Source organism: Lytechinus variegatus, chromosome 4 (assembly GCF_018143015.1).
Source record: "Lytechinus variegatus isolate NC3 chromosome 4, Lvar_3.0, whole genome shotgun sequence".
NCBI lineage: Eukaryota > Metazoa > Echinodermata > Echinoidea > Temnopleuroida > Toxopneustidae > Lytechinus > Lytechinus variegatus.
The window spans coordinates 13,921,241-14,055,964 of record NC_054743.1 but is presented as its reverse complement, the minus strand read 5'-3'; the positions used below and the strand labels follow the sequence as shown (position 1 = coordinate 14,055,964).

Here is a 134,724-nt window from a genome sequence, read left to right as displayed (position 1 = left end):
GAACAGCTTTACTTTATTATGAAAGTAGAATGCTGTATATAGTTTTGAACAGATAGGCTAGGCCTATACATTTGAAACATGAAGGCTGCCTGATTAAAAAAAATCCATCTTTATGTAGGCCTACTTTAACAGAAACACGTACATGTATATATTTATTCTGACGGTGATACCCCCTGACAGAGCCATCTTGACCCTATCAGGGACCCAAAGCCCAAAGGTGGTTCCGTGCACCACTGGCGTACAGAATGAGGAGCGTGGGGCGTCACTCATGGACCTACCGAAATTTAAGAAAAAAACGTATAGAAAAGGAAAGAAAATGAACTGTAAAGGATAAAGTGTGATAAAATCAGCTGAATATTTGTATTATCAAAATCTACCAAAAATTATAATTAAAAGCTCAAAGTATTGCTCACTTGCAGCTCTTTTGAAGTCATGCCATCTACGCAAAAATGTCCAGCCCCTTATTTGTTTTCTTCTTTTTTTGCTCACTACCCATACCCCTAGTTACTAAAACTCGCGCTTTATACAATCACACGTTGTGACATTATATTAAATGAAAAATCTTGTCCGCCTCTGCTCCAACATTTCATCTTGCCCCCGCCCCCTATTAAAAAAAATCCTGGTGCCGCTACTGTTAGGGAGTACATGGGGGGGAGGGAGAAGGGGTAAACACCAGGAAGGATTCTAACGAACAACAAAGGCTTTAAAAACGGGAGGGATGCAATAATTGCCACTCAGTGCTCCCACCACCAATTTCTGAAGGGGGCAATTTTTTTGCTAGACCCAACCCCTATGCCAAAATTTTTTACTTAGATCAATCCCACTGCCAATGATGCTATATGCGGGGTGGGGTGTCGGTATAATATTCATTCCCCACTTTGGGGGATCTCTAGATCGAGTAAGAAAGAATCACGCAGTGTCAAAGTCCACCCGTCCCAGATTCGGACCAACCTTTTTTTTTTATTGCTGTTGCTTGACAATTTTAAGTTTTTGAACCCGCCCCTGTCATTGTCAGTAAACAGAAAACCTAATATGCCCTTTGACCAGCTGTTGTTTACAATAAAAAACTCAACTGCCCCAGATAGAATTAAACATTTTGATCATGTGTAATGATTATATAGTCATGGAAATTATCAAAGTTTTTTGGAGGGAAGAGCTTGATAGCTTCTCGACCAGTAGATCTTTTTCCCTATAGTCATTTTTATTATCACCCCCAACAATATTAAGTCCTGCAGTTATGTTTCCAGGATTTGCGCATAATGTGAAATGTCATGACTGTGATTTGCAAATAAAAAAAAATTAAAAAAATTGTGCCCCCGTTTATCAGCTGCTGAGGTTATAGTTATGCTGCTGATTTTAGCTCTCAATTCACCCCCCTACACACACACACAAGAGAAAATAAAACAATGAACAACAAAAAAATCGATCGATAAATAAATATTAAAAATAATCATAACAGTCCATCAATAAAATGTATTTCTATGAAATAGAATAGGGTCTACTTCTAAAATAGGGAGATAAAATTTACAAATTACGTTGGTCGAAAAAATAGAAATCAAAAAAGAAAATCCCCTGATGACCATGAGCCAATGCAGCGTGTCATTTTTCAACTTACCGAATTTACCGAATTTACTGTTCCCAAAGAATAGTCGTACTCTTCTGACCCGCAGAAAATATCCCCGACCCCGACCTCACTCTCTCCATTCAGATTTTCTTCAATCTACCTTGAATTATCCTTCCCCTTTGCATTTTCTTACCCTTTTTTATCTTCCCGCGTTTTCTACTTTCCCTCTCTCTTTTTCTGCTTCGCTTTATATTCTCTCTTCCCCCTTCCTTTCTTTTGGTCCTCTTCTTCCTCATTTCCTTATATACCCTTGCACCCCAAACCAGTGCCGTATACATTCGTAATTCCGAAGCTTCGTTATTCCGAAGGTTCGTTAATCCGAACTCGAAATAAGGTTCGTTGTTCCGAAGGTTCGACAATCCGAAAACGAAATGAGGTTCGTTGTTCCGAAGGTTCGTTAATATACGCAAACAAAATAAGGTTCCTTTATCCGAAAACGAAATGAGATTCGTTGTTCATTTCGTTTTCGGACTAACGAACCTTCGGAATTACGACTCTCATTTCCTTTTCGGATTAACGAACCTTCGGAATTACGCCACAAATGTTCGGATAAACGAACCCTTTTTCGTTTTCGGATTAACGAACATCGAGGTATAGGCAATTTACACGCTTCGGAATTAAGAAGTGTAACCCAGCAGTGCAAGTATCTACGAGAACCCCAGCAGGATGTCAACCCCCTCTCCTCCCCCTACGTTGGCGATAGCTCTGCTTGTCTCGGGCTTGTCTTCACCACCCTGGGCCAGTTTCATAAAAACTAATGGTAACAATAATGGAACCATGATCTTGATTGGCTGCTGGGCCAATTGCCTAAGTTACCAGTTGTAACTCTGTATGAAACTGGTCCCTTGACTGTGATCCGACCCTGATGGTCCGACCTTTTTCATCATTCGTTCTATGCTCCTTCGGAAATCACATCGTATATAAATATGGACTTTGGACTATTATTTCCTTCATTATTTTAGACGAGATAAAAAGGTAGTAATGCAATCGTTTAGTGTTTGATGCTAACACAATTGTCTTTCTCCTATTCAGCAAAATCTCCGTTTCGGATCATATGAATTCGATTATCTTTATAGGAGGAAAACGCAGTAATCATAATGATATAATCTTTTCCGGAAAATCAATTTAAACGCCAATTTCCAGGAAAGTAGAGCAAAAGAGAAAACATAACTTTTAAAACTTAGTAAGTGAATCATTTTGTTCTAGAATAGGAACCGAAGTAAAAAATGAAAAAAAAGCAAATAAACATTGTTTTGAGCACCTTTTTTCAGGAAGATTAATACCGCACAGGCACAATATACAGAAATGACTTTAAAGGAGATGGAAATTGCTATGAAAAAGTACATAAGGAGATACTGACAACATGAATAAAGAACAACAGAAAATTGAAAAGAATTGAATTTAGACAAGGATTTATTTCCGTTTTGCCAGAATTTTTTTTACCTAAATTCGAATAATGTCTGCGTGTTGTGTATCATTCGTGGAGGTAGACATGGCTTATACTTCGGTTTGCAGTGCATTGATATCAACCTATTTCAGTTATAAAATTAAAAATAAAATTACACTCGTGTCTAGAAGGTATAATAATAGGTTCGTTACATCAATGAGCTCACGTGCAGTTCATTATATCCGCTATAATAAGGATGCACTGACCAAATTAGTATCAGCAAAACGGATTGTGTCTTCAAATAACGTTACTCTATCCACATGAATCTCACTCTAAATTTATTGTTGTACTCAAACAGAAACCCAAATTGCATCAAATCTTAAAAGGATATTGATCTGCTCAAAAAACATCAGTCCGTGACTAATCACACTTTTCTTGATGATGGGAAGGTCATATCACACGATAAAAGGCGGTAGTAAAATAAAACACTCGTAGCCATCAACAGATCAAGGTTTATTTTGTTTGATAAGCCCTGCATTTAAAAATCTACTTAATGATTTCGAGAATCTAACATGTTAACGATATGCTAATTATAACGACGTCAACTATGTAGGAAAAAAATCATGCGTTTTGGCAACCCCCCCCCCCGTATTCTACCAATTTATTGTATGGAACCAGAAAAGATCCCGGGGGGGGGGGGGGCACTAAATATATATTGCATAGTGGGTATGTGCCGCGGAGGGGACCCCCATTTTTACACTTAAATTTCCATTCCAAGGCATAGCATTTTTGTCTTATTGAGAAAAAGAACCGTTAGAAAGCCGCTCAAAAGCATAGCATTTTCTTCTTATCGAGAAAAAAAAAGAAGAAATCCGCTCCAAGCTTCGCATATTTTCGTTACGCCGTTCCGGTCGCATTGATCCGCTACAATGAGCTGCAATTTTGGTGAAAAGCGGCCGCAGAGCACTGTCCGACCATCGCCTCTGCGCTAGCTGCATCATACACGCATACCCATTCCATAGGGATGCATATGCACTCACACGCCGGCGATCTGTTCCAAGGACCCCCTTTTTCACAAACATTTGTAGTTCTGAAGCCCGTTTCTGGGACCCTCCATTTTACAATAAAGCCCGCTCCAAGGCCCCCGTTTTTTGTCTCGCCCGCGGCACACCCCACCACTTTTTTGGTCGAGTGCCCCCCCCCAAAAGATCCAAAGAAATTGAGCTACATGGCACTTAATATGTTTCAACAAAAATCATGAATCCACTCCAGACAATAACCGTCATTGACATCCAAAGTCAGTCCTCATCACTTTAAGACAGAATCTTGGGTTCTTCAGCTCAATTATTGATGGCACAAGGGGATATGGGAAGCATGGCCCTCCCCTATTCATTACCCCCATATATCTTTGCCCCCCATAACATTGTGAAGCTCAATGAAATATAATTTAGTAAATATGTAGACAATGTCTGCCAAAACATTTTTTACAATCTGCAATGTGAGGATATTCCAGTTTAGCTTTATTTCTCCTGCCTCTTATTGAACGAATGTTTGCAAATGATTTTGTAGAATCAAGCCATTACCATATACTACGTTCATCAAAGTATATGATGTTACTGTTCCTTACCGTAATGCTTCAGAATACATAATCATAGATTATATTCATACTTCCTTTTTTCAATTCCAGTCCATCATCATCCTTATTGATTGGAAAGAAAGTCGTCATGATAAACCACATCGGTAAAAGCTGACTCCAGACCGACCAAACATTATTACCAAGTACATATCAATCGGTCGGTTTGGAGTCGATTTCATTGGTGTGACCCATCAATCACATCCTGTTAAAGGTCATACTTATTTTGCATTAGCTAGTTCTTTGGTATAGTAAGTATTGACCTTCCGGTCATCCGTTCCATAGATCCCATGTACGGACATGTCTGGTGAGTACTTGGACGCCTCGGTGACCCTACCAAGGGTTTCAGCCATGGTCCTGGTGTAGTGTGGGGCGTTGCCGCAACAGAGCCCGATGTAGGGTATTTTCAGCTTGACACATTGTTGGGTGAACTTGACGACGTCTTCACGAGAGCATAAGAGACAGTCGAGGTTGTCGGGGAAGGCTCGCTTACCTGATGGGATCAAAAGAAAACATTTGGTGTCCAGAGATAACAAGTGCAAGAAAAAAAATGTCAATTTTTTCAGCCTCTTGTCTTTTCTTCATTTTTGGCCTATATTACATTGTGGCGTCGGTTTAGAGGTGTGATTGTGAAATTATGAAGTTTTTTCTTTCCATGACATATCAATGGTTCAACAAAACAGTAAATGTATTGAAAAAATGCACGTCAAAAGACAATGAACAGCTGGAAGGTCATTGTCGAAAATTGGTAAACCAACTCGGGATGACGAAAAATTGCAAATATTTCGTTTGTACAGACTCAAGGAATAAACTGATGTTTTGGATTAATATTCGACAAAGACTTCTTGGTTGCTCAATGTCAATGATTGTCATGAAGAATACTTGACAATATACTTTCTATGTTTTTAAAAGCATTCTGCGTCACGGTGCAACAACTTCCTATTGACGCAGATCGTAAGGAAGATGCATTAAGCAGCTTCCCACTAAGGTTGTGGACGGGGTTGTGGATTCGAGTCCCAGTATGAGGCGACTTACCTGTCCACGGATCAAGAATGGTTGTGAAGGTGGGTTCTTTGAGGGTCGTCCTGTAAGGCACTGGTACTGCAGCTAAAGGAGCCTGAACAGACAAGAATGACAGACTTCAGATCAATTCCCTCGTCAATTATAGTATTCCTATGATATATTGGAATCGAGTCATTATCGGTATACAGGACTGGAACAAGTAAGAGAACCACACTTCCCCCATCGGGCGATTATTCCCCGACGGAGGCTGGATATTGGTAGAGTACTCCGCCTATCTGGGCGATGTATATTTCACATTCCTTTTCTATCAATGATGTAAGATCGACGTCATTTATTACGTGAATCCTTTAAAAGACCTACCGGTTTTGCTATATATTTGTCCAAGGAGTCCATGATTTGACGAAATAGAGACTGGGGAGACAGGGACAATTTTCAGAAGAAAGTCACAATAAACAAAGATATTAACTTTTTCAACGGGAATCTTTTCTTATACTTTATTGTGATCCTGGAGCCGGGCCCTTTACCGCGTAAAAATGATGGGATCATTGTTTTGTCCTTGGTCTAGGATAGTAATTGGCCTTGTCCCTAATCTTGGTCTCGGACAGTCAGGCTTTAACCTTGTCTTTGACATTGGTCTTTTGACAATCAGGCTTTGATCTTGGTCTCGGATAGTCAGGCTTTAACCTTGTCTTTGACATTGGTCTTTTGACAGTCAGGCGTTAACCTTTTCCTTGACATTGGTCTTTTGACAATCAGTCTTTGATCTTGGTCTCAGACAGTCAGGCTTTAACCTTGTCTTTGATCTTGGTCTCAAACAGTCAGGCTTATATTAATTTTGTCCTTGAACTTATGGTCTTTGCATCGGACTATAGCTATAGCTTGACCTTCTCCCATGTCTCTTAGGCGCTTTCCGGTCCTGTGCACTAAGCTGCCATAGATGGGCCCGATTAGGCTAAGTATATTACCCCAATGTTAGCCTCCACAGCTCTCTCCAAGTATGGTATCATCGACACTGGTCCAAGAGTGCAGTTGAATCCTACGACATCAGCTCCTGCAGCAACCAGTTTACGAAGAGCTTCGTTGACCTCGACACCATCGGCAGTGGTCTGCCCACCGTCATCCTGCTTCTGAGTGTAATGAGATGCGAAGGTTATCACCGCTGGAACACCTAATAACATATTTACATGAATGGGAAGACATGACAATCACCATAAAAGGGTCTTCTAAAACGGATATCCGATTACAAAACAATGCATTTTTAAAACGATATACTTCAATATTGTGCTTACTGGGTGCAACTAATTTTCGGGTCATCTATTATTCTAGATAAAATAACAATCAGTGAATATACGTGCAGTTTTTTTAAGGACGTTCCCGCCACAGTTTAAATGAAGTCCATGTCATTTTCACCAAATTTTGCAGAGAGTTTCTTTGGTATCTACGCATTATGAAAATGCACAAAAAATAATATAGGTTCATGTGCCTTTTTTCTACGGGACTTCAAAGTCGACGTATTTGAATGATAATTATGCAATCTTGCGCAATCAAGAGAATTATATGCCTTTTTATAGACCTCACGAAATAACCAAAATGAGTTTAAATCATCATTACACAGTGGATACCGCATCAAACTTCATCAAATTTTCAAGATATATAAAACAAAGTGTATACCAAAATAATAGATACTTTTTTAATTGGTAAAACTATAGCTATATTTGGAATCAGCAGCGCCCCGTTTGGCAACAATGGTGCAAAAACTCGAAGGAAAAAAATCTTCAAAGACGTGAATGTACTTAAATTAATGTTAAAAGAGTATTTTGTAAGCTACACTTTTTTCAGAATCCATGTCATTTTCATCAAATTCGGCTAAATTGTAGAGGAATGTATAAGGAAGATATAGGGAAGTTAAAAATAAAGGGGTCCATGTGCTCGTTTTTTTTAGCTATGAGTGTCCATAATGTTGCGAGTTGGCATGAAAATCGCCTAAAACATTGTAAAATGAGCCGAAAACGTCCAAAAGTCCAATAATACCGTCTAAAATGCGTATGGTTCCGTAGTTTTGCTCCTAAACATTGAAAAATCCAAGTCAGTTTCAACATACTTTGCACATATACATTAGCACCTGAATATTCCAAATATGCAAAAATAAACATGGGTCCATGTGCCTGATTTTTTGCTATGGGGCTTCAAAGTTCACCCAAATGGATGTTCTGAAGAAAAGTGCATTCAAAAGAATTTGGCAATTTTAGACCTCACGAAATCACAACAATAAAGCTATTATACTCAGCCAAAATCTCTGAAAATTTTATCAAATTCGCATTATAATTAATAATTGTATCATTAAGATGGGAAATATAATTCATATTGCTAATTGTTAAAGTCCACTCAGTTCTTCGAAATGGCGCGAAAGATAACAAAAACTCATCCTGAAAAATGTAAAATTTCAATAACAAACTTGAGAAGTACAAGGAATGCTACATTTTATTAAAAAATCATGTAATCTTCTCCAAACTTTGAAAGGTTGTAGAGGAATGTATACCTAAGAGGTGCAAACATAAAAATGGGTTCATTTGCTGGTTTCAAATTGTTAGCACTTTTTTAGAGCAACATAATGTGCTTTTTAAAACACCCCAAAACCAAAACGCGCTTTAAAAGCTTTGTATCTATAAGCTTCGTAAAATAATACATCGGATCTGCAGCTAGTGCAGTGAGAAAAATCAGCTCATACCTACAGCTGATTAATTACCTGTTCATCCATTGTGACGTCAGCGCGCAGAGTGTAAAATATGCGCAGATCATGATGCGCACAAACATAACAGTGGAATGTCCTTAAATAAAAGAATAGTTGTTTCCATCTGAAGCAACCCCATCTCGACCATTTTAGGGTGCTCCTTTGCTTAGTCCTGAATCCGACCCTGCCCAGTAAAATGAGAGAGAAAATAATCTCCTAGCATTGTTTCACTACATTGATATTGACAATGCCGGGTTAATTAACGTATTTTTGGAGGTTTGTTTGCCTTTTGTAATTTATCCTCATTTTCTACCCCGGTCACATGTCGAAGAAATCACTTTTTTCAAAGCGAGTTTCCCAACATGTTATGTTATGCAGGAACTTGATTTTTGTTATAATAATAAATAATGATAAACGATAGGATTTGTATAGTGCTATGTGCTCAATGCGCTCCTATATTACCCTGGCTAAAAGCGAGTATACCGATTCTGGTGCGCACAGCTTTTTGAGGAATTACTTCCTGCCGGTATACCTTTACTTATCCTGGGTCGAGTGCAACACAGTGTGGATAAATTTCTTGCTGAAGGAAAACACGCTATGGCTAGGATTCGAACCCAAGACCCTCTGTTTGAAAGGCGAGGGTTAGAACCACGAGACCACGACGCACCCACTTATTATATTGTTAATATATATATTGTTATAGATATACCCCCAAAACATCTTGAGAAGCTTGTGTCTCCTAAGAATTATTATTCCTGTGCATGATGTTGCTGTTGTCTTATTCTCACCTTTTCCATACTGCTTGATAGCTTCAGTGGCGAGCAAAGCTTCCCCCAGATGACCAATGGTCTCGGCCACTATAAAATCGGCCCCTTCGTCTACCGCCCATTCGACTTGTTCCTGTGCAAATACAGTTGATAAAATCTTGATGTGACGTCATAACAGAAGGCGATTGATCAATTTTATACGTGATCCATTATTTCATGAACGTTTTGTTATGTATATTTTGATGAAAAGGGTCAATAAAACATGCCTACAAAAAAGGTGATTGGTTATTAAAAATATTATACTCGATGCACTGAAGAAAACTATAACACTGTAATGAAATTCATTTTATTAGGAACTCAGCGTACTTTCATCTTCAGGATAAACCTTTTTAAGATCGGTCATCCAACTATTCAGCCTTTCGTAAATTGAATGAAAAATATGTTTCATTTTAAAATAGTTTACCCATCCAGAAACAGGACTCCTTTCATTCCTTTAATTTGTGTGGGTGTATGAGAGCGTGCACGCGTGTGGAGATGGGCGTGTGTGGGGTGTGGGTGGGTGTGTGTATGTGCGAGAGTGTTTATTGAGCGGGTGTGCGTTTTTATGACACTTCACGACATGATACATTTCAAACATTTTTATAACTGATTTCATTGTTTCTTCTTTAAGTTATATATGATTTATGCTGGTATTAAGTTAGTGAAAAATGTCCAAATATGAAATGTAAAATATTATGTGTTTTGAAATGTTAATTTGAAATGTTATATATTTTTGTTCATGGAATCAGAATAAAACAATATGAAAAAAAAAATACCTTGAACATGGATTTAGTCTCTGCAATGGCCTCTTCGTTACCAGGTTGGTAGACCCACGTGTTACTAAGATCACCACACATCAACGTCCCTGTGTCATCGGCAACCTCTCTCGCCATCTTGAGGGCGAGGCGATTCTGCTTCTCGAGCTCATCTTCACGGCCAACCAGTTTGAACTTGTTACGATGACCGTAATACTATCAGCATGGAGAGAAAATGAATGATAGTTGTTTATTATATCAACATCAAGCCATAGACGGGGGGGGGGGGCAAGTACGGTTTTTACTTGGTGATGAAACTATCGCATCCAGAATGAAACACCAATTAAGATGAGTCCTACCAATATGCGTGGACCTATTGAATACTAATTAATCTGTTTGCATCTTGATATCTCCATCTGCCAAAAAAAGGGAATAGGCCTATGCACCTCTTCCAAAATATTACTTTGAAAAAATTACTAGTAAATTGTACTATTGTAGCTTACATACACACGGGGCCCTTCAGTGTTGCAGGGAATGTTTCCTAAATTGAAGGGGGGGGGGCGGGGGAGGTATAATATCAAAACTAACCGTAAAGGCTTGGACGACGTCACTTCCTGCGCGCACGAAGTCCTTGTACATCTGACGTACCAACTCGGGATGATCCACTACAACTTCAGGGGTGAACGGCCCAGCTTTCAGGTATCCAAGACGCTCAAAGGCAAATATATACCCCTCAGCACAAACGACTGTTTCCCCATCCCTGATCCGCTCCATCAATCCTAAATTTATTTACCAATTTATTTTCAAGACAAGATAAATATTTAAAAGATATTTAGAGGTACCATCAGGTCAACACTTAAAATGCATTTAAGAGTGAGATTCTGGATAAAGGTGGAATTAAGGGAGAACGATCAAATCAATTGGGGCATTAGTCTCTATAGTAATAAATTCCCCCCCCCCCCGTAATATGATTACTAAGAAATATTATTAGGTTAGAGGAACAAGAGGCTTGCCATTAACGTACCTACCCATCCAGAATAATGAAATAATCATTTTTAATACACTTCAGGCTGCATCATTATATTTGGTTTTACATAAGATGTTTGAAATTTAAAGGTTTTCGTTTGTCTGTTTTTGTTCAACTCGTTGATTTTGCACTGGAAGTACAGTTTCCTCTAATGGGCCCGTTGACTTATTGAACCATATACCCATAGAATTCTTTCCTGGTTTCTTTTAACCCTCATATATAAAACACAAAGTTTTAATGCATTATTCGTTGTTATGTTTGGCAAAGCTGGGTTGGGTTGTCAAAAACTGTCCGAAATAAAGAGGAGGCCAACACATAAATTCGAATACGCCGTAGTTAGCTACTACCATACTATACCGCTACATTACAAATCGGAATAAATCAACAATGGTACGCCAGGCTTCGCGATCTGACTTGAGAGTTGGTAAATCATGTAACAAATTGTGTCCCTACATAATTATGCAATCAACAAAATTTAAGGTCTCCATCTTCTCATTTTTATGAGAGAGGCGCAGCAAAATTACATCAGAAATAACTTCCTTCCCACTACGAAAACTGTGGCCTGCAAATCTCATACGTTTATAAATTTTGTTACCATGGTGGAGATAGGTGGAAGATCTTCATAAATTCATCTTTTGCTTTGTGATCTATCCAATAAAAAGTCGAGTATATTATGTGCCAGACCTCCTGATTGTCTATGTTTCTGAACCATACAAAATAATACTTTCTACACAAACAGGGAGAGCTTTGTTAACAGAGAAACATTTGATTTCCAAATCAAATGCAGCTTATTACATGCATTCCATGCAAGCAGTAGCTTTCCTATAGATAGAAAGTCTTTTCTTGAGTCGCATATGAACCTAAATACCTAAAATTTAAGCTCGGCACCTTTCCTTGTCAGTAGTATTGCTGCATGATTGTGAGTTTCATTAAATGTTATGCCCGATGTTATGTACTCCGGTCTTTGGGGAATTCAAGGAGAGGCCAAACTTTGCAGGCCTCTACTGCAAAAAAGAAGTTGTTCTTGTGCATCTTTCAAACAATCAATAGTAAATGGTATATCGATCAGCGCAATCTATTTCAGTCAAATATTTGTGTTGGTCCCTAGGTTTGATGCCCAAAATCCAGTCGATATCTTAAAATGTAATCTACTCCAATCACAAATAGATATGGTGCCAAAGTGTCACCCTAAAGAATTCCAGAAGATGTCACAGACTGTCCAGAAGGTTCATCTACACTTTGAACAAAGGAAAGTCTTAATGGATCTGCAGGGGTGTCGATCGGTATTCTTGGTTGGGGGGATGATTGACACAAATGTTCTTATGGATGGGGATCTTTCAACATTACCCCCACGAAAATCACAACGGTTAGGACATTAGGGAGTGGTTGATATGCATGGTGTTCTTGGAAATTCCTTAATTGTTGTAGTGTACTGTACTTAAATTCAATTTTGGTACCAATGATTAAGATGGGTATCTAGAAGAACAGTAGATGCGAGCGCAAAGCGCGAGCTGAAATTTTTGATATTTCGATCTGAAAAGCAGACATTTTGAGCACGATTTTAAATCAAAATCGAGTTGGTATCTCAATCTCGCTTGCTGATTTCAGTGTAGCATTACAATTTTATTTTATTTTTTAGCTGCACATACGGAATTATTGGGGGGGGGGGGCAAAACGCTATGTTTGCCCCCCTATTTTCATCGGTGGGACGATCGCCCCCTGCCCCCCCCTAGGATCGACGCCTCTGTGTATACAACTTCTCTCTTAAATCTAACCCGACTGGAAATATCTTTTTTCTTCTTAATGCATGATGATAAAATGCAGATTCGGACCAATTAAGACTAGCACAAATTACAAACTGTGGCTTTTCGTGCGCCATCGGGTTTACCGTCATTCCTTAGATGATTTATCTTGTCACCCTTTTACTCCCGTTTATTTTTCCACCCTTTGAATTAATTGATTTATTAAAATTAATTTATTCACCACTGGTGGGATGGAACACCCTATCAACAAAAGTTATTTTTCGTTGGGGTCCTATGTGTTAAAAAATATCATATGCATTTCATTCTTTTTCATCTTGAACCTCCACCAATCTGTTTAATAGTCCTGAAAAATATTGTTTTTAATATAAACAAATTGCGAGGGAAGCAAACTGATTGATGGCATACTATAATCATCACTATAATCATCATGATCAAACTTTTCATTTTTTCATCATCATTATTATAATTTTTCTACCCTAAATTATTGTGGGGGGTGATAATACAGGCCATCCCCCCACTTGAAATATTGGGGGGATATATCCCCCATCCCCCCGTGATCGACACCCATGTGGATCTGTATACATGACATCGATTGCTTAAATTACTTCATTTGGGATACCATAATAGGAAAGAATTTTAGATAACAGGTGTATTACCGTACCGAATTATTATCCGTTTATGGATACAGTTATACAGACAGGTTTACTAAGCTATATTCAGATTTTATGCATACATTTTTAAGCAAAGGATGTTCTTGACCACCTAGAAGATTGTCAGAATTTTGTCAGACATGGCAACAGATAATGGAGATCGACTGGATTTCAAGAACATGACAGCCTGTACACCTGTTACTAACAGGTGAAAGGAACATTTTGTACCCAGCCTGTTCCAAGAAAGGATTACATTCATAACTTGAATTTACATGTACTCAATAGACATACCTGAGGTGGTAAAGAAGAACATTAAGTAAATGATTTCTCATTGGATTACAAAAAAATCATGAACTTACCTTTTGTCTTAGGCATCTTAGATTATTGTTGGGAGTTGATAGTATAGAACAATCTCGTGCGGTTCAAAATAGAACTCTAAAAAAAACTGAGCACTTGAAACCCAATTGTGTCTATATAAACACCAGAATGTAGATATTTTTGTTCATGCAGTACAAAGTTCATAAGCACAATAGGGTAATCATGGTCTTTCTCTATATCACAGAGCATAAACACCGGAATGTAGATATTTTTGTTCATGCAGCATAGACGGATCCAGGGGGGCGAGGGACCCGCCCCCCCTCCCTAATGGCGGAGCAAAAAAAGGAAAAAAGAGGAAAGAAAGGGAAAAAGGGGGAAAAGAGAGAAAAGAAATGAGAAAAAAGAAGAGGAGGAAGATGAGTGAATAAAATAAGATGAGGGGAAGACTTGGAAAATAAAAGTACTCTGTAAAACTGAGTTTTATGGTCTGAATAATAAAATTTTCTGCTCGCGCTGCGCGCTCGCAAATTTTGATTTATCAGGTACCCTTTTTTCGTGTATTCCATACAATTTCCAAAATATCCCTTTTCAGGTCTGATTGTAAAAACGTGTCAGCTAGCACTGCACGCTCGCAATTGGATTGGCGAGTTATGTATGTCTGATTATAGAACAAACGACTTAAAATCCCCTCTTCATGACAGTGTATAAAAAATTAGGCTCGCAATTTGCGCTCGCTTCAATGGTTTAAATACATTAAGTGATGCAATCTATTTATAATTACAAAAGTGCTTGAAATGTCCAATTTTCAGGCCATAATTTCATCAGATTTCGCGCCCTCATTTGGCATTGATAAACAAGACAATAATTTAATAAATAAATGATCCCTTTTGTTTCATCTCGCGCTTAGCAAGAGGAATAGGAAGACAATTATTTTCATAAGATGACATGTCTCAAGGATGTCCCGGTCCTATGTCAAAACTCTTTTTTCAGATCGGAATATCAAATAGTTTAAGCTCGCGCTTCGCGCTCGCTTTGATTTTCATGGCAAGGCCACTAGATACCCCCTGGATCCGCCCCGACCCAACAAGTATGTTCATTCACTTTTTCGGAAACCTTCTCACAATCACATTTTCAAAAATATTGAGGAAACAATTATTTGGCTTTAATAGATGAATTAGAGTCTTTGGAGGGAGACGGGGCGGACTATAAATTTGATTAAGGGGTGACATTTATATACACTTCTTGATATTTTTTTGTCAATTTCCTTTCTATACTCCCTTCTCATCTTTCCCCTTCTTTTATCTCGATTTGAAAAGAATACCATGGGGGCGTCGCCCCTGCCCTCTTCCCCTTGACCATGCAGCCTATGGCTAAGGCACTCAAATGCATCACCTAATCCTTGGTCCTTGCCCTTTGAATTCTTGATGGCTGGCTGAGGAACGGCTGAGGAACTTTGCGTTTGTCTTTTGCCTTTGTCTCTGCTTTGTTTGTTTTCATGGATATCCAGGGTACCTTTTCATCTAAAAAAATAACATCATTATTGTTAGAGCGCAAATACCTATTACAACTGGTAAATAGTCCACCGACCTTAAAAATATCGGCAGATCATTATGCTTTGTTGTATTGACCTACATCTCGATAGTGGCTGTGGCGACCTGCGTGAAATTCATTTTGAGGGAAGCGGAAACTAATTCCCTTTTTTTTTTTTTTTTTTTTGGGGGGGGGTCTACGTGTGACAGAATAGAGGCAGAAAATGGCTAAATTGTTCAGGTATCTGTGTCTGAACATTGACTGAACACCAAATTTAGACATCTGAGCTTACAATCATCAACAGGGACATTATGCTCCCTTTACCATCACAGGGAAAATCGCTGCATTTGTCAGTGTCTTTTCGCTTACTCATCAATATAGTATCTCATTAAATTAATGATACGCACATTACAAAGCTCAGGGTTATTTAATGTGGTGAAGTGGTTTCAACTCCCATTTTTGTCGATTGTATTTCTGGAGAGGTCCAAAGTGCCGTAGCCTATGGCTAATAGGGTACCTATATAATGTAGAGTTCACGACCATGGAATCACGGGGGGGGGGGGGGGGAGGGGGGGGGGGGGGCTCTGTAGCCCCACCACTCAGAGAATTGGGTTAGGATATTTCAAAGATTATTATTTTATCCCATAAATTTTGTGCTAGTGGTACCTATGTATATTCATGTAAAACTGCTTTTATACAAAAAATATAAACACTGAGAAAAATATATCTGCACGAACCTATAGATTTTCATCAATTTCTCATTGATGTTATTATCATCATTATGATGTTCTATACGATTTTTCAGATTTATTGAAATTTAATGTTATTTTATGTTTCCACGAACCACCCGATATAATTGAAAAAAAAGGTAGTCGCTATGTTACCATAGCGACTCCAATGGCGGATCCAGGGGGGGGGGTGTCCCCTGGAGAAATGAAAGGGATTTATAATCAAAATTGCAACTCGAAAATGTTATACCTCTGACCTAATTCAGTGTGCTTATCAGAAATAGTTTAAAGAAAAGAAGAAAATAAAAACCTTATTGTCCCCACCTCTTACTGGTAATGCCTGGACCTGCCGCTATATGCATCAGCAATAATTATCATAGTTTTCTGTTTTGAACGAAATAGAATAAAGATAAGATCCTAAATATGTTGAGTTATCAAAATAATATTGTCATCAGAAGATTCACGATGTTCCAGCAAAAATATATATATTTAGAATAGTCCATGAATCAGTAGTGTAATGAGCCCCCAAAAAAATAAATAGGGGCCAGGAATGACGTATGGGTCAAAATTTCGAAAAATCTGTGAGAAAATGAAGCGAGCAAGCAAAAAATCTAACTTTAAATAAAGAAAAAAAATCACATTTTGTAAAACATAGCATTTCATCCCTTTTCGTTTCCTTTTTTCTCCTTGTCGTGAATTTGTTCGGGGGTCGAAGAACCCAAGTCCCTCATCTGTACGCCAGTGCCATGAGTCTATTACGTTGCAGATGTTAAAGGTCCATTGGCCAGCTGCAAGGGCGCCGAAAGCGGGGGGGGGGGGGTGCAGGGGGGCACTTGCCCCCCCCAAATAAAATTTTGGGGGGCAAAACGAGATTTTGCCCCCCCCCCCAATGTGACCTCCGGAAAGAAGAAAAATGATAAATTATTTAAAGACAAAAGTAAACGAAGGCACTTTTCCGCCTGAAAATTGTCATTTCCATTGTCAAAAATGAAAAAATTTTGCCCCTGACGGGGCAAATACATTATCATAGTAAGCCTAGCGTCTTTTGACGAACAGTTCCTCTGTGAAACATACCTTTGATAAGCCCATTTTCCATCTTATTACAGTGTGATAACGTTTAACCTTTTAATGAATACATTTCAGACTAAAAGCGAATGGCAAATTGATAGTGGTCCATGCACCAATGATTAGGTTTATAATTCTATGATGCTGGCTGTGTCGTCTAACAAACGCGCGGTCGCCCAGAAACGCTCAGACCGGACCCGATATCACTAACGCGCGTGAACACTAGTTACTCGAGCAACATATGGAATCTATGTCATAGCTGTCAAGCCCAGAAACCATAACATCTCGAGAAACTTGTTTCAATTATTTCATTTTCAACTAAATATAAATTGAGTTAATACAGTGATAACAAGTCAGTGCCCTAAAGAAAACACCAAGGTCATTTCAACTCAGACACGTTATCAGAAAATTACACACAGAATATTCATATGTAGAGGATTATAATTTATAATTTGTGAAAATGGTGAATCCCACTCGAAAGCAACTTAGAGATAATGTTTAGACATGAAAAAAATAAAATCATCTGTGAAAGTGTCTTCTTGACCGGACTCATATTATCCGAGATATGAATGAAAATGTAAATAAAGAATATAAAAGAAAAAAAAAGCGTTACAGTACTGCTCTACTATAAAAAAAAAAGTCTTAAGATATTTTCACAGCCCCGTATTTTCCTCTATTCCTTTTCATTGGCATGATTGGAAGGCGTTTTGTCTGATACTATTTCAGCTCATATGATATAGCACTTATCATGCTTATGTATTTTAGATTCCAAAACTTCTTCCCATTACCTGTTACTAATCAGATCGAGATGGCAGCTATGTTCTCTGGTTCATCCCAGCTTTTGTTATTCATGGACGTTTGCAAAAATAAAAGAACAATCCGGGAGTGGGTGGGGCTGCCCAGACCTAAATTTTCGAAGAAACTTAAGAGCGAGGGGGTTTGTGATGGGGGAGCTTTTGCATTTTCTAGAATAAAATTGGAGGATTTCGTGCACACTTTTGGTGAATTTTGTGAATTTTGCCCTCTCGATCGGCGGCCCCCGGCTGCGTACGGTCATGTTTGTCATCTTAAAGTCTTCAAAAGGCTTATATTACATTGGTTTGTTTGAAACAATTTCGTTTGCAATAAGGCTCGTAATTTGCTGGAACTGCGACCCTGATCATGAAGAAACACCAGTCTGGGTCAGAAGGGAGGAAACAGGAGCAAAGAGAACTTCAAGACTGTTTAATTCTCAAGAAATTTATTTTTGAATGCTTTTAGAAACGCAACTTTTATACTCCATTTTTACACAAAGTCCTTACCGTGGGGGGGGGGGGGGTCCCACAGTCATTCCCGCTCGATCGCTTCGGTATCTCACGCTGTCAAAAATATTGTGCCCCCTTCGGGATTTTGCCCCCCAAAACTAAAAGTGTTCCGGCGCGCCTGGCCAGCTGAGATACAATGTTATTACCGTTGTCGCAGCTGGCAATGTACAGCTTTTGATCAAAATGTCACATAAAACATGGAATAGACAACAACATAATTAACAAACACAATTTCAGTGATGCATGGGCACTCGCGTATCGGGGGGCGGGGGTAGGTAGATTTCCCCTGACAGAATTTTCTTTTTTTTTTGGAACTACTTCCGGAAATTGCCTTGAATTTTCATCCATTTTTTAGTTCCGAGAGAATGCCCCTTTCATCCTCCAGGTTTTTCAGGTACACCATTATAGTACTGTTCAGATTGCTTTGTCAAGCCAGATCTAGACAAAATTATAGAAATATACAGCAATTTGTGATTGTGTATACTTTGACAGAATTTGCATTTATAAACAATGCAATCTACACATCTACAACAATTCTGTACCCTTTCCCCTGTTTCAACTCTATGTTTTATGCATTATTTTCTTTTTTTACAGGATTCTGTTTTTCCCCAAAGATAACCACTCTGTTTCGCTTTATTATTTTCTCAGTAAAAACATCTATAATTTTATATTCGTTCGGTTTAGGTAAAAATGCCCCAGCCCAAGGGGATTGTAATTGAAGTGGATTTAAAAAATACAGGAAGATTGAGAAAATGTTGATCTTTCACTTTTTTTTCTTTTAAATTGTTTTTTTGCCCTTTTCGCTCATTAGCTTATCACTCAATGAATTCAGCAAGTATTCTCTTCACCACAGTAAACATAGCTGAGTTTAGAATGAATTGTGCAACAGCTAATCGCATTATAGGTATCACAGGCCTAATTAATTTCCCATAGACTCGTGTGTTAAAGAGGCACTTAAAGAAAATCATAAAAATAAGGAGGAAATTTGAGGGTTGAATGTTTACTACCAGTTGGCAGGATATATGACTCATATTCCATATCTGACCAGGAAATGGTACCTCGACCAGCTTATTTTAAAAATAAATCGGCATTTATAAAGACTACACCTGACAGGATCAAATTCATCACTTGAGTAAAATGGCCCTAATTCTTCCGCCAGTAAAAAAATAGCTCAAAAGTAGCGATATATCTTTCCAATTTGGAAAAAGGAAGTTCAGTAGGTACCCTCCCTAGAATCAGTGTTAGATTGTCAATCATATTCATTCATTCTTGTCAATCAGCAATATCAAATTAAAAAACTCAGAATTGGGTTGGCTCAAACGAATATCTTTTGCCTGCCAGTTGTAATTAGGTCCGTGTAAACCAAGGACTATCTACTAAAGACATCAAAGACAATAGAGATGTTGTCTCATTCATTTCATTTAATTTCACTCTCTCTCTTAAAAAACATCAAAAATATATACATACATGTGGATATATTATAATTGTAAATAAAGGGAAGAGAGGAATCACAGAGTTTAAAGCATTTGTTTAAAATGATTCCCTATAAATATAAAACAATTATCAAGCCACATAATTATCATATCAATATTGTGAATTAAATTGTGTCATTGGAAACCGGAGAGAGAGAGAGAGAGAGAGAGAAAGAAAGAGACAAGGAGCTCAAGAACTATATAGGGAGAGGTAGAGAAATATAGACAGATAGACAGATGGGAAAGAGAGAGAGTGAGAGAGGTTGAGAGAGATTACAAATTTCTCTCATATCTATATTTATGACATATATTACTTTCGTTTGCATTAAACGTTCTTATACAATTACATGTACATATATGCCTTAATGGTTCAAAATAATTGATTTCATAAATTCTGATACCTTTCCTCAAACTATTGAAAATGAGTGAAGAAAAGCGAAGAAAATGGAATTTGACTTACTAATAGATGTACAATATTAATCAGAATCACCGGAACTTATCACTCCCAATAAACTTATCGAGAAGGTTGATAAGTCTGCTGTAAAAGGGGAATAATCCCCATTGATCAAAAGCACATAATAATACATCATTGTAAAATAATTGGAAAAGTAATGGAATAAGAAGCTTATTGAGGCGATGAATCAACAAGAACTTGTTTAATTTTCTGCCTAAAAATTTAACAGAGAGAAAACAGTGGCAATGGGATCATTGCCTTATCTACTGCTTGATATTCTACGATTTCTTTGCTCTTACAATTACTGTATTGATAATTACCGAGCAACGTAATTGATATTTTTTGCAGTTTACTTGCAAGCCACTACCCAACGGGTGCCACCATATTGACTGCATCAATGATACTGGAACATTACACACTCACAGGCATATAGATATGACTTCAATATGGCTGCTGTTGGCATCGAGTGGCACCATGGAGTTATCACACAACATTCCATCCATTCTGTTTAAGTCAATGGTTTTGTACTCCCCACACATATTCATCATTCAGTCAAGACAGTTGCTAACACAGAAAAATCACTTGCAGAAAAAAAGCAAATGTGATATATATTTTGTGAGAGATTTAAAATTGAATATGAATAATTCCAAGACCAACCACAGCCTAAATAAATTTTGGACAAATATTCTGTCTGATGACAATTCCGAACGATTCTGAATAAACCACAAGCAAATAATGGGAATTAAGTTTACCTATAACGCTTAGACTAAGGCAGCATAGTGAATGAAACAGTATTACGCTTTTGCTATCAGGGCTACTTAAATGGCAATGTCAGAAGCTTTAAAAACACTACAAGTAAATAAAAAGAAAATATTTCAATATATTTTAGTTTACCTCATCTGCAATGAAATAATTTTAAGAGTGCAAATATAGGTGAGCCATATTGTCATTTACACGAAAAGCCACTCTTCCAAGGGCCATACAGTGCATGTACTATTCGGCCATGTCTCATCATTTTTTAACTAACAGTAGAATCTGCTAAATTGACCTTCTATAAGTTGAATAGTCACCTTAGCCATGCTTTATCAGATCAGATTAGGAAAAACATGTTATAAATCATATAGGAAGTCAAAGTATTCTGAAGTCAAACAAATATACAGTTGTGCTTAAGTCAGTGAACCCACCACAAAACACACTCCTTTACGCTGAGTGTTGAATGTACATGTAGACAACGCTGCAATGTTTGGAGAGCCCAGAGGAACAAACTTTATTGAATGTAATATTTTATCACCTGACTTCAGGATGAAATATCTAACACACGGCGGAACTCGAACACTTTAGATATGTTCATTTTCTTTTTGGGGTTAACTAACTTTGAGCAGCACTGTTTATCTGTGGTTCCAAAAGGTCTGACTTGGGTAGATCATGGACCTACTAGCTAGTAGGTCCATTGGTTGATACAACTGTATACTCTTTATTCTTATCTAATTCATTCTAAGCTTATAATAGTTGTATCAAATTATCTTCAACCCATGTACCAAGGAAAAGTTACAAATAAAATGGAATCTGAATAGTAAGTAAGTACAAGAACATATCATATTAAAGACTTTTATTTACAATGTGAATATAATATCTAACCATCCTTTCTTTGTCATCATTTATAATGACAAAAAGAAAGAAAATGAATTATCTAAAAGTGAAACAGACAGAGAACAAAAAGTGGATTTGATGTTCTTTTTTCTTACAGACAAGTAATTTAAAGAAAAAAGAGAGATGTTTTACAATATACAAACAATGCTACTACTGCAGTTGATAAAAAATAAAGTTGATCAAAAATAAAGTGACCACTCCCAAGTTGAATAAAAAATCTGAAAAGTACTGGTACTTTCTTCCAGTTTCTTTCAAAAATATTGTTTGAATATATTGATTCCATAAAGCATGACACATTTGTGATATGTTGGTGACATATGCCTTCCTATAGTTCTTAAATGACATCAACAGACCTTTACTTTCATTTTATGGCATCAATGGAGTTAGCTGTAAATCTTATGTGACCGCATCCAGTTTAGAAGGTTTAGGATTTGCTTGAAGATTTAGACATCTCGAAGAGCATATGTGGTTTATCAGTAGATTACAGTTTTGATATACAAAGTATATGAAATGAACAAATGGTTGAAAGATATGTACTGTTTCCATTTACTGTAATGGCTAGGGCCAAAAAAAGGTGATTACTACATAAGCGGACACCATTGTGGGCCACATTTTATGATTTCTTGATATAAAAATGCCACTTGATAACAACAAAAACTGATTTCTCGATACGATTTTTATATCAAGAAATATGATTAAAGACCCAGACCGGACCCAAAAATGAAATTGACAAATTATATACCAATCGAAAGCTTATAAGCTACTAAATACAGCATTGTGAGCTTTATTCATTTTCACCCTTCCCAGCTGAGTATTTTGCTTAAGAATATTCCAATTATCGGGCTTCGAACCCAGCTTAGAAAATAGGCTTTATTGTGCTTTTCAAATGCCTCGAGACCGTGACGTCACGTTGTGTAAGAAGCGTCACGATTCCATAGGTTTGTACACAGAAAAACTGGGTTATTTTTTTGCTTTCCAGATTACGCATTTCATTTTCTTCACTTCCATCACAGAGTGATATCACATATATTTTTCCTACATGCTTAAATTATGAAATCTACAGTTTTGAACTAGTTTTTGCCATATTTTATTTCCTGCTTATTTGGCGTAGATTTCAAATCTATCTGCATTCAGATTATGTATCACAACTTTTCCTGACATAGCAATTTAGGCCCAATAAGAGCCAAACAAAGAAGTCACAAAAAAGGCAGTGAATAGTTGTAGGTTTCCATCAATTTCAACAGTGAATAATTGTGAGTGCCATTTTCATCTGAAAACGGAAAAAAAATTGGATTCATAATATACAAATGGAAGAAAATACCCAATGCTTTTGTACACAAACCTATGGAATCGCAACCCTCCAGACACAACATGACGTCATCCTTTCCAGGCGACGTGGGGTGCTCAATCGAAGCGTACTTTGGAGGAGCAGTTTTTTTAATTTTTATCTAATATTTCTAAAAAATGGAAGGAGATGTATAGAATATTTTTGGTATATTTGTATTGTATGAATCATTGCCTTTCTTTTAATATATGATTGTTTTTACACCGGTCAGGGTCTTTAAGTATTTTAAAACAGTTTGCCTTGCATAGATTGGCATATGCAGGATAAAAGACCAAGTGTTACAACCTGCTTAAAGGTTCTTTCATCTACACGCACAATGGATGGTGGGTCTAAATGGACAACATACAGCATAAGATAGCACACTGCTGCCATCAAACTTTGGCTGTTTGAAATGAGGTATCAAGAGCACCAGCTACATCAAATGCTGACATGTGAGCCATCTTTTGAGGCCCACGTTCATGGTTTCTCATCATGAGTGAGTTTCATTCAATCATTTATAGTGGCGTATCCAGGGGTCAAGTGGGCATGTGCCATGGGGGCTACTTAAAAATAAGGCAAGGGGCAAAAAAGGGGCAAAGATGACAAATGGGGGAACAAGAAGAAAGGAAGAAAACAAAACCATCTCTTTACAAAAATTGTATGATCTGATAAACAAAGAAGCAGCAAAAATCTCAAGTTGGAGGTACATAATTTCAGATAGTTCCACTATCAGTTCTTTGAAGGAGAGCTTGTTTCCCCTAGATATGCCACTGACATTAAAACTTCGGTCACATTTGCTCTATGGCGAGTCAAAAACAACCGTTTTAACATTTTTGTACCAGCTACATATAGGTGGTTTGAACAAAAATTAATCAAACGGCTGTTTTTGACTCGTCGTAGGGGTAATGTGACTGAGGTATCATCAATAAACAAACTGGTGACAGTATTTTCTTTTCTTTTTCTACTTCAATGCATTTGCAAATCTAAAAATATCCATGCAATACTCAGGAAAAGGCTCCCCCTACACCAGATCTTAGAGATGTGTCATACCTTATCAACCACGAAGAAATTTCATGAAGACAGATCTTTTTAAGAAACTCAAGCAGTGCAGAAGACAGAATCATAAATATTCACTGACAAAAATAAAACGGATGATAAAATTATATCACATAGAATGATCATCAAGAAAGAGACAAAAGTCATGAAAAAGGAATCCTATGAAATACATATACATATATTTAGTTGTTTACTGTAATCATAAACTTTGTAACGATGAAACAACCAGTGTATAATACACAGTAGAAGAATAAAGTCTGGACAGGTTTCACAAAGAACAAAAATATAAAAAGAAAAAAACTTTGGAAAATATAGCAGGCCATTCATGTCTCTAACTTATTAATTCATTGTCTCTCTAGGGATTTTAAAATTTCAGCAATTAACAAAAAATATAAAGCAAGCTGATTTGTGACCTTGACTAAAATGTCCCTTGAGACACCAATGCAAATTAACATTAAAGGTCAAGTCCACCTCGGTAAAATGTTGATTTGAATCAATAGAGCAAAATCAGCCAAGCACAATGCTGAAAATTTCATCAAAATCGGATGTAAAATAAGAAAGTTATGACATTTCAAAGTTTTGCTTATTTTTAACAAAATAGTTATATGAACGAGCCAGTTACATCCAAATGAGAGAGTCGATGATGTCACTCACTCACTATGTCTTTACTTTTTTATTGTTTGAATTATACAATATTTCAATTTTCACGAATTTGATGATTAGAACCTCCTTGCCTGAAGCACAAAATGTTAAAATAATGGAATTCCACGTGTTCAGGGAGGAATGAAACTTCATTTCACATGAGAATGACGAGAAAATGAAAATATTTCATATAATAAAATACAAAAGAAATAGTGAGTGAGTGATGTCATCAGGTCCCTCATTTGCATACCGACCGAGATGTGCATAAAACTGTTTTGTGAAATGAAGCAAAACTTTTAAATGTCATAACTTTCTTATTTTACATCCGATTTTGATAAAATTTTTCAGTGTTATACTTGTTGAATTTTTCTCTTTTTATACAAATCAAGTTTTTGTTGGGGTGGACATGTCCTTTAATAAAACCAACAGCTGGAATGAATGGATGTTATAACTCATATCATTTAATTTTGGATCCTGTGAAACAAACCACATTTCAAACATTTTGCTATTGATGATTTTACATAGAAAGGGTTGAATCCTCTTTTGAGGAACACTGAAAAAAATATTTCAAGAGAGCATGCTATGAAGTTTTCACTAAAAACTTGTACACTGAAACCATTGAATCAGATAGTTTTTGGCTGAGGGCATGTACTTGATTGTGAACATCAGTGCTCATTCATGAAAAACTCCACTCAAACTTTTTTGTGTAACTTGGTTTAATCAATATATGAAGTACAACAGGTGCTGAATATAACATATCAATATGGATTTAAACCCATGGGTCCTCTGTGGAATTATGCTCCATTGAACAATTAATGATGTTTGTTATATCATTTATACATGTACCAGGGATAAGAAACTAACTATAAAAACAATAATCAGAGGCATGATAATTTAAAGAATAATCCTATGTTTCTTTCTAAAGAAAATTTTTTTAAATGGCAAAGCTGCCATTAACTATCTATCACAATAAAAGCAATTTTTATAAAAAGAATCTAGTCTATATGTCTCATTCTTCAGATTAAGAACATGATAATTTCATTCACATTTTTTTGCTTGAAATAAAAAAATTGATCCCCTTAATATCTTTTTGTAAACCAACCATACATATGAACCACATATATACCCATATTATGTCCAAAATTAAAAATAATAAAATGTCCCCCTTCTATAAGCTACAAATAAACCAAAGCATAGGCCCTATACCATGTATAAAAACATAACATAAGCAACATAATTTAAATATGAAATTCAAGAAAATAATATGAAAATATAACTATTTTTTTACATGAATGGTTCCTAATGGACAATAGTTTGTGTAAAATTCTAATGTTTCATTAAGTAATTTATTTTGTGTAATCTAATTGGCATCAATAGCATGGCTCAGTCCATGTCACAAAGGAAAGTTAGATTAAAAGTTGAGTTATTAATAAGGGAAGCTACTAAGAATTGATTATAAGTGTGGAAATCATCTAGAATGACCCATTTCCTACATGAAAACGGTGTTTTCTCTAGCTGAAAATATGTCTCTATAGCTGAAAATATGTCGAAAATGTCTGAATTGACTCAAGACTGAAAAGTGGCATCCCTGGTTTCGAATAAACATTTACTGTTAGTACCATTAGATAATCATTTGAAGTTAACCATTGCTTGAACTAACTGCCTCAGAAAACCATCTTCCTAGGATTAAAAGTGTCCAAAGAACACATTCCTAATTTACCTAATAATGAAAATAGACCTGGGGTGTTTCACAAAGATTTAAATATGACTTAGAGTCGCACTTCAATACTGAGTTGCTTACGGTATGATAGGCTTGACCGCACTGGTCAGATCATGTCATGAGGACGAACACTACCGCGTATCTATCAATAAGATCTCGCCTTCCATATCAAGTACACGTCAGCATTTAAGTGTGACTTAAGTGATACTTAAATCTTTGTGAAACATCCCCCTGTTTGAATAGATCAGCTATGTCCAGAAGCAAGATCAGGCATAATGAACAGCTCATTATCATTCTATTACTACCAACATTTGCCCTTCCTATTTTTCCTCACACAGATGCACCCACTTCTCACAGATTTCTCTCTTTATTATTTTTTTTCAGTATCTCCATAACCCCATCATATTACCATCTCAACCCACATTATATTATCATTACAATTTTTTTTTCTCCAATTTTTATTTCTGTTCTAATACCTCCTTCTTTACCCGTTTCATACAATCTAAAACGGATTCACTTTGTTTATAGTTGACCCATAATTTCCCAAGACTACTAGAAGATACAAAAATAGAATGACTATACTTGCTTTCTACATGAACTTTTGTTTTGAAAATAATTTGAGTCATTGCTTGCTTCATTGATATTATAACAGTTGTAACAACATAGGGGCGGATTTTTTCAAGAAGAAAAAATAGAAACAAAAGATAGAAAAAGGAAGAGAAGAGGAAGAAATATATAAAAAATTGAGTTGTGTAACTCTATATTACCCCTCTTCTTCCCGAGAATAAAAATGACTTCACCTTCTAAGTGGTTTTGCTCCCTATCAATATACCCTAGTGCTGCTGTGTATCATTGCATTGTTATATATGATTTAAATGGTTTATCATACTCCTCTTTCTATTTAATTTATTCATGGTGTATTGTATGTTATTAGTATGGTTGTCATAACATTTACAGAACAATTTCAATGATGTGAGTTAAAAATAACAACTACTGAAAATGGAAATCAAAAAAGACTTGGAATTTCAACAAATGTTAGAAAAAATAATATAAGGAAAGGGAAGATCATCATGTAACATTTCACTTATGATTTCCTGCAAATTTTGGTGCATTTTTTATGTGTGCTATGTATAGACCATGATGGTCAATTTTGCTGACGGTCGATGTCACCTATGTCAGGGCAGTTGGACACCAACCATTCAGGGTGACACCTTTGAGCATCTCATAATCTCTGCAGGCAAAAGTGACTCTAATTGATTTCACATGTGCTTGTATACAACCAGGATTTTAATGATCAAGATATAGTTTAACATGGAGTCAATTTTTTTTCATCATTCATCTAGATGAGCAACAAACTTCCCTGAACCTTGGTTTCGTCTCTGTTTGCTATTTTCTAGCTAATACAAGAATCTTTTACTAGACTTAACCTATATTTCAATGATATCCGAAGTAGGAAAAAGGAAGTTAAATTCTTATGACATAACAGAAGATTCACATTCGGCAAGTATTCTTTGAATGGGAATGGGATTGAAGATCCACCTGGTCCAATGTTATGGCAGTCACTTCAATATACTCAGCACAAACACAAAAAGTATCCATCTCTGTGATGACAAAGTCATGGATTAATCTTTGGATGTGAACTGGGTCTTCTGTCTTCCACATCGACTGTGTATGAAAGGATCGCCTCCTTCCATGTGATGCAAGAACACACTTCATGATGTTTCCGATGATGTCGTCCAACGCTAGAAGTGCGTCCTTATGCTGGGGGCTGTCTCTTGAAAGTTGTCATTATCCAACGGTTACCATAGTAACAATCAGAGAATTGTCTTTCTCAGCCAAATAAAACCAAGAAAAAGTTGTTAGATCTGACAACTTGCTGGACGGCCAACGTCAATGTGACACCCTCCTGATGGATGTCTGCTACAATGCCATCAGATCCCCGTTTTAGAGTTTCTATTTGTTCTCGAGGTGAGAAGTGTTTGTCCCTGTGTGTACTATGACTTAGCCACAGGTAAAGGATGTGCTTCCGTATTTAAAACCCAATCGTTTAATGACATAAACTCATCATCTGAGAATAAAAGGTAGAGGTATTTGAGAGTCTCTGCCAGGAAGAAGCTCTGTTGGACATCATCGTGGGCCACGTTGGTAGCGTAGACATCCTTGATGCCTGAATACCCGTCTCCCACTCTACAGTGTGCTTCTAAGGCCTGGACGAAAAAGAACAACAAAGAGAAGGAAAATAAAAATGATAATGTAGGCTTAAGCTTTTATTTTGCATGGAAAAAACAGGGGGTGCAATTTATGCCTCTCTCTGCTACAACTGCCTGTAAAAGAACACACTTCACCATCTATTTTGTGTGTATATCCGGAGCCACTGACTAATGTATAATATGAAATTTCATCACTAAGTTTTCGGCCAAGTCCACCCCAACAGAAAATTTATATGAATGAACAGGAAAAAGTAACTTGACCTTTCAATTTGCTGGTCTAAAATAATCAAAATTTGCACATAAACAGCTTGTGGATTAAAAAAACCCCAAGTGTATAACATCTACATGCCAAGATATTAGCTTGATTTTTAAATCCCTGTTACACAAAAGCTAAGTGATTGATTATAGGGATGAATTTAGAGACTGATTGCACTGATCATTATGTGATGCTTTGTGTAATACAGAACTATTATTATTGTTAAAATAGAAATAGTCTGCTTCGGGATACGGAATAAAATAACGAGAAATGATTGTTACCTGTGCAGCTTCCCATCCCCACTGCCTATAGAGGGGATCTTTGGTGAGTCTGAAGAGTACGAAGTAAGACTCTATAGTTTCTGGACGAAGAATGTAGTACTTCTCATTCTGTCTCATGGCAACCGCCTCCGCCCTCCCTTCAAATCTAAAGGCTTCCGGTCCGAGCTTGGTCGCTGGGGAGAGACAAAGGAATTCAAAATATGAGTCAACTTTCATCAATATTTGTACTTCTACAAGAAAAACTGAAACAGAAAATCTACATGTTGCAGGTTCCAGCTTGGTTGCAGGGAAAAAACCAAGGAATTATTATCAATTCATTTTTCATCAAAATATTTATGTTTATGAGAAAAGCAAATCTGGAAATAAAACAACCGAACTGATAGGAACACCAATGTATGATAGACACAAATGATATGGAAAAATTAGGATTCATGACACCGTCATTGGCGCAATCTTACCATCCTCTTCATCTCTAGGTAGTAACCGTGAACATACAAAAACTGTAATCTAAATCACACAATGGTGTTGGTGAGCTGTAGGTAGTATCCCAAATCATTCTGGAAATCTTACAAAATGAATGGTGGCAGGCTTCAGCCACTTCTAGGTGGTTGATCCTTCTTGGTATCACTTAACACTTCAAAAAAGATAAGCTGAAGCAAGTTATATTGATCTCTGAGCACTTATCCTTCTTGCTGATATATCTTAATATACTTCCCAGAGTATCCGTCTCCAAGAGAAATCTTACTTCTGTTCTCGCAAGATTTAAAGAAAATCTAGTACTTGTCCTTCTTCCTCTTGCTATCGCTGAACTTACTAACAAGAGGACACACAAAGACATTTTACCTGGATTATATGACGGCTCAACTTACTACCCATCGCACACTTCTATCGGTCAGGAGATATCTTACCCATATTATCTGTGGCAGGTCTTGGTGATCTCTTCACCAATCTCTAGATAGTGGTCCTTCTTGCAGCTATCGCTGAACTTACCCACCCAGAGCCCACACAGAAATATCTTACCTGTATTATCATATGAACTGTGGCAGGTCTTGGTGATCTTGTTTCCCATATCTAGATAGTGGTCGTTCTTGCAGCTATGGCTGAAACGGGTACCAAGAGCACACATACAGATTCCGATCTGTATTATCATATGATCTGTAGTGGGTCTTGGTGATCTCTTTGCCCATCTCTAGGTAGTCCTTCTTGCAGCTATAGCTGAACTTACCCACCCAGAGCACACACAAATATATCTTACCTGTATTATCATATGATTTGTGGCAGGTCTTGGTAATCTCTTTTCCCATCTCCAGATAGTGGTCCCTCTTGCTCTCACTGAACTTGCTACCCAGAGCAAACATTCCACCAGAGAAGCATGATAGATGATCCATCTTCTTGTCGACTCGGCTGGCACGGATGTCTCCAAAGTATGTAAGACCACCTCCAGATTTTTGCTTCATTTGATGATTCTCCATTGCCTAGAAAATCAAGGTCATAGAAAGGAGAGGAAGAGAGAGACAGAAAAGATTAGAAAAAAAAATTCATGATCCATCCCTTAATCACAGAACTATTCAGATGTGCTGGTTGACTGATTTGTTTCATTGGCTGATTTGTTCATTACATTGAAATGAAAATTGAACAATTGATTGCTTGTAAATTGGCAGAAAGGGGATTGACAGCATAAAGAAGAAACAAAATAAATAAAATCAACATATTCTTGTAATCAAAATGACAAAAATAAAAACACTTTATGTTTCCTTTTGCAGCTTGAATCTTCAAATATGATCCTGGGTATCTATTAATTATTCTCTTTTAAATCATTTAAAAATGAGGATGAGTGAGAATCATTTGCTCAAAAAAGACAATTTCCTTTTATCTAGATAAAATGTTAATCCACAATCTTTCCCTAATTGTAATACGACATACATACTGTATATACTTGGTAATGCAATATCTATCATCTTAAATAGGGAATGTAGACTTTCTCGATCTCAGCAATCAATAGCGATGCAATTAGACTGAGAAGCACAAAACAATAAGTTTGATAAATAGCCTGCTATAATTAGATGGAGTAATATCTCCATACATCATAAACTGACGTTGAGAGACCTGATTCCACATCTTCAATTATTGACAATCCAATTGAGGAACACGTCTGGATTGAGAATGATGCGCCTGGGTTTTCAGTCATCTCCTTCTCCCTATTGTGAGGGATATGCACAATGTAATTTCCTCCCTCCAAAGTAAAGTCACCTGTCCCTTTGCAAGTGATTCTCTACCAGTGCTTTCATACCATATCCATCACAGAAAATATCTGGTATTTTCTTATCAGGAATTCTACCCAGATCAGAAATAACAATTATTTTTGCTAAATAGGCGAGAAGAGTAAAAAAAAAATCCCAGGTATATTGCTGTGATCGATGGGTTGAAAGGTCCCCCCCTCCTCAAATATCAACAGGTAGGTACTTTATAAAATTACTAGCACTTTCACAGGAATTTCTCAACTAAAGCAGGATTTACAATGCAGAAAAGTAAATGACAAGGTCTGCAGATAAGAGGCAAAAAGAATTCTTTGTATTCATAGAGTCCTGTTGCCAACTCATCTAGGCCTATTGAGAAATTTTCTTGGTGTGTGAACAACAAGATATTACCTGCTATTTTAGGACATGATAAAACTTATTCAGGTTCGTTTAATTTGCAGGTCTTCTCGCTATCTGACAGGTATGAAGACTCCTCTTATAACATCAACACCATGAAGTGAATGACTACTTCAGCCTCTCCGCACCCTATAATAGTCCCATGTGTATCAACTTATAAAGTACTGCCACATCCATTCAACACCTTGTGATAGTCTGTTGTGTATCAACTTTTAGAAACCTCTTACACTATTTCTCCACACCCAGTAATAGTCCTTTGTGTCTCATCACAGCCTGTAATTTGCAGTACAATCTTCACATGCTAAAATGTACCACATTCAAACAACCTTTGTTTCAAAATACTAATAACTACCTTGTCATACTTCTTTCCAAACAGACTATCATCTGTCTCTTCATAATTCTCTTGTTATATCTCTATCACGCTATATCTCTCACCTCTCTCACAATCAAACCATCACTTAATAATCTAATCCAATAATCTATTCTACCATCATCTCCCATGTTTCACTTCATTATATCACCAGAACTTATCCTTTTTACATAAATATAATCTTTTGGAAAATTTGATCACTCTTCGCCTTTTCATCACATACCTCATCTTTCTTCTTATTTGATCATCTCTCATCTCTCTCATCTGATCATCATCTTTCTTCTTCCTCTGCATTCTTTTCACTCCCATCACCATAGTCATTCCCACAACTAACATCCCCAGCACCATCTTCATCACTTCTCCTCTCGCTTTCTGTCATCATCTGGAATGATCTCCAATTTTCTTAGCATAATTTGTCCTCTCTTCAATCTTTCCATGAATACAACTCTAGCATACCAAATCTCTGATCCCACTGTCAACTTTAATTAACAATCTTCCCACACCAAACACATCACACCACCAAGACCGTACCCTGTGATTTTTGTTGATATCATCAAATAATATCATCATCTCCAATCTTCTCTCTCCGTCAACCCATCGTGCCCCAGCCAATAACACCGTCCAGACTCCTGGCAGATAAACCTCCTCAGATTATATTAGTATCCTTCTGCTAATAGACCAATATTACCACTGCTCATCAACTCAGATGAAAGCTGACTGTATGCCCACCCCATTATCATCCCCTCCTCCTCCTCCTCTATATCACCATCGATTCACAATGGATGATACGATGACGAACCATCTTTGGTAGAAAAGACGATCACATCAAATCTTTAATTGGACTCCTCTGGCTACCGCTATTGTTTGCCACACAAGCCAATCAGCCTATTCATGGTGTTTCAGTAATCCACAAAGGGTAAAATATTCATGGCAGTATGGTTCATGCACTTTTTGTCAGATACAATACTCACGAGGAAGGCACACTCAGATGAAGATGTTTAATACTTTGAGATGTGTTTCTTTATCAAACACAAAGAAGAATGTGGAAAATTATCATAAAAGAGCCGGTTATACGCTAAAACCCCATTTTCATTGCAAGCATAATCCTCTGAATCAAATCAAGAAAGGCAGCTGAGGATCTAGGAGGCGGCTGTAGGTGCGGGTGCACCCCATGAAATTTGAAATGAAGTGATACACCAGGTAGAACATCTTCATTGCGCACCCTGTAAAATGGGCGAAGACCTATAGCTTGTCAATTTTTTTGACAACTTTGCACTCGTAAATGTCTGAATCTTCATCCACATTTGAAAGACATAAATACAGAGCCGCCATCCAGAAAAAGAACATTTCAGTATTTTCAAAGCTGAAAATCAGTATTTCAGTGAAGAAATCAGTATTTTAAAAGAAATACCATAGGACCACACATACAGCTGAAACTTTAGAAATCAGTATTTTACAAGAAACTAACAGTATTCTTCTCACTTTTCGGTACTAAATACTGAAAATCAGTACTACTTGGCAGCTCTGTTAAAATGGATGGAGATGTTAAGAATGAATATACTACAAACTGTATGTTCTATTGAAAAAACCTTGTCAGACACATTAGAATGTATGAATCTCAAGATCAAGAATAATGCCTGTTTTTATTGCAACTGATTGTGCTATTAAAGATACATCATGATCATTGGTATACACCAAGGTAAGCTTTTGGCACCTGTCTTGTTTTCATTGCTGAAAGAAGGTGTAGTCTATATGGTAGCCTTCCACTTCTGGGCAGAAAAAATATTACCATGAGCCCAATATATCTTTATATTATGAGGATACTACTTATCCTACTCTCTCTCTCATAAGACTGGTAGGAATGTGTCTGACTTTGGTATGCCATGGAATGTATTATTATTCAAAAGAATATAATTAATTCTCATGTTTCCTTAAGAGGTAGAAACGAAGTAGATGTGGTTGTTACAAACTTCAACAAGCACAGTTAAACAAAATCAGTGAAAAGTTTAGATCTATATAGTTTTCATATATCTCGTAAACATTGGTTCTGGTTAGACACGGATAACCTTGACCTTATTAATGAAAAGATAGGATAACCACAACTACACAGGTAAAAAGTCAACAGGCACGGATAAACAAAATCAGTTACGTTTAAATCTATATTTTTCATGTATCTCTTGAACTTTGTTTCTGGTTTTATACTGTTTAACCTCGACCTTATCAACGATAAGATAGGATTACCAGGTGGCGAGATCAACCACAAAGGTCAAATCTTCATTGTCTATCAAAGTTTTTCAAGTCAATATAATGAATTGACATATAAATCATTGATTTTTTTATAAATCGGGTAGACCAAATACATCTGCTTTTCATCACTTTATTCACTGTTTCCCAACAAAATTCACTTTGAAATGGACCAGAGTAAACTACATGTATACTCAAGAGAATGTATCCAATTTTAATTATAATATGAAAAATGTAAATATAATTATATATTCATATATATATATATGATATACGATATAATTGGAAATGAGGGATATTCAATTTATAACTTTCTTTCCTGAATCATCTTAAATTTTCATTCATGTCAATTTTTTTTTATCAAACGTCATAGACATTGTTCAATCTTTGAAAGACTCACCACTCCCTGACAACTTATCTTTTAATGATTCCACTGTGAATGCTACATCACAAAGGAGTGATTTTAAAGTATTTATGAAGTAGGCTTCATGTATAGAATCAGAAATACTCTGCCTTTTGTTTACGTTACATCTATCAGAATCCAATAATAATGAAATTTTAAATACAAGAGGAAAGAAGTTTTCTGTAATCTATAAAACACTTGTGATGAAGAATTGAGTTATCCATAAATTCTGGAATAGAATACGATTCATCACCATCTGGAGTTCAAATGGTGTTTAAAGCTACTTGAGCATCTTTTTACGACAGCATCAATTACCTGCTAAACCACTGATAGAACAATGAAAAGAAAAAGATATATTCAGTCGTTGGGAGAACTTGGCTCAGTAGTTATGCATTAAGGCGCCAATGAAAACAGTATATTCTATTCCCAGACAATACATGTATATAAAAATAAATATTATTCAGAACCACAATATATAATTTGTAAAATGGTTATTGAAAAAATGAAAAGAATAAGAAGATGCCAAAAAGGAAAGGTTCAATGAATTATAAACTCTGACAGGGATTCCTTCACTCCATGATGTCGCTTTAATACTTTTTTCACCAATTTTCAGGAAATGAGCGAAATCAAAGTGCATTGAACCATATGAATTTGGAACATCAAATTAATAATAATAAGCATGATTTCTGTGCTCAAAGCATATATGCGCATGTATGTTTGAACTTCTTTAATGGATCTGTGTATCATCGTATTATATTTATCGGTGAAGAAATATCACATGCCTTTTATTTCCAAGTAGCAACGATTCAAATGACGAATATAACATTAAAAAAAAAGAAATCTCTTGATTACAATATTGAGAAGAAGGTAACAATGAATTTACCCCCATGATTATAGTGCAATTTTCATAGATCAATCAACCAAGTAGCAATGCACAATTGCGATTGTAATTAAAGAATTGTTCCACTGTATCACAAGACTGAATGATTGCATATAAAGGGAGGATTGTTCAATCAACATTTAATTCAAATCAAATTACTTCATTCTTGTTAATATGTCACGAGATGGCTTTAAATCATAGAGAATTAGAGGATTTCTACTTTAAGGAGCTAGCTGTATATAGCTTCACTAATTCTTGCTGTACCGTATATATTCAAACATATCACAAGGGTTATTTCATAAATTTAGGGGCACGATGGCCCGCATCCATAATATCTTGCTAAAATCTCCCCCCCCCCCCACCCCAGGGGGAAGAGCTCCACAATAAAACATTCTCTGGATACCAATTACCCTACCAATAAATTACAGTCAAGAGATCAAATTGTCATTCGCCAATGACTTGAATCAAATTTTAATGAAACGGTGAAAGTAAAGTATGGTCTCTTTAGCTAAATAAATCATTCACACTTTGAGGACGAGCCTTGTTTCACTGACTTGATGGAGATACGTCACAAGGGAAGTGCATTTATAATCATGTTTGTCTGTGAGCTGTCGCCAAGAATCGAGTATATGGCTTCTTTGATGGCCATCTATCATATTCCTTTAAAAATAACTTTTTTTTTTCATCTATCAATATTTATTATAAAGAGAAGTATTGTTGTTGCAAAATGCAAAAGTCAGATCTGAACTTCTGAAGTAAGTGCAAGTAGTCAATATTACGGGCTTCAATAGTTGATGCATTGTAAAATTGTTGACATAAAACATGCCTCTTCTTTTATCAAGAATTTTACATCTCTATTATTTTCTCATATTTACTGCTAAAACGTGACATCATTTAATAATGTATGAAGTATTGCTCACATTCAGAGGTATACCAAAACAGCGCATACGAACTATGAATGATGAAAGCCTTATGGTTTCCCAATGTTGTTATTGCAGAATAGTAGTGAACTATAAGGATGATCTTTATACATGAAGTACTCTGAGTATAAAAGGCCAACTCTACCACAAGAAGCGAGTTGAATCCAATGAATTAAAAAGGGAATCAATAAAAAAGATCGCCAATGTCTGATAAAAAGTGAAAGTGTCGCAGCATTTGAAATTTACAATATTTTTTTTCTAACCACCATGCTCTCAAGGAGCAAGTCGGTGATATCATCGTAAAATCATGAAAATGAAAGAAAATACCAATTTTCTTAACATGCATATAAAAATTTCTCCTTCGTAAAACAAGTTGGCAGAAAGGAAATTTTTACACATTCTATGAATAATCATTGGATAATTATTTATCAGTAATTAATTTTTATTCTAGAAAAAAAAAAATTTCCTAACAAAAACATTTTTAAAAAGGTGATATTATTCAAGTAAGCATCACTGTAGGCTACATTATTTGCAATTCAGTGTTATACACACTGTAAAATCCTTTGTTACATTGAAACATGATGGAACTTATTCTTATTTTCTTAAAAATTCAATGCATCTTTACTATTTGTTAATTGTAATACCTAACAAGTTGGCATGATAGAATCTTGGTATTTATGCAATATATATGCCACAATACTATATCTTTTATGCAAGTTCTGCTTCCTTGAACAAAAAATCTATTGTAAATGCATCTGATTTGGATGCAAAGGCATTACAATCATTCTAGCGTACATATACCAAACATGCAACATTTTTCTGCTTGTACTACTGCACTCAACACTCGGAGTCTATGCTAGCAATACAATGAGTTTTGTAGAACCAGTACAAATGAGTAGATTCATTAATACATATTGCTTTAACTGCAGTAAAATGCAACCGTCACACTTGTGAAACCCAGCCCCAGACCGACGAAACCTACTGCACTGTTTCCAATGACATACCATGGGTCAGCTTGGAGTCGGTTTCACTGGTGTGACTGGATTATAATGAACAACATGACCCAAACAGTCATCCTTGTATTGTAAGAACCCAAACACAAGCTGTTTTTGCCATTATCTGAAATTGAGACTAATGAAGCACCCGCCTTACTCTTGGCTGGCTATGCCCCGCCCACTCTTGGTCAGATGCATTTAGATTTGTAATAACATTATCATCCTCCACGTTCTTGTTCGATACAACCCTGTTCGTAAAATTACATTAGAGTGTGAACACACAATCATCTATTCTTTATTCAATACAATCATCCAATCAATGTTAATATCATCTGTAATGGATGTTTTACTATATACATTTATGTAGCTTTCTTCCCATTTTAATACATGATGAATAAAATGATAAATCCATAATTTATTGTTCGAAATAGACATGAAATGAATACTCCGAAAATTTGCTTTGCCCAACTGATCGTGGGCCCGGCAGCCGCTGTGCAGCGCCAGATCGACGAGGCTCTATCCCTTTGATTGTTGAACGCCAAACAGGGTAGCAGCAACTCCCATCTTTTAAAGTCTTTTGGTCTGACACGGCCGGGGTTTGACGCTCTACCAACTGAGCCAAGATACTGGTTTCTTGCCTTTCTTGGTGCTTTGTTCAGTTTATTATCTTCTTTAATTCTTACAACTCAAAATCCACAAATCAATCATCAAAAGGATGTACTGTATAGTTATTATAATGTCATACAAGTTGTATATATCTTTCTACATGCTTAACTTTGTTTTGGATTGATATTAAATGATCACAGAAGCAACAATAGAACAGTCCAGACTATTCTGGTCCTCTATTTTTTGTGAATAGAATAAAGTCTGAACCCATTTCATATCCACACAATCATGAAAGGGGTTATGAACCCATACATTAAATATATACCTGGTTATAAACATATTGGCTCGTATTCTGAAGTCAGCTTTAACTTACACCACGGTCTAACTCTGTGCTAAAATTATGGGGAGACAAAAATTTGAAAAGTTATGTTTATATTGCATATTTCTCATGTTTATATTTTGGTTCCTTTTGCTTTCTTCACAAGTAAAAAAATACTTAAAATACTAGTTAGTACTACAAAATATTTCAGTAATCATTCCCAGACAATTATGTACAATTGAGTGTCACATGAGTAAATAAATTGGATGTGTATAGTTAGGGCTTTGTGCCCCAATTGGCTCTCCATAGTTAAACCACAACTTTAAACCAGGATTTAATTTAAACCAGAGTTCAGAATATGGGCCTATATTCTCAATATTGCAAAAAAAAAACCAAACCCCCCAAACTTTATGCATGGCATACAACCCCAGAGATGAACCAGTCCATGTGATGAATGTAAGAATGCACCCGAGTGACAAGACGATGAGATCATCGTCAGAACGCACCCGTATTACAAGAAGCTGAGTGTAGAGACATTGTCATTTAGTCATCATATAATTGCTGCTCTACCGATTATGGTTCCTTAGCGAAAGAGGTATGACCCTTTGGCGCATCTGCCAAGTGAGGCCCTAATGCTAGGTGGATCCAATACCATATACCCTGGAGCAAAGACTTCAAGCAAAAGCAAAATGGTCTTATATTTCTTAAAGCTATCATGGTTTATTTGATAAGATAGATTATGATCAAGCAGGATTTTAGTCATTTCTCCATGGTTTCTTGTACAAATTCCAGCAAAACTGCAGATTATTCCTTCACTCCAACACATTCCTACATATATCTTAATACCTACAATATCTTCTTTCGGCCTCTTTCTCCACGTTTTTTTTTTTTGCATCTCCTTATTTCTCCGAGTCCTTCTCCTCCCGGAGTTCTCCTCCTCCTTCTTCTCCTCTTCCATCTTTTCTTCTTCTTTTCTTTGTTTCTCTTATCCTTCTTTTATTCTTGTTGTTTTACTGTTGATATTTACTACATGTATGAAGGTATGGGTACAGTAATGTAGTCGGTTATCAGACAGTATGAATAAAATAGAATACCGGACAAAGAAGCGTTTTGCAATGTTTTCTGAAAATTGATGGATGATAGTAGATATTGTCCCCACAAGGCCCTTTCATAATGTACGACATGGTATTAAAATTAAATATCCTTTCTTTCAAATATTGATGAGCACTGGACATGATTAATCAGATCAAATAGCCACAGCAAAATGTCAAAGGTAATCTGAGACAAGTATGTCGCCAAAACAAAGGAGGTACACAAAATTTATTGAATCTAATAAAATTTCTCTTAAAAAATTTCAAAAATCTCAATATGCATGTTACTTAAGCATGTTTACGAAAGTGCAATCCCCAGTTGATCCTCTATTGTTATTGTCCATTTATATCTATGGAAAACTGGAAGAAAATGGATACTGAGTGGGGTTACCTCCTCCCCCCCTCCCCGAAGAGAAGTTAATGCCAAAACCTGTGAAGGTGGACATTAGAGTCAAAACAAATGAAGTCTGAAAACAAATTATAAACCATACAGCTATCAACCATGTTCATGTCATATTGCTTTTGAACATGTTGCTGATTGATAATTGTTTTCACAGGGTAGTTATCAAAATTGATTGCTGTCTGGTTTAGATGTTTTATTCATGCCATTATGTTTAATAGCCCTCTGACCACTCATGTGTTAACTTCAGGTTTCACTTTGCAAAGTAAAGTTAACTGTTCATGAATCACTTGCCTCAAACAAACATTATAAATAGGATGTTTTTTAACTGTACAGTAAAAACAGGGCCGTCTTACAAAAGGTCATGATTGATTCGATAAACTACAACTATGGAAAGCCAGCAACGTCAACATCTAAAATGCATATTTGTTCAAAATATTTCCTAGATATGATGTGAAGTCACATACATTATTTTCTTGAAAAGTCAATGTGCTTTTCTTTGCTTACAAAGGACATTGGGTAAATTTTGTGGAGAAAAAAAAATATGACTTTGTTGGATTTCCATATAGTTTAGGATGATCGGATCAATTGTATCTCTTTGTAAGATGGGGCCCAGAGCTTCTCTCATCCACCTCCACATTCATGAATTCATTATGGAAAGCTAAGGGGAACAAAGAAAATATTAATTAAAAGAGTTTGCATTCCATCCTGATAATGAAAATGACAATCGCTTGGGAAGCTGTAATATGAACCGATTGTTAGATAAAATAATCTGAAAATTCATTAGCCCACCAGCGCAAGCAATTAGACTGTTCACACGAGAGGAAATTTGTAGAAAAATTCTCATCGAAATATATGATTGAACCATTGACTCATGGAGACTTAAAATTCAAAGAATGTTATAAGCAAAAAAGGCCACGGCATTGTTTGTGAAATAATTCAAATACGTTGCCATTCATTAGTGCAAACTGCATTATGCTCTGTCATAAGCAACATCCATAGTTACGATTTTTATTTGATGTTCATCATATGATCTAGCTGTTTTACTAGGAGTTTAGTGTGACTCAGATTCACTCTCAAATGCAGATGTGCACACGATATGTATAAACGCATAATCTTATTGATACACAGTAATGTGCATTCTCTTTAATAGCATGATTTGACAAATGCAGTCCCGCAAGCAACTTGAAATAAAAGGCCTGGTCACACAGCCCGAACGTTGTTGGAGCGGTCTTGGAGCGGTAGGGAGAGAGGGTCGAATTTCACTCACAAAATCGGGGGAAAAAAATAGAAAACAAAATAAACAATCGAAATCGAAAATGGTTATCGGTAGCGAGTGGTGATGATCCAGCAACGCTCGGGCAGTGTGACCAGGCCTTTAATACCCTTTTTACACAGGATTTTCTTAGCCCCGGACTATCGCTAACCCCGTACTATCCTTAACCCTGTACTATGTTTTTTCCTTTTCACACATGCCAAATTGTTATTGCTAACCCCGGATAAGGAATGCTTGCTTTTTACACACGAAACTCGCTAACCCCGGACTAGTGGTTTTTGTCGATCATTCGTAGTACAAGTACTTCACTCGTACCCTTTTTTACACACGCTAAAATTTCCTTAACCCCGTACTATAGGTGGGGCTAAATTGCTATTTAGCCCCACCTATAGTACGGGGTTAAGCTTAGCCCACTTTCGTTTTACACTAGCGATCTTAACCCTGTACTATCGCTCTTAGCACCGCAATTGCTGGGATAACCCTGCTTTTTTGCAGGGCCAAATAATCCCGTACTAAAGGTGGGGTTAGCCCACTTTGCAAAAATGCTGTGTAAAAAGAAAGTGGGCTAAGCTTAACCCCATACTATAGTTGGGGCTAAATTATAGTACGGGGTTAAGGAAATTTTAGCCTGTGTAAAAAGGGTATAAGTGTGACTCAAAGTCACAATTAAATCTTTGTCAAACCAAGGAGAGAGGTGATATCTCCTTGGTCAAACACTCCATCCCCCTGATAGAATATGTTCTTTCAAACACAATGCCCAACTATGGAAAATTTCATCACAGAATACAGCTAATTACTTGTCATATGCACACATATATTTAAAAACAAAATACACGTAGTGTGTCAACATTTCTAACAAGCTGAATGAACCTAGGATGACTTTTTCTTACTGGTATAAGAAGAGCTTGACGAATCAGTGCTTACATGCAAACTAAATGTCAAGTGAGAAAAGGTTTAATCTGGGGCCCGTTGCAGAAAAAGTTGCGTTTAAACGCAAGTCAAATATCAAACGCAAATCCCAAATGCGGGCTTTTGATTGATTGAAAATCAAGTTGTGTACGATTTTTTTAGAGTTTTGATTGATTTCAGCTGTGTCTGCAACAGACCTCTGATGTATAACTATAACAAGATCCCTATCATGTCTCTGTTGATACCAGACTTCCTAGATAGTGTATCATGTTTTTCTTTTATTCCCCCTTAATCCCCCAGATACGCAGGAAACATTTAATGAGAATACAGCTACATCCATATTCGCATATTATACAGACAAGAACATTGATACTATCTGCTGCATGTAAATAATATATTTCTGTTTTGTTTATTCCTACATGTGTGCTGCCGATTTTCTAACAGGTGTTTTCACACCAGCCCGATCAAAAATAAAATTTGTAAATTACATAGACTTGTTCAGACCTAAAAATGCCTGCAAATTATACATCAACCTAAACCAGATATCCCTGGCAATGTTCTTGTGGTTTATGAGCGTGCAACATGATGATAATATTTTTTTAAAGAAAAATCATCCTTCTTGCCCAACCTCCCGCATGGGGTTCTTTCATAATCACATTTTGCTTTAATTACAGCCATGTGACATTAGAAGGATCACTTTGAAAGCTCTGGTAATAGGAAAACTACTTACTAAGTTGTGGGCATTTTCCTTTGGGAATAAATTGATTTTACACTTTCACACTGGCCAAATCCCAAGTATGAAATCTTGATTTGTGCAGGTGTAAATGGTCTTTCCATGAAGTTGGGAGTATCTTGACTAATTATCATATACATTAACTGTTTGTATGCGTTATCAAATGACCAAAATGTGATGTGGTACAATGGCAAATTGCACTACCATTACACAGCAAAAACTGTGGTGTTAACCGGTGTACATAGAGGACCACACCAGTTATTTTACACCGGTGTTAAATTGGTGGTGTTAGTTTTACACCTATAGGTGTTATTACAACACCTTTGTTGTTACATTTACACTCTTTGTTGTTATGTTTAATCTCTAGGGTGTAATTTTAACACCTCAGGGTGTGGTCCTCTATTAACACCGATTGGTGTCAGTTTTAACACTGCAGTTTTTACAGTGTAGTCTTGTTTGGATGACATTGATTATGTCTGGGAACTTTTAATGGTTTACACTTCACTGCAATGAACCTGACACCTGTCACAGAAATGTGTGAAACGTGGCATGAAAATTTCTAAGTGCACAAGAAGTGGATACATGAATGGATGAATAAATAAATATATCAATAATTCAGTAAATAGAGGAATGGATGAATAAATATCAATGACTCAATAAATTGATAAATGGATGAATGAATAAATATCAATAACTCAATAAATTCATGAATGGATGAGTGAATGAATATCAATAACTCATAAATTCATGAATGGATGAATGAATAATATCAATAACTCGTTAAATAGATAAAAAAAATTCACTGAGGAGTGAACAAATGAATGAAAAGATGAGTGAATAATATATAAAATGATTAAAAAAGAGATAAATCAATGATCAAATTGTGCATTCAGACAGGTGTTCAAAAAAGCATTTGCAAATAAGTCATATTTATATATTATATATTGTTGGAGACAAGATGGTGTATAAAAAGAGGAATTCATCATAATGAAACAAAACACTTTTGTTTCATTATCAATAAAAAATAAACAAGAAAAGTAAATAAAATTGCAGAGTAATATTGCAATACTTCAAATCAAATTGGCTTTTATTTCATACATGTAACACTACATATTGATAATTCACAAAGCAGCGCAAATGCAATTTATAATTTCCTGTATAATTTAGATGTAGGCCTATATACATGTATATTGCTTGTTAAAAAATGCAGGTAGTCGATTTCCAGATTTTTGTTATTCCTGGCTGATCAAGGAAGCCAATCTATACATTTTTTTTGTCTTGCAGTGAAGGACCACTATTGCATGTAAATTATTAACACTTGATATCCATATACAGTATTATGTATGATTTTTTAAGTGCCTATAGGAAATGGATCTTACGTGTTACTAATGAATTTGTTTTCCCCTTGATATGTAAAATATACATTATGTTTCCCCCTTAGTAACAGCATCCTTTCAGAATCTAAAATGGCATGAATGGAAGGATCTCTGTCTATATGAGATTATAGTAAAAGATTTATGATATCCTATAGATTGCAATAATACACCAACTACATCTGATCAATCATTTCACATTGCAATTTTCCATAACACTTTGCACATAGTTAGCCGACAACACAAACCATTCCCTCAGCTCCTTGCCTACACATAGTACAATTTTATAGAGTACATTGTTTTGGTGTACATGTATGTTCAATGTATTCATCTTCCCAAATACCATCAATTCATAGCGATCTCTTAAGTTGGTACACGGATGCGGAAGTGACCTTTAGGTTTCAGGAGACCAGCCATTCCAGCCATGTCTTCAATTCTCAAACGGATATTAATACATGGATGCTCTATCTATGTTGGTTTCTTCAAGGTTCAATGTCTAAGAGTTTAAAGTATAAAGTAACTCTTGCTTTGCGCTATATGGTCTAGAACGAGTCTGTCTCCTCACCAATTATAATATTCTTATATTAAAGCAGAGGATCTGAAGCATGGATGAACCGACTCATCAACGACAGCACGCTCAGGCTATAAAATCAAGGAACCTGCTTTTCTTCAGATTGATCCTATCCGACATCCCAATCGGACAAACACAAGAAGTTATTGAAATCTTACAGGGGCTGTGAGTGGAAAAGAAAGAGAAATGAATATTTGCTCTTCAATTACAAAGACACCAAGAAGATAATGGAACAAACCAAAGGCGCAAATACAGAGGAGACTGGCGGATATGCAGGAAGGGTTTGCAGCTAGGTGAGTCAGTGAGATGGTAAGAGGATGGGAAAAGAAGAGATGAGCTCTGCAAATATTAGCTACCTATTGAGGAAGGCATCCTTCACATCTTCTCTCTCACCTCAAGACAAAGTACATGACATCCAAGGTGTGAGCTGCTGCTACCGGCAATAGGATAATGTATGTAAAAAGGGGTTGCGCACCACAATGATGGCACTCGCAACCATGCGCGGTACAGGGAATGATGTTCTCTGGACGGTGAGAACACTCTCATTCAAGTTGATTTGTATTTGCTGACAGGGATTGAGGAATGTGATGTAAATAAGGCCTTGTTGTCTGTTTCTTAAATTGAATCCTGAAAAAAAATCCTGAAGAATGAACTGCTCTTTGCAGAGCCATAACAAGAAATAATCAAAAGGATGAGAGAAGAAAATCATAAAAGGAGACAGGACTGGGCATTGTGGGATGATCCTCGTCATTTAATTTCATGTATGGGGTGTCATATAGAAAGCCATAAAGAAGTTGTACAAAATGTACAAAAATGGATGGGGGGGGGTCATTTGGATTTCTGCAGTTAGAGCAACATATTCCAAACAAATTGTACAGGGATTGTGTGCTTCACCTCCAGAGGCTGTGCCACTATGATGTTCACTACAATTCATTTAAGAAAATTTGTATAACTCTGCCCTTAAAAAATCATAAAGGAGACAGAGACTGTGAATCTCATGGAGTTCCAGCGATTAAAAAGATAGATAAATTCATGCTAGCCTCACACTACCATGATCCCTATAGGCATGGACCTATAGGTCCATGCCTATAGGTAACTCTAATATGTAATTATATATAATTTTAAAGAATATTTCTTATACTGTGTTTACACACGACTCGGCTCGAGTGTTGAATCCTCAAGCAGAGTTGAACGCTTCGAAATGGGCAGTGATCACATTTATACTGAACAAAACAGGGTGAGTTCGACACAGCCCGGGGATCACGAACGGAAGTAAAATAGATGTATATGGATATGCCGTGTTTGACCTATGTCATGCGGGTTCGACATGGATTTCTGTTTCACAAGGAAAATGGGGGTCTGACTCGGCTTGCGGGTTGAAACCTACAATTTTGGCGGATCAAAAAGCCGTATTCGACACGGCTCGCGGATCACACTGATCGCGTTTACACAGCATAAATTTGCTGTGTTGAGCACAGCTCACGTGTAAGGTATATATATTTCCAACAGTACTTTCTCCTTAACAAAATCTATATTAAACTGCTCTTACTGCATGTATAGAAGAGCATGCACAGTATCTTCACAAGATGAAATAACTATTCATATATCTTTAGGGCCAGATAGGGATGCAATGATGATGTAATAAATATAAACTGTGATAGTTGTACAAGCCTACAAGGTATCATGAAACAAATGATAAGCAAATTATGAAGGATGCATCGGAGATGACAGACAAATAAAATGTGGATTTCTTTGCCGTTTCATCTCCTCTGAGGAAACAAGACAACATGGCTTGAGGCATCATAGTATAATGAGTGCTAGGGTTGGGGGGCCACATTGGATTGAGGCCGCTGGTCTCTTATTATTGTTCCTTTATCATAATCCAATAAGACCATCATCAAACGCGACAGAGAACATCTCCCAATCAAGCATGATTCAACTGCATTTTCCCATCCATGCACTATTTACAACAAAACTTGAATTAATACAAAAGCCCCATTCAGACGAATTAAACACACATGTTCTCGTACAGGTAAATCATTTAGAGCTATTATTATTTTAAAAATATAACTTGTGTCTTGAGATTGAATTCATAAATCTTGAATCTCTTACCTCATTATTCTATTGTGACCGGGACGTTTTTTTTTATACTATAAAAAAGTTCAACAATGCTCAATAGAGAACTTTAAAATTTAATTGAATTTATTTCTGCTATAACTTGCATATAAATATGGTTGCTGATATATATATTTGTAAAATTACTCCAGTTTCATTTTTCAAGAACACAAATTCTGTTATTACATGGTAACAATCTAAGTTTTTAATATAAAAAATTCTGTGATTTGGCCATCTGGTTGCAAATTAATTTTCAACAAAACCATCACCACTATGACATATTCGTCTAGTCATATTACTCTATGTATGCAGAGCAATTTGCTGATTATACAATTAACCAAATATAGTGAATGCAGCTCGATAAAATTCTTGATAGAATTATTAGGTGGTTTCAAACCGCCTCGATCACAAGAATCCCTGTTAAATTACGAGAACTTTTTTAGGCTAAAAATACCCATTAATTTATTCCTGCATTCACATCGCCCTGAACCATACCCTTCGGGATAAGTTCCTGAAGTTACGAGCATGCGCAGTATGGTCTGATAAACAGGCAAGGCGCGAGATTCAAAATCACTAGCCCAGCAGCCACCCACAGCTCCCGCGCCCAACGACGCTCAACGACACGCTGGGATAAAAAGTTCCCGTAAATTGCTTTCACATCGCCAAAATACCTGCGACCTTGGAAAAATCCCCGCGAAAGTTCTCGTAATTTCGCCAAGTACCTACTATTTAGCGGGTATTTTCTTTCGGGGAAATTACGCGTAGTTTGCTTTCACATTACCAAAATACCTGGTATTTTCTGATCGGGGTAAATTTCCTGATCAGAGAATACCTGGAACTGACGAACTTCGAGGCGGTCTGAAACCACCTATTGATATTGTATTTTTGTAAACAGAAGCTTTTGAATGGGAACAGGTGTGACATTCAGAACTAAGCTTACATCTGATTAGCTATCAATAACCTGAATTAAAAAAAAAATGTTTCAAATTATTTGAAACATTTTTTTCAATGGTATTTCAAATACCATTGAAACTTTCAATGGTAATAATGGTTAAAACTTTTAGTAAAAGTTTTTGTTTACATGAGAACCTCCCCAAAAGAGCAAGGAATGGATACAATAGAGTCACAATGAATTATCTTCAAACAACATGCACTTAAAAGAAGTGAAAAAATGCATGATACTGTTAAAGGTGATACATGTACATCCCGAACCCTGGTATATATTTATGATGGCCTTTATGCTGTAAAACTGTGGTGTTAAGATTTAAGAATAACATAAGGTGGTTTTTTGATAGTCTGCAGGCACAGACCCTCATTGGAACTTTGATCAAGTGTGCCTCCACGCAAAGACTAGCACATACAAAACTTGCTGTTCCTGAGTGAGAGAGCCTTCAGTATACAAGGCATGAGTAGGCTGCACATTCAGACCCTTATTTCGAGTGAAGGGTTTGCCCAGCAGACTAGTGTTTTGAGCAGACCATACCCTAAGGTGTTGAAAATACACCATGGAATATGAACACAACACCAAGAAGTTTAAAAGAAGTTTAAAATGAACAATGTTATGAATTAACACCAATGAGTGTTAAACAAACACCAGGATCTAAATAATCAATGGTGTAAATGCTTCGTTAGGTCCCTGTGAACACATGGTGTATTTTTAACACGTTTTGCAGGGAAGCTGATTAATATTTTTAAGTCCACAGACAGTTTTAGAGCTCCTCTGTGCATCATGGGCTAATAATTTTTCGCAGTTATGATTGGAAAACCCCCTTTTCTTTGACTTTGACCTTTCCCTATTAAACCCAGATACCTTTTCAGGGAATGTTTCATGAAACAGTCAGTGACTTTCACTGGTAAATATGCTCCAAGCCAATCAGATTCAAGGATTTCAGTAGATTGTAACAACAGTCAGTGAAAATCATTTGCTATTTGCTTCATGAAATGCTCTTAAAACAATGACTTCATGCAACACTGTGTCCACCTGAATAATCAATAACTGATGATTGTGTAGGCCACTTCATTGGATTAATTTAATACTTTTGAGGTCACTCGAAGGAGTTGTCAGAAAGCTGATTATGTCCTGTTGCTTCTTATTAGGTTATAATTGATCAAGGGTACTGTATACAATGAGAATTCTCCTTGTCTGATTATTATTAGACTTTGAGAATTATAAGGTATGTACTGTATGCATAGATGCATGTTTTATGAAATGCCCGAATTCTATTCTCCTCACATTTAAACAAATTCGCATCACTGAATTATTTTTTTCTCATGCTGTCCCTGTTTTATGGAATAACCTTTAAAACTCACATTAAACTACTGATTATGTAAAATGTTGGATAAATTAAAATATGCTATTAAAAATCACTTATTCAAAACCTACCTCAATTCAACAAAGTGACCTCAGTAACACATTTTTCTTTTCTTTTTGCTCTAAGCAGATAGAAGAAAGCGACATCATGCATGATAGGTGGGATGCAAAAACTGTTTTCATTACTAACATTGTTATCATCAACGTCATCATCTTTTTATGTATCATTATTATCCAATAATTTCATATAAATTGTGACCAAAAAAAATGAAAATTTGGGTATACAGTAAGAATTTTGAATAAAAACTGCAAACTCAACTCAAGCAATGCAATTAAAAATGAAAGGGAGGAATAATAACTAAAATTACAGTATTTTGCAAAATTATGTGAAACTTTACAATAACATTAACTATGAAACAAACAACCATGTGGGCCTATCCTATTACAGTATGAATGTCATATATTATGTCACACAATGTCATATCATATTAATATCTATTTACTGGGTGGGGCATTGTAAGCATGCAACATGAATTGTTAACTGACAAAGTAGAGGCTGTTCTCACTACGTTCCTAAAACTAGTTTACTGGAAACTAGTTTAGTGGAAACTAGTTTAACGCATAGTGAGAACGGTCAAAGCGGTCTTGGAAGCGATCTTCCAAACCAGTTTGGAAAACCACCTCGCGATGTAGTTTTCAAGATCGCTTTGCCTCGTTAAACTGGTTTTAGCGTGAGGACACAACCGTTCTTCGGGAAGCGATCTTCGCACATTTTGAGCGCGCTACTCCACACGACAGGTGTAGAATGCCTATGCTGCAGTTTCGAATTTCGCGCGAAACGTGTCACCCCACTGAGAGCGTTTCCATAGCAACAAGAGCGCTTTACGTGAAGTGATTTTGAAAACCACCTTCGTGTGATCAAGTGGGAACGCTAGCAAAGCGATCTTCCAAACTGGTTTCCTGAATCGGTTTCCAGTAAACTAGTTTTAGAAAGCGCAATGAGAACGGAATGATAGTTCCCACGCATATGTTGTTTTCTGCTTTGTAGGCTGATGATACTATTCTTTGTGGGCCAGTGATGCTATTTTTCAAACACACTCCTATTTGTTGATTTTAAATAATAGTGGGTTTTTCTATAGCACTCACATAGATCGGTTATGTTACACCTGGTTCTTCGCAATATGTTTGGTACACTGGTGGATCCAGGGGAGGGGACAAAGCCAGACCATGCCCCCCCCTTTTGAGAAACAAAATGAAAATTTGTAATATAAAATGCCATCAAAACAGAAGTGTGCCCCACTTTTAGTGGAGGACTTTTTTTTTTTGCTTGTCAAATTTTTTTGGTGACGAAATATTCTGAATTTTTGGTAAAAACCTTTCTTTTCTTTGCTTGTCAAATTTTTCCTTTGGAAAAATGTGCCCCCCCCTGGAAAATCCTGGATCCGCCCCTAGTTAGTTTGGCAAGTGTATTATCTGGCTTTACACTGATAATTTGTGAGACTAATACTAAAAATAAATGGCATTTCTTTCCCATATTATTATGCAAAACATTTTCACACTTTTCATATATAACAAGGGTGTATAACAGGGGTTCTCAAACTTTTTTCTTGAAAGGGCCAGATGAGACTCCAAGTAAACCTGACAGGGCCAGGGTGAAGTGGATAATCAGAAAAAAATGTGCGCGAAGCGCAAAGACCCTTGCGGTAGGGGTCCTAGATGCTCTCTTGTGCAATCTGGCCCTTATTTTGGGAGCATTTAATCCAACAGATTTATAACCGTTTCATATGGAACGCAGGCAAAATTAGAAAATATTTCAAAATACAGCAAGAGTCAATATTAATGATAACAAATTTTAGTACTTTGCTAAAAGGAATCTAGATTATATCTATACATACCTGGTTAATGGGAGACATATAATGTCTTGAAGTATTAATATTTTTTGTATTCAAAGTAGATTGAATAATAGAGCTTGTCTGTTGTAGACTCTAATATGAGTATCAGTCTCCTAGTCACTCTCAATGGGAAAAGTAACACTGTCTGCTGGCAAAAAGTTGCTTGAACTTTGGCACAAAAGGTGTAATTGCCAGACAAAGGCAGTGGTGCAAATGTTCACTGCTCAAGAAGGGGCTGCGGAAGCGGAGGGGTGGGGACTGAAGTCCCCCCACACTTTTTTCCAAAACCATGTACGAAAACGTAAAAAATGACCATATGATTGTGATTTTTTGCATGGCCAGCCCCCCCCCCCTTGAAAACCGTTCCGCGGCCCCTGTCAAGGTATTTCGGTATGAGTTAGTTCTTTAAAATGTTCATTGTGGAAAATGCACTTTCACACCTGTATGTATAGATCCAAACATGGTGAGAACGGCGCTGCGGGCATCTAATAAGAAAGTAGATCGAACACACAGAAAAGACTCCACTGAACTTTGTTTAAAAATCATATTAATTTGACTGCCATTACTTTTATTATGGTTGGGTCTACATGGATTCACAATGTAATCATATTGAGCTATGTTTCATATTGTGATTAAAAAAACCCAGCATCGTCTCGCGGGCCGGATTGAGAAGCTCCGCGGGCCGGATCCGGCCCGCAGGCCGTAGTTTGAGAACCCCTGGTGTATAATTTCCCTGTAAAATTAATTCTAAAAACTCTAAGTATATCTGATGTGATGAGGTGATGTGCGTGTGTAGAAGGTCATACTGGCAAATTTCACCCCACACGAAGGAGTAGGTTATTTGAGTAGAGAAATTGCCAGGGAAAGTACTAAAACAGTATTCCAGTACATGAAAATAGCAGTCATTTCTTTTTCACTACATAAATTCTTCATGCATTAACGATGTATGTGGGGGTAATTGATTGATAAGTACACATTAAAATTTGATTAAAAAAAACCAACACAATATGCTGAAGTAAATGAGTACACTGGTGTACTTTCCTTTCATTGGCTTTTAAGTACTTTAGATAAGCACTTAAGAATTAGAAACTAAAACTAATTCATGAAAGGAAGATGCCATAAAGTCATCAATCAAATTTCAAGGAAACTGAAGAAAACCAAACGAATCAACCAGTATCAATCTATAATATTTAAAAGAGAAAGTTCAGTGCTATTCATCAATGACAAACCACAAAAGAATCATGCATTTTATTGTCTTTTTTCCCTTTGTAATTATTTCTTGAATAGTAAGTCTACAGTGTGGTTGAGGTTTCCAATAGCCATGTGATTTTTGATGACAATAGATCTCTCAAACTCTCCCATTCTCCTACACCCTCACCCACTGTCTTCTCTCTCTTCTCTTTATCTGTGCCTCTTGAAAAAAAAGAAGTTCATTACCAATTAAAGAATGGACCAATTTAGCCCCTTGGACTTCTCGTGAAAGAACCATCTTGTCTTTCCTACTATCATATTTACTCCTCCTGGGACCTGTTGCAGAAAGGTTGCGTTTAAACGCAAGTCAAAATATCAAGCGCAAGTCCCGAATACAAGTGCTTCATTGGCTGAAAATCAAATTGCGCTTGATTTCAACTCTTTCTGCAACAGGCCCCTGATGGACAAACCAAGAAGTGCACACCGATAGAATGTGCAGTAGGTGCACCGTCCCTCAAGAGACCCGACTGTTCCTTGGATATCTCATGAATTGATGATGACTTTTCTGCTCCATGCCACCTGGAGACAGGATACTTCTCTTCAATCATTGATCACATGACCCATGCTGCAAACCAACCAAGCCATGTACAAACCATGCTGGCTAGACTTAAGTCAAGTCAAGAAGTTGAGCCAGACATGTACACTGGCTACTGATAAATAAATCAAAGAACTGCACAGTTCTTCTCAAGGGCTTCATCAGAACATCAATTTTTCAATTGATCCAAAAGGAACATCTCTGGAACCCTTTGACTACCAAATTCTATTATCCCACTAGGCTTTGTAATAGTATATGGATAACTATGGACCTACTAGAAGGTGGTTTCAAACCGCCTCGATCACAAGAATCCCCGTTAAATTACGAGAACTTTTTAAGGCTAAAAAATACCCGTTAATTATTCCTGCATTCACACCGCCCCGAAACACATCCTTCGGGATAAGTTCCCGAAGTTACGAGCATGCGCAGTGTGGTCTGATAAGCAGGCAAGGCGGGAGATTCAAAATCACTAATCCAGCAGCCACCCACGCCGCTGCGCCCAACGACACGCTGGGATAAAAGTTCCCGTAATTTGCTTTCACATTGCCAAAATACCTGTGACCTTGGAAAAATTCCCACGAAAGTTCTCGTAATTTCGCCAAGTACCTACTATTTAGCGGGTATTTTCTTTCGGGGAAATTACGCGTAGTTTGCTTTCACATTACCAAAATACCTGGTATTTTCTGATCGGGGTAAATTTCCCGATCAGAGAATACCTGGAACTGGCGAACTTCGTGGCGGTCTGAAACCGCCTAGTGATCCATGGGATAACCAATTCAAGGAAGCAATGCGTAAGCCAAGGAGATCTTTTGCTACGCACACTGGAACTTGTTTTTTTATCTTCAGTACTTTAACGAAGCACTTTAAAGAAAATAGAATAAATTTAACACAAGCTCTATGACCTGTAAGATTTCAGATGTAATCAAATTATTACTCAGGATCAAATCATAAATAAAAATCAAACAATCAATGGAACTAAATTTTGATTGTATCGCTTTGATACTGATTTTTGTATCATCAATCTTATCATTAATTGTTACTCTTCCTCCGATGGCAATACCATGGCAACCAATCCTCAATGGTCCAATCAAAATCAAGGTTTCCGTGGTATTGTAAATTGATGGCAAAGATGCTATATATAGGAAGCTTTGAGGAACTTATTAAATTGTCAGGGTATCTGGTGACATCAACCTATTATCATATTTCTTTCTTTCTCTTCAGGAAACCTTTCAAAAGTTTGACAAACATCCTGTACCAAAGGAGAAAAAAAATCACATTTCATACCAACTTAAGGAGAAAAAAATATCTTGTTTCATTGATAAATCTGTGGCAAGTACCCTTCATATTCATCTAGATCTGCTTGTACTTAAAGGAGAATGAAACAATTGGAACACGATAGCTTGTGTGAAAACAGAAAAATCAAAGAAACAGATCAACAAAAGTATGAGAAAAATCGGACAAATAATGAGAAAGTTATGAGCATTTGAATATTGCGATCACTATTGCTATGGAGATAGCAAATTGGCAATGCGACAAAGATGTGTGATGTCACATGTGAACAACTCTCCCCATTACTTTAGTATATATTTCACTTGAATTGCCTCTTTTATCACATCTTACCATAGATCATGTGTTCTTTCTACATGAGGGCATGTAATACATATTTTTTAAGAATACATCATGGATAAAGAGTTTGTATCAACTATCATCATAAGAAAAAGCAAAAAGAGACATTTTGAGGGTATTTTATAGTCCACCAAAGGGAAAGTTGTTCATCAGTGACATCACACATCCTTGTCGCATTGCCAATAGGAGGATCTCCATAGCATGATCTCCATAGCATTAGTGATTGCAATATTCAAATGCTCCTTTCTCATTATTTGTTCGATTTTTCTCAAACTTTCTTTATTCTTATTCTTTGATTTTTCTTTTTCTACACAAGCCTATTTGTTCCAAAGGTTTCATTCCCCTTTAATCATGTTTCTGGAGTATCTATCCACGAGTCCTACCAACAACTAGAGCCAAGAGCATCAAGAACTTTCTGATCCCACCTAAACCATCTATTATCTCACCCAGACTTCCATCACAGTATGTAAAACTGTCAATCAATGAATAATCTTTAGAAAAAGACAAATTAACAAGTGAAACTTAGAGACAAAACTAAAATAAATGGGCTCATTCTTTCTCATGCATGAATCAATATGTTTTTTAATATTGAACTACTCTCAGTATCCAGCTCGTTTATCTAAAAAGTGATGCTCAAGAAAAAACCACAACAGTTTGAAAAGTGTAAGTTTTATCAAGTAGACCACAATAACTTGACTTACTTCTTGGTTTCGTGTATCATCACAGGTGAATTCATGGTGAACAGTCATTGAATTGGAGGGGATAAAATCTTGACAAAATAAGGATTGATTTAACCGGAAAAAAATTCTGGTCACCACAAACTGACAAAATGGAGTTTTAGGAGCAGTGAACGACGTAGCAGTCGTCTGATCATTCGAGGCAAAGTCAGTCATCTGCCCTTGTTCACTACAGATACAAATATTTTAGATTCCATTTGACTTGTATGTAAACTAGTGGGTCATGACATGCTGCCAAACCCGGAAGATCTTGTGTACCACCGTGTCATGACCTGGTAGGGTGATACGAAGGTGCAACTAGTGCACACTTGCTCGTTCACTTGCTTTGATTCCTTTTACATCAGTTAGGAGAGGGAGCAATATATATTTTGGAGTTTAGAAAACATTGTCAGATATATATATATGATAAACATAAGGCATCGTACAACGTACATAAATTTTGTGAAAAGTCAGTGAAAACAGTGTTTTTAAGGGAAAGGAACTATTGCAACTGATCTTCTTGCTGAGCTGAGCAACTGAAATGACGTCACTCATGTGCACGTCGACTATGATTTAGAACCGCAGAATGGAGGTGGCAAGGTTCTCAATTCTGATAGTCGACGAGGGTGAAGACCTGACGCATATGGCAGGCCAAAATTTTGTTGAAATATAATACATAATTACCATGGCACCATGATTTCCGACACATGCAAAAATATGTCCTGCACACCTTTACCTCAAGACCAATGTAGGAGCCAAATTCTGTGAGAATTGTTTGAAAACTAATCAAGTAGTCCAAACAAAAATATTTCTACATAATTTGGGGCATATAATATGTTGTTACCATGGCAACACGATTTCCAACAAAATATGGGTTTTGCACATCTATACATCAAAACCAATGTGTGAACCAAATTTCATGAGAATTAGTTGAAAATTGATGAAGTAATTAAAAGTTTCAAAACTGCAAATTTTTTACCCAATTTTTGCCATACATTTTTTACCGTATTTTTGACAAAATATACCATTACCATGGCAATACAATTTCCAAAACATGAAAAATGCATCTTCACCCCAACACCAATATACATTCCATGGTTCATGAGAATCGGTTAAAAACTGAGGAAGTAGTTCGATGTGCAAGATTTGCAACAGACTGACCGACCGCCCATAATAATAATAGCCAATTTTTATAAAGCGCTTTTCCCAGAATGGCCCAAAGCGCGTTACAGCATATTATTACCCCGGTCATTGGATTCATTTCAATCAAGCACGAAAAGTGCACAATTTCCACTCCCTGGGGAGCATTCCTTGCATTCATCGCAGCCACATTATGGCGCTGGCAAAATCAAACATACATTATCTTTCGCATCCTACCGGGTACCCATTTAGCACCTGGGTCGAGAGTGGCAAAGTGTGGATTAACGCCTTGCCAAAGGACGCTAGACCGCGGTGGGATTCGAACACACGACCCTCTGTTTACAAGGCGAGAGTCAGAACCACTACACCACGGCTCATAAGCTGATTCCTAAATACCCCCTTTAAACTTTATTTGGCGGTATAATGAAGGTTCAAATTCAAAGCTGGAAAGCCATGATTTACGAAGACAGCTACTGCTTGTCCCAGATATCATTTAAATAAAACATATGACAGGAAAGGCAAAATAACAAGTGTCAAGAATCTAGCATCTACACACGTAAAAAAAATTGACATTCGTCTCAATGAATGATGTTCAGAACACTTGTAATATAATGATTACTTCCCATGACGATTATTCCCCAAGTCTCTATCTCTTTTGTATTGCACCTGATATTTTGATATTTAATCCCATTAATTAGAATTATTGACTGACCGTACCCTGAAAATTAACATTAGGCGATCCTTGCAGCAACCAATGTATTTGCTTGTCAGCGCACCCAAGAAATAAGATCGTTTCAATGTGACGCCATATGGGCAAGTCACGATATTACTTCAGCTTTCGCTGAAATCATAATCTTTTGTAAATTCAAGACGTGTGCTTCTCGAAGATACAGCTCTATAATAATTATGTCAACAACAGAAGTCAAAGAAGTAGTATTTCAGGAGTGGGAGCACATGACATGGTGTGGCCATACATTTCAAGAGGACTAGAGATTTCAATAGTGTAGGTGCTGTGGGTGTGTTCAATCAAAACCGTAAATCACAAAATGTGACAAAAAAATCATGGTATCTACTTTACTGGCTAGCATTCAAGTGAAATCATATTCAATAACACTGATTTATTAAACCTCATTAGCCGAGACACTAGTCCCACAAAATATTGTTAACTTGGTGTCCATATCCAAACTTTATAGAGAAGATCTTTCTTTAATTTAATACACTGATACAGATAGAGATTTCCACTCTATTCCAGCAGTTTTATTAACAACTGTGGTTCTGAATTGCCTTTTAAAATATATTTCTTTTGGCGATTAATTTATGTGTTTTTGAAAGATACAGCCCATGAAATATTTCTTGAACTTGACATGTAAAGGCAAACCAAACTTAACTTTAATTGAAATCCATGTTTCTCAGGTACAAAAGCATGTCAAGTGAACACAGCCTCACAATACAAGATGACAACTAGTCAAGACAGTGAGAAACACCCATCTGTCCTGGACTTTACACTGCTATCATAAAATAATAAGAACAAACAAATGTCTTCTGGAACCCTGCAACTTCCTCAGAACTCTGCTACTGGTGTCCCCATGATTTAAGAATATTATGGATTTACAGTGTACAAATATGTACAACACAAGCTCAATGTCATAACCATCTATATTACAATGATGTTTGCTTTAAGAATCTTTCCAAGATTATTTTGTGAAAGAAAATCAAAACCGGAACTAAAAGATTTTAGATGAAAAGGGAAACAAGAAACTGAACCAAGTAAATAAAATAATATTCTCAACACATTTTAGCCATTGGAAATTTTATACAGGCCTCTCTTTTTTTTAACCACAATTATCCACCTTCATATGACATTTACAAATTAATCATAAATGTGTAAATGATAATTTAATTCATTTTGATTTTAAATGGTCAATTTTTCTTCAATTTAAAGCATTTCAGTGTTCCATTTGTGTGTGTTTTTAAACTTGACTATAAGGAAATATTGTATTAAAAAGTTTTCTCCATCAAACACATGATGAACTGGGATACTGGGAAAGATTTGTCAATTGAACACAATTGGAGCGCTTCATGTTTCTGCAGATACTCTTCATCATCAAACACACATGAATAACGCATGAAGACATCTCACGACAGGCAACAAAAGTGATGCATACGTGAGAGGAAAATAGACACATCAGAATGGATGAAGCACTTCAAGTATACATCTTGGCACAATGTCAACAAAACTTGAATCGATTAAGTCCACATCGAATGAAGGGAAACTTAGAAAATATTCATATCGTTTTTTTCAGATGCAAAGGTTTCGAGAAAATTCAAACAGATCAATAAAGGCAGGGCCCTTTACAGATGAGTCTCACATAAAATTTAAAAACAAACAAACCAACAACAGCATTTTCATTCTGGGAGAGAAACGGTAGTTATGATTTATTCATTTTTTGTCTTCGTTTTACTTGATTCTACTGTATTCTGGGTGTAATCTCATATACATCGATACAGTTGGTTAAAACATCAAAGTGCTGATTAAAAGGTACGTGAACCTACAAATTGTTGGTTAAATAAAATCTCCATACGTTAAATGCACAAGCACAACATTGTTTAACAGTTTCAGTAGATTCAGATTTTACCCAACCAGATTGTGTTACATTCTGATAGTGAAACAATATAGGGATGGTCTCAAGATAAAAACAAGGGCCAACATCTCTCTCAATCTCTCTAATTAATCTATCTTTCATTCTGATGAAATTAACTCTATTTTCTATCCCATTCTGACATCTCTCAACAATACAGCAATGTCATGGTATGAACAATCATCCCTTACTCTGATTAGCAAAAATCATCCTTTTATAACGAACGGCACAGCCTACTGTCAGATGAGGTGAATGTATTCATTCATGAAGCCAATTTGATTTTCTACTCAAGTACGACAAGCTGAGAAATTACAAATTCATTATCATCACTGGATATCATATTTTCAGACATCTACATGTTCCAAAATGCTTTTCGCAAAAATTCGAAAGAAAATAATTAGAAAACCCACCAAATTGCCAATTATACAGTGCTATTATTAGATTGATTACGAACATTGTAAAATAAAAGTATGCTATCTGAATGCCCCCATAAAGATGACACATCCTTCCCTTAAGTTCACATCGTATGCTATTGCGTTCAAAATCAAGGTCTGTACTCCGAGACTACTTCATGTCAATCACTGTTCCTCCAAGTATTCATGAATGTCAGGCACAAATGCAAGGAGCATCTTGCTACTGAAAAAAACAAGTCATGATGAGCAAGAAGAGGGATACATCACATGACGTATCACATGACTTACCTCAAGCGCACTGAAGTACATCTGTTTTCCTTCTTCGTCTTTCCCTCCCGACATAATGTAAGATTTGAGAAGGTATTCGTAGAAGCTATCACCCAGGGCACCCAGAGAAACGTGCACTGCACAACAAAACAAAGACAGGATCAAACTTAGGGGGTAATGCAAGAAAATATTGCAATATCAGATTTACAAGTTATAAATCAATTTCCATTCAAGCAAATCAATTTAGTTGTGGGTGCAAGAAGCAGACCAGCGACCAATTGCAAATTTGCAATTAAGTACAAAACATGTGATTGATATTGGAACCTAACATTGACTTTCAGTTGATTGCAAATTCTTGTCAACTCTTCATTAGACTAAATTACATAACAAAGGTCATAAACATGACTCAAGTTGTATAAGGGAATTGGAATTATAGTCTTAATCAACATGCAACATTGTATTCAAACAATATTTATTTTAAATTCTATTCTTGATCTATTATTTTTTTAAACCAATAATTAATTAAGAATAATGATTTACTTAAAGCCTGCTTTAATCAGCTCCTCTTTTCCAATAGGCAACATTACTGTTTTCCTTACAATTTTTTAATTACATTGAATTTCAAGCAATCAATGACAGATACTGATGGTATAATGATGAGCAAGTATCTATAGTATTGTTTTTTCCTGGAGCACTTGGTGCATTACGGAGAGGGGGGGGGGAATATTTCCATAAAATTACATGGCTGAAGCACAAAATATGGTGAATTTTTGCCTCAAATACAATCATATGTTGTTATATTCATATTGATACATACTCTGTCCCCATTTTCCAGTCTTTGGGTTGAGGAAATTCGGATAGAGGCCATCAGATCTCTTAACATCCTTCAACACTTCTCGAATCCTGTCAACCTGCAATAAAAAGAAACAACAACATATTAAATACCAGTAATAAATGATTGGTGATATCTTCAAAAGAATGAGCATTTGATAGCTAACAAACCATGGAAAGTCAATGGTAAATGTAAGTAAGTGCAATAAAATGGATAAATAAGCACTGTCATACATTCAACGAAAGTGCTTTCCTGCTTTATTAAAATAATTCAAAAGAATAAAATAAATCAACAGTGCAGATCAGCTTCCAACAGGGAAAAATCTCACAATTTTAGTGCAGATTCAAACTATCTGATGGTGTAACGTTGACTAGTACATTCCTCTAGAGATATGATTTGAAGAGAACTCTCTGATAGAGATCTATGAAAGCTCTTCATAAAGTGCTTTTGGAAGGAACTGCTCTGAAGGCCTACTCACACCAACCTGACCAGGGTCCCGTAACACAAAGGTTACCGATTAATCGTACGCTTGATTTTCACGATTGATTGTACATTGCAGTCAATACAATTAATCATAGAATTATTAATTGAAGATTGATATTAAGCTTTGTGTTACGGGTCCCAGGGTGTTTCGTAAAGATGAACAACTGTGAATTAATAAATGACATTGTGTGTTAAAAATCATGTGCCCCTTGGCACTTAAGGATGATTTTGTACTCTCACTTATTTCTTGTGAAACACCCCCAGGAAAAATACCAGTATTCAGCCATTGTGACAGAAATTAACTTGTAACTAAAAAGAAAATACCAGCAAATCGGAAAGGAATGATAAAAATTCAAATTGATTTTCAAATGATTTCTCTAATGACGTTTTCAGTGTGAAAGCAAATCATGTGAAGATTTGGGATATGAAGAAAATGAGCTTATATCCCCTTAAAAGGAATCTTTTTATCTGGATCTGGTAGGTGTGGATGAGATTAATACACCTTCAATATTGAGGCCTTAAAAGGTTCTTGGATTTTATACATGTAGGTATTTTTTTCTTATCAAGCTGGTGTGAATATGGCTGGAAATCCTCTACAAAAATTGTAATACATCTTACAAAAGTCATTGAGGGAACTACCCCCCCCCCCCCACACACACACAAACACTGTATAAAGACTACATATACATACCTTTTGCTTGTATTTGGGATCTCCACTGATCTCAGAAAGATAAATAAATTCCAGGTGGAGGGAACCAAATTCTGAGAGAATAGAAGAGCCTCCAGATGCCCATCCCCAATTTCTTGCACTCCCCCTGGAAAATAAAAAACAAATAATCAACAGCTCCGTCTTTCAACATAAACAAATTACAATAGCTTTTCTACTATGAAACCTCCTCCTATAGAATTTCATTATGATAAGAAATATATTAGTAATTTAAGATACTGGAAATATTAAGATTTATATCAAAATTTTCTTTCATAAATGTATGAAAGATCAGATACAGCAGTATCACAAGAAAAACAAATTGAGGCAGATATAACAGTAAAATATGATCATTTAAATTTTCATGAAGGTAATTAAACATCTATTATAAAACGTCTGGCCAATAAAATTTTCATTTCTATTTCAAAGACCGCTGCTAAAAATGTAAAATAACACCAGTTTGTATGCTTTACAGGCAAATATTTCAGCTCCTCAAACGACCTCAATTTAAATGCAAATACATGTACAACCTTTATTTCCTTTTAGTAGGTCTACAAATAAAGTCAAAATAAAGTATAATACATCATATCTCTGCCTTCCAAAAACATGCGACACAGGACTTTAGTCTTGTGTTTACCTGTGAATATTTGCTCAAATAATATGGCTGCTGCTGCAAAATCTGAGAGTATATTTTTGCCGAGATTAATATTCGGGTATGATAGTCGATACGGAGTGAGTATGGAGTTACAGAGCCAGTGTGTACAAACACGTGTCTGTCTGTATTGATATCAGGCTTTGACTGGAAGCCTAGACCAGATTCCATGAAATCTACACCACATTTTAACTTAATAATAGATTGAATGAAATAAGTTGAGACACAGGCATTCCTTTCTGTTACAAAGGTAGGAATATACCAATATCCAAACACCATCCAGCAAAAATGCTTTGTTAGTTTCTAAATTAGGTATTTGGTTACATGCCAATCAGCTTTAAAAAAAAAGTTATTATTGTTTTTCTTTTCTAAATCAAACGTGACATTTTGGAAAATAAGTGAAATATTTCTATCAACATTGTTTGAACAGGAATATGACCCCCAATAACTTTCAATTATAAATGTTTTTTCAAAGAGTAGCATGCCTTGAAAAAATGTCCCAATCAATCTGGAAGGGGGGGGGGCTGGCCTACTTTTGTCTCTCTTATATTATCTTTTCCAGTAATTTTAAACTTGCTGGGGGGGGGGGAGGGAATTCTGCATCCCTGCTAGCATGTTAAAACTACAAAACACTACATTACAGTATATCACAAGAATTGTCTTTTTTATAGAGAAAGTAAATATATGAAGAACCTAGTTTCATGAGAAACTAACATAAATATATGAAGGACCTAGTTTCATGAGAAACTAACATAAGAACTGGCCATTCACCAGTGTACATTTGTAAATAAAAATTGTTGCCTCATCAAGGCATTGGAATACTGTCACTTATAAGTCTGGTAAAAATATAAAATCAAGGAAATAATTAACTCCTCAGTATAGTGAATGAATCTCACTACATTAAGAGTTACTTTCACTTGTTGAGTAAATTTTACCTTTTTAAAAGTGAAATCTTGTGAAGAATATGCACATTCATTCTTAACTCATACTCCTTTCATAAACCTATCCTCCAATTAGCCGCCTAAGAGTAATGCGGATAATTCAATAAAAATTGCGTTCACAAACTCCGAAAATAAGCCGTATTATTTTTACGAGCGCCCGTCCTGAAAAAGGCGGATAATCGTCATGACAACTGGACACGCCCCCTCCGATGCGGTTGTGTTGGAAAAGGGTGACCTTGTGAACACACCATGGCAATAATCCGCATTATTCGGAAATGCGTTCATAAACTCAAAATCTTGTCCCAATGCTGCTATTATGCGGATAATAGCAGCATCAAAATAATGCGGATAACTCTTGTCCTCCTCCAATTTTACGACCAAATTATGCTGCTATTAGCCGCATAATTGGGTTTATGAAAGGGGTATCACTCTACATGTAAATTGAGTGATCCTTGATTTCACTACAAAGGGTATTGAAAGAATGAAAATTCTGTATACCTAAACAAATGATTTTAATCTTGGTGATATAAGCCTAATTAATAGACATTTTTAAACCATCCCACAATAATGAGAATGGAAGCATAATACAAGTTGTTTTACAATAGATTTCTCAGATGCTGTTAAACCATTTTTATACAACTATTTACAAAGTTGTTCACTATGTATGAACTTTACAGTAAAATTTTAAAAAGTTTAAACAAGTGAACAAAGTTTTTTTATATTCAATAAATTAAGCATGGTTGACTTCTGTAATGTACATATAAAGCATTTTAGAAAATATAAAACAGCATTTTCAATGTCTATACCTTTGTACAAAGAATTCTTTACTGGGGTTACATGCATATTACATGTATACTCACGTTTTTAGGTTGACAAGTCCAAATGGTATTCCTGTTGGTGTGTTAAAGGCAGGTAATAGTTTATCCGCGATCTGAATAGCTTTCTCTTTGTATACCTAAATAAACAAGTTAAAAGAAAAATATATATTTCATAGAGTATGTAATGCAAAAAAAAATTCACAGCAAGATTTGCAAAATAGAATATAACACAATTGGCAATTTCATGAAAGGTACATATCTCAAATTTCAGAAATTACAAATAAGCAACATTTTTAAACAAATTTTTCTCCCCATAGCTGACCCATTTTGAGAATTTGAGTCAGACAAAAATCACTTGAAAGTAATTGCAATTTTACCTAAATGTCATTATAAACCATAATTCTGATCTAATCTTAGATTTAAAAAAATTACTTTAAACTTCTCAGGAATGGCTACAAAGATGCAGGGTGCTACTGCATAGATAGTACATTCTGGATAGTCTTCAAGGTAGGTCTATGTCCGGAGGAGTTTATCCACGCATGTTTTTTATTGATTGCCTCTCGTCTACGCAAGCATATTTAACCACAAGAACTCACAATTATGCATGCCTTTAGCCAGGCTTCCAGGATATTCAACTGTTCCCATAGCCAATGATTTCATCAAGGTTCCCTCTAGCAGCACCTTCACCCAATAATCAAGTGTTTCAGGATACCATGATTGCTAGCAAACTATAATGATACTATCAGTGGGTACGCACTGACCTTGACAGAGGCAGGGCACGCAATCTTGCAGATTGTAGCAAGAAAATTGCTTTTCTAGCAAGAGAAAGACGGGGTAATGATGGAAAAATGAGCTGATTCATCTATTCTAATTAAATCAAGTTATCAGAATCGGAGGAAATAGAATGGAACAATGGACACAATGTATTCTAGCATAAAGTACACATACATACTTGTATGTAACTGCATTTTGTCTGTTACAAAACAAGGTACTTCATATACAAAATTAGTTGAATAATTTTGTTTTCGTGATCTGTATTGTTCCATACAGATCATCATCAGAAATTATCCTGCAATTTTTCCTGGTACTCATAATCTATAAACTGTCATATTGTCACATCTACCACATGGAAATGAGAAAGTTCTGACTTTTGTTGAGATTTCAAATAAAGTATTAATTATATAAAACCAGTTTTAACCATGCCCATTTTTTTCGATTACCATCATAATCCTTCTTAAGAATGTAAACACTGCATAGGGTCTGGGTCACAAACTTACAATGTAACTTACAAATTTGTGCTCAGTTCATATGGATTACTTGGTTTTGATTGGATGTTAACCAATGTTACCATGATAGTTCTCATTGATTGTAAAGTAATAATTGCCATATTGCAGAATAGAGCCATGGGTCCCATTGTATAAAGACTTGTTATAATAACCAAGGCTCCACATTAACTTTTTTTGGTGGTGGCCCGTTTGGGCCACCAAAACCTTCAAATAATTTTTTTTGGTGGCCCACTAATAAAGTTTGGTGGCCCGAAAAATATAAAGAAAAACATTCATTGAAAATGAATAAAACAAGCTGAAATATTCTGCAATCACTAACACGTACCACTATTCTTTGTACATCTTGTATGGAAATCATGCTTGCTGTTATTTTACTTTGCTTATTCTGTGGTAATATATAAATTGTTCTATCATTGTAAATATGAATTGATTGAAAGAGAATAAAAGAATTGTATTGTTCCCAGGTTGTGTAGATTTTTAATCTCCGTATAGACACATACTCATAATGGTAAAGTAAATAAATAGTGCATTATATATGTCAAACTCAGATAGATTTACAAAACAATGATTTTTCTTTTCTTCCTTTTTTATTGTAAAACCTAGATTATGCAGGCCCCAAATCCAGTTTATTTTCTCTTTTCCAGCATATTATAGCAGGAGAAAATCACATCCTGCAGAATTAGAACAATGTGTAAAAGGGGGAAATAAACAAAAATAATTTTTTAGAATAGTATATTGAAAAAAGAAAACAAAATTGTCAAAATGAATACGTTAAGTGAAATACAACAAAAGAAAAAATGAAGAAAGAAAAAACCAAGAACAGGTCATAAAAAAAATTGAGAAAAAACAAAAGAAAATTTGAAGAAAAATAAATAAAACAAAATCATCAAAAAGTGGGGAAATTATTATTATTCAGTAGAAACATTTTCTTTAATCAGGCATTTTCAATGGGAAGGGGTATAAATGGTTTAATCACTGTGAAAAAAATGAAAGAAAACAATAAAATGGCAAAAGTTATCTGGAAAAAACTGAGAAAATTCCTTCCCTATATTTGACAAAATGATGGAAAAAATTCACATGTCATATCAATGAACTGCCTTCCCAAAGTATTTACTTCCTTAAGAGTGGTTTAAGAAGTCATTTGTAAACAAGAAAGAAAGAGCGGCCTATTTATTTTTGGCTCGAAGAGACACAGCTTCGAAATAAACCAAATATCAACATACATACAAATGCACATATGGGACTGTGATGTACTCACCTATGTGTTTTATGTGTATTAATGCATTTGGAAATCGGTCTTTTTGAGTCAAAAGAGAGGTCATAATTCCTCCTTTTAATGCTTGCAATTATTCAGGTTTCAGTAATATGGACTGTAGAAGGGCATTTCATTGGTGTAAAATGTGACTTTGACGTAGATTTCCAAAGTTCTGGGGAAGACTTCTTAGCAGTAACATTTCGTATCGCAGCTCCCTGGGTCTGAATAGTCTGCTCGCACACAGCTAGATAACTGCATTGGTTTCACGCATGCAAAGCTCAGCCAGACAGCCGGCGCGGCCGGCTGAATAATAAATACTGTATGCTAGCGGTAGGCCTACATACTGTCATGACTATGCAATCTTTGTGTGTGTGTATTTGTGTGTAGATTAACAAAAAAGGCGCATGACGAATTGGCTTGCAATTTTAACTGTAGAAGGTTGATAAATGCATGCAAAATCGGGAGAAAAATTGCGCTACTTTGAAAATTATTGGTTGCCCGATTCGGGCCACCAAAACTTAACATTTTTTCAATAATGGTTGCCCGAAATGAATTTTTGGTGGCCCCGGGCCACCGCTAATGTCGAGCCTTGTAATAACAAATGAAATATTTTTATAACAAATTAATCATCCGCCAATCAAAAGTAATGATTTCAGTAGCTTTAAACTGTTACTGCGAACTTGCTATCATAACAAGTTTTATGAAACAGGGCCCTGATGCTTAAATTCTAAAAATGGACGGTCACGTCCAGGTAAAGATAATGATCTGTAGGCACAGACCTTGATTCAAACTTTGATCTACAACCGGGTCTTGATACAAGACTAGCACAAATACAACAAGATCATTTCAATATCAGGTTCCAGATAGTCTGCATATTCAGACCACTCTCCTCGAGCGAGGACAAACTAGTGAGGCCCATGAGTGACAGGGTTTTTGTCTGGGGAGGTCATCTCTCAGAGTGGACTCTCAAGGCCTCCTCCTTGAAACCAGAGACATTGATTAAGAGGCAATGCCTTCCAGACACCATGTAGCTTGATAGGCAACCAACTTCTCTATGGATTCTCCTGAAGAGTCCTCCTAGCGTGGAGTGACATCTTGTAAGGCTTCTCATCAAACCACCTACCTCTCCTTCTCCACCTGAAGTGTTCATACTCCAGTATCTTCCAAACGAAACGGCAACTCGCAAGTGTGGACACAACCATTTGCCTTTGCAGTGTTCTCATAAAACTGCCTACCTTTTCCACATTTTCTGTCTGAGATGTTCATACTCTCATATCTTCCTGAAGAAACGTAATGGAAATGAAACTAGGGAGTATGAAGCGAACACAACAATTTGCATCTGCAATGTTCTCATCACACTTTTATGCTTTTTCCCATCTTCACTGTCTAATGTGTTCACGTTCTATTTCCTTGTAGGAACATAAAGTTGACTTGCAAGTGTGAACACAAAAATATGATGTACTGACAGTACTCAGATCAAAGACCTCATTTTTTCATAGATGTAGTTGACATCAGTTTGATAATGTCTTTGTGACAAACAGTCATAATGGTTCAAACATTGCCTTTTAAAAATCCCATTAACTGGGTACATACAGAACCAAACCCATTCCTGACAAATCTCATCACAATAAGTTTGTGTTTAATCTAAACAGTAGTGGCTTTTGTCCCAAACTACTTTATTGAGTTTGACAAAGCACAAAATCAGTCCAACACTTTGAGGGCAAACATCGGTATTAAAAGAAATATGGTAGTCAATACGACCTTTGAAATTCCAATACCAATTCTACATGTATATTTCTATTTGTTCATCAATAAGGAAGGACACTTCAGGTACATGTACATGTAATAGATTGAACATGAATCATGTACTTGAAAGTGTCATAAAAGTGTATGATGTACTGTGCTATCCAACATCATCAATATACATTGCACATGTACATGGAATTAAATTAACTTCTTGTAGAAAGAGAACGATGCAGAGTGTCTGAGAGTAGCAGATAGAGGGGGGGGGGGGATGGGGGGTGGGAGGGGGCAGGCAGACAGACAAAGAGAGGGGGAAGGGAGGAGATATAGACACATAGCAGACTCTTCAAACAAATCAATTTCCGCAGAGCCATCTTTTTATATGTGCTATCTTATGCAGATGTTAACTCATTATTAATCCCAACATCATATCCAAAATCAGTAGATTACCTTTTTGCAAAGTATTTGTACAAACTAATTCATTTTAGTTTATGCTATTCTGCCTTTTTGTACTTTTTAATGACCATACGTAAATTACGTATGAATTATTTCCACATGCAGCTCTGTCTACATGTAGTTTTCTATGAATAAACTTATCTAAAGACGGATTTGAGTATCATATCATGGCAACTGTCACTGACGTACAATTTTCACAAGAAATATTTATCACAAACAAAGGGGTGTTAAAAAGAAAATCAATACTAACAAAACGTACTGCACACGGTGCATGTACATGTATACTGGTTAAAGCGTAGAAGAGAATAAGGTCTACATAGGCCAATACATACTGTACCTACTGCATTGTATAAATTAGAAAATTAAAAGCCAGGAGCGGATTCAGGATTTTCCAAAAAATGTGGCACATAAGGACATTTTGCAACGAAAAAAATTGAGAAGCAAAAGATCTTCACTTTCAAAAGGGGGGGGCACACTTCTGTTTTAACAGCATTTTTACATTACAAATTTTAATTGTGCCTCTCAAAAGGGGGGCATGGGCCAGCTTTGCCCCCCCCTGGATCCGCCAGTGATTAAAGCTGTAAGTGGACAGAATATGTATAATGTTCAATGCTTTTTTTCCAGTAAATAAAGATAAAACCCATTCATGCAGTAAATGGAAAAATGTATTCTGACCAAGTTAAAGTTGAAGCAATGTTCTGCATGACTGAGAACCACCTTACACTATTCCACTTTTAGCTACCGCAACCACGCCAGTCTCTCGTCTCCACCACAATAATTTCACATGCCTGATTAACAAAATTCTAGAAAGGATCAGATGCCATTTATAGAGGTTAATAGCTATGGTAATTGGATATCACCGTATGTTTTACAATTGTATGGTTACTTTCAGTGGTAAATATTCATAAACATTTGAAATCAGCCTTGCTGCTTAAATTACCACTTCAATTATTTATGTACATATTGTTTTTTAAGTTATTAAAAAAAATCATGAAAATTATAGAGCCATTGCTAATGTACCCACCAGTAAAAATAAATGTTCTGTTAAAAAATTTCTAGCATAGATAGTTAAGGTGATTTCAAGCACTTCCAAGAAAACTACGAGAGAGAAAGACTTGAACGGACGGCAAGAACATGCGAGATGAGCATGAGAGATAGGCACAGAGATGGAGAGACTAAGAAAGACAGAGAGGAACAAAGAGAAAGAGCAAGAAGGAAAAAGAGATGGCAAGCAAACAATGAGAGTGAGATGAAAACGAGAAGTTGCAAAAGCTATCACATTTTTGTGTTACTACCTCCACCACACAAATGCACTTCCTCCTATACTCTCTCTCTTTCTTTCTCAATCTCTCTGCACACATCTTCATCATAAGGGAGAAGCTTTAGCAGTCAGCTTCAATATTTATTCAGGCAAGCCAGCTGAAACATATACATGATAGATTGACTCACTTTCCACCAAAATATCATATTTATCTTCTGACATCATAACGTTGCCAGGCTTACTGTTGTCAAGCAAACCAATATCATGTTATTCTTTCCATGCACTTTCTTTTGTGGAAGTGTCTTGATGAAATATCCATGTGCATATTCCTTTATTTCATACTGTACATGATAGGCATTTTAAAACTGTCATATTAATGTGCAATATCATTTTTCAAAGTATAAAATATGGACTTTGCTCAAATGAACGAGAATTTGTGAAGCAAATATCGATCAATAACAAACTTGTTTCTTTCTTTCAAATTCAATGCTAAAAAAAGGAAGAAAAAGTTAAAAATGTTTAGATTGATGGAAATTTCCAATTTGATTTTCAATTCAGCCAACCAATCTTTCAATTTGAACTGGTATCATATCACATCTCTCCGGTAAAATTGGTCTGTTTACAACAACGCTGATATGAGCAAATGAAAAACAGGAGACGTATCTCATAAACTCTATACAGGTCATTTGTCAAACTATCACGAGGTGCTAGTTTAACCCATATCTGTACCGCCATCATCCATAACAGTAACACCCTGTTTACACTAGAAGAACCTGTACATCAACGACTATGTTTAGAAAAGCTTTGATTGGTGTATACACTTTAATACATGTATCTGCTATTAGCAAATGGGGAATCATCTCTACATGTATGTACATCATCCAATATAGAAATAAACCATATTATTTCTCAAGGTGGAGTTTAATTTTATGCTTTCATAGAAAACTATTGCATGGTTTGTTGAGCATTCAGACCAGAAAATCTTTTAAATAATTCAATATTACATGTACATGTAGAGTAGGGCATGGTCAAATCGACCTGAGCTCTATAACAAACAGCTTAAGTGAGCGATTACACAACTGATTTTTGCACGATTGATTACTCAATGATTAATCATAAAAAATCAAATTACAATCAGTTGTTAAGCTTTGTGACATGCAGCCTGGGTGTTGGTTTTTCAAGATATACATGTACCACGGCCTATTTCTCGGTTCATTTTGGCACTGTCTTTTTCCCCATAGCACAGATTGCTCATGAGTTATACTTGCACCGAGGAGGCCTTTCCCCAAGAGCTTTCAAAAAATAAACCCTTAATAATTAATCAGGAGCAATATGGATTGGTTGAAGACAGGCAGGATTGGAAGTGACTTCCAAACTGACATTTCCAATCACTGAATTGTCTGTTACCTAGAAGCAAAGCCAATGTCAATGGGCCGTAGAGAGTATCAGCATCCAATAGTGGTAATGGGAAGTGAACAGAAGCCATGCTTTCCTGTTATGACTAAAACCATCTTTGCTTTGTTTTCTTTAATATGAAAAAGTATACACAAACATGTACTTCCTTTAGTATCTCGTGTCAAAGGGAAATAAAAGCACAATATTAAAAAAGAAATAAGTTAAGAAGTGTTAATTTCCTGAAATTAATGTTCTTTGACTCTTTGATGAATTCAGAATCCTATGAATTTATTAGCTCAGAAAGATAGTACTTATTGATTTGCTACATAAAGGAGCAATAGCAGTGCTTGGTACATAACAAGTTGAAATTAATGGTTACATGTTTCCATATATGTTTTTGAATAAATCTCAAAAAGGAAATGTTTCAAAGAGTTGGAAGAAATGTGTTCCAAAGATGGGGAAAGACACTGAAAAGAAATGAAGCATGTTTTCTGCAAATCATGCAGTGATACTTCATGAATTAGTTGCACCATGCTTGTTCACAGAATATGGGAAATATATTTATTCTGATTTCATATATAATGAGCCTGGGTGATTTCATCTGTGTAAATGTCTAATGGTCAGGAAACATAAAGGAGTAAATGAGGCAAATACAGAATTATCTCTCAGGTAAACTGACCAATAAGGTCACAAGTTCATTAACACTTGGACTCATGAAAGTTTAACTACAAGATACATGTAAATTCAATAAGACTGGAGTTACTGGACATTTACATACAGGTGCTAAAAATTATTAAAGAGTGCTGTATCAATTGAAAAATACATTAAAAATAAATTTACAAAAGAAAAACCCATCCTAATCAATTACTGAGGTTATATCCTTTACCAAAGTGACAAGTTCAACATATTGTACTATGATTAGTCTTTTCATCAATCATTTACAAAATAAATTTTAATATTCTAAAATATTGATCAAATCCATGTCAACTCATGCCACAGCCATGCAATATGTACATATTTGCACAAGATGTCTTATTGCATTCAGCATGCTCCAAACACGGAATTGTTTAATAATTAATATAAATCTGAACAAATCTGGAAGGTCCTCAGTCTGCGTGTGTGCTCATAGGACTGGGGTTTTCAAGGCCTGTCAGTTATAGGATGATCACTTTTAATAATGATTTTATCTCTCTCTCTCCTTAATTACAAACTGCATCATATTCTGCAAGCTAAAAATAGTGTAATCTTTTAAATTAAATATGAAATCTAGTGAGGTTATCTGTCACTTTTTAGTCTGAAATAATTGATAAAATTCATCAAGGCAGTTGCTACAATTCAGGTATTGTGGATGGACCAAGGGGGAAGGGGAAGCACCCAGAAATCATGTTGGGGGATGGAAAGAGGATATAGAGATTGTCACTATTTTTCTAAATAATGAAATAGGATTATTTTAGTTCGAACTGCACATCGAATGACCTGACCATCACTTTTACTCTTCATTTTCCCTCCTATCTCCTCTTTTTTTTCCTTGGCATTAACATTTTTCAGTCACTTGAAAACAAATATACATCTAAAAATAGCCTCCTGCCCCCCCCATAGCACCAATCCTGAATGTAACTCACCATTACTTGTGAACCATGGACATATAAGATCCTACATTGGCCATTAAGAAGGCTTGATGACAGGATATACAGACAACATCCCGTGAATTTTGAAACCATTGCCAATTTGATGACTTTTGCATAAAATTGACAGATTTGGTTGCAGGCTTGCAATTTTATTTTGTTCGAATGTAGTTTGCTCAACACTGTTTTTTTTTATTGTGAAGATAAATTGGTCAAATATTGAGCTCTTCTAGTCCATGTGAGTACCAATAGAGAAAACTATCAAATACATACTATTGCAGTTTGAATAAATGAATAAACGTTTCCTACATGTACCAGCATGGTCTCTTTTGTTCCGATTCCATTTTTTAAACACAACTTGGGGTTTTGAAAGATGTCATTTTCTTTCCATATGAATAATCACTTACATTACATGTAGGGGAAGGCGGGCTACACATTTCCTACCATACCAAAAAATTCGGACCAGAAATTCATTTCTGGTCCGATTCTATTTTCAACACAACTTGTTTCTCGAAAGACAAGAATTTTCATGCCAGATGAAAAAAAAATGCTTATGCAACTAGCCTAGGTTTAAGGATTTTTAACTACAGTAAAATTATTGTTGCTTGAATGCAATCAAGATCACTATGTAATATTGTTTGCATATTTAAAGACTACAATGACTTGAGATTTAAAAAAAATGATGTTCCAATTTTTGAGATGATACTTCCATTGTTTAATCTTAACATCTTAGATGTAAAAAAAAAAATTTGCAAGTGAATTAATTATTCACAAAATTGCGATTGATCACAAGTCTTTTTTGTGAAGAATCCAGATCAACCTTGAATTAGTGCTTGATTTTAATCAATTGTAACTCTTTAATGATGAGGCACTGATATTTCTAATGTGTGCTGTAGACACTTTGCATTTTGTCAAATTAACTTCTAATAAAAAATTAAAAGTTTGAATGCATTTGTATGCATCAAGTGATTTGGGTAATAGCTTGAATGAACTCCAATGGGAGAAACAAGACCCAACCTTGGGGTAAAAGCTGAAGGAAGCACAAGAGGATTCATTTCACAAACAAGTCAAGGTCTCAACTCTCAAAAAGAAAGCAAGTGAAGCTTCTACATAAATGTTGCAAATAGGTTAAAGGATAGGCTGGATAAAAATCATCTAGAATGACTCCTTTCCTGCATTTAAAGTGTCTTCTATGGCAGCAAATATGAAAAGTCTGCAATATCTGAATAAGGCACAAGAGATTTAATATCACCTAAGTTCGCGCGCGTTCGGAATGCGCTCTGAACGGGGATTAAAAAAGTAGACAATAGACCCCGTTCATTCAAGTTCACTCACGTTCAGAATTCTACTGAAGGAGTGAGCCGAGAAGAGTATTGATTTTCATTGTCTTCTCGCACAAAAGGGGTGTCACTGAACGGCAAAGCGAACGGTCGGATTATTAATGAATGAATACATGCGAACGTGGTGATTAATTCAAGCCTTGATAGAGATTTCTTACTACAACGCTGAGCATTTCCCGAATAAAAAGGGATGATCAAACTTTGAGCACTTCTTAAGTTGGACGAATAAACACGCATCCTTGTATTTATTCATTCATATTGAAAGTTTATTATCAACCTTCCCCTTTTTAATTTCGACGGGCGTATTTGTTCATTTATAACAATTTTGACATTCAGTACAGATCGTTTGTCGAGAATTTTAAGACATTTCCCGTGTATAAAGGAGTGTCCAAACTTTGCGCTTTTTTATTTTGACGGACTATATTTTTTAAATTTATATTTAAAGTCAATAAATCATACATTCCTTACAAATCGTCTAACAATGATTTTAAGACATTTCTCGAGTTAGAAGGGATGTCCAAACTTTGCGCTTTTTAATTTTGACGAACGTATTTCATTTTATTAAAAGTTGATAGTCAGACAACTTAACGATGTCGGCGCTATCTCTGCGACACCAGGTCCGACGAGAAAGTCGGCCGCTAGTTCATCCTTGATATTTTTCTTCCCATGGGTATCATTTATTTCATACCCTGACATCGTTTACGTGATCATAAAATAGGTTCGGACGTCACACAACTTAACGATGTCGGCGCTATCTCTCCGCCATTAGATCAGGCTCGGAGGTCGTCCGCTAGTTTATTCTTGATATTTTTCTTCCCGTGGGTATCATTTATTTCATACCCTGACATCGTTTACATGATCATAAAATAGGTTCTGGCGTCAGACAACTTAACGATGTCGGCGCTATCTCTCCGCCATTAGATCAGGCGCGGAGGTCGTTCGCTAGTTTTTCCTTGATATTTTTCTTCCCGTGGGTATCATTTATTTCATACTCTGACATCGTTTACGTGATCATAAAATAGGTTCTGACGTCAGACAACTTAACGATGTCAACGCTATCTCTCCGACATTAGATCAGGCTCGGAGGTCGTCCGCTAGTTTATTCTTGATATTTTTCTTCCCGGGGGTACCATTTATTTCATACCCTTACATCGTTTACGTGATCATAAAATAGGTTCTGACGTCAGACAACTTAACGATGTCAACGCTATCTCTCCGACATTAGATCAGGCTCGGAGGTCGTCCGCTAGTTTATTCTTGATATTTTTCTTCCCGTGGGTACCATTTATTTCATACCCTGACATCGTTTACGTGATCATAAAATAGGTTCTGACGTCAGACAACTTAACGATGTCGGCGCTCTCTCCGACATTAGATCAGGCGCGGAGGTCGTCCGCTAGTTTTTCCTTGATATTTTTATTCCTGTGGGTATCATTTATTTCATACTCTGACATCGTTTACGTGATCATAAAATAGGTTCTGACGTCAGACAACTTAACGATGTCAACGCTATCTCTCCGACATTAGATCAGGCTCGGAGGTCGTCCGCTAGTTTATTCTTGATATTTTTCTTCACGTGGGTACCATTTATTTCATACCCTGACATCGTTTACGTGATCATAAAATAGGTTCTGACGTCAGACAACTTAACGATGTCGGCGCTCTCTCCGACATTAGATCAGGCGCGGAGGTCGTCCGCTAGTTTTTCCTTGATATTTTTATTCCCGTGGGTATCATTTATTTCATACTCTGACATCGTTTACGTGATTATAAAATAGGTTCTGACGTCAGACAAAACGATGTCGGCGCTATCTCTCCGACATTAGATCAGGAGAACAATATCATACTGCTAAAGGCGACCTCCCCCTTTAACAATTAAGTGCCCAAATCTAGTTACCAACAATGTGTATAGCTTTTTCATTTATTTGAATGCAGGATAAAAGAACACTGCGGATTAAATGCCTTGCTCACGAACATAGGTGCCGCGGCCGGGGATTTGTAGTGATTCTTAAGGTATAAATGAAATCAAAGTGTATGTTATTGTGAGCGAACATATGAATCTCCTTTGACGCGGATTCGGGTCATAATTGTTTGGGTTTTAACAGAACTTCTAATCCAGTGGGTAGAAGGGGGGGGGGTCGAATATATTTGAGCAGGATAAATCCCACTAATAACAAGTATACAGAGAAAAGCGAGGGAGTAGGAGATAATGATCACTCATTTATACATAGGCATATCATTGTGACCAATGTTTTTTTCTTGGGATTTTCATAACCATGATCGTTGTTGAATGAAACCATTTCCCCCCAAAACCCTAAAATTCGACATTGCTGTTTTGATAAATTCTTACTCCGACATCGGAGGATATTTTAACGACATGTAATTTGCATTGGGAAATCATAGTCATCTTCCATCCAAATATGAGTCTCGCTTTTTCTCGATCCGACACGGCATGAAAAATGAAGGTTTAACAGTATAGGATATTAAATTCAAAGATGATTGTCTGTGCAGAGCGTAATTCTGAATAATGAAATGAGGAAATTATAATTTTGACATAATTGTGTGATTTACTATCTATCCTCCCACAATATACACATATCTCTTCTTGATGCTTCTCGATTAAAAGTTTTAAAACTTAAGTGTAGAATATCGGCCTCAACCCCCCCCCCTCCCCGAAATCGTCAAGCTCTCTGACGTCAGAACCTATTTTATGATCACGTACACGATGTCAGGGTGTGAAATAAATGATTACCACGGGAAGAAAAATATCAAGGATAAAGTAGCGGACGACTTCCGCGCCTGATCCGATGTCGTAGAGACAGCGCTAATATCGTTAAGTTCTCTGACGTCATAACGATCATGTAAATAATGTCAGAGTATGAAATAAATGATGACCACAGAAAAAAATGAAAAGGATAAAATAGCGGACGACCTCCGCGCCTGATCCGATGTCGTAGCGCCAACATCGTGAAGTTCTCTGACGTGAAAACTATTTTATGATCACGTAAACGATGTCAGGGTATGAAATAAAGGATACCCACGGGAAGAAAAATATCGAGGATAAACTAGCAGACGACCTCCGCGTCTGATCCGATGTCGTAGAGAGAGCGCCGACATCGTTAAGTTGTCTGACGTCAGAACCTATTTCATGATCATGTAAACGATGTTAGGGTGTGAAATAAATGAGTACCACGGGAAGAAAAATATCAAGGATAAAGTAGCGGACGACCTCCGCGTCTGATCCGATGTCGTAGAGAGAGCGCTAATATTGTTAAGTTATCTGACGTCATAACGATCATGTAAATATTGTCAGAGTATGAAATAAATGATGACCACAGAAAAAAAAATGAAAAGGATGAAATAGCGGACGACCTCCGCGCCTGATCCGATGTCGTAGAGATAGCGCCAACATCGTGAAATTCTCTGACGTCAAAACCTATTTTATGATCACGTAAACGATGTCAGGGTATGAAATAAAGGATACCCACGGGAAGAAAAATGTCAAGGATAAACTAGCGGACGACCTCCGTGCCTGATCCGATGTCGTAGAGATAGCGCCTACATCATTAAGTTGTCTGACGTCAAAACCTATTTTATGATCACGTAAACGATGTTAGGGTGTGAAATAAATGATTACCACGGGAAGAAAAATATCATGGATAAAGTAGCGGACGACCTCCGCGTCTTATCCGATGTCGTAGAGAGAGCGCTAATATTGTTAAGTTATCTGACGTCATAACGATCATGTAAATATTGTCAGAGTATGAAATAAATGATGACCACAGAAAAAAAAATGAAAAGGATGAAATAGCGGACGACCTCCGCGCCTGATCCGATGTCGTAGAGATAGCGCCAACATCGTGAAATTCTCTGACGTCAAAACCTATTTTATGATCACGTAAACGATGTCAGGGTATGAAATAAAGGATACCCACGGAAAGAAAAATATCAAGGATAAACTAGCGGACTACCTCCGTGCCTGATCCGATGTCGTAGAGATAGCGCCTACATCATTAAGTTGTCTGACATTAGAACCTATTTTATGATTACGTAAACGTGTCAAAGTATGAAATAAATGATACCCACGGGAAGAAAAATATCAAGGATAAACGAGCGGACGACCTCCGTGCCTCATCTAATGTCGGAGAGATAGCGCCGACATCGTTTTGTCTGACGTCAGAACCTATTTTATGATCACGAAAACGATGTCAGAGTATGAAATAAATGATACCCACGGGAAGAAAAATGTCAAGGATAAACTAGCGGACGACCTCCTCGCCTTGTCTGATTTCGTAGAGATTTAGCCGACACCGTTAGTTTTCTGACGTCAGAACATATTTAACAATCATGTAAACGATGTCGTGGTATGAAATAAAGAATGATTTAAGGAAGAAAAATGTAAAGGATATTACTAGCGGACGACTTCCACGCTTGATCCGATGTCGAAGAGATAGCGCAGACATCGTTAAGTTCTCTGACGATTAACTTTTAATTAAATGAAATACGTTCGTCAAAATTAAAAAGCGCAATGTTTGAACATCCCTTCTGACTCGAGAAATGTTTTAAAATTATTGTTAGACGATTTGTAACGAATGTCTAATTTATTGACTTTCAATATAAATTACAAAAATGTATATATATATCGTCCGTAAAAATTAAAAAGCGCAACGTTTGGACATCCCTTCACACACGGGAAATTTCTTATCATGAACTCAAAACATCTGTAATTGATCACCTTTTAATAAAAATGAAGAAATACGTCCGTCAGAATTAAAATGCGGGAAGTTTTGACTCAGGATATTTCTCAAAATGATCACCAACGATCTGCAATGAATCCCAAATCCATACACCGGCAAACTGCTTTTTTTCGTCACATTAATCACTTGGGAAAATCCCCCTGGACCCGGCTGTATCTGTTTCTAGCTGAGCAGAACCATTCTCCGTTCTGAACGGAGTACTTAAGCGCTTTCTATTGACTCCTTTGTTATTAGTAATCCTTGCGTTCGTGGGTAACGTGAACGGAGTACTTCAGCGCTTTCTATTGACTTCTTTGTTTACAGTAATCCTTGCGTTCAGGTGTATGCAGGGGGCACTACGAATGCGTTCGTTATGGGGATTAGCAAGACAATAGAGCATTCCGAACGCGCGCGAACTTAGGTGATATTAAATCTCTTGTGCCTAACTGAATTATAAAGGCATTTTTCTGAAGTGTAATCCCAGTAAAACAATAGTCTGCAGGCACAGACCCTGATTGAAACTTTGATCAGCAAGTGTGTCTCCACACAAAGACTAGCACACACATAAACTTGCTGTTTTAATTCTGAGCGAGAGGGCATTCAGCACACAAGGCACGAGGACAGTACCTGTAGTCTGCACATTCAGACCCTTAACTCGAGTGAAGGGTTTGCACAGCAGACTAGTAAAACACAGTAAATCAAGCTACGTAAAATGAGTTTTGTAGCAGTTCCAAGAGCAGGTAATAATCCTCATGGAGAACTTTAAATAAAACTTACCATTTCTAGCATTTTTTCAAAAGGGCTACAAAACGGCAAGTAGCTCAATGTGAGAGGGGGTATAATATGACTTTTTATAGAAATGCAAAGGAAAGAAAGAAATGCATCAAAATCTATATATACTTGCTTTTGTAAATTGAAAACTCTCAACTGATACCTAATATAAGTTTGTGGATTTTTTTTCATTTGTGAAAGTCTTTCCCGAATATTAGGATTCTATAAAAACTTTCTTTTATAATCCAAGATCTTGAAGAGCAAATTTCAAAAAAATGTGCCAATTCACAATGATTTTTTTGTGAAAAATCCCAAGACATTTTAAATGTTACAGAAACCATAATATAAATACTAACTTAACACGTATGTATGTAAGGCTGCACCTATTTTCTTTTTCTCTGCATATTATGCATGTAGGATCTTTGCAATTTTAACTCAGTGACTACTGGAACTGCTTTGGCCCTGTATAAAGCCTACATGTATGCAGATTACCAAATTAAGTTGTCAGTGAAGACGGGAAACCCTAAGTTTCCAAAGATGAGCAACTGTCTAGAACCCCCCCCCCTCCTGCTTTTTTTTAGCCACAGAGGCACACTGTACATGTACCTGTATTATTTATCATTGCTTACCTCATCGTGTGTGAGAGCGTAGATAGATAACAATCCTCCAACGAATCGAATATTGGTTTCAAATACAGATACATCGCTTGTCTGTAAGAAAAGGTAGGAAAAAATAAATTACTAAAAATAAAAATAGTACAGTGAAAATAAATCTACTCGTATACCTTTCTAAACAATTGTAAAAGATGGCACAGAGGCAAAACATCTGTTGATAAATGATACAATATAATTTTTTTTAGAACACATGGCATGACACAGTATGATAATTTTAACTTTAGAACATTGTAAAGCCTGTAAATGTAGGTTAAATTTATACATGTAAGTGCTCTAAGTTGCATTATTATATATCATTATTTATTCATGAATTCATTGTAATGTAAGTTTCATGTAATTTATCACAATACAATATATTTTAACAAGAGAAAATGAAACTCTTTAACAGGATTTTCTTTTTACTCATCATTAATGAACAACTGCATTGTTTGAAGCATCTGTAATCTATATGAACATGTCTACATCACTGATCAATGTTCAATGAGCTCATTCAAACAAACACAACAATACATACAGTATGCAAGTTATTTCATTTCAATGGTGCCTCTCATACAATGCCATTTAATGCCATTTTCCTCACATGATGATTCGTAGAAAAGGCTTAACTGAAGAGACGTTGTACTGGGTCAATTTGAGACCGGTTGTGTAGGATCGGTATGGGAAACCAACCTAATGAGCACAAGATACTGTAATGAAGTCCTAACAGGCAGATGGGTAGTTATTGGAGCAGACAGTATTGTCAACGTTGTATTACAGTTCATCAACGTGTGCATGTAACAAGGGGTAGGTTGAGCAAATGTAGATGAAGTACTTGTGTGTCATGAAAGGAATTTTGTTCTTTTGTTTGCTAAGGCCTCTGATAAACACAAAAGGCAATATCCTGAGGAGTTCGTCTCTGATCTTTCTTGTTTCATTTGTTCCTTTTGACTACCTCAGGTGTTTTTAATTTCTATTTGACAGCAACTTCCAATGTACACAAGAAATGGCTGTTGATGAGGGCTCAAAAGTACAGTATACATGTACCTATATACCGGTCATGAATGGTTTTGAGATACTATGCGGATGGTTTATCAATAGGATCCAACTTTTTGAGAGCGAAGTTGGCTCAGTTGATAAAGCTCTGCCTGTCGAACCAAAGATTTTGGGTTCGAGTCTACCCTGGGGCGGATGACTGAAGAAGTGCATTGTGTGTAAATATCTTTCCCTTGTTCCATAGACGTACATGTAGGCTATGCTACAGTACTGTGGAAAACACTCTGTCCCCTCGGATAGGACATTAAATAGAGGCCCCGTGTAGAGGAGAGTCACCACCTTGTGCAAGTAAAGAACCCACTGTACTATTCGTATAAGAGTTGGGGGAATTCCCTGTGTAGTGGTCCACCTGCACTCCCCCCAACCAGTTATATCGGGAGGAGAGACCTGCAGGTCACAGTGATTCAGTTTGCTATGTGCATCCCAGTTACAGGTGACACCAAACAAATAACTATAAAAGAAATAGGCCTACATGTAATGCATAATATCATTTTGTTTGGGCACCAGTGTAATTCAACCCCTAATATGTCTTGGCCAATTTCAAGTTTTCAACAAATGTACACTGTACTGTACATACACATGTAATGTATCTTGTTTGTGTACATGTGTGTAATTCTTACAAATGCCCTTGTGCAATGCTACTTGCTACATGTACATGTACAAGATGTACATGTATTTCAAAATAACATTACAACCATACTTTATAATTTAATTATCACATCCTAGAAAAAATTTGAAATTGAAACTTGTGTTCTGACCCCATTTCTTTTTTACCATGGTACATGTAACTGTTACAATTCATTTTCGAACTTCTAATAATGTCAACTTGTCAGTACAATTTTCATTTTTCAAAAGACAGTTTCCAGTTCCCGATCACTGCAATATGATTCAAAGGTACAGCCATAACCAAAATACATGTACAGAACAGCAACATAAAATACATGGAGATGAGAGGCATTAATAATAACCTTTTTGAAACATTTCAAAATATCCCCTGAAAATTGAAAAATAACCCATGTAAGGTCTTTACAAATATACAAATCAATGGTATTAAAGTTGGAATCAACAAAAAACAGCAGGAAAAATAGCCAGAGTTTATTCTTCCATTTCAGGATATGTTCCTGTTCATCCACATATTGTCTATGCTTTTATTATTATTATTATTTGTTTGGCATCACCTGTGCCTGGGAGGCGAAAAGCCAACTGAATCACTATGACCTGCAGGTCTGTCCTCCCGATATACATGTAACTGATTGGGGGAATGCAGGTGGACCGCTACACCGGGGTTTCCCCCTACTCTTATACGAATAGTGCAGTGGGTTCTTAACATGCAAAGGTGGTGACTTTCCTCTACACGGGGCCTCCATTTAACGTCCTATGCGAGGGACGGAGTGTTTTCCATTGTAACACAGTCTGCATCTATGAAACATGGGAGAGACGTTTACACACAACGCACTGGCTTCAATCATCCGCCCGGGGTGGACTCGAACCCACGATCTTTGGTTCAACGGGCAGACGCGTTACCGACTAAGCCAACACCGCTCTCAATTCTTCACTTGATATCCAAGTTTTCATGAAATACCTATTACGAAAAAAATTGTAGGGAATATTAGACCAGCTCAATGATGGACTTACACTGTACAGTATAAAATACAGTACATGTACAAGCTGTTATGCTACATGTACACTGACATTTTTACCCATAACACATACAGTACATACACTGTACAAACTCTGAATCTGAAAAAAAATGAAGTGCAAGGATGTGGAAGATGGTTTATAGTAATTAAATTTCGACTCCATATAGACTTATTATGAGCTTAGATGGGAGCTTGGCTGTATGCATCAATGACTTGGGCAAGTGCTACATATTGATTTTCAGCAATATCTCTTTTCTTCAGCTTTGAGACTGAAGAAGGGGATGGATGGTGCATGGATGAAAGGTGTTACAGATGGATGGAGGAAACGAGAGAGAGAGACTGGAGTGGGGGTGGAGTGAATCGAGGTTTGCATTCAAGCAAACATTTTTCCTCCTCAAATCAAGTGTGTGTTTTGGGAAAGGAGATTTTACAGACTTATAGGCTACACAGTATGGGCCTATCCAATATCAACATGATTATGTATCTGATGTCACCATCAGACTGGTGTCACCCAGACTCACCCTCAGAAAGACATTAAAGAGCAATATTTATACCGGGGATATGCATATCCCTGTTTATACAAAGCATTGCTCAGGGGTAGGGGGTACAGACTAGAGTGCCCTGTCCAGGTTTTGAACCTGATACCTTCAAATGTGTGTGCAGGCACCGCACACCACTCAACCATGGCACTGCCTAATCAAGATTTTCGAAAAAATCTACATAAAAAAGGCATTCACCATTTCATGTCGAGCTCGGAAAGCAATAGCCAAGACTATTACGGTAATTAGAAACCCCTTTCCCCTTCCCCTGGCTGAGAGTAGATGCACATGATGTATCAATATACAGTACATTGACACATCAATATCAATTTTTGAAACGTAATGTCACAGTGCTGAAATGTCATACTGTATGGTATACCATGTACATGTAGATGAGACAGTCATTAAAGTGTTTCAATTTCTTGGAGAGCATGTACATACGTATACTATTCATGAAACATCATCAACCATATTTCCTTTAAAGATATTGTTTAACTTTTAAAAAATTCTCAAAGCAAGATGAAACATGTACAGTGCATGTATTAGAACTAATAAACCCTGAAAACAACCATTATTGAGAACGTAATCTAAAACTACAACGCAAACCCTGATTTTGTAAATGGGCGTCTTATAGACGCCTAAATAGTACACATAAGTGTATGGGATGAAATTAAGATGGTGTTTTCGGTCACTTTATATTTCAATTTTTGAAGCACTAAATAATCATTTTCGAACACAATTTTTTCTGGGCTTCATATTTGTAACATATCACAGACACACCCATACAGGTGACAAGTGTGACCTCCTACCTCAGATTTTTCAAAAGTCAAACCAAATGATGTTTAACCAATCACTTTAATAGTAAGTTCATTTCAGACAAAGATTGGAAATCTGATAGTTAAAATAGAGTAGAGGAAGTATCATTTATGATATGATGAGGTCCAATGTTGAATAATGAAACTGTGGGTTGATTTCCTGACCACATTAGATGATGAGTCAGTGGACAAGCTCAGCATGATTGTTTTCAATGTCAGGGGCAGATCCCTAATTTACAAGAGGGGGTGGTTCCCACTATTTTTTTAATTTGACAAGCCCCCCACCCCCCACAAATTTAAGTATCTAAAATGGACAGAAGAGAAAACATTGTCAATCATCTAAGTCACAAGTGGTCTGCTTGGTATAAAGAAATGTTATACATATAGATGAAGTACACATGTACCTGTACTTGTACACATTACAAAAGATTTCTAAAAAGCACTACTCAGAATTTGTACACAATTTCAAAGTTAAGTACAGTTACACTGTACATGTACATCCTAATCAATCGCTTGTAACAAACTTAATTTCAAGCTCGAAATGTCTTTAATCACCAAGAGTAATTTAGTGGAAACTCCCCCTCAAAATTATTTAATATTTCATGAAAGATTCAGAAACAAAAAAAATCAGTTAGTTATTAATTGTTACCAAGGCAACAAGAGTGCGTTCAACCTTAGCCAAGCACATGGCCTACTTCCAATCATACATGTAGACTTCCAATCCCCACTCTCAATACAATTTCCTTTGTGTTTGTTTGGACACCATGAACATACATACACCCTGTACATGTACACATATACCATACTAATTATTTTTCAAAAATCAAATAATGATTCAACCCTATAGTAGCTCATAGATTCAGATTTATAAATATTATATTACATATTCATAATGAGCATTTTGAAACTTGTATGGATTGCATAATTTCAAAAATAGAATGGAAAATGCAAACATGCAGTTCAGAAGTGTAGGCCTACCATCTACATGAACAGTATGCTTGGTTTTCATGGGCTTGTCAAGACAAACCTTGCCCAACCACCTTTAATATCTTGGGCAGCAACTTGAATACATTGGGGCCATCTGCACCAGCCTGAGTTTTCAAATTAGCGAGCTATTTCTGATCTGGCAAACTGTCCCGATCTGACCAATCTCGAGATTTTTTGTAATGGAGACGCAATTTGCTGGATTAATCTCAAGATTGCAATCCGAAGTCAACTTGGGATTATTTGCAAAATATCACGCTATTGTGTGAATTATCCTGCTAATTTGCAGGTGCAGATGCACTCAGGATTACTGTATCCATTCACAGCGTCAGACAATAATGCACCGATGCCTCACTCGACCAGGAATCGCTCTTCTTGCGATGGTAGAGAGAGGGTTTCTTGAATCTCGAGATTGAGCAAACTCGGGTTTGGTGCAGCACTGCCTAGTGTTGATTTAAATAAATTGGAACAGGGAACAACATGATCCAAAATTCTGAATCATCATCATCAGGGAGGATTCATATACATGTATGTAGATATATCTTTCCAATTATTGAGAACCTCAAAAGAAATATTTGTTTCTTTTTTCAAACATGACATTTTTTCTTTCAAAATTGAATCATAGACCTGTTGTAGTACATACATGTATGTGCAGTGGTCTTAAATGGACCCAAATCGAAATGAAACATGAGAATCATCTATTAAATATCATATGAACATGTTAATTTACATGTATGTTTCCCTTGTATCAGCATCATGTGTTAATGATAAATTCTGATCATACTGTACCATTCACCTGTGAATACATAGTAGTGTGGGCTTTCCGAAAATGAACTCAAAAATTGTATCAAAGTTTATATAAAAACAATGAAGGAGTCAAAGGACAACTGCAAATACACGTTGGCCTATGCTATGTCACAGTAAACACATCACACATCCCATACAGACCCACTCCCCACTTCAGACTGAGGTCACCAAACACCTTTGAACAGACAGGAAGAGATCTACAATAACACTTCCTGATCAGTCCTGACCTATTAATAAAAACAAAAGTTTGTCAGAGTATTCATCACACTTTTTAAGTTTACAAGAATAGACACTTACATGTAATGTACAACTGCAATAAATGCACTTGACGTAAATACCGGTTATCAGCAAATTGACTAATACAAACTTTACAGCTTTATTAGCTATGTGTTGGAAGCTCCTTGCTATCAGGAAGCAATGAAGCCTTGGAACATCCAAATACTGGTCGCTTCAAAAAGCTGAAAGTAAATACTCCGAATAACTAAAATGGAAATAGTATCAAGTAAAAGTATCCACTTTACATGATTGCTTTGATATCAAACACAATTACACACAAGCTTGTGAATCAAATCTTGCTTCATTATTTGAAACAAAATGTAGGCCTTGTGATTGAAGTTTACATGCTGTGCATATGAGGGGATGCCTCCACCAGTTCCCAGTGATCTGCCCCCCCCCCCCCCACTGCACTAGTACTCTCTTCGCAAGCTCAGTCAAATGATGGCGAACCAGCCCCCTAAAACCTGAAAACCTACATGTATGTATTAATTTTTATTACAGGTACATGTAGGTGGGTGGTTGCTGGTCCTACAAAATGCTCATCCTACAATGTATCTTAAATGTCAAGTCCACCTCAGAAAAGTGTTGATTTGAAACAATAGAGAAAAATCAGACAAGCACAATGCTGAAAATTTCATCAAAATCGGATGTCAATTCAATTAAGTATTTATTTATGTAAAATATGTAAAATAAGAGTTATGAAATTTCAAAGTTTCGCTTATTTTTACCCAAATAATTATATGAACGAGCCAGCTACATCCAAATGAGAGTGGATGATGTCACTCTATTTTGTTTTTTGTTTGAATTATACATGTACAATATTTCAATTTTTACGAATATAACGATTCGGACCTCATTGCCTTAAGCACAAAATGTTAAAATAATGGAATTCCACCTGTTCAGGGAGAAATGAAACTTCCTTTCACATAACAATCATGAGAAAATAAAAAAAATCATATTCCATATAATAAAATACAAAAGATATAGTGAGTGAGTGATATCATCAGTTCCTCATTTGCATACCGACCGAGATGTGCATTTAACTGTATTGTGAAAGCGAAAACTTTTAAATGCCATAACTTTCTTATTTTACATCCGATTTTGATGAAAATTGTTATACTTGTTGATTTTTTCTCTTTTTATTAAAATCAAGTTTTTGTTGGGGTGGACTTGTCCTGTAATAAATATGTGATAAAGTGTACTTGAATAACAGGCAAAGATCCACAGTCAGAGTTTTATGAGTGCAAACTCGTCCAAAATTTGACAAGCAGAGAGAAAAGAAAGAAAGTAAGAAAAAAGGTCCTTGCCCATTTTACTGGGAGTGCAATGAAGACATTCTATGGAAAGTACCATTATAATATCAAATTTTACAGGATGTGCCCGCACCTCCAGCCACCCTCTTGGATCCGCACCTGCCAAAGTTTGACCATAGAGCTGTTAATAGCTCCATGGTTTGACTATTCTTCCTGACTTTTCTGCAGATCTCCTACACGTACAGGTACATAATTGTATACATGAAGGTAGGCTACATACTGTACACTGTATAGCCTTGTACATGTACATGTACCTTTGCGTTAGTGTACTATGTCCTTTTCAATGTAAGAATTAGTAATAGTGCACTTCAGGACACACGCAATGCTGAAAATAGAAGGGGGCATCCACAACCAATTACGCATAGTTTCCTGTCCTACTGCTGCTACTACTACAGAGAAGGAATGAGGAAGACAGTCAACTGAACCCGATCACATGATTACCTGTTCTTGTACATTACTAGAGCTGTGTTCAAATTAGAGTTAAGAATCGTGACACATCAATTCAAAGGGCAAAAAGAGAAGATGGTCAAGGAGGGTGTTCAAGCATTATTCCATTACCAAGCCCACCCACTACGCAGTTTGAACCAGGAATTGTCTAGACATATTAAAGTGCATGATGCATATCATCAGGGGCCAGCTCGATAAAACTAGATAGTTTGCACGGTTCACAGCTACTGAAAACTCTCAATTTGATATGTTGATAGTAAACTTGTTTAAGAAATTGTGCATTTGATATTAAAACAAGTCTGTAATTTTTAGGGACTATGAACTGGAAGCAGGTCTATAATGATAATCATAAAAAATTAAAATATTTGGGATTTCTATTGCTCATATCTAAAAACATACAATGTAAATCTGGTTCTGCAGAATTGACCTTCAAAACAAACCCTCTTCAGCGATTCCATGTTTAGAATTTACAAGAAATTGCTTGAATACAAATGTGGCTTAAACTCAGCTTCTTTGAAAACGGTGTTTCTGGGGTAAAATCTTGTGGAATGAACATAGCCAAGGAAACACTTTGCAAATGACTGTATTAATCACTGCACAGAGTGGATATTGCTTGTGACGCTAGACTGTACAGTAGTAGGCCCACATACTGTATACATGTACTGTACGTGCAAATCTACAATATAATCTGCATGCAGTGACAGCGGACAGGTCCAAGGGCAGCGCTGTAAGGGTGTGAGAGGTGCGTGTGCTGCTTGAGTGTGAAAACCTCTCTGTATTTCAATAACAGTGTCAAATTCACACGTTTTTAAATAGTGTACAATGTATCTGAAATTCATTATTGCAAGAAACATGTAGGCCTACATGTACATGCCGACATGTACATTTCAAAACAAAATATTTGTAAGATTTTTATGGGTATGAATCAATTAAACACCAAACAATGCTCAAATACAACCTAGTTGTTCATCACTCTGAAGATTGTTATTAAAGAGCATTAGGCGGTTTAGGCCTATTATTTTCAGAAGGGAAGGGGATGGGGAGGTCACACTTCACACCTCCTGCTATAGATGACTATGCATCGGCATCCAGAAAAAGAAATATTAAAAAAGGTTCTCAAGTTACAAATAAAGATGAAAATAGATAAAAAGCCAACATCCTGCAGGGATCAATCATCAACCAACCCCCATCCTCCTAAAAAACGTCATTGATGCAGCACCGTTAACCAACACCTTCAGACACCGTGCATGCACACTCCGACCTGGCTCCAGTACCCTACGGCATGCATACCCCATTAGAAAGGAGGAAGAACAGTAGCAACCAATGAACAAAAACAAAAAGAAGAATATCCTCCTGAATCAATAACAACCCACTCTAATCTCGTTAGCCTGCATTTACCTAACAATTTTACGCAGATTAGCAGCAACACTTTGCTCATATTACGATACCGGGGCACGGCAGAGCTTCAAGTGCGGAGAAGAGGGAATATTACAAGATTATTGAATTTCAACTCATCTGGGTGATGTAAAAACAGAATTTTCCTGGCAAGCTGAGAGCACAAGTGCTTGTAAAACAGGCAATCAAAGTTATTTTTGTTCTGGGTATATGGGTACTGAGAACTTCAAAGGACAATGCTTAAAAAAAAAAAACATGCTTCATGCATTTTTCCCCCTTATACTGTGGGCTAGTAATTGAATATACTGTAAGCTATGAAATATTTCCACAGCTTTTTTTGGAAAAGTTTGTAATTGAATCCCTAGCATCATCATTTCCAGGCAAGTACATAATCTCTGCAAAATAAGTTTATGGTACAGATGGTGTTGGGACAAAATCACACACTTTACTAATTTGTCTTTTACGAGGCAAATTGGATGTACTGTAGCTTTCTTTCCAATCTGAGGAAGGATACTTGGATAGGGAACATAAATGTACATGTACTCAGATCATATGCATGTTACAGTATTCTGCTTTAAGTGCCACATCACCTACATGTACTGTACATGTGTAAAATTTACAATGATGATAATGAATGATGATGATCAATGATTATGAAATGAAGATACTCGAATATCCAAATCCTCATGTACGGTAAATGTGCATTCATACATGTACATATATGTACTCTCCGTAAAAAAAAGAAGAAATTTAGTCCTACATATAAAGTACTCAACACGGCTATCATGCCTTCATGTGTACTGAAAGTATGTGTATATCATTATTTTTTGTATCAGTTTGTTCATATATCAACTATGTGTACTATCATTTCTTTTTAAATAACTCTCTTTTAATTTCAATAAAACTGAGAAGACTGACCAAAGGTTGCACTTGCACAATATCAGACCATCACAAGTGGGTGTCTCTTTGTTGACATAACTCAACAACACACTACAAACTGTTATACTTCAAACATGTATTATTGTGTTGAAAAGTTCAAAGTCACAAAACTGAATTAAACTTGTATGTTAATGCTATGGTTAGGTCGCTAAAAAATACCTCTACGAAAGCTGTACGAACAATTATTGCTATGTATAAAAGTTGTTTGTACACATGTACTGTATTTGACAGCATTACATATCCTTTATAAGCATGCATAAAAACTACACACTGTATATTAAAAATACTGATCATATTCAGAATGCAGCTTAAGAAAAAGAAATGCTTTCCTGCAGATAATACAACACTATTCTTGCAATACTTTTATAGTAAAATGTAAAGATTTAACATCATTTTGAAAGAATCAAATTATCACAATCAAGAATAGGACATGTACACCACAAAAACTTAACATTTTAGAATCACACTGGTCAATGAACAAGGTGGTTCACCAACCAGGAGTCAGGATGTACACACACGTTTGTAAAATTAAAAATTCTAAATAAAGTTGTCAGAGATGCCAAGTTCAAAGACCAGCTATGCGTGAGATTTTCTGTGAATCTGAGTGAGATCACAGACATTGTGTACAATGTATATATGGGGATAGCCTGTGATAGTTGCGTGAGACAGAGATTTGAGGGGATGAACAAGAGTCCAAAATGCGTGAGTCTCACGCATAATGCGTGAGACTTGGTAGCTCTGAGTTGTCCTACATGGAGAACTGGGGCCGATTGCAAGAAAGGGTCTTTCCAAAGACCGTCTTTAGCATCGCCCATCTTTTATGATGGGCTATGCAGGATATTTTCTAAAATTTATGATAAACAAATAGACTTTATTTAGCTAGCTTTTAAATCAATTTTTTTACATAATTTCATGGGATATCACATCATTTTGTAAACAAATACTTTGTTTACTTTAATGGATGAATAGAATATGTTTGCAGGTAATTTATTAAAAATAAGTTTCACATGGCGCATCCTGGGCGACATGAAAGACAGTTCTTGCAAAGACCCTTTCATGCAATCTGCCCCTGATCTCTGTCATTTTACTTAATGGATACTCACTGCATCAAATTTGAATTCATTGGCAATCCAATTCCTTGCTTTCTGGTACTCGTCCCTCAAACCCATGATGAAGAGTGTATCGATACCATCAATGATGGTGGCGCCCATGGCGGAACGCCCAAAGATGCTTGCTGAATGACCCGTCTTGGCAATAGGTTTAAGTTCATTGGCACCCCATGCATACTTTACATAGCCATTCCAGGCATGTAACATCATCTGTAATCAAAAGAGATTAAAAGTTTGGTGTACAATATTATTGTAGATATCAGCAATAAAAAAAGGAATATTGAATAAGAGAGGAAATGCAAAACTTTGGATTTTTCTATATTAACTGTTGATCAGATAAACATTACATACTTTTTCTGTGGAATTTCATTTAACATATATTCAAATGATACATTGTATTCATGAATGCATTTTTAAAACTTGGCAAAAAACAATGCAAATTTTGAAAGTATCCTTTATTAATAATTCTTGGCTATAATTAACACAGTGTAGGGGAGACCGGGGTTAGTTGGAACATGGGGTAAGTTGAAACATTGTAATTTTTTTTAACGCCTGTAAAATAAATTTATGCAACACTGCCCTCAATTTATTGCAATAATAATTCAACACTGTTGTATTATTAATAGCAATAAATTGAGGGCAGTATTGCATAAATTTATTTTACAGGCTTTAAAAAAAATTACAATGTTTCAACTTACCCCATGTTCAAACTAACCCCGGTCTCCCCTACCATTGCAAATCATGCCTAGACTAAAAAGACAATAGCCAAGAATTAGTAGGCGTATTGAATTATTATTCTAACCTCCAAGTCTTATATTGTAAGTGTAGTGAAGTATCACTTTTCATTGTTAATTCATTTGATTAAAAAGATAACACCCATTCTCTGTCAATTTTGTTCTTTTATTAAAATGAAAGCCCTTTGAATATTAATCTTACAAATTCAGTGGTTACATATCAGAAAGTATGTACCATTACATGTATGTCCTTAAACTTTTGCCTGTTTCCAATAAAAATTTGTTATATAGAGGAAAACACACAATTTCAATTGTCATTTGTCAGGGACAAACTTTGTTATAAATATACTGTAATCAGATGATATAATCATTACTTTTACATGTTAATGGAAATACCAGATTTTAATACCAAGCAATTTTCATTCAACGGATCTTTGTTACACTGTATGCTGTTTAATTTTACTCGACGATGTATTCAAACTTTGATTCTCTAAATGTTGTAGCACCTGTGAAATAAAAATACATCTAATGGTTGTATGATTGTTTCTTCACACTTGATGACATCTCTTTTGATCCAACGATTGATCTGTCTTACCTATCACTTCCATAACTTTGGAATACTGTACATTTTTACTATACTATTATAATCTCATATTAAAAGTTATTAAAAAGGAAATACCAATATTTGATTTCGGTCTTTATTTGAGAATGGAATATCCTCTAAAACTCACTTGGAATTATTGACAAAATGGATTTACTGTACACACGTCTCCATCATATAAAATTTGTCAACAAAATTAACTGAATTTGACTATCACATTTATATGGCAGAGAATCCTGAGAACTCAAATTAGAATCAATAGAAGTTTACCAAACTAACTGTAAAAACTTTACAACTTGTAGGGCACTTTAATGTAATTTTCATGACATCAAACATTCTGTTCATCCATTAGCAATAAGCAACAAGTGTAGAAAGAGAGAGATGGGGGGGGGGTAGTCAGTCAATACCTACCCATGTCTCCTTTACAAACATCAAACCATATTTCTAGATGAATCCATCCAAATTGTTCACTACATCCTTGAACTTCAATCTTGGTCTGCTCCCTCATTACTTCCACATTTTCTTGAATTTTACTACCCCCCCCCATCAGGAAAGAACCAGGCCTGGAAAGAACTGCCTTGATTCACTGACGTATTTCTGGCCTATGCAAAGGCCGATGTGTGTTCAACAAAAGCCAAGGAATAGTGAGATGTGTCACTCCTGGAAATTAGCTTATTATGATCAGAGATACAGATAAGCTTACATAAAGTCTTCGATCCATTTTATGTCTAAGACATGCACATGTAGTGTACACTCAGCATCACACAAGCAAGATTACAGTCATTTCATATGACTGCTTGGCATCTACACCTTCATACACTGTATATGCCAATACACTATTTTAAAGGGGTCCTAGGCTCCAGACTGAAAATAATTGTACCTCTGTAACAATGGTGGCTACCTATATAGCGAACAGGCCCACCTTTCGGTGCTCATGGCGCTTAAGCCAAAATATGCTACATGTATGTAAATAGAGTAAAGTTCTCTGAGCAAAATGCTGAAATGTCACAAAATCTGATAAAAACAGTATTTTAAAGTTTGCAATATTTGTGAAAATAGTTTTATGCTGGTCATTCATTAGGTGTGCTGATGTCACATCCCACTTCCGCTTATCCATTACATGAAATCTGTGGATGATGTCTCTTATATTATAATGAAAAAAGTTGCATCCATGAATATCAAAAGATTGTGAATCCAATATTTCTAAATCTTATATGACAAAATAAGCATAAACATAATTTCATATAATATAAAAAAAATGGGGCTGTCCGATATGACATCCTCAGTTCACTCATTAAATATTCATGAAGAGATGAATAGAAGTGTTTCACATAACTACTGTACAGGTTGCACGGGCCTAATCACAACTGGCAGGCCATAGATATTCATTTGAGCCAACCCATTGCTCAATTTTTAAATTTGATATTGCTGATTGACAAAAATGAATGAATATGACTGACAATCTAACACTGATTCTTGGGAGGGTATATGTACCTACTGAACTTACTTTTTTCCAAATTGGAAAGAAATATCACCACTATGGAACTATATTTTTACTGGCGTAAGAATTAGGGTTATTTTACTCTCTCAAGTGATGAATTTGTTGTTGTTGTTGTTGTTGTTTTAGCTTATACGGCGTGTGTCATTCAGTAGTGAATATTTGCGCCAGCATAATTTGCGGTAATTTTATTTATAAATTTTTCTGTACTTAAATCAATTCAGTAAAAGTCAGGTACGGCGCTGCATTATTCGCACAATTTTGGAGATTCACAACAGACTGTCATCAAAAATCACTTAACCACTTCAGATTTGGTCCCATCTTCATAAAAGCTGATTCATTTTTAAAATGAGCCGGTCGAGGTACCCTTTTCTGGTCAGATATGGAATGTCAGACATTTATCCTATCCACTGGTAGTAAACATTCAACCCTCAAATTTCCTCCTTATTTTTTATGAATTCTTTTTAAGTGCCAATTTAACACACGAGTCTACGGGAAATGAATTAGGCCTGTGTGCCCTAATGCCAATCTAAGAACTGGGGGGTGTTTCACAAAGATTTAAGTATGACTTACGTCGCACTTAAAGGTCGATGCGTACATGATATGCAACGTGCGATCTTATTGATCAATACGCAGTAGTGCGCGTCCTTTTGGCATGATCTGACCAATGCTGTCATGCCTTTATACTGCGCCCAACTAGACATTTAAGCGTGACTCTAAGTCATACTTAAATCTTTGTGAAACACCCCCCTGGAGTCCTAATGTTACTTGTAACTTAGTTATTCCTTGTCAGATTTTGATCAAATTTTGAAGAAAAATTCCAGTAGTTGCAGTAAACACTGATTTCCTGAGAAAGTCTGTAAAACAAGGCTTGTCAGTATATCATTGAGGATCTAGACCTGGTACAGTTACATGTACATAAAACTGAACTTTGTGAAATCTTGAAATCTACACTGAAAAATGTTCACACCGAAGATCCCCAACACAGATAAGCGCACATGGAACAATGTATAAATAGAGCATCGGGCCCGACGCTCTACCCGAATCCTGTGCTTATTTGCTGATTTCTCAGCAATTACACAATTTTTTCCAGAATCCTTTGGCACATATGCGTTTTATTTATACAGACACTTTGGTGGTCATTTCATTGGATTCTGTACGAACTCATTTTGACATCGTTACCAAAACTAGCATTTACCTTTGTTTTGTTTGTCAGATTTATCTTTTTCTGTCTCTTAAAATTATATTATCTTCAGCCTGGAGTATCCTTTTAAAAGATTATATGGAATACCCTGCCCCATATGTGCAGACAGCCTGCATTCTAAATGAACAGCACATGTTTGCATGCAGTCTATCTAGAAAATACATGAAGTAGGGTCCGGAGGGGGCCAGTCGAATATATTGCTGTACACACGCGTGACCAAGTTATTTCCAAACACCCCCTAAACAAGTTTTTCTCTGTGTGCAAAATAAGTTTTTTGTGGGCTTTATTTACACATTTAAGCCCCTAAACAAGTTGTCGCCAAAATTTGACCTCGGGGAAAAAACATACCCTAAACATGTTTGGCTATAGTCTAAAAAAAATGCTTTGGGGAAAAAAACATGTTTTTTGATCCCGCAATTGACCATTGACCAGTATATCAAAACCACCCTTTTTCTTGAAAATCAGTGTTTTTAATACCCTTAACGAGTCAATGCGCGGGCCGGACCGCGTCCAAAACTGAAAAAATCACCCCTTACAACGAATTTTTTGGTCACGCGTGTGTACAGTGATTTGACTGCCCCCCCCCCCCTCCCGGAGAAGGGTATTCTGCAATCATTTCAAACCAACTCTTGTTTGCCTCTTCTTCATTTCTTCCTTTGACAAGTTATACACGTAGATATAGATATCTATTTAACAGAATGTGAAACAAAATGCCTGTAATATGAAAGCCAGAGAGTGCCAGACATATCGCCCACATTATTCTACATGTAAAAGAATAAGATTAAGAATAAGAGATCAATTGTAGATGTCTACCTCTCGTATATGATCGCGTTTGCTTTTAACATCCATATCATTTGGATCACCATCTGTTCTCTCAAAATATCCTTTTGCAGCTAAAGCATCTTTTCCACTTTTCCTCGCAGCTTGAAGATCTTCCTCAACTTGCTTTTTCTGCTGCTCTAAAAATTTCACCTTGTCTTCATTAATATCTTTTTTAATACTATCAATTTGATGTTGATCCATATTTTCGTCTGCTCCTCCATCATTTCCTTCATGATTTAAGGCCCCTCTTGCTTGCTGCAGCGCCCTATCTTGGGCAATTTGTAGCTCTATTCTTTTCCTATCTTGTTCTAAATGTACATCCTCTTTTCCAGCATCTAAATGCAGATGACCGGGAAATGTGTCTTCTTTGCCACCCGGCTTGAATAGCTGCTCGGGCGAGTCCACGAACGAGTTGACACGTCCCCGAAGCTCCGGCACAAGAAACACTGCACTGTAACACACACTCATAAAAACAAGAAAAAGTAGATAAACTACGTATCGTTCTGATGCTCTTAGTCCTGAGCGGGTATATCCCAACGGGACACCGTTAGAATACCTCTGTTGAAGAGGTAATATTGGTCCTTTGGTGTTCATTTTGATGAAATATTAGTCTGTTCCCTTCTAAAAATTCGCCGGAACTGCGCGACGTCAACACGTATCCATCTTTCCTCGCACTGTAGGACTTACACAATGAAAGATCAATCACACGGCTATACTTACGTTCACACGTACGTGCACATCCGCACTAGACGAGGTTCTAGTCTTAATAATGACGTTTTCTCGTTGTTTTTCTGCTATGAAGACGGGTTGAAAGGGGGTTCAAATTTTTACGAAAGATCATTTAATACTGCGTCCAGCTCCTCTTATTTCTTATGAGGGAGATGGAAATTAGTAAATGCTAAAGGGTCTATCTATTAAGCAAGGAATGCATCGCCCCCCAAAAAAATTATAACAAATAAATACCTCCATACAAAGCATTGGGAAAATTACCAATGTTTTTATTCTATTCACTCATTCATTTAATCATTCATTTCTTTTTATAATATATGAAAGATAAAACAAAATATAAGAAATTCTTTAACAAAAGAAAACAAATCAAGATTTTTTTCACGTCATGAATCAGTATACAACACGCCAGGACGACACGATCATACACCAGACGGTGGCCTGTACTGTTTCCAGAATTAGAAGAAAAAGAAGGATAGTCAAATATGCCCATGGGATTCAACATATTTGTGGCAATAAAAAGGAATAGATTTGTATGGGGTGTTTTTAGTGATTTCTAGGGTCCTGCATTGATTAGGCCAACTTGACAATGGACTTAAATTTGATACCCGGCGTACCCCATACCTTTCATGCTGTTTTTTTTTTCGGGGGGGAGGTCTGACTTGTAGTATCACTCGGGAGTCGGCTTTTTAAAAAGTTCAAGAGATGACTGAAGTGAGTGATGAAGTGAAACTACCCATGACAGAATAAATCTGATTTGACCCTTCAATGCTATAAAGTTTGCAAAAATTAGAAAAATGTGATAGACTTATTATCATTAACAATGTCATGTGCGGCAATTTCATGAGATTTTTGGACGGTCTGCTTTACGAAATTCAAAATTCGAGAGGGAGAGGCTGGCTGCTACCCAGGATCACCGCATGCCCATGACGGTAAACATAATTGTTGTCTCATTTGCTAGAATTAGTACGTTCAGTGTTAATTGCATTAAGAAGTTATGAAAATTGCAGTTTGCAAATAAGAACAGCAAGATGGGGGGCGCAGTAAATTAATGAGCAAAAACTTTTGAGGGGGTTTGGGGCACTCCAAAATTCTAATAGGTCAGTGCGAGTGAGCCAAAAAAAATTACTTTTTAATATCTAACATCTAATTCGGTATTAGATTTTGGCATTCAGAAATCATATTTCACCCCCTTTTCTGTCCTTTCCTGTCTTCTCCCGGTTTTTTTTTGGGGGGGAGGGGCATGGAGTCCCCCCTTCCCGGATTTGTTTTTGGTGGGGTTGATGTCGGGTTGACATTCTTTTACATCGATTTGAACCAGAAATAAAGTGATCTAGTGCCCTTTTTAAGATTGCTTGTAGGCTGGTGGACGCTTGATCATTTTTTCATCGACAGAATATATATTCCCATCAACTTAAAAATTCGGTTCTCTGTACACTTGAGAACGTAGAATATACCCTCATTTGTATTTGCTGCAGTTATATAAGCGATTGATCATTGAGAGAGACTAATTTGTTTGGGCTAGCGTAACGTGGAAATCCGAGCGAATAGGCATGTACATTGCAGTTGGCTATCTTTTGTTAAATGGTCTTTGCAGTTCTGCGCTGTCTCTTGAATTGAACTTTGAGTTCATATTAAATTGTGCAGAGAAACCTCAGTCACATCTGCTCTATTGTGCTGTAAGGCGAGACGAAAACATTTTTTTTGTACCGGATACATTTAGAAGGCTTGAATAAAATTGAAAAAACGGCCACCGTACAGCAAATGTACTAGCTGTCTATTGATAACTCTGATTTCCCATTTATAGCGCCATCACACGGCACAGCCGTTAGAGGCTTAGAGTATGGAGAAGTTCCATTTTTTTTTTCATAATTAGGGCACTACTACTTCAAGTAAACAGCAATCTACAAGCAAACTTATTAATTCAGTATTTTTAAGAATTTCTTTGATATTGAAAACCTGATTGGTGACACGACATTCTGTCACAGAGGGCACCAGGTTAGAGTTAGGATTGTAATAATAGAGTTTTTAATAAATGAATAAATTTAAAAAAAACTTTTATAAAAGGGTTTATCAAGTTTTGGAGATAAGGTTTCAGGTTTGGCTTATTGTGCAGATTTTTCCATCGGAGCGATTGTCGTCGGAGCAAATGTCATCGAGCCGCCTGAGCACGTGCAATTTCGAATCAAGTCTTGTGTTTTACTGGGTTTTTTTTATTAAAAAACAATTTGACATTAATTTTGCATGTACTGTTTCGACAGCTGAAAAGAATTTTTTTTTTCGTTTGTTGTGACCTTTATGATGGAGCAAATTTCTTTATCATTACCTATTGACAGTTACGTGACGAACATTATCTTAACAAGTAATTGTTTAATCAAGTGAATGGTCCAGGTAGACTATAGGTAATTTTATCATTATGATTACAATAATTATCATGACTTTTATATTTGTTAATCATCGTCATGATAAATATTATACAAATTACCGTCATCATCATTACCATTAACACCATCATCATCTTCTTCATCATCATTACCATTATTACTATCATCATCATTATCGTCGTCGTCATCATAATCATTATCATCATCATTATCATCATCAGCACCATCATCATCATAACCATCATCATCATCATTACCATCATCATCATCATTATCACCACCACCACCACCGTCATCATCATCACCATCATCATTATCATCATCGTCTTTATTATCATCATTATCATCAACAGCAACCATTATTCATAATCATTATCATCCAGTTATCATTTACCTGATGATTTATCATGAACAACAAAACAGAATAACGATAAACTCATTTCATTTCACTTATACGATCATTCGAGTTTTGTCAAAAGAATTAATAATGAACATAAAAAATAACAAACAATGAGGAGAAAGAGAAAATATAAAAAGGCTTTATGAAAAATCCAGCACCACCAAAATATATGAACAAAATATCACATCGAATGTACTAAATATGGTTATGAATCATAAGCAAAATGATATAAAACTACTGATAATGATGATAATCAACTAGGACAAACCCACACGAAACGTTTATAAAGATGAATAAGTATTCCATATTGTTTGAGTAGGGTTATTCACAATCACTTCCATTTAAAATTGATGATGTTTTAAATTACCAACTGCTGGGGACTTGTTTAAAATCGATGATGATGATAAGGGGGTAATGATGATGATGCTTATGACGACGACGATGACGATGATGACAATTCATCTTTCACCTGAAAATGATCGCAATGATTACCAATAAAAATTCAAGCAAATCAAGAAATAAAATATCTGTAATACACAGGAACATTCTATAGATTATCATAATTACCGTGATCACATAAAATTTATGAAATTAACAAGACACGCATGTACAATAACGAAAGAGAAAGAAGTGCACAAAATTTGATAAATATCCTTCGATCAAACTAACCAAATATCAATATTGTCACAATGATGTGACAAAGAAAACAAAAAGCGAATGGATGAAATAAAAGTTGGGTACAAAGATATGTTTCATCAATATCATATTGTCTAATGATCTGTTGAATTTTCCGCTTAAAGTTATAAGAATGTGGCTATATTATTATTCATGTTATGAACCTATGCCACCCAACCCATCTTTAAGGCTTGAAGTTGAAAATACTCTTACTGATGCTTAAATGCGCTGTGAGATGAGGATCTTGTCAAGTTGATCAAGTCAATATATACCAGAAGACAAATAACACAAGAATGCAAGATCTAGGATTTTTTTTCGACTTGGGTCACGTGGGTGAAGACATTGGGGATTCTCACAACTGTGATGCATAGGACGCTTTTAAGAACATAAAAAATGTGTTGTCAACGCCCTTCATGACAATGAATAACCAAGAAGTCTTTATCGAAAATCGGTGAATCAAAACAGCTGTTTCGTCCTGGACTCTGGAAAAACGACATATTTGCAATTTTTCGTCCGCTCCGAAACTTTGGACGAACTGCTGTTCCGGTTTACCGAATTTCGACAAAGACTTCCAAGCTGTCCATCGGCATTTGAAGAGCATTTTCAATACATTATTACTGTGTTCTAGAATTCGTTCAGCGACGCGGTGCGAATACTTGCTCAGATCGGACATCTGGGAATTTTTATTTCTTTATTCTGTTGTTATGACAAATCGGCGTAATGAAATTTCTGGAGATTGTCCTGATGAACACGACGTGACCGGCAACAACTTAATTCCTTCTCGTTTTATTTTCCACATCGAATCGACTTTGAAATCAATTTTCTCCTAGTCGTCTTCAAGTTGACTTGGTTGGAACAAAATGATTCAATTTCTTGTTTGCTTATTTTCCTGCCATGTTATGGTAAACTAAAAAAAAACACGATTTTCCCTTCTTTTAAGTCAAACTATTGACATGATTGAGACAGGTATCTGGGCCCCGTCTTACAAAGAGTTACGGTTGATCTAATCAATCGTTACTCTAAATGGAAATCCATCAGTGTCATAAATGTTTCTACAGGAAATTTGCACAATGTCTTTTGTAAACAAAGCGAGTTTTCAAGAAAACATTGAATGCATGAAAAGGCCTATACATCAAAGTTAAAAATATTTTGAACAAACATACATAATAGACGTTGACGTTGCTGGCCGTCCATTGTTGTAATTGATCGGATCAATCGCGACTCTTTGTGATACGGGCCCCTGGTCTATTCTAGTCTCGCCCTAATTTATCTCATCATCCCGGTGTACATGATCAATGACTGTCGATCTGTCAGAAAAGAGAACAGTACCGTACCTCCATGCAGCGTCATATTTTGGGGTACATAATGAATGTTAATGTGTGTTCCAAGATTAAAAAGTTATAAACTGCATATATGATACATAACGACACACTCCAAAATGTAAAACAAGTGATGAAAGGACTGCCATGTCGAAGTCTTCGCAGTCGTCATCGTGATCAAGGAGCATCATAAATATATGGCCACGTGACATGTCCGCAGCCATGCAAATGGCACGAATGTAGAAATACATCGTGACCTGTTACCATGATTATATTATAGTTTGTGATTTAATCAATTTTACTGATTATTTCTTCGAGACCCTGTTCGGTTTTCCTAAATATTACAGTTGTTTCTTCGTAGTGCACAACCAAGTCGCTCTTCTCTGGCATGAAACACATTTCGGCAAGTGTCCTAGAGTCGAAAGGTAGCTCGACGTCAATGTCTGCCACACCGCTTGATGAAAGGACTGCCATGTCGAAGTCTTCGCAGTCGTCATCGTGATCAAGGAGCATCATAAATATATGGCCACGTGACATGTCCGCAGCCATGCCAATCACGTTCTTGTTGTGTAGATGATGAGTGGATCGAAGGCATCCCATGCTGTCCAAGATGCGAACATCAGTACACTCTTCATCTAATGATCTGATGCGGAGCGCGATGTCATCGGATGACAGAAGATGAATTTCGCAGATAGACCTGACGTTGGTGTCGATTGACCTGACAAAGTCTCCGTCGTCTGGATTGAATACATGAACAGTGGATTCGCCATTAGAAGCTAGGATCAAACCAGCTCTATCAATGCAGATCGAAACAGGTCTTAACTTGACGGACTTGCCTGAGCAATCAAGATGCATCACTCTCAGCGGTTTCCAGTCACGATCATAAACGACAATCTCGCCAAAGCGTGTCCCACAAACGATCCTACCGTCTTGAAGAGCAGCACAACTGTAAACATCATATGGTGTCTTTCCAGAGACCACCACCCTGGTATCACCACTGTAAACGTTCATGGCATGGACCGAGCCACCATCCACCCTCTTTAGCAAGACTTCATCCATGTTGATGGCACCCATCATGTAGGATCCTTTACCCAGTCCTGTCTTCCAAGTCAGTCCTTCTTGTTCATCCCACCTCTCCAAAGGAACATCAATTCGTTTGTCACCATCAAACCCCATTACTGACTCTGCAGCTTCTACTAGCTTGTCAACGTCGCAGGCATCGACTTGTTTATTGAGGACACTAGTCAGAGACACGACGGTCTTTTGAAAATCTGGCTGAAGCATTTCATCGTCATCGTAGGACTCTGCCTTCTCCACGGTCTCCAAAGTTTGTTGAAGATATGACTTCATCGTTGAAATCTTCTTGGTAAATATGGCTTTAATTTGATCAACCCTCTCGAGCAGTCCTTTTTCTTTCTTCTTTATTGCGTCTAATCTTTTCTCTGCTTCCCGCTGATTTCTCGTCAGATCCTCGTATTGCTCTTGTCTGATTCTCTCAAGTTTTTCTTCAGCATTTCTATTGATACACTCAGCCTCGAGGTCTCGATTCTCTTCCACTTCTCGTTTCTCTTGAGAAGTTAGCTGGCGGATTTCGTCTTCGATTTCAGCAAAGTGAGTATCGATTTCATGCGTTCTCGTGTCGACGTGGATATTAAATTGTTTGAATTCATCGGCTTTTATCTTGCATCGTTCTACCAGATCACTGAGCTGGATTCTCCGATCTACCACTTTCGCGTTTAAGTCCATCATACTGCAACAAGGACCGATATGTGCCGGAAGACATTCTAAACAAATCGTTTCATCGTGGCGCATGCAAAATGCCAGAGCCTTAAAGGCAGGGTGTCTGCTGCAATTGAAGACCACTTTCTTTTCCAGTGCCAACTTTTGGATGAAATGCTTCTTTTGCAGAGCGCAGTCATCGCACAATTTCATCACCACATGGTAAGTTTTTTGTTCCTTGTCTTGGAGACATCCCTGGCATGGTTCATCTGAAAAGTGAGACATCTTGGTAACGTGCTGGTCAAGTCCGACTGTTTGTAATGAAAAAGAATATACAGAAAAAGATATATTATCATCATCATTTACGATGTCTGTAATATTTCTGAAAAGGGGAAATTCACGCAGTCAAGCAAGTTACTTTACTTCAACAGATTCGCAAAAAAAAAATCTTCCATGTAAATTTTTGGCATTAACTGATTCAAATTACACACATCTAGAGAGATATTATGGACACATGCAGGTCTTTGTTTTGTATTGCATGGAAGATGAAACAAATGAAAAATTATTTCCAGCGTTATGTCTTTAAAATTTATTTTGCCATTCGATTCAACTTGATGTTATGGTGCATGGACTTGGATATTTTAATTGCGAAAAGGCACAAATCACTAATAAAAGAAAACATAACCTTCACAAACATTAATATGAACATCTGATTATTATCAAACAACTCTCTATTGCGAGTGAGCAAAGCGAGCAATTCCAAACCCTTTCGACTGTCATGTATTATCCGACTTGGGGCAAACCAGAGTATGAAATCAAATAATAATATGGAAATTTGGTGGGTCTTTTTTGTAAATACAATCTTTGACCGGCCTCTAGATATTTCAATTTTGAATACTGATTTACAAGTCATGTAAAATTCTATATAATAATTCGATGTGTCATTCAATACAATTCTGTTCCACGAGAGAAGAAAGAGAACAACATGCACATCGAAACATTTCTGTAAAAAAATAATGTTTTTCTTTCTTTTTCAGCACTATGGATTTCGAGGACACTTGGACACCTCACTATAGAAATACTTTGATATTCTAAAATGTATTACAGCCTGCTGCTCGCCTGTGCTCGGAAACGTTGTGTCTATAAAGGTATAACACTCTGCATTTCATATTTGTGAAAAACGGATTATACTTTTAAACATGCTTGGATGTTTGTGTAAACTCACAAACTCCAGATAATAAATTGGTTGAAAGAAAGTTCAATGCTCCTTTGTCCATTGACACAGCTCCTTTTGTTTAAAGCACAGATTGATGGGGTAGCCTTATCACCACATTGTGGTTACTGTTCCTCCTAAGAGGTGATAAGGAGGTATACTTTATCCTCCATCCAAACTCCTTCCCAGATAATTGCTCCCTGAATTCAGTTGCAAATAAACTTTCATTTTTGGTTATGCTCCACCCTTCTTTTCTGATTAGTTGATACATTGTTTAACTCCTCCCCCTAATAGGCAAAACTAAGAGTTGTACCCCCAAAATAATAAAAGAGGGACTTCTCTTCTCTGTCTCTTGACGAGAGGACACTGCTTGCTTGGTCTCCCTCGCCATCCCTTTTTAGGGGCTACCATATGGCCTTTGTTGGGGAGTACCTATTATAACAGCTATAATTTATATCCAGCTATATTTTCTACTGTATATATATCTTATATATTCATCCTTGATTAGTATTTATCATCGTTAGAATAAATGCTAATGAACTATAATCACTGTGTGACAGACTATTGATTTGTCTTGGATCTTGACCTGTAACACTAACAATTACCACGCTACACCACAATCATTCTTTTTAAGTGTTACATTTGGTGGCAGCGGTTAAACTGGGAGCCATCTTTTACCGCTCCGGACAATATTTTGATCTGCGACTGTGTATCATCTTCCGGAATTAACCTTATACTTGGAGCTTTGCTTCCTTATATTTCTGTCTTGCTGTGGTTCTACAGTAACTGTGTTGCTTCGTTATTAGAGTTATATTGCTCCTGCTGTTTTGTCGCTGATTTGAACGCTTTGCTGTTTTTTACTATTACGTTTATCAACAACTACATGTATAAATATTCTTTCATTGGTGTGAGACTTCTTGGAGACGTGTCTTCTATGGGTGTATCATCATCTCGCTCTGTGCTACCATATTCTTGAATTCTTCTCATCTTGAGCCGTTAACCTCCTCTATCATTCTACCCCTGGATTCCATCACCGCTCAAGTGCTGGACTGAATGTTATAATCTCCGTTGAGTCTCCATCATCTTCATCGTTTTCATCATCGTTTTCTTCATTATCATCGCCGTCGTCAACAGTTTCAACCTCGCTGTCGTCTTCTTTGCCACCGGCTTCAACTTTTCTGTCATCGCTGTCATCATTGCCATCATCATCATCATCATCATCACCATCATCATCATCATCACCATCATCACCGTAATTTCATCAGATTCAGAGCTTACCAATCCAATTGAATTCTTCATCGCCGGGTTGCTGCAGTTCCAGAGTGATAAGTTCATATCTCCTTTATATTTCTCATTTTAGACTTTATTACTTTCCCCTTGTTCCTGCTATCTGCCGGACTGAACTTTGATTCCAGTTGGGGGCCACCTCAATGTCTTCATGATTATACTGGCCAATTAATCTTTGTAATATACAGAACACGTGGACTGGAGTTCATTTATAGTATCTATATGTCTTTATTTTCCACACATTTTTAGTCGATCATCCTCTATTCGTTTGTGATAATTTTGCATAGATTCATTCATTTACCTTCCTTTGTGGATATATGTTTTTTTATTTCATGATGCTCATGGTTTTGATTAATCTTTCGCATTGATGCATATTTAGTGGTTATTGATTTCACCTGCTATTTCTTTACTTAGCTTCCATTTACTTTTTATTGTGACAATTGTTACGAGTTTATTATTTTGGTATAATAGTCTTTATAATAGTTCTTTTTGTTGTTTTGTTAGCCTTACCGGCTGAATCCGCACTGTGTTGCATTGTTGCTCTTTTCTCTTCTGTTTTCCTATTTTCATCTTTGCTGTTATCATGCCTGATTCTGATGTAGGATCGTCTTCCTCTCCATCATTTGGAGCCGTTCTCCCCATACAATATCCCCCAACTTTTACGGGTGATGGGACGTCCGACTTTGGGCAGTGGTGTCAACGATTTGAAACGGCCGTTGATGCCTACCCTAATGCTCGAACCGTTGACCTGGCGAAAATCCTTGGTTCTCGCCTTGATGGGGCGGCTTTCACCGTTTGGTATGCCCTGCCCCCTGATATCCAAGGTGATTATAAGAAGGCGAAAGAAAGTTTAAGCAAAATCTTTACCAAGCGAGATGAGATTACCTCTTTCCAGCGCATGATTAATGCTCGCCCCCGCCTGCCTGGCGAGAAATTGCATGTGTATAAATCTGAGCTGGACCGGTTGACCCACCTTTCCTTTCCGCTGCTTGATAATAGGGCGTGTAAAGATGAAGTATTTCGTCGGTTCGTTGCCGGTCTAGAACCAGACTTGCGTGCAAAGGTTCTGGAGCATGGTGCCGCTGACATCGATCAGGCGATGGATATTGCGCACCGGGTTGAACTTGCTGCCGAGGCACATCGTCACCTTTCCCCATTCTCGGGTCCGGCACAAGTCGACACTCCGCAGGTGGCTGTTGCCTCTACTACTGCGCACGCTAATCCGCTTGATGAAGTTTTGGAACGGCTAGACACTATGCAACTGTCAATTAAAAGAATACAGTCACAATGTGACTCCTTGCACGAAACGCGTTCTCGATCCCGTGGTTCTGATTCTCCCTATCGTGAACGATACCGCTCGCCCACCCCACATAGGGATAATTACTTTGCATATGCAGACTCTCGGCATAATCGGCAGGCCTACACTCGCTCCCCCACGCCAGACAGACGTCGCTATTCCGAGCGGCCCCATCGTGGGCGTAGCCCGAGTCCCTATGACCGTAACCGTGACAGGCAATTTTGGACTCGCGATGCTGATTACCACCCTCGCAATTCTGACCGTCAACACCATGATCCTGATTACCGTCGCTTTGACACAAATTATCGTAGTGCTTCCCCAGGTCCACCCTTCAGGCGCGAAGATCGCTCTAGGCCTCGATCTCCCAGTCCTTTCCCGCGCGCTGCGCGCCGTAATTCCCCTGGTTCCCGTGTTTCATTTAGCCAGGGAAACCAACATTAGCTGACAGTGGGGGTCGTCTGTCAGCATCTGTCCAGGAGGCCCGTCCCCCATCTCTCTCTTCTCCTGCCTTCTCATCTTATATTCTCATATCTATTGGCTCATATGAAATTCCTGCTCTTCTTGATACTGGGGCTTCCATGTCCCTAATCAGCCAGCGATTTCGATCTTCCCTCCCTTCTCTATCAACTCGCCCATATGTTTCACTCCCTGTCCCAGTCAAAACTGTGTCTCTCGGAATGGTGGATACGTTAGGTGCTATCTTGGTTGACTTTTCCTCACATTCTAATTTCTTTTCATATCATTTTCAGGTTGCACATGATATTCATCCCCCTGTCATCATAGGTTGGGATTTCTTGTATGCACATCAGGCGATTTTTAATGTGCTACAGGGTACTATTTCTTTGTCATCTATCACTCTTCCCCTCATGGATCCAGATCTCACTGTCCCTCTTATACTTTCGGTAGTTGTCGACACCGAGCTCGACATCCCTCCCTGGAGTGAATTGGTTCTCTCTGTACCCTTAGGTAAGGACTCCTATCGATCATTCCCTCCTCATCTTGAGGGAATGCTTGAGCCTGGTAGTGATTTACCTGTGATTGTTGCATGTACCATGTCCTCAGTGGTTGATGGCACTATTCCAGTTCGCGTGGCAAATCCGACATCATCCGCATTCACCCTCTATCCAGGCATGCCAATTGGCACTTTTCATACCATGCTTGGGCGCTCGGCTGAACAATATTGTGCTTTTACTGCTCCTCCTGAACCCCCTCCCTCGCTGTCTCCTGATCTCCCTTCTTTCGATCTTTCTTCGACGTCGTTGTCACCCTCTGAGTGTGCTCGTGCTCAGACTCTTCTCAATCATTATGCTGATATTTTCAGCAAGACAGCTGATGATTACGGGCGTACTGATCTTGTACAGCATGTGATCCCCACTGGTGATTCCCCTCCTGTGCGTCAGAGAGCTTATCGAGCCTCTCCTACGATCCGCCAGGAAATCAAGGAGCAGTGTGACCGTCTCCTCGAAGCTGGTGTGATCGAGCCAAGCTCTAGCCCATGGAGCTCACCGGTAGTTATGGTCAAGAAAAAGTCTGGTTCTTATAGATTTTGCATTGACTACCGGAAGCTTAACAAGATTACTCGCCCTGATTCACACCCCTTACCTCGTATCGATGATACCCTCGATGCACTCGCCGGCAATGTCTATTTCAGCACAATGGACTAGTCTAGTGGGTATTGGCAGGTTGCCATGGATCCGGCTGATAAGGAGAAAACAGCGTTCACAACTGGAACTGATTTTTTCCAGTTCACCGTCATGCCTATGGGTCTCCGCAATGCGCCCTCGACCTTCCAACGCCTAATGCAACTTGTGTTACGCGGATTGCATTGGGAATCTGTGCTCGTCTACTTAGATGATGTGATCGTGTTTGGTCGCTCATTCGAGGAGAAGCTTGTTCGGTTGCGCGCTGTTTTTGACCGGTTGAGAGCAGCTGGGCTCAAATTGCGCCCAGATAAGTGTAACTTTTTCAAAGAGAAAGTTACATTTCTAGGTCATGTGATCTCTCCCACAGGAGTTCTCCCTGACCCAGCGAACATTGACAAAGTTCGTTCATGGCCTACTCCTAAGAATGTTACTGAATTGCGAGCATTTCTTGGCCTGTGTTCATATTATCGTCGCTTTGTCAAGAGTTTCGCCCACATTGCACAACCACTGTACAATTTGATTCAGAAAGGGGCACATTTCTCATGGTCTGGTGATTGTGAGCATGCATTCCATACCCTGCGTCATACTCTGATCTCACCCCCTCTCATGTCGTTCCCTGACTTTTCACAACCATTCACCCTCCACACAGATGCATCGAATTTTGCTGTTGGTGCAGTCCTCACCCAACAACATGGCAACGACGAGCATGTCATTGCATATGCCAGTAAGACGCTAACTCCGTCGGAGAGACGTTGGTCTACTTATGACCGTGAGTTGTGGGCGCTTGTATGGTCTGTTCGTCATTTCCGTCACTATTTATTGACGTCGAAATTCACCATCATAACTGATCATAAGCCCTTGGTTGGTCTGACAAAACTGTCAGTTGGACATGATGCTGGTATCGCCACCTCCCGCCGCAGTAGATGGGCTCTCGAACTCGACACATTTGATTGGATAATTGTTCATCGAGAAGGGGCTAAACATGCTAATGCTGATGCCTTGTCTCGTATACCATCTCCATCTGAGCACCACTGTGTGGCCACTGTATCTCCTGCTTCAATTCCCCCTCCTCCCCCTCATCCGCCAGCACCACCACCTCCTCCGCCTCCCCCTCTACCCTCTACACCCCTCCATACACATGCATCCCCTCAGCTCACTCACCTGGATCAGCCCCCAATACCTCCTCTCTTCACGTCTTCTGTATCCAACCTATCCTCACTAGGGCCTCATCATTCATCCCAGCCTTCCTCCTCCTCTCCCTTGTCCCCACCAGTAACTACTCTTCAGCCTCCCTCCCCTATTTCTTCCCCATCATCTTCCAGTGATGAAAATGCATTTTATGCATCACTACTTGATAATGGTCATCGTTTGCATCAAGCTCAACATGCTGACCCTACTCTTCGCCTAGTCAAATCTTGGACTCGTTCCGGATTATTTCCTCCCAGGTCATCAATCCCAAGCTGTGAAACTTCTCTTCGTAAGTTTCACAGTGAACGTGATCGTTTGGAAGTCTGTGATGGTCTTCTTTGCCGTCGTAAACGCCTCCCTTCTGGATCTCTCGTCAAACAGGTTGTCATTCCCCACTCACTCGTCCCTGATGTTCTATCTATTCTCCATGGTTCCCCTCTCTCGGGTCATTTTGGTACCGACAAAATGGTGCTCAAAGCGGACTCTCTTTGTTTCTGGCCTGGAATGCGTGTTGATATAGCAGCTTTCTGCAGTCGCTGTATCCCATGCCAGAGGCGGCGTGCCCCTGTCCCTGCCCTTCGTGCCCCCCTCAAACCCATTTCAGCTAGCAAACCGTTTCAACGCATTGCTGTTGATATAACGGAGCTCCCAATCACTCCCCGTGGCAACCGTTATGTGTTAGTTATCATGGATTATTTCACCAAATATGTCAATCTATATCCCATGGCTAACCAGAAAGCTACGACAGTCGTTGACTGCCTGTTCGATAAATTTGTTTGTCAACATGGCATTCCTGAATCTATTCATTCGGACCAGGGTCGTCAGTTTTGAATCTAACATTGTTGCCGCCTTATGTAAAAGACTTGAGATATCAAAGACCCGTACTACTCCATACCATCCTCAGTCAGATGGTATGGTTGAGCGCCACAATCGTACGCTCAAGAATGAAATCGGAAAGCGGCTCTCTGGGGCCCTCACTGACTGGGACCTCGTTCTCAATCAGCACCAACTTGCATATAATACCACGCCCCACTCTACTACTGGATTTACCCCTTTCTTCCTCGTTCATGGGCGTGAGGCCCGTTTGCCCCTCACAATCTTAACATCATCCTCCCCTGTACCCTCTTCCCATACGTCAGATGACTATGCTACAGCAGTGCTCAATCGTCTCCAATCCGCATTTCAACAAGCTGATGCAAAGACAGAAAAGGCACGGGATCGACAAAAGTTTCAGTATGACAAGTCTACACGATTTGTCCCATATGAAGTTGGTGATGTAGTGCTCATTACTGATCCTGCTGCATCCCATGATAAGCTAGCTGCTAAGTGGAAAGGCCCGTATCGTGTCATGCGAAGAGATGACGATGGTATCCGTTACCATCTTGCTGACGCTTCGAACCCCAAATCCCCCCCATAAGGTGATTCACTATAATCGCCTTAAACCGTATCTTGCCCCCACCCTGCAGTCATCTCATTTGAATTCTCCACAACCCGCGCCCCGCCACGTCAATGAACACCCATCAACCTTGGGTGATGATATATTGCCCGTCTTTGTCCCATTATCTGATAACCATGCCAACCAACCCATCCCTGCCCCCAGCCCTCCCTCTGCTACACATATGTCGCCCACACCTTCCCCTTCCCATGATGCCCATGCCCGCAATCATGACCCCCGATGTTGTACTCGATCAGGTCGCATTGTCAGGCCCCCTGATTATTTTGGTACTCCGATCCTTTCAGATTCTGTATGATTTTCAGTGATTGCCTTTTATTTTTCATTTCTCTATGGTTCCAATATCCGGTTGTTGCAGTTTGGATATTCTATACTTTTGTATGTGTAGATATATTTTCTCTTTGTTTTGATTAGTATGTTGGTTTATGTCGCACTTTTGAACTATGTTTTTCGTATTTTATTACAACATTATATGCATGTGGTTAACTTGGTGTGTGTATTGTCTCATATTGTTGATGTAGCATATCACTATTCACGAACTTCAATAAATTCAGAGTTCGCACTCAGTTGGCATCTATGTAATGTTCCCATGTGTACATGTATTTTACTGTCAGTTTCTGTGCTTTTGGCATGTTTTCCAAGTACTCAAAATTTTTATACTTCTTTCAGGTTTATGGCTGATCAAATTTTATGCCATCATCAATTTCACTGAAACATTCTTTTTTTTTAATTGCTACAACATCATAATCAGTATGAAATGTACATAATGTAAATATGTTGTTTGTATCTTATGATTTTTTTTTTCTGTTATCATTTATGCCACATTAGTCATTTCCTGTAAATTGTCAGTTTATTCCTTATCGTTTTAGTTTTTTTAGTATAGTATGCTTTATTCCTTCACTGTATTTCTCTATTTCACATTTCATGATATCTGCTCATTGTTGGTTCTAACATGCATAGTCAATTTGCAGTTCAATTTTGTTTGAATTTAATATTAAATCCACATTTTGTTTTCAGATCCTGTACAGTCAAAATATAGTTTTGGTTGATAACGATAGATTCTTGGTATTCATTTTTTTTTTTTTTTTTTTTTTGTCCCACTCTTCAAGATATACAATACTGCACTGAATGTTTTTATTGCCAGTGCTCAACCACTGTCAAGCCAAGGACTCGTTTAGTGAGAATTCCCTGGTCAGACCTACCGAAATGGGTGCTTATGATGACATATGTGTTGCTAAATTGCAAACCATAGTCAATTTTTTTTTAAAAGATGCATTTCCCTATTCACTAGTGCAAAGACAATAATACCAGACTTTGTTTCTCTTTCACCATATCAAAACTATACATTGACTTTAATCATATTACTGTTTATGTTTAATTGATTTCACATATTCTCGTGAATAGAGGTATTCCTTTTGATATTTGGATAGTATTCCAGCCCCCACTTATAATTTTCAATTTGTTTAGAAACGAGGACGTTTCTTTTAGGAAGATGGGTCGAATATAACACTCTGCATTTCATATTTGTGAAAAACGGATTATACTTTTAAACATGCTTGGATGTTTGTGTAAACTCACAAACTCCAGATAATAAATTGGTTGAAAGAAAGTTCAATGCTCCTTTGTCCATTGACACAGCTCCTTTTGTTTAAAGCACAGATTGATGGGGTAGCCTTATCACCACATTGTGGTTACTGTTCCTCCTAAGAGGTGATAAGGAGGTATACTTTATCCTCCATCCAAACTCCTTCCCAGATAATTGCTCCCTGAATTCAGTTGCAAATAAACTTTCATTTTTGGTTATGCTCCACCCTTCTTTTCTGATTAGTTGATACATTGTTTAACTCCTCCCCCCTAATAGGCAAAACTAAGAGTTGTACCCCCAAAATAATAAAAGAGGGACTTCTCTTCTCTGTCTCTTGACGAGAGGACACTGCTTGCTTGGTCTCCCTCGCCATCCCTTTTTAGGGGCTACCATATGGCCTTTGTTGGGGAGTACCTATTATAACAGCTATAATTTATATCCAGCTATATTTTCTACTGTATATATATCTTATATATTCATCCTTGATTAGTATTTATCATCGTTAGAATAAATGCTAATGAACTATAATAACTGTGTGACAGACTATTGATTTGTCTTGGATCTTGACCTGTAACACTAACAATTACCACGCTACACCACAATCATTATTTTTAAGTGTTATAAAGGTTTATGAGTGAGTGCATTAATAATGTTCTCGTCTTGCCTCTTGATACTTGGTACTGATTTTTTTTCCGAATCTTAAAATATTTTGGTGAAATTGTATCTAGAGGCGATGGTGGTAGATAGTACACTCAAATGAGGAGCGGATTTTTGCATGAGGATAGACAAGGCGAACATGTACTCGAAAACAAACAATAATCAAAATTACTTTAGTGTCATCGTGCATTGTCGTGTGCAGGTGGATACGGGGAGGGTGCAAAGGGGTGTATACATGACCCCTTTCAAGACTCTCTGCTCATCAGAGCCTCCCTCCCCCTCGTAAATCACAGATCCCCTCCTGGCTGATGGTACAACGTACTGTTATTTTAGTGATATTTAAATATTTTCTGTTTTGATTGAACTATCTGATAGTAAGAAATTACAAGACATGATGAGATGCATGGCCCAATTATCTAGTCATCGTGTGTATTAACGTTTATGAGCGAGATTACCGATATTTTCATCTCTCCTTCCTATATTATTGATTCCACTTCTTTTCCACTCGGTTGTGGAACATATAGAGGGGCCAGTTATTCCACTTGCATGTGCGCTAATAAATGGTCTATTGCATGCACTTACAGTATTTTCCACCTCGGCAAGCGACATTATTAAAGCGTCTGCTTTTTTTCCTTGTTGAAAAGTCAACGTGATTGCATTTGTTGTCACCCGCGGTGTCGCCATTATGTTGCAATAGTGAAATTCCCATTTAGGGATTGTTATTTACACTTCCATTGAAATCAATAGAAATTCATTCAATACAAAAAAATATGTCACAAGAAAAGGATAACACAATATATTATGCTGATCGAAGCCAGTGGTATATCGCTTACTGATTTTTCTTAAAGCTTTTTTGGGGGGATATTTTTGTGGAGATCATATTGTTGTCTGAATAAATTCGTACCGAATATCACATATACAAAACTGCTTGTACATGCAGCTATTATCAAATAGCATTATTTAGAACAGTAGGAGAAGGCGGTGTAAGTTGAGCATAGGGGCAAGTTGAGCCACAACCCCCAAGCTAATAATGAATGAGTCAGACGTTATGGTGGTGTCATGTATTGATGACCCATTGCATAACCCTTAACCCAACAACTTTATTTCCAACTTCGAACAAAAAGTACTTTTTTAGAGGGAAAATACAAATTTCAGCCAAAAAGTAAAAAAAGGGTGTGAAATAGATAAGTGCTTTTTACCCACACACACATCTTTAAATATATTAGAGAAATAAGAACAATATTGTTAGTCCAGGTATGGATTTTGATTCTTGTCATAGTCTTTTACATGATGAATGCATCAGAAATGTGTGGATGTGAAAATATCGCAATAAGTTTGGACTGGGGTAATTGAAGCCAAATCAACATGGGGCAAGTTGAGCCATGATAATTCTTGTGGGATGTATAATAAAAAAAAAATATTTAAAAAAGGTAAAAAGCCATTGATATGCAGGCAGAAATGAGCAAATTCACATGACAGTTCTTTTACTTTAAGGAAATGTTATAGTATTTATAGAGAATTAGCAAGTGAAAAGACTTTAAGTGAAAAATTTACATCCTGGTTCTTCCCGCAAACATTTTAGTTTTTGTGGCTCAACTTACCCCAGACGGTGGCACAACATACCCCACTGATGGGGCAAGTTGAGCCATTTGACATCGTTTTTTTTTCAAAGGTCACAATGACATTCAGCGTGGGGGTAGAAAGTTAGATATAGGTGAAAAAGATTTCCCAAGAATCAAATTTAAAGGTAAGGTACTTATTTCTACAATATTACAAGTCATATCAATTCTAACGTGCAAAATGCAAAAAGTGTCACATCTTACTCCGCCTTCCCCTTTATAAGAATGAGATAGCCATCATTAATTTTATTCAGTATCATATGACCAGAATAACTGATCATTATGCGCATTGTCGTGGACAAATCTAACTAGGATAATTAAACCTGAATATTACCAGTCTTATCATCATGGGTAAGCAGTATATAGAATAAAGATTCCAGAATATGACAATTAAAACGAGTATTGAGTAGTGTAACCGGTAGCATTTTCGACATGAACAATGCATGTATCATAATGTATGTCTATTTTGTTATATTACAAGACTTATAAAACTTAATAGATTCATAAAGTTGACTTTTTGTCTATTTCGGTAACATAGAGCAAGGAGAAACTACTCCAACATTCTATACATTGGGTACACATCAAAAGTTTTTACTTTGACTTCAGTATTAGCAAGGAGGAAGCTCCTTGGTATTAGTCTGTGTGTTAAGTCAGATCGGTTCAGTAATTTTTTCTCATTCCAAGCAAAAAAATCCAACATGTAGTCTAGTATATCATGAAATTAAACAGGTAGCTAGGAACATGCATTGCAGAGCATTAGAATTATAGGTTTGAAGCTAAAATGGATCGATACAAATAGCGATTCAAAACTTTGGTAAATTAGTTATGTTTAGCTGGAAATGAATTTGTTCCACTCGCTGGACGAGCTCGTAATTTTGCTGAATAGAGCAAAAGTAAACTGACTAAAGAGAAAAGACATAATATCTACGAATAAAGGCACATAATAAAAGCATAATAATGACAGATAAAGATATCCTAATAGTGGATAACCACAATAACAGTCATTGATTTCTAAGTACTGACAACTTGAACCGAAACCATATTCAAATACAAAACAATCTGCTTCGAAAACTGCATCGCTGGCCCGGATCGCTGGTAGATACCATGGATCTATAAGTTTGATATAATTATCATTAGTGCTTTGTTAATGCATGAGTAATACTTACAATTTATAAACCTATGTTGAATTAATTCGCTCCTTAATTTGACCAGCTCAGCTACATGTATGGTTCTCGCTTCGATTTTGAGCCCAGATTCTACACTCCTCGGGACGTTTGTTCCGTAGTTGAGCAAGAAAATGTTAGTAACGTGCACTGTGAATACTGATTAAAATACCACTATTCAATGATAACGCGAGCATGCGCACGTATGCAAGAGCTTAAGGGGGGGGGGGGGGGGCGTGGTGCTCATGCAATGAATAAATGGTTTCCATTTTGGTTCGGAAAGCGAAACTCAGTTTCTGTTATTTTTTTTTTGTGGGGGGGGGGGCTCTAAACTTCGGTATACTTTTAAAATGGTGTATATTGTCATTATGGCATACCGGTTTGTCTCTACTGCACGTGTGCAATCTTTGTTCATAAGAAATTCCGTATACCTTTCATGAAGTATTTACCCGGGTATATAAGCCAATGGAAATTTTATGAGAGACCTATATGTCATTTATTTGCATTTATCTAGGGCTGCATTGACGAGCATGCATGGGACAATTAACTTTAATCTTTCAATCTGTTTCAATATTTCTTTCAATATTGATTTACGCAGACCGTTTTCGGCTTGATTTTTTAATTTGTTTAAAATAATTTCGGATCTTTTTGATGTCAAGTTATAGCAATCATATCCCCTCCCTAATTCAATTGCACTTTGTGACATTATCAGATTTATTTTTTTTTTCTCTCTCTTACTAATTTATTCGTCTTGTTTCATGACGAAATCATAATCCTCAGGGGTTTTCCTATACGTCACCTTATTATTTACCAAATTACATCACAAAAATGAACTTTGGTATTGAGCACCAAACAGGCCTATAGGCTTGACTAGTTTGTGTACGCAGAGTGGGAGTATTATTGTTCTACATAATACTGCTACATATTGAATAAATTATATTCCATTCCAATTGTTTAAACCGATAGAGTTTATTGGAGCGGATGTATTCAACCATACACTTTTAAAGATAATTTAAACAACGCAGTTTACTATATGTGAATCACAATAGTTGTTTAAATAGTGTAAACAAACAACCATGCTTAAATTATTGATAATTAAATATTTGAATTTAGACTTTGTTGTTTCAGATTTTAAACACTTGTTTAACATGTTTAAACAACTACTGTGCGATTCACATCGTAAACAGCATTGTTTAAATTGTTTTTTACAGTGTATATATTTTTTATTACTCCTCCATCCCTTTAATTTTTCGCGTATGCTACACTGAAACGGGAATGAATCAAATTAATTCAAGTGTGGAAAAAGAGATTCTTAAAATTTATTCGTTTGTCAAAAAATATTTATATATTGGACGAACAATAATTCTATCTGTACAATATATTAATTGACACATGCCCATTCATCAACGCGTTCTCCATTTTCTTCTGTAGTTTTTAATGTACAAGATAGATCTTCTTATTCTGTCCGGTATTTTTAGAACCCCATATAGTCCTAAATGGTAAAAATTACCCTTTTATATTAAAAAAAATCAGGTACAATCCATAACGGTTAAATGAGCCTTTTAAGATACTTTTTGATAGTTTTTTTCCTGTTTATCGAACAGTTTTCTTTAGGCGAAAATCGTTTCAGAATAAATTGTGTCCTAGTGTTGACTCATCCCATTCTCCTCTTTCAACAGAAGAAAATGTTGCCATTTGTCAGACCCCCCTCCTTTATTTATAGTTATTAGAAATGTTTGCCCCTCTTGGCGATGTTTTCCAGGTACACCACACGCTTAAGAGGAGTCCGCTTTGAACAACTACACTGTTAAAAAAACCCTGATTTTACAGAAAAATAAAAGAAGATTTTGCAGAAAGCAATACCAGAATCATTCTTTAAATTCATGAAACAGGAGTTTTTCTGCAATTTAACAGAACAGGTCTGTTAGAAAAAGGGGAAAAGAGTGTTTTATTTAAGGAAATTTGTAAGATTACACACACCAAATACCAATTTCCTGTAAGATTACGCAATCTGGTAAGATTACAGGTGTTCTCGAGACTCTGCTGCAGGAACTTCTTTTAGTTTAAGGATAAAGTTTCTAACAGTGTAGTTGATGTGAATAAAAGGAGAAAAAAAAACTAAACGACCATAACGCTGAATATTTTCTCAAAATCGAAAGTGAAAAAAGGTTATGCTTTGAACTTTTCTTGATAAAAAAATATGCACATTTGGTCTGTATGCAAATGATGTAACCGATGACGTCACCCATTTTTTATTCCTTATGTTTATGAAATTATTGAAATAGGAAATATATAACTTTTCCTCATTGTAATTAATAAATATTATAATAAATTCATTTATTCCTAAACATGTTGAATTGCTTCTTGTAACATGATGATTAATGAAGTCTATTTGTCAGATTTTCGAAAAAAAATTATTGCGGAATTAAAAAAAAAATAAACTAAAAAGAAATAGTGGCATCATATAACTTTTTTTGATCTTACATCCGAATTTGATGAAATTTTCAGCGTCATGTTTATTTCACTTTTCTCTTGTACTATGCACTCCTTTCTTCTCTCCCTCTCTCTCTCTCTCCCTCTCTACTTCTGCCATATACTTAACCACACTATCTCTATCTTACCTCTCTCTATCTTCCTGCTCTTTCTATTTTTGTGCAGCTTTTATTGTAAATTAAGCATACCCAGTATTTTAACTTAATTAATTTTTTTGCATTTTTATTGTTGTTTGATGTTTTTAATGTATGACAGGACCGTGTTGAAAAACAGTGTATATTATCTGAATATGTTATCCTGTATAAAGATGTTTTAATAAATAAATAAATGAATAAATAAATACATGAATTTAAATTAACTTTTGATTTGAGTGCATGGGCTTACCCTTTAAAAATCAGACTTTCCCAGGATGATGATCCTTACATTTCATTCAAGTGATACGGGGAAAGTCACTGCATATTCATGGTAATGACTTATTTCAGTGCCATTCTCTTCCTTTCTATATTGTTTCAGTTTTGATTCTGTTCGGGATACACCAGGGAGGTAGACATGCTGGATAGACCGAAGGACGCACACCGCTTTGATCCGGCAATTTCGGGAATCCCCTGTAGACCCGTAATGACGTAATGGTTGGAAAAAAATATTCATATAAATCAACGGTGCATATCTGAACAATTTTTTTCATATGGGCACAGGGAGGGATTATTACTGGATCTATTCAGTCCCATGAGAGAGCAGTAATTTGTCAATGCTGGATTTTATGGGAACTTATTATTAGTTGCCCAAGAAAACCCTGTGAGCACTGTGACTGCATCCAACCAAGTTTGCATGTAGTCTTGGTTTGAGCCCCTGCATTATATAGCGCGAAAAAATGCTAAAAAACACCTTTTCATATCTTTAGCGTTTGAAGGATATTGGATGAACTACAAAACGATAAAGGTGTGGATGATGTCATTATTAAGACTTGTTTTTGGCGATTTTTTTTCAAATCTCATTTTTAACACATGAGTCTATGGGGAAATAGTTAGTGGTGTGTGCCCCGAAAGCCCATATATGGCGGTATACAGGGACGCTTTAACTATAGATGCAGGTAGGCAATCCCTCTCACTATTATTATCATGTAAATAGCAAAGAAATAAGAAAAGCGAACAAGACAATTTAGTAAAGGAAGAAGGAGAAGGAGGAGAAACAAGAGGAATAATAATGACAACAATAATAATAGCTATTTTGTATATAGCGCTTTTACCATAATGACCCAAAGCGCTTTGCAGCATAATTCCCCGGTCATCGGATCCTGACATGCCCGCACACAATGTATGCACTTTCTCCACTCCCTGTGGAGCATTCCAATAAGAGTTCCAAGACTCAATTGCTAGGCATACTACATAGGCTTTCGCATCCTACCGGGTACCCATTTAGCACCTGGGTCGAGAGTGGCAAAGTTTCGATTAACGCCTTGCCAAAGGATGCCAGACCGCGGTGGGATTCGAACACACGACCCTCTGTTTTCAAGATGAGAGTCAGAACCACTACACCACGGCTCTTCCACAAATGATTGTGATAATAAAGGAGGAGGAGGAGGAGGATAAGAAGGAGAAGATAAAAGACGGAATAAAAGAAAAGACAAGATAAAGGGAAGGCCAGGGCAAAAAGAAAACAAAAATTCGGAATAACGTTCAGATGGTTGATCACAACATCAAAAATATATTATACTATGGTCTAGTTTAAAGAGCACCCTCTTTAGTTTCATTGCTTCGCAGTCTAATGTTTTGCACAATCAAGAATAATAAAAACGAGGATCCAAGGGTACCTAAACACGTTTATTTCAATAGCATTTCCATCTTTCACTAAGAAAATATTTCTTTTATTGTAGGCCACATTTTCAAATGTCTTATTTTTTTTCATCTGTTCATCAGATATTTCTCTCAAAACAATTTTCCATATGAGTTTGATTATGAATATAGGTGTTTAAGTGTTCATGAATAGGCCTACAGAAAATAAATTATGTGTTATTATTTTCTAGTGACTGTGACTTATCACAAAACAAGCATCGTGCAATTAACACCCTATGAATTGTATAGATATTTTTAGATGTATATTTCGGGATAGGAATCCAAATTTGATTCGTGTAGATTAAGAGTTGATATGACTTTGATACGATCATTTTAGAATAAACAAGAAAACTGTCAGAAGTGTTCACTGAGTTTAAAATCGTTGTGAAACCTTTCAAATAAACATTATGCTGATTTTGCACATTTCATTAGTGATCGAGAAAAAACTTTTGAAAAAGTAATAACCAATATCATCAGCATCACATTCCAGTATGAATGATTTTAATGAATTCATTTTGGAAGACGAGGTAACGTCAAACAACTCGGGAAAAAACTATTGTTTCCGTCACGAACATGAACAATATTAATTGTATATACATCTATACTTGCGAGTTCAGCAAATTATTTTCAGCCTAGCTGAACAACATAACATTGATTATTGGTCTTGTTTTCAAACGGAAGCATATGACAATAAATGTGAAATAAAGCCACAAAACAGAAAAGATGACAACTCGCAAGCGAAATGTGTTTCGTCAAACGCGCTACAAAATATCTGACTTTGTATTAATATCTGTTTACGTATTGGATGTATGTAAAAAAAAAAGCATGGGCGGCGATACCGCCCCTATCCCGCCATTTCGAATTTGTACCAATCTATGGACGACGGTCATCTCCCTCCACTCCAGCCCCCCCCCCCCTTCACACACACACACACACACACACACACTTTTCACCAAATTGCCGCTGGTGAAAATAAATAATTCAATTAAACCAACTTTAAATTAAGTACAAAAATAAAATAAAATAAAGGAATATTCCAAAAGGAGCAGGGCCAAAATAAATTGTGAAGTGTGGGGATGATATTGTTTTTTTTTTCTTTTAAGCATATTTATCTTTAGTTCGGGTACCCCCCCCAAAAAAAAAAGTGCATGTCGCTATTCCAATTAATTTGATATTAATGCGTGCGCCCTCAAACTGTTATTGTGTGAATGATGTAAACTACAAATTTGTTTTATGAAATAAATTTTCCGATTTTACGTACAAAATTCATTCGATCGAGTGCCCAACCAAAATAAAATATCATGGGTATTTATGTATTTATATAAAACCCCTTTTCAAACACGGAGTGTGTTGAACAATTCAAGAGTATCATGTAGCTTTCTAATATCCAATAACTTAATCTGTAAAAGATGTGCTCAAATTGCTTTTTAAAAAATAAAAATATAAAAACTTTATTGAAAGAGATGCTGAATCCAAACTCTAAAGGCTGAAAGGAACAAAATGACGGATGGAAGAAAAATGACAAATTTCAATTCAAACGACTTAAAACACATTTAGTGACCGCTACTCTTATTGCAATAATGTAACGTTATTATGATACTCGAGTCTATAAGTAACATTACCAACCCTTTTTACCAATTAAGGGCATTAATTTACTGCAAATATTGATCAGTGATTGACACTATTTAATCATTGACAGATGTTCATTCAATTTATTTTCAAATTTCATTAATCATTAGTCTACATAGAATGACAGCTGATAATTGTAACTCTTTCACGTGTGTCATGACCTTCAGGTGAACAGAATATGTTTCACATTATATGTTGCTACTTTAACTATCTCAGTTATTTCCTTTGTTGTGGCGATATCATATAGAATTGCATTATAGTTTAACGGGTTTTGAAAACTCCTGAGGAGAGAACAGATGAAGGAAAGACCGAGGAGGGAGAATTTTGCATTTTTCTATCTGTCTATACTCCTTCTCTCACCAGACCCACTACCCCCTCCCCATGCTCCTCCTCTTTCAACATTGTATGCCGTAGCCTATAATATATTCTAACGAATGAGGTAGTTTTCATAAATACGTCACATCAATTCAGCAACGATTATGAAACGTACTTTCATAGTAATTCATATCATGTTGTCTGGTGCATGAGAAATGTGTCGTCATCATCGTCATCATCATCATCATGATTCATCATCATCATCAATTCATCATTATTATCATCACCATCACAATCATCATGACCACCAGGCCTATTATCATCATCATCATTATCTTCTTATTATTATTATGGTACAAATCTGGCTGGTGTGAAGTGCACTGTCTTATTGTTTTAATGTCAAACTGTCAGTCTTTATCATATAATGTCGGCCACAATTATCACGGGATAAGATCTTGAAGGATAAGACCATGGTGAAAATACTATACGATCAGATAATAATATCAGAACAACAAAACAATGACAATTTCATCAAAACTTTCAAGGAACAAAAGTTATGACATTTTTACATTTTGCATTATTTTGGTGAAACAGTAATTCTACGCATCAATATCCAATGACAACATTAAATAACTTACTTTGTTCGCAAAATGGTTGCGAAATTTAAAATACAATAACTTCGTTATTTCTTCAATCACCACCGACATACATTAAACATAACAAATACAGAAATGCCTTGCAAAATACAATTTGTAATATAAAAAAAATTATCAAATCGGACAAGGAGTAAAGGTTGACATCTTTATATTTTGCATTAGTTTGGTAATTTAATAACAGTAATCATGGTAATGCGTGTTTTCATAAAAAATAAAGTGCAATGAGCGATCTTGCATTAATATAAAATCATATTTATTTAATTTTTCCTCCAAGAATGTAAAAAATAGGATTAGTTGCTAATTGAATGCCAAAAGATAATTGTTCATGCAGCTATTTTTGTAACAAGAGAGATAATGCTATTATAAAATGATTATATGAATTTGATGTAATAGAGTATGGAAATATAAGTTGAGGACTTGACATCATCAACCCACCTACCGCATTCATAACCACACTGAATAACTTAAAGGCCCATTTTGAAGTCGGGTTTAATTTAAACTCTGGTTCGAAGTTGTGGTTCAAGTATGGATAGCCAATAGTGGCATAAATCTCTGTAGAATTTCAATGTATGAGCTAATTTTTTATCAAATCATTCTTCACTGTTTTGGAAGGATAAATATGGTAGCTTCCTTCACCATTCACGAGTTAGAAAAGAACAAAGTAAATACGCAACATTACAATGCAAGGAAAATTTTGACATTTTTTACTCTCCATAATTTTAGCACAGAGTTAGACCATGGTGTCAGTTACTAATACTTGATAAAGTTTAAAATAAAAACCAATAACTTCGTTATTTTTTTCACTTTGATGACGTTTTCAGCATTCGCCTTGTTATTGAGATATCATTTTTAAGCAGCATGGAGTAGGGGCCTATCCCTTCAGTCACCTACGACATACATTAAACATATAGTGTTATAATTATATATGAATTTACATTACATAAATATCTATAAATTACATCCAATCATATATAAATACATGCTTAAATAGCATGAATAAGTTGCAATAAATGCATTTTGATTAATATTGAAGCATAATGATTATAATGGTTATCCGAGTATGCTTTATACCATGTATTTCTTTGTATATAATTATGTATAGGCTTATAGGTAATCAAATTCCTATAAAGTTAGTTTAAACTTTTCCAATCTGACTAGTCTTAAAATCTACAGCGTTGAACATAATAAAGGAACTTTCAAAACTTTGTTAGAATACTGAATAATATAATTGCAATATTCTTGAAATATATATTACTGCATGTGATTATATCATTTTCGTTGTCCTTTTCACGCACCAACATTGCAGAATGTCATATTGCAAAATCCAATCTTGATTACAAAGATAATAGATAGTTCACTAATCCAAATATCTAATGGCGCAAATATTATCTGGGGCTCGATCCCTAAACCTGCGAAACCTTGGACATCCTTCGAAGCTCTCTTTGGAACCCGACGTCGAGATGGTCATCGAGATGACATTCTGTGTCAGAGTGAATTGGCAGAGATATGGACTCTCTCCTTTGCGCTTCTATCAATGTGAGACTGACATCGTTGGTCGTATGTCCTACCCTAAAAGAAAAACAAACACAATAAATAGAAGAAAAGATTCTATGAATAGGACTATAAAGTTGAGGCTGAAGTTCTGGTTCTATTTCTAAAATAACACGAAACGACAGTATTTTTCTCTTCCTATTTAACACAAAAATATCGTTAAATTGTATTTCATGAAAATGAGGTAAATGTTTGCTTTACATAATGTATTTGAAAAAGATGTAACATTGGAAAAGAGAAATCTACATAAACATGATAAAGCAATGTTTGTAAAATAATGTGATTGAGAAAATTGGTGAGACAAAGCAACAAAATTGAGTATTAGGTACGGTGCTTTGGCCTGAATAAAATAATGCGAACGGGCAATAACATCGATCTAAATAAATAGGTGATAAATCGTATTCGCATATCCAGTATGCAAAAGAATAGTATATGCCAAACATTCAAGAAAATTCCATGATGAAAATAATTTTTACAAATCTCTTTTTTATCCTACACCAGTTAATAGGGCAGAAGCCTTAAATCATCTATTTCTCCAGCTTCACTTTGAAATATTTCCCACAAACATTAATGATGCGTCATGAAAATTATTGTTTTTGTCACAATCTACTTCAGTCTTTTAATTGCCAAATAATAGTAATAATAAAATCAGGTTAAGCTTATCGTATAGTTCATTCACTTGTCTAAGTAAAAGATTTCTTATATGCACAGCAATACACGTTTTTCATGAATGTAGGTATACCCGTATCTAATTTTCCCAGTTTCAACTGAATCACTTTTCCATTCTCTTTTCGTGGAAATGAATACACTTTCATTTCCTCGTGACGTAGATGTAAATGTACTATATTCATCAATGAAATTAAACAGGCATGAACAAGGTTTATGAATGATATCATAGCTAGTAAAGCTTGTAACAGCCTCGACAATCCTATAAAGATTTCAATGTCATGTTGATAATTGTTTTGGTTTTGATAGGCCAAAGGCATGAAAAGACAATTTTTTAATACATGTATATCAAATACATGAATAAGGATCTGCATATACCAATTGTTTTATAGAGTCTGGGTATAGAGTAGACATTAGGAAATCGAATATTTCATCCCCATTTAACAAGTACTTTTTTTTTTTCTCTCCTTTTTTGTTTTGTTTGGTGGTCATTTATTTATATAGGGTGGGGCAATTACTTCTAAGTAGTTGACCTTCACTTTCACTTGGTTCAATGTCCCTCGCTATATCTCATTACCTTTGTCAAGGTCTATGCTTGAAATACTAACTTGAAATTTTTTGTTGGCAGAAATTATAAGTAGACCTCTGCCCCCCCCCCATCCGATCAACCATGGACCTGCCGCCCCTGCGTATCCTGACACACAGATTAAAGACAGTCGTGCTTTTCTTACCTTGTGGAGATGTCACTCTCCTCTTCATCCGAGACTTCTTTAAGTTCCATATCTTGTGTTTCATCTGCCTGCAGATGTGGCGCAGTCTCTGACTCAGTGTTCCTTTTCTCACTATCCTCAACATTCTTCACCACTTGGTATTTACCACCTTTCAGTTCTTCCCCTTCAATGGACAACACCTTGACAGGAGCTTCTCCTAGATGGTAGACGCAGTAGTTCCGAAGACACAGGTAACAAGCAATTGCCACAAAGACCGTCAGTAACCCCAAGATGAGCATCCACTGGTGGTTGTTGCCCGACGATGACGGCGATGACGATGAACGTGGTCTGGTGAGCATGACCGTGCCGGCGACAACCAGTGCGATCCCGACGATGCTGAAGAACATAGATATGACGAAGCAACTCCTGAGGCAAGACCCTTGAAGCACTTCTCGCTTCATTTTGTCACTTTTGGGCAAGATTGAGGGACGTGAGAGACAATGAGGAGGCTTCTGTGCCTTTCTGATGATAGGTGATTTGGACACCTTGCTCTTGGCCTTTGTTCGATTCAAGTATACCTGTGTGTCGGCATGCCCAAGGATGATGCCAATTGCTTTGTCATCATCAAGTATTCGAGGTTCGTACATTGTTTTGATAAAGAGATTTTTAAGATTTATCTTAAGAATGATCCATTCTGGCTAAGTCATCAGAACGACACGTTCTGAAAAGTGGGACTCAATAACCGGCTTGGCGGGAAACTTCGCTTTTTCCAATGTCGTGTGTATATATTTTTAAAGTGATTGTTGCAAGAAAAACAAATGTTTCAGTTGATGTTTATTTGGTGCGAAGGCGCATCCCACGCAACCCAAACATTTTCTTTCTTTCTTGCAATATCTATTTCAATCAAGTTTCTTCCAGGGTTTTCCCAAATCAGACAGTATAAAATCAAGGTGAGTTTGTCGTCCAGGCTCATGAGAAAAAGAAAAATATAACAGATTCTTTTTGCCAAAGTCAAACGGTCCTCGCAGACGACGAAACAAAAATCAATGAAGCCTTGTAAGTTGTGAAGTGCTTGAATATTTGCGTACAGTATACTCTTATTATTTTGGAGAGTTATTTTGAAAATGCCGTCATATTATGAATGCATCTGATAATGAAACATTATTGAAGTTTATAAAGTTTATCAGAAACTATATACGCGTTGATGGTTGATGACAAGTGCACACCATAATGGAGAAAGAAGTGACATAAATGTCCTGTATTTCTGTTCATGTCACATGTTTCGAGAAAAAGAATCATAAAAACCGTCATAATGCAGTTGGAATGGGCTAAATAGTTCTTGAGACGAGGCCTCCAAAGCATTTCCGAAATGTTTGAAGCATTTTACCGCCCTTGGATTCGTTATTTGAGGGGCGCTTCTTCTTCATATTTTTTGGCTGCACTTTGGTCGTTGGTTGATGTTTTTTGTTCTTCTTTGGTCGATTTAAGTATTCTTGAGTATCGGCATGCCCAAGAATGATGCCAATCACGGTATCATCATCGAGTTCTCGAGATTCGTACATTGTTACAGGACCGGGGATTTTCCAATTTGGGGCTGAAGAGGTAAATGAGCCTCTGCACAACTTGGCGGGAAACCTCGTCTTTTCCTATAAAATCGTCTGCTTTAGATAAAAGATGGCAGGAGAAGATTATTTAGCGAGAGGATGTATCCCATGCAAATTATTATCTGAATGAAGCTGTCCCAGGGTTCTCAAAATGTAAAAAATCAGACAGCACAAGAGGATTTTACATTTCTGGTCTATGAGAAAAATGATAGAAGTCGTGATCAAAGTCAAACGGCTCGAACGACACAACGAAAACAAATGAAGCCTTGGAAGTTGTGAAGTCTTTATATATTGAGAATATTCTGTGCAGCCACTATCTGAGAGAAATTAACCATGTATCGCTATATATCTTCTCAGAATTCATGTGGCGAAGTCTTCCGTACAAGGAAATATACCATCAATGTTATGATGATATCGCAATTATGAGAATACACGCTTCGTTTCCTCTAGTGAGAATTTCTTTTTGTGTAATATTTTTATCATATTCATGGGCACCACGGTTGAATACCTTGTATTCTTGCTCACGTCAAAGATTTTCAAACAAGTTATTTCCCAATCCTGGATTAAATGGGTTTAGAGAGCGTTGTGGCCCAGTGGATTAGTCTCTGGACTCTGAAACAGAGGGTCGTGGGTTCGAATCCCAGCCATGGCGTAATTTCCTTCAGCAAGAAATTGATCCACAATGTGCTGCACTCAATCCAGGTGAGGTAAATGGGTACCTGGCAGGAATTTATTCCTTGAAACGCAGCGCGCGTAAAAGCTGCACTGCTAAAGCCAGGGTAATTATGCTGCATTTACTGTACTGAGCGCTTAGAGACTTCTGACAAAGTAAGTATTAAGCGCTATATAAGCAAGTATAATATTAGGGAACAATCACTGCATCGAAGCTTATAGGTACATTCCCCACACGAAGATAATTCTGGGTACTCGTTGTTTTAAGCTTTTTATCTGACGTCAAGTCCATCATAAATTATTATATCACGAACCAAACGTGTCGTAGTACAGTATTACCCTTTATCGAAGAATGATGACAATGATTATTTGTGATAATAATGATGTTTTCTATCATGTCTAAATAAAGTAAAACACCGGTTCTCGTCATAGACGGGTGCTCATGGCGCAAGGCTCCAATGATATTTGTATTTCATTTCAATGATGTAGCTGTTTGTGTTGATTATTTAAAAAAAGGTTTTATTGTGCCCTGGCATAAGGGTAACTGGATAACTTCTCTGTACAAAAGCGGGTGCAGCACAAGAAACTTACTAAACCAAAATATGACCCAAAATCATCTTCAAATGATGCGGAATAGGCCTAAATAAAAAATGCATATTATTAACATATTGGGTACAAACACAAGAATTATTGAGAGTGAGAAAAGTACTTTCGGCAAAATGGTGAATTTAAGAAGAAAAACGCGAAAATCGTGGATAGTGGTCTGTTTTGACATTTTTTTCTTGAAACACGTTCATTTTTATATAGCATTTATATGAGACGCCGAGTTTCCGTTAATTGCATATCATTACCCCGGCTGTATGGCTCCAGCTGCATGCTATAAGGCTCTTGGTGCATTCGGGGGGGGGGGGCAGTCAATGTATTGCTGTACACATGCGTGACCAAATTATTTCCAAACACCCCCTAAACAAGTTTTTATATGTGTGCAAAATAATCCCTTAAACAATTTTTTTTTTCGCGGGCTTCATGTATATATACACATTTTTGTCCCTAAACCAGTTGTCGCCAGAATATGACCCCTAAACACATGAAACAAGTTTTGTACAATCGGGAAGAACCCGAACACTTTTCAAAAACGAGGATGAAAAAGCCCTGGGAAAAAAACAAACACAATAATTGGCTAATCTTTAAAAAAAAAGCTTTGGAAAAAATACCCTAAATACGTTTGACCCCGCGATTGACCATTGACCAGTCTTTCAAAACCATTTTTTTTAATAAAAAAGAAATTTGTATTTTCAATACCCTTAATGAGTGAGCGCGCGGCCCGCGTCCAAAACGGGAATAGCACCCCTTTAAACGTTTTTTTTTTTTTTTTGGGGGGGTCACGCATTTGTACAGCAATATACTTTGACTGCCCCCTCAGTGTGTGCATTCATGGAATTAATCCTGCTGGGTACCCAATCACCTCATCTGGGTTGCATGCAGCACAATGTGGGTAAATTTCTTGCTGAAGGAAAACACTTGACATGCAGCTTTCAAATATTTCATAGATTAAATTCTGAAAATGGGGTGCAGAGAATAGGGTTAGCTTTTTAATTGATTCCTCAATGAGGGACTTCCTGCACATTGGACATTCTTTCTATAATAAGAGTTATTTTGTTCTGTAATCCTAACTTCCAAAGCATGTGATATAGGCACTGGCGGATCCAGGGAGGGGGCACAGGCGGCCCGTGCCCCCCCCCCCTTTGAGAAGCAAAATTAAAATTTGTCATGTAAAAATGCCATTAGAACAGAAGTGTGCCCCCTCTTTTGAAATTGAAGACCTTTTTGGGGGGGCTTGTCAATTTTTTTCGGGTACGAAATATCCTTAATTTGTGGTTGAAAACATCTTTTTTGTCAAAAATGTTCCTCCGAAAATGTTGCCCCCCCCCCTCCTGGATCAGCCCCTAGATACAGAACTAGATATGCAGCAAAAGATAATTTGATCACCCCAAAAACTCATACCGAAATTTTTAAACACTCTTTATTTTACTCAGCGATTTTACTTTGGAACAACTTGCCATTTAATTTGAAACAGTCAAAATCTTTATCAATCTTTAAACAGAAACTTAAAGTGCATCTTTTTAAATTCTAAGTTTTTTTTATTACCTCTTAAATTTGAAATCAACTTTTTATGTCTATCTACTTTATTTTATTTATATGTACGTACTGCTTCGTGTGTAATTTTGTTAATTAGTATCATGCTTTTAACGATGTCGTATGTTTGCTACTATGTTTTCTGTTATGATACGAGTCATGTTATTTAGAATATTTCTGTGTATATTTTAAATGTATTTAAATGTTTTATACTTGTTTTTATCATGTATTCCAGGGCCCACGGGAGACCAGTTTATTGCTGAGTGGGCTACCCTGGTTAAATATATTGAATAAATAAATAAATATAGGTTCAAGGGGGTTTTCTCTGAGAATCTGGTACAAGTTAAGTTTAATCATGGTATTTGAATGATTGACTGAGGGGCATGTCCCGCGTGGGGGGGGGGGGGTGCTGCGTATATTATTCTCCACAGGCAGCACCACCTTGAAATATAACCAAAATGAACTACATTTTGTAGTGAAAACCTTTTTTTTGGGAGGGGGGCTTGTCAAATTTCTCGTGAACAAAATGACCGTCATATTACAGTGAAAACCCTTTTTGTATGATTGTCAAATTTAAACCAGCACCACCTGTTAAAAAATCTTTCCCATGAGTCCAGGACCCTGCAGGGGGTGATATGCAGAATTTAGGATAGTCACGATACAAAACACTTCGAGGTCCGAATGGTTAGAGTTCGACCTCCCTTTTATGCTGTCCCTATATTTTTACGTGAACACTGAAAAGTGATCATCGGGCAGAGCTATGCATGTGCCTGCTCGCATAATTTCTGACGTAATTCAAAACTTCAACAAGAGATTATGATTTTAATAGATCATGATGATTAGAAAATATTTTCAATAGCGGGTTCATCAATTGGTGTGTTCCATAAAAAATATTAAATGCAAAGTTAGTTCGTTTTCTGAGAAAAATTGTTTTTTAGTTTTTAGATCTTCCCCTTTTTTTGGGGGGGGGGGCGGGGATGTGCCCTGTTACGCCAGTGTTAACGCATCGATACACCCCCTGAAATAATAAATGAATAAATAAATAGATGAATAAATGGATAAATAGATTTTTTTTAAAGAAACCATGGCATTGCTTTGTTTTATATGAACCTCATTGATCATGTTCATCTGTCGCCCACTGTCGACGGCCAGAGCACAGTTTCATGAGTACATGTTTGTTCCGTTTCATCGACACAAGTCAACTGGCCTCATAATACCATGGACCGCGGACCCGGGGTTTAGGCCGGGGGTTTGGGGAACTTTCAGTCACCAACTTTTTCAATAAACATGTAAAAACGTAACTTTGTCATATTGTTATTTTTTCCACGGTAAGCCCCCATTCCGCTTTCAAAACTGTTCCACAGCACCTGGCCTAAAGGCTTTGTCCTATCTGCTATAGAGAAATTGAAGAAAGGAAGAATAGAAGAAGAGAGGAATAAAAAAAATGAGTTCTTTCTTATATTATTTTATACCCCAATAATTACGTATAGGGCCTGGGAAATTCACCCTGCTAAAATTATTTTGATATCAATAAAAGCAGAAAAATTATTGAAAAGTATTTCGGGAGCCGGGATTATTAAAATCCATCCAAGAGTAAAGGAGCCTTCTTTTAATAATTGTCTTTGCGATATTCCGTAAAATGCAGTTTTCTTAACAAGAAATGGGTGTCCCATATTATACCCCAAATTAAGGGTTTCAAAATCAAAGTTACACCATGGAGCTATAAAACACTCCATGGCAGTAGTATACCCAGGATTTTCCAAGGGGGGGGCAAATTCGTCTTCCAAAAAATTGACAAGGTCTGCAAATGAAGTAAAGGACTTTTCGCACCAGAATTAAAGAAAAATTGACAAGCAAAAAAATAGCAAAAAAGGGTCTTCAAGTTCAAATGAGGGGGCTACTTGTGGCTCGTTAGGGATAAGTTGAAACCATAGAGATATATACTTAATAACTAATTAGTATACATCTATATGGTTGTAACTCGTCAGGCCGGGGAGGGATACGTCCTTCATGAGTTGTGACTCGTCAGGGGGCAGTCTTGTGCTCCTGTTTGGTTACACAAATGTAGGACGGTGGCAATGAATACTTCATTATATGCTTCATTATAGTATCATGGCCTAGAGGGCCTATATAGCTTGAAAAAAAGTTAAAAAGTTACAAGGAATCTTTCCCGATTATGCGAAAATTTCACATTCACCGGTCTTTCCTATATAGGCCCTATATGTATAAACTTCTCCCGGACGAGGTTTTCACACTTTATAGAGATCAGTGTTATCAGGAGAAAAGCGACCGTTCCCTATTGGATGTTGTACGTATATAGAGGTAATAAAGAAAGAGGGGGAAGAGGGAAAGAAGAAGAAATAAGATGTGTAAAATGAAAAGCATATAGGATCGACGTCGACTATCTTCCCTAATTAAATCTTATCTTCTATTTTCTTCTTTCGGTCTCATTGTTGCTCATCTGGAGAAAACTGAGCCCCCCCCCCCTGTGACGCCACCCACGTTGACATTGAATAAGAAGTAGGCCTATATCAACCACTGATCAGTGATATCAACACCCAACATGCCCTGTATTGACAAGTAATCGAAAGTCAAACAGTTCCCGACAGCAAATCGCTTCTGGTTAGTTATGTTCCCACCTTTTTTTTTTGTATTAGAGTGACTCTATTTGTACAAATTATTAATTTTGTTTGATTGTAATCCTTTATGTTTGTATTTGAAATCAATTATCAATAATATAAACTTGAAAAAACAACGCCCCTAAGTCACATCCCGGCACTCGGGCCACACGCGCGGCGGCGCCCCTAGTGCCCTGCCCTTTGGCCCTGACCCCCCCCGCGTTCCTGGCTATGTTGATAAATCGTCTGTATTGGATTCCATAGATTTTAATTTGTTTGTAATTGTTGCCACGAGACAATAATTCCAAACTAGTAGTAGTCTCGAAC

At 36.8% G+C, this 134,724-nt stretch overlaps 5 protein-coding genes across 5 annotated transcripts; 1 reads left to right on the top strand and 4 right to left on the bottom strand.

Annotated features, from left to right (window-relative positions):
• Window positions 1-4,507: 4,507 nt before the first annotated feature.
• Window positions 4,508-13,840, bottom strand: LOC121412565 (betaine--homocysteine S-methyltransferase 1-like). The gene is made up of 7 exons (XM_041605353.1): window positions 13,759-13,840; window positions 10,548-10,738; window positions 9,981-10,175; window positions 9,187-9,298; window positions 6,633-6,835; window positions 5,680-5,761; window positions 4,508-5,137 (listed from the first exon to the last, which is right to left on the bottom strand). The coding sequence occupies exons 1-7, from the start codon at window positions 13,772-13,774 to the stop codon at window positions 4,866-4,868; spliced, it is 1,071 nt and encodes a 356-aa protein (XP_041461287.1). The 5' UTR covers window positions 13,775-13,840; the 3' UTR covers window positions 4,508-4,865.
• Window positions 13,841-27,786: 13,946 nt separating this feature from the next.
• Window positions 27,787-97,889, bottom strand: LOC121413448 (mannosyl-oligosaccharide 1,2-alpha-mannosidase IA-like). The gene is made up of 10 exons (XM_041606269.1): window positions 97,179-97,889; window positions 92,323-92,538; window positions 80,988-81,068; window positions 64,533-64,627; window positions 62,065-62,188; window positions 60,876-60,969; window positions 60,080-60,195; window positions 30,665-30,884; window positions 29,410-29,582; window positions 27,787-28,869 (listed from the first exon to the last, which is right to left on the bottom strand). Exons 1-10 carry the CDS (start codon window positions 97,779-97,781, stop codon window positions 28,657-28,659), a joined length of 1,935 nt encoding a protein of 644 aa, XP_041462203.1. The 5' UTR covers window positions 97,782-97,889; the 3' UTR covers window positions 27,787-28,656.
• A 2,931-nt stretch (window positions 97,890-100,820) lies between these two features.
• On the bottom strand, window positions 100,821-117,681 carry LOC121413447. The gene is made up of 2 exons (XM_041606268.1): window positions 117,519-117,681; window positions 100,821-104,721 (listed from the first exon to the last, which is right to left on the bottom strand). The coding sequence occupies exon 2, from the start codon at window positions 104,693-104,695 to the stop codon at window positions 102,980-102,982; it is 1,716 nt and encodes a 571-aa protein (XP_041462202.1). The 5' UTR covers window positions 104,696-104,721; window positions 117,519-117,681; the 3' UTR covers window positions 100,821-102,979.
• Window positions 109,896-113,816, top strand: LOC121413446. Its single transcript, XM_041606267.1, has one exon. The coding sequence runs from the start codon at window positions 109,896-109,898 to the stop codon at window positions 111,867-111,869; it is 1,974 nt and encodes a 657-aa protein (XP_041462201.1). The 3' UTR covers window positions 111,870-113,816.
• Window positions 117,682-124,370: 6,689 nt separating the features above from the next.
• On the bottom strand, window positions 124,371-128,523 carry LOC121412563. Its single transcript, XM_041605352.1, has 2 exons — window positions 127,389-128,523; window positions 124,371-126,009 (listed from the first exon to the last, which is right to left on the bottom strand). The coding sequence occupies exons 1-2, from the start codon at window positions 128,012-128,014 to the stop codon at window positions 125,844-125,846; spliced, it is 792 nt and encodes a 263-aa protein (XP_041461286.1). The 5' UTR covers window positions 128,015-128,523; the 3' UTR covers window positions 124,371-125,843.
• Between the last annotated feature and the right edge of the window lie 6,201 nt (window positions 128,524-134,724).

Bases quoted from the DNA above. Each gene is read 5' to 3' on its own strand.
- LOC121412565 (XM_041605353.1), bottom strand. The intron at 9,299-9,980 runs GTATTTTTTTTT...GTATTTGCACAG, and splicing joins AGACTAAATCCATGTTCAAG to GAACAAGTCGAATGGGCGGT. The intron at 5,138-5,679 runs GTAAGTCGCCTC...TGATCCCATCAG, and splicing joins CATTCTTGATCCGTGGACAG to GTAAGCGAGCCTTCCCCGAC.
- LOC121413448 (XM_041606269.1), bottom strand. From the start codon at position 97,781: ATGAACACCAAAGGACCAATATTACCTCTTCAACAGAGGTATTCTAAC. The intron at 60,970-62,064 runs GTATGTATATGT...TTTTTATTGCAG, and splicing joins ATCCCAAATACAAGCAAAAG to GTTGACAGGATTCGAGAAGT. The intron at 29,583-30,664 runs GTAAGATATATT...GTCTCTCCCCAG, and splicing joins CAAATCATATGATAATACAG to CGACCAAGCTCGGACCGGAA.
- LOC121413447 (XM_041606268.1), bottom strand. From the start codon at position 104,695: ATGTCTCACTTTTCAGATGAACCATGCCAGGGATGTCTCCAAGACAAG.
- LOC121413446 (XM_041606267.1), top strand. From the start codon at position 109,896: ATGGATCCGGCTGATAAGGAGAAAACAGCGTTCACAACTGGAACTGAT.
- LOC121412563 (XM_041605352.1), bottom strand. From the start codon at position 128,014: ATGTACGAACCTCGAATACTTGATGATGACAAAGCAATTGGCATCATC. The intron at 126,010-127,388 runs GTAAGAAAAGCA...TTTTTCTTTTAG, and splicing joins GAGAGTGACATCTCCACAAG to GGTAGGACATACGACCAACG.